Raw genomic sequence first — 137,277 nt, 5'->3', positions numbered from 1 at the left:
ACCTGGGAAACCCTTCTGGGACCTGGCCTAGATCTAAATCTGTGCACAGGGTGGTGGGAAGAGCTGAGCGAATTGTTCAAATACTACCAGGCACAAATTGTGTTCAGTAAAAGTGGGCTGCCATCTGTTTGGAGGAGTGTGCTCAAAACAGTGTCCCCAACTTCACTTCCACCATTTTTGGAAGGAAAAGGAATTATTCTAAAAGGAGAGCCCCCTTCTTAGCTTGGTAAGAAAGAAGAAACAGTTAGAACTGACATGGAACAACATGGTTCCAAACAGCGAAAGGAGTATGTCAAGGCTGTATACTGTCACCCTGCTTATTTAACTTATATGCAGAGTACATCATGAGAAATGCCGGGCTGGATGAAGTACAAGCTGGAATCAAGATTGCCGGGAGAAGTATCAATAACCTCAGCTATGCAGATGACACCACCCTTATGGCAGAAAGTGAAGAGGAGCTAAAAAGCCTCTTGATGAAAGCGCAAGAGGAGAGTGAAAAAGTTGGGTTAAAACTCAACATTCAGAAAAGATCATGGCATCTGGTCTCATCACTTCATGGGAAATAGATGGGGAAACAGTGGAAACAGTGACAGACTTTATTTTTCTGGGCTCCAAAATCACTGCAGATGGTGACTACAGCCATGAAATTAAAAGACACTTGCTCCTTGGAAGAAAAGTTATGACCAACCTAGATAGCATATTCAAAAGCAGAGACATTACTTTGCCAACAAAGGTCCGTCTAGTCAAGGCTGTGGTTTTTCCAGTGGTCATGTATGGATGTGAGAGTTGGACTGTAAAAAAAGCTGAGCACCGAAGAATTGATGCTTTTGAACTGTGGTGTTGGAGAAGACTCTTGAGAGTCCCTTGGACTGCAAGGAGATCCAACCAGTCCATCCTAAAGGAAATCAGTCCTGAATATTCATTGGAAGGAGTGATGCTGAAGCTGAAACTCCAATACTTTGGCCACCTGATGTGAAGAACTGACTCATTTGAAAAGACCCTGATGCTGGGAAAGATTGAAGGCAGGAGGAGAAGAGGATGACAGAGGATGAGATGGTTGAATGGCATCACCAACTGAATGGACATGAGTTTTAGTAAACTCCAGGTGTTGGTGATGGACAGGGAGGCCTGGCGTGCTGCAGTCCATGGGGTCACAAAGAGTCAGACATGACTGAGCGACTGAACTGAAACTGAAGAGTACTTCAGGGAACCAAGTAGGACATTCACGTGAGAAGTTACAAGATCTAGATTCAAATGTTGATTTTTGATACTGTATGATCTTGATCATATCAGTTAAGTGCTGAGTCTCAAATCTCATCAAGTCATAAAATGGGAACATTAGGGTTAAAATTATATACAGTGGTGAACGTAAAGAGCTCTCAGTAAAAGATGCTCTCCATTAGAGTAGTGGCATAAGCTCTCAGCAGGCTTGGGGTACATTTTTTGAAAACAGTTGTTGTCAACTGGGGGCAGTTTTGCCCCCCACCAGAGAATGTTTGGGATTGCCTGGTGATATTTCTGTTTGTCACAAGGCTGGGGGATGCTTCTGGCATCTAGTGGATGGAGGCTAGGGAGGCTGCTAGACATCCTACGATGCACAGGACAGCCCTCTATGAGACAGAATTATCCAGTCCAAGATGTCAATAGTGCTTAATTTGAGAAATCATGGAACTTTCTTAAATGGGGATTCTTCTTGCCATGTTACGAACCAACATGAGGAACTGCTTTTTGAACACCATGAGGAAAGCAGAGTGATGCATGAAGCTGGAAAGGGGTTTACAGTTATACTCAGGAGTAAAATGAGGCTGCAGATTACTGCAAATCTTTGATATGGTGGCCACAAGCCCGCCACCTATGGCTCTTGCAATGGAACCTAACTGAAGTGGAATAAAATTTTAAATTTGATTCCTGGATCTTAATAGCCACATCCCAACTGCTCAACAGCCACATGTGACCAGTGGACAGCACTGACATCCAACAGTCACATCAGCACAGATTTTTCTATCGAGCAGCACTGCTCATAGAGGACTCAGCAGAACTAGGCATCGGTGGGGCAATCCATAAGAGAAAAGTTAGAAACTAAGTCTATGCAGAGAGCAGGGTACCAAGAGAGACCACAGCATACACCAAAGAGATGATTAAACAAGCACAGAGGCGGTCTTCAGTTAAAGGCCAAAACAAGTCACAAACACACACATGTACAGTAATTGATCCACGCAATCCTCCCTTCCTCCACCCGGCCCCCCAAGAGCCATTCTTAAGCACTTAAAACTCAAGAACTCTGAAAAGGCAAGCAGAATCAACCCCAGGCAGGCAGGGAAGTGGGAGCCATCGCTGGGGAGTGCTGTTGCCCTCTCTTCCTTCTTCCTGGCATGGTTCAGTTCCGCTTGCAGTACAAGCTTCCCATCCCGACGGGTGGCCACGACTCGACTGTGCTGATGCTAGAACGTCTGCGTTGGCCAATCTTGCTTACAGCCCTGGGGTCCTTGAAGACGGAGTATCCGTACTTGGTGACGAAGGGCAGGCAGAACAAGTACAGGAGCATCCGCGAGATCTGGAAGATCAAGTGCAGGTACCCCAGCTCCTTGAACTGCTCTTTGATGGCCATGTTGGTGAGCAGGATGATGGAGAGGCTGAGCAGCTCATAGATGATAATCCACACGCTGTAGCAGAGCATGCCCATGTAGTTGCTGGTGTGGATGCAGTAGAGGAACAAGGAGCAGACCAGAAGGGTGACGGTGGACAGGCTAATGCCGATGTTCTTCTTGTAGGTCACAACCCAAGAGACCAGCTCAGACTTGGTCTTCTGGTAGACGCTGAACCTCTCTTCATAGCCAAAGAAGGCAAACTCATTCATTTCAAAGATGAGGAACTGGATGGTGTTGAGGAAACAGAAGGTGCCTATCACAATGGAGTACTTCCTGTCATTCATTTTATACTCGTTTTACCAGAGACATTGGCTGCAGGGAAAAAAAAAAATGTGAAGATACCCGATGAGAAGGCAGAGCTGGCCTGGGGCAAAGCCTCAAGCCACTAGATGTAAATGGAAGAGCTAACAGCAATAGTGATGGATGAACAAGCAACAGGCTGGAAGTCGAGGCACATGGGCTCTGGCCTCGTTAGCTAAAGGGGAGCACATCCTTGGGAAGTGGGGGCGTCATTGACCTGGGATACTTCTTGGGAAGCTCTGCTGTTCCAGTGGCAGTTGTGCTTTAAGGTGGCATAAAGGGTACTCCTTTTGGTGTCAGGCTTGTGGGAATTAGGAAGCTCCTCTGTGGCTCAGATCGTGAACTCCTTATGGCCAAATCCAGACTTAAATTAAGTAGGGAAGTAGGGAAAACCACTAGACCATTCAGGTATGACCTAAATCAAATTCCTTATGATTATACAGTGGAAGTGAAAAATAGATTCAAGGGATTAGATCTGATAGAGTGCCTGAAGAACTATGGCTGGAGGTTCATGACATTGTACAGGAGGCAATGATCAAGACCATCCCCAAGAAAAAGAAATGCAAAGAGGCAAAATGGTTATCTGAGGAGGCCTTACAAATAGCTATGAAAAGAAGAGAAGTGAAAGGCAAAGGAGAAAAGGAAAGAAATACCCATTTGAATGCAGAGTTCCAAAGAATAGCAAAGAGAGATAAGAAAGCCTTCCTCAGTGATTAATGCAAAGAAATAGAGGAAAACAATAGAATGGGAAAGACTAGAGATCTCATCAAGAAAATTAGAAATACCAAGGAAACTTTTCATGCAAAGATGGGCTTGATAAAGGACAGAAATGGTATGGACCTAACAGAAGCAGAAGCTATTAAGAAGAGGTGGCAAGAATACACAAAACTGTACAAAAAAGAGCTTCACGACCCAGATTATCATGATGGTGTGATCACTCACCTAGAGCCAGACATTCTGGAATGCAAAGTCAAGTGGGCCTTAGGAAGCATCACTATGAACAAAGCTAGTGAAGGTGATGGAATTCCAGTTGAGCTATTTCATATCCTAAAAGAAGATACTGTGAAAGTGCTGCACTCAATATGCCAGCAAATTTGGAAAATTCAGCAGTGGCCACAGGACTGGAAAAGGTCAGTTTTCATCCCAATCCCAAAGAAAGGCAATGCCAAAGAATGCTCAAACTACCGCACAATTGCACTCATCTCACATGCTAGCAAAGTAAGGCTCAAAATTCTCCAAGCCAGGCTTCAGCAATACGTGAACCGTGAACTTCCAGATGTTCAAGCTGGTTTTAGAAAAGGCAGAGGAACCAGAGATCAAATTGCCAACATCCGCTGGATCATGGAAAAAGCAAGAGAGTTCCAGAAAAACATCTGCTGCTGCTGCTGCTAAGTCACTTCAGTTGTGTCCAACTCTGTGCGACCCCATAGACGGCAGCCCACCAGGCTCCCCCATCCCTGGGATTCTCCAGGCAAGAACACTGGAGTGGGTTGCCATTTCCTTCTCCAATGCATGAAAGTGAAAAGTGAAAGTTAAGTCGCTCAGTTGTGTCCGACTCCTAGTGACCCCATGGACTGCAGCCTACCAGGCCCCTCCGTCCATGGGATTTTCCAGGCAAGAGCACTGGAGTGGGTTGCCATTGCCTTCTCTGAGAAAAACATCTACTTCTGCTTTATTGACTATGCCAAAACCTTTGACTGTGTGGATCACAACTTGAACTGTAGAAAATTCTGAAAGAGATAGGAATATCAGACCATCTGACCTGCCTCCTGAGAAATCTGTATGCAAGTCAAGAAGCAACAGTTAGAACTGGACATGGAACAACAGACTGGTTCCAAATCGGGAAAGGAGTATGTCAAGGCTATATACTGTCACCCTGCTTATTTAACTTATATGCAGAGTACATCATGAGAAATGCTGGACTGGATGAAGCACAAGCTGGAATCAAGATTGCCGGGAGAAGTATCAATAACCTCAGATATGCAGATAACACCACCCTTATGGCAGAAAGTGAAGAAGAACTAAAGAGTCTCTTGATGAAAGTGAGAGTGGAAAAGTTGGCTTAAAACTCAACATTCAGAACACTATGATCATAGCAGCTGGTCCCATCACTTCATGACAAATAAATTGGGAAACAGTGGAAACAGTGACAGACTTTATTTTTATGAGCTCCAAAATCACTGCAGATGGTGACTGCAGCCATGAAATTAAAAGACGCTTACTCTTTGGAAGAAAAGTTATGACCAACCTAGACAGCATATTAAAAAGCAGAGACATTACTTTGCCAACAAAAGTCCGTCTAGTCAAGGCTATGGTTTTTCCAGTGGTCATGTATGGATGTGAGAGTTGGACTGTAAAAAGAGCTGAGCACCGAAGGACTGATGCTTTTGAACTGTGGTGTTGGAGAAGACTCTTGAGAGTCCCTTGGACTGCAAGGAGATCCAACCAGTCCATCCTAAAGGAAATCAGTCCTGAATATTCATTGGAAGGAGTGATGCTGAAGCTGAAACTCCAATACTTTGGCCACCTGATGTGAAGAACTGACTCATTTGAAAAGACCCTGATGCTGGGAAAGATTGAAGGCAGGAGCAGAATGGGACGACAGAGGATGAGATGGCTGGATGGCATCACCCACTCGATGGACATGAGTTTGAGTAAACTCCAGGTGTTGGTGATGGAGAGGGAGGCCTGCCATGCTGCAGTCCATGGGGTCGCAAAGAGTTGGACACGACTGAGAGACTGAACTGGAGTATCTAGAATAAAGATAGATGGATTTCCCTGCTGGTACAATGGTTAAGAATCTGCCTGCCAATGCAGGGGACACAGGTTCGATCCCTGGTCCAGGAAGGTTCTACATGGTGCAGGGCCACTAAGTCCTCGAGCCACAACTACTGAGCCCACATGCAGCAACTGTTGAAGCCCATGCACTCTACAGCCCATGCTCCCCAGCAAGAGAAGCCCCTGCAATGAGAAGCCTGTATATCGCACCTACAGGGTAGCCCCTGGTTGCACAGCTAGAGAAAACCTGTGTGCAGCAGCAAAGACGAGGGCAGTCAAAAGTAAATAAATACATAAATTTTTTAAATGGAATATTGGAAGAGTCAGTTCTGGGCTTCTCTCTGGGATATTTGTTTCTCTGAAAATAAATAAAATTTTCTCAGGATGGAACTTCCGTGGTGGTCCAGTGGTTAAGAATCTGCCTGCCAGTGCAGCGCATACAGGTTCGATCCTTGGTCCAGGAGGATTCCACATGGTGCAGGGTAACTAAACCCATGCATCCAGAGCCCCGCCCTCTGCCACAGGAGAAGCCACGGGCAGCACAGAGAGGAGCCTCTGCTCACCGCAGCTAGAGAAAAGCCCACGTGGAGTTAATGAAGACCCACCACAGCCAAAAATAAATAGATTAAAAACATTTTTTTCTCAGGAAACCAGCCTGGCTCTTCAAGAGCCTGGAATCACCCCCTGACCTTCCCCTGGGCGTCCACTTCTTTTTGTCCAAGCCCTTAGAAATGGAATTTCCCAGCTTTACTCCTTGGGTCTGACCCAGAATCATCCCAAGTCACAGGATTCCTCTAGCAGTGAGTAGAATGGGGAGATGGTTGACGGATGCAAGGCTGACTATCTTGTCTGCCCGGGTGGAAGGTGCCACAGCAGTAAGCCAGGCAATGTAAGCAGGCAGACCCCCCAGCCTGTGAGACCTGAACTCTAGGGGCTGCCCCCAGCCAGGGTGGAGGTGACCAGCACCCACACAGACCTGCTGAGGGTGTTTATGGCAGAGGACCCTGGAGCAAACACCCCTCCCTGCTTGAATTGCCTTCTTAGCAGCTTCCAGTTTGGAGAACTCGAGAGCAAAGTTGCCTCTCCTCACTCACCACACTGGCCAGCTACCACTGTGAGGGTAGAAGTCACGGGGACGAGTCACACGCGAGGGGAACGTGGGCAGGCCTCTGACTGGTGTGTTGCCAGTGAGGGACAGCCAGGTGGAAGGCGGCAGGGCTTCTTTATAAGATGATTGGACAGGGCTCCTCCTCAGTCCTGTCAGAGCAGAGATGTGCTGCCAGTCACCTCCCTCCAGCCGTCTGCTCCTCACTCACTCCATCAATCCCAAATATTCTTTTTTTGGGTCAGTGCAATTGCTTTATTGCTATGGTAAAATATATATAGGGCTTCCCAGGCGGTGCAGTGGTAAAGACTTCACCTGCCAAGCAGGAGATGTGGGTTTGATCCCTGGGTCAGGAAGATCCCCTGGAGAAGGAAATGGCAACCCACTCCAGGATTCTTGCCTGGAGAATCCCATGGACAGAACAGCCTAGTGGGCTACAGTCCATGGGGTCGCAGAAGAGTTAGGCCTGACTTAGCTGCTAATCAACAACACCAAAATATACATAACATAAACCCAATGGCATTAAGCACATTCACACCGCTAGGCAGCAGTCATCACCACCCACCTCGACCTTTTCATATTCTCCAAGAAAAAACCCTGTACTCATCAAACACTAGTTTTTCCTCCCTCCTCGCTCCCCAGCCCGTTAATTCTACTTTCTGTCTCTATAAATTTGACTACCTCCAAGGTCCCTGTATAAATGGAATCATACAGTATTTGTCCTTTGGGGTCTGGCTTACTTCACAGCATAGTATTTTCTTCTTTATTATTATCTTTTTAATTTATTGGAGTATAGTGGATAAGAACCTACCTTCCAATGCAGGAGACTTAATAAGAGATGCAGGTTTGATCCCTGGGTTGGAAAGATCCCCTGGAGGAGGGCATGGCAACCTACTCCAGTATTCCTGCCTGAAGAATCCCATGGACAGAGGAGCCTGGCGGGCTATGGTTCATAGGGTCACAAAGAGTCGGACACGAGTGAAGCGACTTAGCACATAGTTGATTTACGATGTTGTGCTAGTTTCTGCTATACAGCAAAGCGAATCAGTATATATATATATATATATATACATACATCCACTGCTTTTTAACTTCTTTTCCATATAGGTCATTTCGGGTATTGAGTAGAGTTCCCTGTGCTATACAGTAGATTCTTATTAGTTATTTATTTTATATATAGTAGTCTATATAAGTCAATCCTAACTTCTCAATTTATCCCTTCCCTGACCCAGCATAGTATTTTCAAGGTTTAGTCCAAATATTTTTACACCTTATTCCCCCTTAACCTCCCAACTGCTTGTGACTCCATAGTTTAGGTCTTGAAACACAAACTTCTCACTGTACCCCAGGCCCTGAAGGGCTTCAGGTAGGGCAGGGGAGGCAGTATGCTGGGCGGTGGATAGATGCACGGATACTTCCCTATCCCCATCAACCAAGCCTCACCTCGTCCCTACTACAGAGCACCTTCCAGAGCATTTAAGACAAATCTTTCTTGCTACTATGGGGACCATGAATCAGAAAGGGGGCAAGAGTGGATGGAAGCAGAGCAGTTGAGAGGCTGTTGAAAGAAATGGGGTGAAGCAAGGCAACAGAGGGGTGTGGGGCTGTGTGTTTGGGACCTAGGGCTGTGGGAGGAGTCTGGAATGAGCACCAGCTGGAGGGTGGCCCCTGCACTAAGGTGGAGAGTGCCGAGGTGGAGGCGAGGCACGCTGAGCGAGGGGGTGGAGAAGATGAGGAGGAGAACAGCTTGGAAAATGGTGGGTTTCAATCCCCTTGCTTAATCACTAAGTCGTGTCTGACTCTCTGCCATCCCATCCACTACAGCACTCCAGGCTTCCCTGTCCTTCACCATCTCCCAAAGTTTGCTCAAACTCATGTCCATTGAGTCGGTGATACATCCAACCATCTCATCCTCTGTTGCCCCTTTTCCTCCTGCCTTCAGTCTTTCCCAGCATCAGGGTCTTTTTCCAGTGAGTTGCCTCTTCACATCAGGTGGCCAAAGTATTGGAGTTTCAGCTTCAGCATCAGTCCTTCCAATGAATATACAGGGTTGATTTTCTTTAGGATTGACTGGTTTGATCTCCTTGCTGTCCAAGGGACTCTCAAGAGTCTTCTCCAACACCACAGTTCAAAACCATCAGTTCTTCAGTGCTCAGCCTTTTTTATGGTCCAGCTCTCACATCCATACATGACTACTGGAAAAACCATAGCTTTGACTCCAGGGACTTTTGTCAACAAAGTGATATCTCTGCTTTTGAATATGCTGTCTAGATTTGTCATAGCTTTTCTTCCAAGAAGCAAGTGTCTTTTAATTTCATGGCTGCAGTCACTGTCTGCAGTGATTTTGGAGCCCCCCAAAATAAAATCTACCACTGTTTCCATTTTTTCCTCCAGCTCTTTGCCATGAGGTGGTAGGACTGGATGCCATGATCTTAGTTTTTTGAATGTTGAGTTTTAAGCCAGCTTTTTCACTCTCCTCTTTCACCATTATCAAAAGGTTCTTTAGTTTCTCTTCGTTTTCTGCCATTAAGAGTGGTATCATCTGCATATCTGAGGTTGTTGATATTTCTCCCATTAATCTTGATTCCAGCTTGTGCTTCATCCAACCCAGCATTTCATATGATGTACTCTGCATAGAAGTTAAATAAGCCGGGTGATAATATATAGCCTTGACATACTTCTTTCCAAATTTTGAACCAGTCTGTTGTTCCATATCCAGTTCTAACTGTTGCTTCTTGACCTAGACAGGTCTATACAATAGCATCAAAAAGAATAAAACACTTAGGGATAAATTTAACCAAGGACGTGAAAGACTACACTGAAAACTAGAGAACATTGCTAGTAGTTATTAAAGAAAATACAAAAGTAAATGGAAAAACATACTCCTTAATACTGTTAAGATGACAATACTACCTAAAGATATTTACAGATTCAATGTAATTCCTATTAAAGTCCCAACAGCATTTCTTTTAGGAAATAGAAAAATCCTTTCTAAAATTCATATACAATCTCAAGGGACTCCAAATAACCAAAACATCTCAAAAAAGATGAACAAAGTTGAGGGTGCCACACTTCCTGCTTTCAAAGTATATTACAAAGCTAAATACACTAATCAAATAGTGTGAATTTCTGGCATAAAGGCAGACATATATACCAATATGACAGAATAGAGAGCCCAGAAATAAATTATTGTGTATATGGTGCTATGGACAAAATTGTGTCTCCTCCCCTAAATTCACGTGTTTAAGCCCTGACCCCCAGTGTGATTATATTTGAAGACAGGGCCTTCAGGGAGGCTGTAAAACTTAAATGTCATCATGAGAGTAGGGTTCTAACCCAGTAGGATTGGTGTCCTTATGAAAAGAGGGAGAGACACCAGCCAGTGTGCAGAAGGAAAACCATATGATGACAGAGAGCAGGAGGCTGTCTTCAAGCTGGGAAGAGAACTCACACCAGAAACTGAATTTGCTGGCATCTTGATCACGAATTTATAGCCTCCAGAATTGTGAGAGTAAAGCTCAGTAAATTGTGAGAGTAAAAGTAAATGTCTGTTGTTTAACCCGTGCAGTCTATAGTATTCTGTTATGGCAGCTTGAGCAGACTAATACATATGGTCAAATGATTTTCAACAGCGTTGCAGGACTATTCAACGGGGGAAAGGACAGTCCTTTCAACAAATGGTATTGGAAAAAATCAGATATCCACACAAAAAAGAAGGAAATAGACCCTTGCCTTTACTCTATACATAAAAATTAACTCAAAATCAGTCAAAGGCTTAAATGTAAGAGTTAAAACTATGAAACTTAAAAAGAAAAGCATTAAGGGAAGCTTCATAACATTGGGTTTGGCAATAATTTCTTGAATATAATGCCAAAAGTATAGGGAAAAAAAGGAAAAAAAATATGTATATATATTAATGGGACCACACCAAAATGAAAAACTTCTATGCATGAAAGAACACATCAATAGAGTGAAAAGGCAACCCAAAGAACAGGAGAAAATATTTGCAAATCAAATATACGATAAATAAGAATATATAAAGAACTTCTATAAGCCAACAATGATGTAAATAATGACCAAAAATAGGCAAAGGACTTGAATAGACATTTCTACAAAGATATACAAGGACTAATAAACACATGAAAAAATGCTCAACATCCCTAAACATTAGGGAAATGCAAATTAAAAAATACAATGAGATACCACCTCATACCCATTAGAGTAGTTACTATCAAAAACTCAAAATAATAAGTGCTGGGGAAGATTAGGAGAAATTAGAACCTTTGTGCACTATTGGCGGGGGGATGCACCACTGTGGTGGAAAACAGGATGGTGGTTCCTCTAAAAATGAAACATAGAATTATCATATGCACTTCTGAGGCTATTCCCACCAAAAGCAGAGATTCTAACAGATATTTGTACACCAACATTCATAGAAGCACTAGTCACAATAGCCAAAAGGTGGAAACAACCCCAATACCCATCAATGAATGAATGGATAAATAAAATGTGGTGTAAACATATAATAATATTGTTTAGTTGCTGCTGCTGCTGCTGCTAAGTCGCTTCAGTCGTGTCCGACTCTGTGCGACCCCATAGATGGCAGCCCACCAGGCTCCCTCGTCCCTAGGATTCTCCAGGCAAGAGTACTGGAGTGGGGTGCCATTGCCTTCTCCGGTTTAGTTGCTAAGTCACGTCTAACTCTTTGCAATCCCATAAACTATAGTCAGCCAGGCTCCTCTGTCCATGGGATTTCCCAGGCAAGAATACTGGAGAGGGTTTCCATTTCCTTCTCCAGAGTATCTTCCCAACCCGGGGATCAAACTTGCATCTTCTGCATTGACAAGCAGAATCTTTACCACTAAGCCACCAGGGAAGCCCAGTGGAATATTCGGTTCAGTTCAGTTGCTCAGTTGTGTCCAACTCTTTGCGACCCCATGAATCGCAGCACACCAGGCCTCCCTGTCCATCACAACTCCTGGAGTTCACTCAGACTCACGTCCATCGAGTCAGTGATGCCATCCAGCCATCTCATCCTCTGTCGTCCCCTTCTCCTCCTGCTCCCAATCCCTCCCAGCATCAGAGTCTCTTCCAAGGAGTCAACTCTTCACATGAGGTGGCCAAAGTACTGGAGTTTCAGCTTCAGCATCATTCCCTCCAAAGAAATCCCAGGGCTGATCTCCTTCAGAATGGACTGGTTGGATCTCCTTGCAGTCCAAGGGACTCTCAAGAGTCTTCTCCATCACCACAGTTCAAAAGCATCAATTCTTCAGCGCTCAGCTCTCTTTATAGTCCAACTCTCACATCCAGACATGACCACAGGAAAAACTATAGCCTTGACTAGATGGACCTTTGTTGGCAAAGTAATGTCTCTGCTTTTCAATATGCTATCTAGGTTGGTCATAACTTTCCTTCCAAGGAGTAAGCATCTTTTAATTTCATGGCTGCAGTCACCATCTGCAGTGATTTTGGAGCCCCCCAAAATAAAGTCTGACACTGTTTCCATTGTTTCCTCATCTATTTCCCATGAAGTGATGGGACCAGATGCCATGATCTTTGTTTTCTGAATGTTGAGCTTTAAGTCAATTTTTCACTCTCCACTTTCACTTTCATCAAGAGGCTCTTTAGTTCTTCTTCACTTTCTGCCATAAGGGTGGTGTCATCTGCATATCTGAGGTTATTGATATTTCTCCTGGCAATCTTGATTTCAGCTTCTGCTTCTTCCAGCCCAGCGTTTCTCATGATGTACTCTGCATATAAGTTAAATAAGCAGGGTGACAGTATACAGCCTTGATGTACTCCTTTCCTGATTTGGAACCAGTCTGTTGTTCCATGTCTAGTTCTAACTGTTGCTTCTTGACCTGCATAGATTTCTCAGGAGGCAGGCCAGGTAGTCTAATATTCCCATCTTTTTCAGAATTTTCCACAGTCAAAGTTGTGATCCACACAGTCAAAGGCTTTGGCATAGTCAATAAAGCAGAAATAGATGTTTTTCTGGAACTCTCTTGCTTTTTCCATGATCCAGCAGATGTTGGCAATTTGATCTCTGGTTCCTCTGCCTTTTCTAAAACCAGCTTGAACATCAGGAGGTTCATGGTTCACGTATTGCTGAAGCCTGGCTTGGAGAATTTTGAGCATGACTTTACTAGTGTGTGAGATGAGAAGGCAATTCTGACCCTGCTACAACAATGGATGGAATTTGAGGACAACCATAGTCAGAGAAGCAGTTTTCACAATAGTCAAAGAGTAGAAGCAATATAAATGTCCATCAACAGAGACATGGATAAAGATGTGGAATATATATAATAATATATACAATAATAATATATATAATAGTATTCCTATATATAGGAATATGATTATGCTCAGCCATTAAAAAATAATGAAATTTTGTCATTTGCAACAACATGGATAGACCTGGAGGGTATTATGCTTAGTGAAATCAGAGAGAGAAAAATACTCCATGTTATCATTTATATGTGGAAAATAAAAAATAAACTAGTGAACATAATAAAAAAAATGAGCAAAAATTTGAACAGACCCTTACCAAAATAGATATAAGGATGTTAAATAAGCACACAAAAAGATGCTCAACATTATTTGTTATTAGAGAGATGCAAGTTAAAAGCACAATGAAATTCCTATTAGAATGGCTAAAATGAAAATCTTACTGTCTGTATCAAGTACTGGCAAGAATGTGGAGAAACTGGAATTCTCATACGCAACCAATGGAAATTTATTAGTAAAACGGTACAACCCCTCTGAAAAAAGAGTGCTAGTTTCTTAAAAAGTTAAAATGATATTTGTGTGCATGCTAAAAAAGATGTCCTTTTCAATATAGAGGAGTGGAATGCAAAAGTAGAAAGTCAAGAAATACCTGGAGTAACAGGCAAATTTGGCCTTGGAGTACAGAATGAAGCAGGGCAAAGGCTAACAGAGTTTTGCCAGAGAACACACTGGTCATAGCAAACACCCTCTTCCAACAACACAAAAGACTCTACACATGGACATCACCAGATGGTCGACACCGAAATCAGATTGATTATATTCTTTGCACCCAAAGATGGGGAAGTTCTATACAGTCAGCCAAAACAAGACTGGGAGCTGACTGTGGCTCAGATCATGAACTCCTTATTGCCAAATTCAGACTTAAATTGAAGAAAGTGGGGAAACCACTAGACCATTCAGGTATGACCTAAATCAAATCCCTTACGATTATACAGTGGAAGTGAGAAATAGATTCAAGGGATTAGATCTGATAGACAGAGTGCCTGAAGAACTATGGATGGAGGTTCATGATATTGTAGAGGAGGCAATGATCAAGACCATCCCCAAGAAAAAGAAATGCAAAGAGGCAAAATGGTTATCTGAGGAGGCCTTACAAATAGCTATGAAAAGAAGAGAAGCAAAAGGAAAAGGAGAAAAGGAAAGATACACCTATTTGAATGCAGAGTTCCAAAGAATAGCAAGGACAGATAAGAAAGCCTTCCTCAGTGATCAATGCAAAGAAATAGAGGAAAACAATAGAATGGGAAGGACTAGAGATCTCCTCAAGAAAATTAGAGATACCAAGGAAACTTTTCATGCAAAAATGGGCACAATAAAGGACAGAAATGGTATGAACCTAACAGAAGCAGAAGACATTAAGAATAGGTGGCAAGAATACACAGAACTATACAAAAAAGATCTTCACGACCCAGATTATCATGATGGTGTGATCACTCACCTAGAGCCAGACATCCTGGAATGCAAAGTCAAGTGGGCCTTAGGAAGCATCACTATGAACAAAGCTAGTGGAGGTGATGGAATTCCAGTTGAGCTATTTCACATCCTGAAAGATGATACTGTGAAAGTGCTGCACTCAATACGCCAGCAAATTTGGAAAATTTAGCAGTGGCCACAGGACTGGAAAAGGTCAGTTTTCATTTGATTCCCAAAGAAAGGCAATGCCAAAGAATGCTCAAACTACTGCACAATTCCACTCATCTCACACGCTAGCAGAGTAATGCTCAAAATTCTCCAAGCCAGGCTTCAACAGTACATGAACTGTGAACTTCCAGATGTTCAAGCTGGACTTAGAAAAGGCAGAGGAACCAGAGATCATATTGCCAACATCCACTGGATCATCGAAAAAGCAAAAGAGTTCCAGAAAAACATCTACTTCTGCTTTATTGACTATGCCAAAACCTTTGACTGTGTGGATCACAACTTTGACTGTGGAAAATTCTGAAAAAGATGGGAATATCAGACTACCTAGCCTGCCTCCTGAGAAATCTATGCAGGTCAAGAAGCAACAGTTAGAACTAGACATGGAACAACAGACTGGTTCCAAATCAGGAAAGGAGTATGTCAAGGCTATATACTGTCACCCTGCTTATTTAACTTATATGCAGAGTACATCATGAGAAACGCTGGACTGGATGAAGCACAGCTGGAATCAAGATTGCCGGGAGAAATATCAATAACCTCAGATATGCAGATGACACCACCCTTATGGCAGAAAGTGAAGAAGAACTAAAGAGCCTCTTGATGAAAGTGAAAAAGGAGAGTGAAAAAGTTGGCTTAAAGCTCAACATTCAGAAAATGAAGATCATAGCAGCTGGTCCGATCACTTCATGACAAATAAATTGGGAAACAGTGGAAACAGTGACAGACTTTATTTTTATGAGCTCCAAAATCACTGCAGATGGTGATTGCAGCCATGAAATTAAAAGACACTTGCTTCTTGGAAGAAAAGTTATGACCAACCTAGATAGCATATTCAAAAGCAGAGACATTACTTTGGCAACAAAGGTCCGTCTAGTCAAGGCTATAGTTTTTCCAGTGGTCATGTATGGATGTGAGAGTTGGACTGTGAAGAAGGCTGAGCACCAAAGAATTGATGCTTTGGAACTGTGGTGTTGGAGAAGACTCTTGAGAGTCCCTTGGACTGCAAGGAAATCCAACCAGTCCATCCTAAAGAAGATCAGTCATGAGTGTTCATTGGAAGGACTGATGTTGAAGCTGAAACTCCAATACTTTGGCCACCTGATGGAAAGAACTGACTCATTTGAAAATACCCTGATGCTGGGAAAGATTAAAGGTGGGAGAATGGGACGACAGAGGATGAGATGGTTGGATGGCATCACCAACTCAATGGACATGAGTCTGAGTAAGCTCTGGGAGTTGGTGATGGATAGGGAGGCCTGGTGTGTTGCAGTCCATGGGGTTGCAAACAGTCGGACTTGACTGAGCGACTGAACTGAAGTTGCTTCAGTCTCATCTGACTCCTTGCTACCCTATGGACTGTAACCTGCCAGGCTCCTCTGTCCATGGGATTCTCCAGGCAAGAATACTGGAGTGAGTTGCCATGCCCTCCTCCAGGGGATCTTTTGGACCCAGGGATTGAACCCTCGTCTCTAATATCTCCTGCACCGCCAGAGGGTTCTTTACCACTAGCACCACCTTTACTCAAGATGAACGAAATTTTTAAGTCCACACAAAGTTTTATACACAAGTGTTTATACTGTTCTTATTCTTAATTGCCCCAAATTACAAACCATTCTATGTCCTCCAGTGAGCAAATGGATTAACTGTGGTACATTCTTGCCATGGCATACTACTCAGCAATAAAGAAAGAGCTATAGGGACTTCTCCAGTGGTTCAGGGGCTAAGACTCCAAGCTCCCAATGCTGGGGGCCTGGGTTCCATCCCTGGTCAGGGAATTAGATCCCATATACAGCATCTAAGAGTTCACATGACATAATTAAAGATCCCATATGCCACAACCAAGACTCAGGGCAGCCAAATAAATATTAAAAAAAATAATGAACTAGCAATACACATAATGACATGAACGAATCTTCAAGGGCTTAGGCTGAGCAAAAGAAGTCAGGCAAAAAAGATTATATACTCTATGATTCCATTTATGTAAAGTTCTAGAAAATACAAACTAACATATACAGAAAATCAGCAAATCAGTGCTTTGTGGTGGCAGGGTGGGGGGTGGTAGTACAAGAAGGGGCAGGAGATAAGGATAAAGAGGAAACTTTTGGGGGTGATACACATGTTCATGTATTCAATTATGGTGATGGTTTCACTGGGATATACTTATGCCTAAGCTTATTAAATTGCATTCTTTAAACATGTATTTGTTGTGGTTGCGGTTTAGTCGCTCGGTTGCGTCCGACTCTTTGCGACCCCATGGATTGCAGCCCTCCAGGCTCCTCTGTCCATGGGGATTCTCCAGGCAAGAATACTGGAATGGGTTACCACTTCCTTTTCCAGGGGATCTTCCCAAATCAGGGACTGAACCCAGGTCTCCTGCCCTGCAGGCAGATTCTTTACCATCTAAGCCACCAGGGAAGCCTGTGCTATATATTGTATATCAATTATACCTCAAGAAAGCTATTCAGTTCAGTTCAGTTCAGTTGCTCAGTTGTGTCCAACTCTTTGAGACCCCATGAACTGCAGCACGCCAGGCCTCCCTGTCCATCACCAACTCCCGGAGTCTACCCAAACCCATGTCCATTGAGTCGGTGATGCCATCCAACCATCTCATCTTCTGTCGTCCTCTCTCCTCCTGCTTTCAATCTTTCCCAGCATCAGGGTCTTTTCCAGTGAGTCAGCTCTTCGCATCAGGTGGCCAAGTATTGGAGTTTCAGCTTCAACATCAGTCCTTCCAAGAAAGCTATTAGTAAACCTCTAACATAATGTCAGAGAAGGCGATGGCACCCCACTCCAGTCCTCTTGCCTGAAAAATCCCATGGACAGAGGAGCCTGGTAGGCTGCGGTCCATGGGGTCGCTAAGAGTCAGACATGACTGAGTGATTTCCATTTCAGTTTTAACTTTCACGCATTGGAGAAGGCAATGGCAACCCACTCCAGTGTTCTTGCGTGGAGAATCCCAGGGATGGGGGAGCCTGGTGGGCTGCCATCTTTGGGGTTGCATAGAGTCAGACACGACTGAAGCGACTTAGCAGCAGCAGCAACATAATGTCTATAATGTTTGAAGTAGAGGTTTCCTCAGTGCGTCTTCCATTCTGGCTTAAACTGCTTCTGACATTTCCTGACCCCTGAACTCAAAGTGAAGTTTGTTGATATGTGATCATGTGTAATCTTATACCATCTTATGTGGTTGGCTAATCAATTCATAAACATAAACATGATTTAATCTCTCCCACTAAACTGCAAAATCCTCAAGGTCAGGAATTATATCCTATACTTTTTTGTATCCTCCTGCAGTGGAGAAATACACAGTGTGTCCTGCACAGTGACCGACAGAAGAGTTTAACAAATAGCCTTTGATTAATCACAAGTGCATTTGTGCTCCTTGACAGTTTTTATTGGGGGAGAGGATGGAAGGGTCAAGACAGAAAATAAAGTATGATTTCTCTCTATTTTTATTCTTTTACTTATCTGGAATATAGTATAGATGACACAGGGAGAAAAAGCAGCAAAAAACCACCTCAAGACCCCAATGATATATTTTTTGCTACAACAATCTGAGATATAAATACAGGTTTGCCTATTCTAGGGTTACATCAGAGAGCTGTGAGTTGAAGGCTGATGAAGACACACTAAGATGAAAGGATTGCCAGACAGCAATTCAGCTTCATTTCATCCCTGCCTGTCTTCATTTTGACCAATAAGGTGGTACTGACAGGAAAAGGAAAGAGGAAGTCAAGGAGAACTTGATAAATAACAATGTCCTCTAATTAAACATCCTCTATGAGCAAGGTGTTCCAGAGGCGATGGTAATCCGTTTTCTCACCGTATCTCTCCCAAAAGGGTGGCAGTAGAGTCTCTGCTTGCTGAAAAGTGAATGAGATGGAAAATGAACTACCATGAGACCCTACCGTGGAACAGGGCCATGTTACTCACTGTAGCGGCGGGAAAAGTTGATTATCTTGGATTTCCGTGGCAGGAAGTCTCCATTGCTGGTAGAAATACGTCTGTTGTAGGAGATGATATTGCCCTGGCTTTTATTTTTGTAGATCATGTAGGCGTAAGTGATGACAAAGAACATCCAGAAAGAGTGCATGCATATACGGGACACCAGACCAAACCAGCGCATGACTCTGACCTCCGCAGCGGAAGAATTGTCATTGGTGAGGCACTGTACCACAATGTTTACAGTTTCGTAGAAAAAGATCCAGACGATGTATATCAGCAGGCCCCTGTGCATGTGGGCGTACACTGAGTATAGGAGCAAGCAGCTGACGAGGATGGTGATGAAAGATAGGAGGAAGACGATAGTCAGGCTCCAGCAGATGATGAACACTTTTATCAGGATACTTGTGTTCTTGATCTGTGACATTTGCTCAGTGCAATTGTTTCTCCTTAAGTACTTCTGTTCGAAGATGAGGTACAAGTCCACGGCCGTGATGGTAAAGACCCCTGACAACAGGGAGCCCATTTTGGCGGTCATGCCACACCAGTGCTGCTGCTTCATGCTGAGACTTCCTGTGAAGACAGACAATAGCGGGGCCGGGGATAATTCTGATTCCTGCCAATGTGGTAAATTACCCAGGGCTTCTGCCTCCTTCCCCAATTCAACTGGAGAAACAATAGAGAGAAATGTGGGCAACCAGGCAGTAACAGTTTAGAGAAGACAGAAGGCTGTTTAAAAGTGTTTGGGAGTTTGAGTGGGGAGGAAGGAAGAGGCAGTCCCAGGCTGGTGGCAGTGAGCAGGTAAATGGAGGAGTGGTCCTCAACCCTGGCTTCCCATTATAATCATTGACAGTCCCCACCCCACACCAGCTAGAACATTCTCTGGGTATGACCCAGATATCAGTATTTTTAAAAACTTCCTAGTGATTTTCATCTGTAGCCAGAATTGGAAAATACTGAATAAGAAAGAAAGAAAGAAAGAATCAGGAGGGTTCAGGATGGGGAACACGTGTATACCTGTGGCGGATTCATTTTGATATTTGGCAAAACTAATACAATTATGTAAAGTTTAAAAATAAAATAAAATTTAAAAAAAGAAAGAAAGAAGAATCAGTCACGTCCAACTCTTTGCAACCCCATGGACTGTACCTGACCAGGCTCCTCCATCCATGGGATTTTCCAGACAAGAATACTGGAGTGGGTTGCCATTTCCTTCTCCAGGGGATCTTCCCGATCCTGGGATCAAATCTGGGTCTCCCGCACTGCAGGCAGACTCTTTACCATCTGAGCCACCAGGGAAGCCTAAAATACTGAATAAAGAAAGTGAAATTGTGCTCTTTCTCTCTTCCGGTTTTGCCCTGGGTTATCATTGCTGCCCCTGAAGGGGAAAATTGGTGCATTGTCCAGACCTTCTGTGCAGGTATCTCAGGAGAAAAGTCAGGGTAGCAGCACAACAGGCTTGCTGGGTGAGTGGATGAAAACAATAGGTTTTGAGTAATCACTCCTCCACTATGTATCAAAACTTGAGGAATACAATGAAAGGTGTACTTTAAGGGAAATTTAAAACCTTAAAATAGAATAGCCTTATCATGGAAAAAGAAAAGACAATAATGAGCTAAGCATTCAACTCAGGGAGTTAGGGGGAAAAAAATCCAACCAATGATAAGAATAAAAAAAGACAGGAGGAAGAAAGCAAATCAATAAAAAGAAAGAAAAGATAAAGTAGAAGGACTTCTGATTGCTAAGGTTAGTGGAGCCAACTTGCTGATTAAAAAAAAACAACCCTAAAAATTGCTGGATCAAATAGTTTTTAAATATTCTTAAAAGTACAGAAGTGCTGACAAGATAGGAAGTAGGAGACAAAAGACTATAGGACTTCAGGAACTGGGACAGGTAAGCAAGCATGAAAGTCAAATTTGCTCTGAGGGTATTTGTCTATCTGTGTGTGCGTGCTTAGTCGCTTCAGTCCTGTCCAACTCTTTGTGATCCCAGGCTTCTCTGTCCATGGAATTCTCCAGACAAGAATACTGGAGTGGGTTTTTATGCCCTCCTCCAGGGATCTTCCCCACCCAGGCATCAAACCCACATCTCTTAAGTCTCATGCATTGGTAGGCAGGTTCTTTACCACTAGCGCCACTTGGGAAGCCCCTTTGCCAATCTGGGCAAACTTGAATTTCATTATGAGAACTCTGCATGGTAACGTGGGATGAAATTAAAGCTCAGGGTCCACCAAGGTGGGGAGTCTATTAGAAGGCCTTCCCGATATTAGTCATGGCCCCAAAGGGTTATGATTACAATAAAGGGGAATCAGAAGTAAACTTGCCCCCATCTTCTCCCAGGAGACTCCAAGGAAAGTTAACTTAGTACTAACTGAACATTTCAGGAGAAAATGCTCCTTGAGACACTGTCGTGTAACTAACTTTTTACAGATTTGTAGCCCAAATTACATGAAGTACTTAAAAAAAACTTTTAAGCAATAAATCTAGTTTAAACTAGTCCTAGGACTTCACTGGTGGTCCAGTGGTTAAGAATTCGCCTGCCAATGCAGGGCATGCAGTTTCAGTCCCTGGTCTGGTAAGATCCCACATGCGGCAGGGCAACTGAGCCCTGCACCACGGCTACTGAGCCAGGGCTCTATGAACCACAAGCGCTGAAGCCTGCGTGTCCCAGAGCCCGTGCTCTGCAACAAGAGAAGCCACTGCAATGAGAAGGCCCCTCTCGCCACAGCTAGAGAAAGCCCGTTCACAGCAACGAAGACCCAGCGCAGCCAAAAATAAAATAAAAAATAAAGCAGTCCTAAACTGGAAGTGTCGCTAAGTGCCTGGGAGAAACGAGCTCACATCCTCTCGGGAGGGATACATCTTTGTGCTGGTCCTTAAAGAATCACCTTAGTAATTCTCCAGGGACAATGACTAGTACATAGTGAAAAATACCTGAGCGTGTAAGGAACGAGGCACTGGGAGAACCAGCAGGAGCAACAGAACTACAAAAATACCACATTATGAAACAAGCATGGTTAGGACATTTTCTGGAATTATTTAATTATTTAAATGTTTAAATTTTATCTGTGGTAAAATACACATAACATAAAACTCACCAGCTTACCCATTTTAAAGTATAAGCTGTTGTTTAGTGGCCAAATCCTGTCTGACTCTTTTGATTCCACGGACTGTAGCCTGCCAGGCTTCTCTGTCTATGGGATTTCCCAGGCACGAATATTGTTATTTCTGCTTAGCTTCTCCATTTACTGCATACTTATCCTTGCCAGGCCTTGGCTTCCACATCTGTTTTGTTTTTGTTTTTTTTTGACTTGCTGCACAACTTGTGGGATCTTAGTTCCCCAACTACAGGGATGGAACCTGTACCCCCTGCAATAGAAGCATGGAGTCCTAACCACTGGACCACCAGGGAATTCCCTCCACATTTTCTTTTTCTTCAGCTGTGGCACACAGCCTGTAGGATCCTAGTTCCCTAACCAGGGATTGAACCCATGCCCCCTGCAATGGGAGCTCAGAGTCTCACCTACTGGATCACCAAAGGAAGTCCCCACATCTTTAAAATTGGGTATACTGGTTACTTTTTTCTCTTTCTGTAATTTTACTAGTTATTACAACAAATTATGGGCTGTCCTGGTGGCTCAGCGGTAGAGAACCTGCCTGCCAATGCAGGAGATGAGGGTTGGACCCCTAGATTGGAAAGGTCCCCTGGAGAAGGAAATGGCAACCCACTCTGGTATCATTGTCTGGGAAATACCATGGACAGAGGAGCCTGGTGGGCTACAGTCCATGGGGTCGCCAAAGCGTCGGACACGACTCAGCAACCAAACAACAACAGCATAACAAATTACTCCAAAACTTAGTAGCATAAGACACATAAGACAACTATTTATTATGCATGTGGATTCTGTCGTGGAGGACTCTGGAGGTTAGCTTAACACTGTACATGATGAGGAATTTGGACGGGACACATCCAGGAGATCTTGTCACCACTCATGAATTTGGGGGACCTCTCTTTGAAGACCCATTCACGTACATGTCTGGCGATTGCTGCCAGCTGTCAGTTGGGGGTCTCTCTGTGTGGATGCATTTGGGTTTCTTCACCTCTTGCTGACTGGCTTCTCCAGAGTGCATGTCCCCAGAAGAGTGAACTAGGGGCAGCTGTATCACCTTGTTTCAGCTTGGCCTTGGAAGTTGCACAGGGTTGCTTCTACTGGACTCTGTTCTTTACTCTTTTTTTGAAGTATAGTTAATTTACAATGTTGTGTTAGTTTCTGGTGTACAGCAAAGTGATTCAGTTATGTGTGTGTGTGTGTATACATTCTCTTTCATATTCTTTTCCATTTTGGTTTATTACAGGATATTGAATAGAGTTCCCTCTGCTATACAGTAGGACCTTGCTTATCCATCCTATATAGAATAATTTATACTGCTCATCCCAAACTCTCAATCCCACTCTCCTCCTCGGCAACCACAAATCTGTTCTCTATGTTCCTGAGTCTGTTTCTGTTTTGTGGCTAGGGTCATTTGTGTCATATTTTAGATTCTACACGTAAGTGATATCAAATGGTATTGTCTTTCTCTGTCTGATAATCTCTAGGTCTATTCATGTAGCTGCAAATGGCATAATTTCATTCTTTTTTATGGCTGAATAGTATTCCATTATATATATATGATATGCATGCATATATCATATATATATATATATATCACATTTTCCTTAGTCAACTGTTGATGGGCATTTAGGTTGTTTCCATGTCTTGGCTATTGTAAATAATGCTGTACTTTATTCTTGTGAATCACCAAGGCTGGGCCATTTTCAGAGGGAGGGGAAATGGATTCTACCTTCTGCGTCAGGAGTGTTAGGGAATTTTCTGAGGTGCAGGGGATTCTTGTTATCTCAGTGGTCAAAATCCAAACTTCCACATTTGCCAGGCTGACCAGGGAAGGAAAAGTGATCATAACAAAGAAATATTCACCAATGAACTGATGTTCCCCTTTTTCCCTTATCACCACAACATTCCTCTAGGCTGAAACTAAGGGCTCTATGTGTACACCAAGCCCATCAAATCAAGTCTTTATTGTTCAGCCTCTCTCTGAGAGCCCAATGTAAATAACTGATGACACAAAGCAAATAATTTGCAAAGCATCATTGCGAGTCTTGCAAGATCTCATGCAGCGATTAAAAATGATGAAGAAAACTGCTCAAATTACATGAAGCCTTTAGCAATCCTGGATATGATAGTTAGTCCAGTGGATAACCAGAAAAGGAAAAAAATCACTAAGAACATAATAGGTACTTCAGTAAAGAACTGTTTGAAGATGAATAAATTGCTACATATTCACACGATGGCATGTTAAGCAGTCATCAAAATGAATTACTGTAGCAACACAGAACAATTGGAATGAATCTTAGTAATGTAATAGCAAATGAAAAAAGTACCAAAAGAAGATATACAGTTAAAAGCAACTATAGGTATGTTATACACACACATACACAATTTTTGGACTCTATATATATATGCGATAAAACTACAAAACTATATAAGGAAAATAAAGGAATGATGAACTTAGGATTCTAAATGACCATCACCTCGGGCCAGGGGAGGAAGTGAAATGGGTTGGGGAGATCATATAGTCAGATCTGATTTACTGACAAGATCCTAATTTTACTTTGGGTAGAGGATTTGAGGGTAAATGTTACTTTACTAAAAATAACTAATATTTTTAAAGTAAATAAAGGAGTTTTGCATGGATCAGTTAGGGCTATGTCATGCACCAAAGATTATGATAAGTCTAACCATGAGCATATGAAGTATGATAAAAAAAAACACTAAATAAAACAAGGATAATAACTGTTTACCTCATAAGGTTGCTGTGAGGCTTAAACGAATTAATATATTTAAAACATTCAGAACAGTGCTTGGAACGTGGTAAGCATTGTACTATGTAAGAGTTTTTGCTATTGTCATTTTTGCTTTATGCCAAGGGGTAACTACTATTTATTATCTATGTAAAACTACTATTTATTATCTATGTAAAACTACTGTTTATTAAGTTGTGTTGCAGAAGATATCATCAGCTTCCTTCCCAATACCCATTTCCTCTTCTTTGCTAACAGAAGTCTATTTTAGGTCAACTAAAGCTTGGACTCTGTCAACCTTGGCCCCAATTCTATGCTGAATTCTCCTCTGCTCAAGCCCTCTTATGAATATGCATGTACCTCCGAGCTTAAAACTTCCCCAATCCACTGTTCAGGGAGACATTGCTTTGGAAAAGATCCCCATTGTTCTTATTTGCTGCCAGTAATAATAAATCCTTCCTTCTCCCTATCTTTGGCTTGGTTGTGTCTATTGGCACCTACCAAGAAGTAAACCCAGTTTTTAGGTAACACTATCTCTACATTTTCTTTCTTCTTAGCTTGAATGTGATATGATGCCTAGAACCTCAGCAGCTATTTTGTTACCATGAGGCAACAGGCATAGGGACAAAAGCAAATATGCTAAGGATGTCAACATTGAGAGAGCATCTTTTTGTATTTTATTGATTACTTCTAAAGTTGAATATTTTTATAGATATCAATATGTGATTTAAAAATCTCTGTCTAGGGACTTCCCTGGTGGCTCAGTGGATAAGAATCTACCTGCCAACCCAGGGGACATGGGTTCAATCCCTGGCCCAGGAAGATTCCACATGCCACGGAGCAATTAAGGCTGTGCTCCACAATTACAAGCCCAAATTCTAGAGCCTGTGAGCCACAGATACTGAAGCCCATGCACCTAGAGCCTGGGCTCTGCATCAAGAGAAACGTTTGCATTGAGAAGCCTGTGCATGACAATGAAGAGTAGCCCCCACTCGCCAAAACTGGAGAAAGCCCTTGCAAAGCAACAAAGACCCAGTGCAGCCAAAAATAAATAAATAAACAAAAAATACAAAAAATCTACATCTAAATAAGTCTAAAACTATCTTCCCTGGCAGTCCATTAGTTAAGACTCTGCATTCCCAATATAGGGGGCATGGGTTTGATCCCTGGTCAAGAAACTAAGACCTTTCATGCAGGTCTTTGGTGCAGCCAAAATAAATAAAAGATAAACAAGTCTAGAATCATTTTGATAAGTAGAAAATAAAAAATACAAAGTGGCAAGAAAGCATGAAGGCATAATTTAATTAATAGTATTTTTCTGTCAGTGATATCTGAAATATTAATGCATCTTGCATTTGATAGTATCTTAGACTTACACAATCATGGTAAGAACTTTAGTTCTTAGTTGGGGAATCTTAGTTCTTAGTTCCCAATTAGGGATTGAACGTTTACCCTTAGCAGTGAAAGCGCAGAGTCCTAACCACTGGGCAGCCAAGGAATTCCCTCAATATTTTTAGTTCTTTTCACAATTCGACTTGTGGTTCCAACAGAGGATGTTGCTACCAGCTCCCATCAGCTGGATCTCTGGCATTATTGAGTTGAGGCAGGGAAATAACTAATAGCAATGAGCACATTATAAAGTGGACTTCCCTGGCAGTCCAGTGGCTAAGACTCTGTGCTCCCAATGCAGGGGGCCCAGGTTTCATCCCTGGCCGGGGAACTAGATCCCACATGCTGCAACTAGGACCCAGTGCAGCCAAATAAATAAAAAAGAAAAAGAAGAGCCCAAGTCACCAACGTCAGTTAAAAGGTTTTGTTTTGTTTTTGATGTGAACCATTAAAAAATATATTTGTTTATTTATTTAGCTGCATCAGATCTTAGCTGCGGCATCTGGAATCTTCGTTGTGTCTTTCAGGGTCCTTTACTGAGACACACGGCCCCAAGAGTTGTGGTGTTCAGGCTCAGCTGCTCCGAAGCACGTGGGATCCTAGCTCCCCGACCAGGGACTGAACCTGAGTCCCCAGCACTGCAAGGATCACCAGGAAGTCCCGGCGGACCATTTTTTTAAAAGTCTTTATTGAACTTGTTACAATAATGCTTCTGTTTTAGGTTTTGTTTTTTTTGGCATGAGTCATTGGGATCTTAGCTCTCTGACCAGGGCCCAAATCTGCACACTCTGTATAGGAAGGGAAGTCCCAGACAGATAGATAGATAGATAGGATAATTGTAAAAATACTAGATATAAGCAAAACACCAAATGCTTGTTACAAATTCACTCTCCCACCAAAAGTAAATGTACATCCCTGGTTTAGAACATATGTGTCATATAATTTTTTTTTTTTGGTTGGCCGTGCCATGCGGCTTGTGGGATCTTAGTTCCCCAATCAGGGATTGGGGAACCTTTACCCTTAGCAGTGAAAGTGCAGAGTCCTAACCACTGGCAGCCAAGGAATTCCTTCAAGAAATTTTTTTTTTTAACACCTCAGTAAAAATGCCTACACCTTATGTGGGGTTTAAAACAGGGGCTGGTGGGTTCAAGTCTCTGTTCTGTGGGCTGTACAAGGCAGCCGCCCACAGCCCCATGATGGCCGTGGGTAAGAGCTTGGCCCCCGTTTCTGGCACCAGGTTCCACCTCTGGATTCTGAGGCATCCCTGAGGGCCAGAGGAGCTCTGGTCATAATGGAGGTTGGATTTCCTCCTAGCCTGGCAGTATCAGGCCAATTTAATTGGATTTTTAAAAAATGAAAATGGATAATTCGCATATATAGGAGCTTGAGTTCTTTGAGATACATCTTATACATTCTCTTGAAAAGAAATCTATCAACTTAAAGGAAAAAAAAGAACTGCTGAGATAGTTTATTAACCCTTCTCACTCCCTCTCCTTTGGCTTTGTATATAAACCACAGGAGGAATTTGTACCATAATCGGACACTCTAGTGCGAGAAAGCAGTTTTATTATTATTATTTTTAAATTATTTACTTGCTTATTTTTGGCTATGCTGGATCTTCATTGCTGTGTGGGCTTTTCTCTAGTCGCGCCAAGCAGGGGCTACTCTCCAGTTGCAGAGCACAGGCTTCTGATTGTGGTGGCTTCTTTTGTTGCGGACGGGCTCTAGGGCTCACAGGCTCAGCAGTTGTCGTTCCCAGGCCCTAGAGCACAGGCTCAATATTTGTGGCGCACAGGCTTAGCTGCTCTGCAGCATGTGGGATCCTCCTGGACCAGGGATCAAACTCATGTCTCTTGCATTGGCAGGCAAATTCTTTACCACTGAACCACCAGGGAAGCCCCCTCTTCTATCTTTTATTTTTTAAAAAATAATATAAAATCGGACTCAGTCGTCTTCCTCAAGGAGTTAGGGGAAAATTCTAACTCCAAGTGTTTTTCTCTCTCCCCTTGATGGAGTCACATTGAATTCCCAGGTTCACCCAATTCTAGAATCTCATGGAAGGGCTCTGGACTTCAGGCTGTGCGGTCAGTCATGTGAGAGTGTGAGAGGCTGGATGCCCTAGCCTCAGTGGTCCGACTGCTCATAGCCCCAAAGGCTGTGGCTCACAACTCAGTCCCCAGCCTGGGGTCCACGCAGCCAACCCATCAATCATCCTGTTGCTACGGGGTCAAACACGGGTCCCAAGGCGGGCAGAACTAGGCACTTCTCCATTCCCCGAGGGTAGGGAAACCCCATTCACAGTAGGAGTCGGAAGTGATTCCCTGCTCGCTCATCTTTTCAGATCTATACCCCGACCCACCCACATAATCAAGATCTTTGCCTTTGAGAGCCTAGATTTTCCAAAACAAAAGTATTTTAACTCTCTAATAGGGGAAGAGATGGGCAGTCCTCTTAAACCTACAAAAGGAAGATGCCTGTCATGCTTTGTGGTAAATCAGTCAACAAACAGGAAACCAGTCCCAGCTATGAATGAGGCGATTCGGACAATAAATCACATTGCTGCTTACAAAGTCCTTACCATCTGACTCCAATCCAATTTTCCAGGAACATCTCTGTGCATTCCTTCCTGTGTATATAATACTCTCATTTCCTCCAATGTCTTTCCTCCCCTTCTCCACCTGGCTCTCTCATACTCATCTCTCAAGGTCATGTGAATCCTCAAGAAGGTGCCAGGGCTCTAGTTTGGCATTTGTGATTCTCTTGACCTTTCTTTTGTGGTAAGAAGTCTCACATCAGTACCACAAGCAGGAGAACGCCAAACTCTCCTCTGCATTTGTCTCTTTCCTAGGAAGGAAACCACTTCCCAGAACCCCCCAGCAGCCTTCTTTTCCTGGCTCACTGGCCAGAGCTGGGTCACATGGTCACCCAACACTGCAGGGGAGGCTGTGGAAATCAGTTTCTGACAAGCTCAGTAGGATTGCCATAACTGGTTAAGAGATATCATGATTCATGCCAACTGGGAACACAGTTGCTCAACCTTTCCAAAAACAATGAATCCCCTTCCCAAGGAAGGAGGAAGGAAATGGCTAATAAAGTCAACCACAGAGATCCTGTTACATTAATTATCCCTTTTTCCTCATTGACATGGGAAGAACTATTATTATTTGTTTTCCCCTTCTTCCACAGAAGCAGGAATTTACACACGGTTGGCCAGAATAAGGTTTGCCTTTCCTGGCCTTCCTGGCAGCTGAGTGTGGCCATATGACCAATTCCTGAGAATAGGCTGAAAGGGGGAGAAATGAATGGGACCAGCTTCCCTGGTGGCTCAGGGGTGAAGAATCCGCCTGCAATGCAGGAGACACAGGTTTGATCCCTGGGTCAGCAAGATCCCCTGGAGGAGGGCATGGCAACCCAGGATTCTTGCCTGGAGAATCCCACAGACAGAGGAGCCTGGAGGGCTACGGTCCATTGAGTGGTGAAGAGTCAAACATAACTAAGCATGCACACACCATGTATTAAGGAGAAAATCTTTTTCTTTCCCTCTTCCCAACAGCTGAAATGTGGATGGAGTAGGGGGAGTACAGGGTGACCTTGGGCCAACTGGACAAGGACATGATAAACACAGAAGGGTCTAGGCCTCTGAAGATTCACAGAGCAGGGCTGCCACTCTTACTCAGGCTCCTACGTGACCAAGGGAAACTATAAACTTCTATCATGGTGATGTGTGTGTGTGCACACGTGCACACTCAGTTGTGTCCAACTCTTTGCAACCCCATGGACTGTAGCCTGTCAGGCTCCTCTGTCCATGGAATTCTGCAGGCAAGAATATTGGAGTGGGTAACCATGCCCTCCTCCAGGGGATCTTCCCAACCCAGGGGACGAACCCTTGTCTCTTGCGTCTCCTTCATTGGCAGGTAGGTTCTTTACCAGCTGAGCCACCAGGGAAGCCCTCTGTCATGGTTAAAGCACTGTTAATTTTGCACCCAAACTCATGTCCTAACAAACACAACTGCCTCCAATCCTTTGCCTGTAAGCATGCCAAAGTCTCTTCCAGCTCAAACAATCTCTCCTTTGACCCTGTGTTTCTCTCTCATTTACATTCAGTCTTGGTGTCAGGGCAAGCAACAAATACTGGCTCTTGAGGCTGATTTAAGCAGAAAAGTCATAGCTCATAGATGTGTGCAAAGGGTCAGTTATTTATTGCCACAACAATGCTACATAAATAACCACAAAACCTCAGCGGCTTGTTAACAATGAACAATACTTAGTTCACAAGTCTGTGGGGTTCAGCTTCTCTGGGGCTGGGCTGAGCTGGGCTGATTTCAGCTGGACTTACTTGACATCTGGGGTCAACTGTTGGTTGACTAGACAGTTTTGTTGATTTTGGCTGAGTTCATTCATATGCCTGAGGGTCAACTGGCTGTTGGCTGACTTAGGAAGGCCTCAGCTGGGATAACTCAGAGAGACTTGGCCTAGGTCCATGTGATTCTCATCATCCAACAGGCTAGCCTAGACATGTTGCAATGGCAGAGGCCAGCAGTGAGACTGCTACAGACCGAATGCTTTTGTCCTCCCCAAATTCATATGTTGAAAACCTAATGCCCATTGAGATGGTAATAGATGGTAGGGCCTTTGGGAATTGATTAGGTCAGGAGGGTGGAGCCTTCCTGAATGAACAAGTAGCAGAGAGATCCCTTGCTCCTTCCTCTGTGTGAGAACATGGCAAGAAGTTGGCAGTTTGCAACCTAGAAGACAGCCTTTGCCAAAACCAGGCCATGCTGGCACTCTGATCTTAGACTTCCAGCCTCCAGAAATGTGAGAAATAAATATCTCTTGTTTACAAGCCACTCAGTCTGGAGAATTTTGCTATATAATCGCACACAGACTAAGACAGAGAGCAAGTGCAGCCACATGAATGTCTTCCAAGCTTCTGCTTGTATGCCTGCATGCATGCTAAGTCACTTCAGTCGAGTTCGACTCTTTGCAACCCTATGGACTATAGCCCACCAGGCTCCACTGTCCATGGGAATCTTCAAGCAAAAATACTGGAGTGGATTGCCATTTCCTCCTGCAGGGGATCTTACTGACCCCGGAACTGAACCCAAGTCTCTTACGTCTCCTGCACTGGCCTGCAGGTTCTTTACCACTAGTGCCACATGGGAAGCCCTCTGCTTCTTTAATGCTTGCTAAAATCCCTTGATCACAGCAAGTCACAAGACTCAGTCAAGAGTTAGAATAAGAAGGTCCCACAAGATAACACAGATGCAGGGAAAGGTGAAGAATTGGGGCATTGATACCATCATCTATCGCACCACATTCGGAGGTTTTGCTTACAGGATGGCAGCCAATATCATGCCACAGAGCTGGGCCACTGAAGACTCTGCTGCTGCCAATGATGAGCATCTGATGCTGAAGTTACACTGAGAGGCCTTCTGGCACAAGACTCTAGGTATTGCCGCTGCCAGAGCTTTTCCCTTTAGTTGGATGTTGCTGTCACAACTGGTACTGCTCACCAAGAATGAATTCTCTTGTTCTCGTTTTCCTTTGCATCATAAGCTCCTGATGATTCAAAGTACACTTTGGGAAAATTTCATCAGCAGAGCCTATGACATGTGCACTTGACTTAGTTCACAAGAAAGGATGGGAAAGTAAGTAGCTGCCATTTTACTGGTAGGTGGGCTCTGCTTCCCACAAGGTTTCATAGAGTGAAAAATTCTCCATACATGGGAAAGGTGTTTATATTATAGGCATCTAAAGAACTACAACAGAACAGCAATGATGGCAGGGAGGAAGAGGAGGAAACTAGCCTCTCAATCTCCTCACAGCTAAGCTGTTTTTCATTTGTTTGTTTGTTTTTGCCATACTGCATTGCTTATGGGACCTTAGTTTCTCAACTAGGGACTGAACAAAGTCCCTAGCACTGAGAGTGCTGAGCCCTAACCAGGGGACTGCCAAGGAATTCCCCACAGCTAAGCTTCTTGAAAGGGTACTCCTAGCTCTCTTTCCCCTGCTACTTTTTTTCCATTTCACTCTGTACTAATCAGTTATAGTCACCCTAATGATGCAAAATCCAGTGGTTTACAACCACAAGCATCTATTTTTCTCACTATGCTTCAGGCTGCAGGTCGACCTGGAACAGTTAAATACTCACTGGTAGTAACATAGGTCAGATCAGATCAGTCACTCAGTCGTGTCCGACTCTTTGTGACCCCATGAATCGCAGCACACCAGGCCTCCCTGTCCATCACCAACTCCTGGAGTTCACTCAGACTCACGTCCATCGAGTCAGTGATGCTATCCAGCCATCTCATCCTCTGTCATCCCCTTCTCCTCTTGCCCCCAATCCCTCCCAGCATCAGAGTCTTTTCCAATGAGTCAACTCTTTGCATGAGGTGGCCAAAGTACTGGAGTTTCAGCTTCAGCATCATTCCCTCCAAAGAAATCCCAGGGCTGATCTCCTTCAGAATGGACTGGTTGGATCTCCTTGCAGTCCAAGGGACTCTCAAGAGTCTTCTCCATCACCACAGTTCAAAAGCATCAATTCTTCGGCACTCAGCCTTCTTCACAGTCCAACTCTCATATCCATACATGACCACAGGAAAAACCATAGCCTTTACTAGATGAACCTTTGTTGGCAAAGTAATGTCTCTGCTTTTCAATATGCTATCTAGGTTGGTCATAACTTTTCTTCCAGGGAGTAAGCGTCTTTTAATTTCATGGCTGCAGTCACCATCTGTAGTGATTTTGGAGCCCAGAAAAATAAAGTCTGACACTGTTTTCCCATCTATTTCCCATGAAGTGATGGGACCAGATGCCATGATCTTCGTTTTCTGAATGTTGAGCTTTAAGCCAACTTTTTCACTCTCCACTTTCACTTTCATCAAGAGGCTTTTTAGTTCCTCTTCACTTTCTGCCATAAGGGTGGTGTCATCTGCATATCTGAGGTTATTGATATTTCTCCCAGCAATCTTGATTCCAGTTTGTGTTTCTTCCAGTCCAGCGTTTCTCATGATGTACTCTGCATATAAGTTAAATAAGCAGGGTGACAATATACAGCCTTGACGAACTCCTTTTCCTATTTGGAACCAGTCTGTTGTTCCATGTCCAGTTCTAACTGTTGCTTCCTGACCTGCATACAAATTTCTCAAGAGGCAGGTCAGGTGGTCTGGTATTCCCATCTCTTTCAGAATTTTCCAGTTTATTGTGATCCACACAGTCAAAGGCTTTGGCATAGTCAATAAAGCAGAAATAGATGTTTTTCTGGAACTCTCTTGCTTTTTCCATGATCCAGCGGATGTTGGCAATTTGATCTCTGGTTCCTCTGCCTTTTCTAAAACCAGCTTGAACATCATGAAGTTCACGGTTCACATATTGCTGAAGCCTGGCTTGGAGAATTTTGAGCATTACTTTAAGAGTGTGTAAGATGAGTGCAACTGTGCGGTAGTTTGAGTATTCTTTGGCATTGCCTTTCTTTGGGAATCAAATGAAAACTGACCTTTTCCAGTCCTGTGGCAACTGCTGAGTTTTCCAAATTTGCTGGCATATTGAGTGCAGCACTTTCACAGCATCATCTTTCAGGATTTGGAATAGCTCAACTGGAATTCCATCACCTCCATTAGCTTTGTTCGTAGTGATGCTTTCTAAGGCCCACTTGACTTCACATTCCAGGATGTCTGGCTCTAGGTCAGTGATCACACCATTGTGATCGTCGTGAAGATCTTTTTTGTACAGTTCTTCTGTGTATTCTTACCATCTCTTCTTAATATGTTCTGCTTCTGTTAGGTCCCTACCATTTCTGTCCTTTATCGAGCCCATCTTTGCATGAAATGTTCCTTTGGTATCTCTAATTTTCTTGAAGAGATCTCTAGTCTTTCCCATTCTGTTGTTTTCCTCCATTTCTTTGCATTGATCGCTGAAGAAGGCTTTCTTATCTCTTCTTGCTATTCTTTGGAGCTCTACATTCAGATGCTTAGATCTTTCCTTTCCTCCTTTGCTTTTCGCTTCTCTTCTTTTCACAGCTATTTGTAAGGCCTCCCCAGACAGCCATTTTGCTTTTTTGCATTTCTTTCCCATGGGGATGGTCTTGATCCCTGTCTCCTGTACAATGTCACGAACCTCAGTCCATAGTTCATCAGGCACTCTATCTATCAGATCTAGGCCCTTAAATCTATTTCTCACTTCCACTGTATAATCATCAGGGATTTGATTTAGGTCATACCTGAATGGTCTAGTGGTTTTCCCTACTTTCTTCAATTTAAGTCTGAATTTGGCAATAAGGAGTTCATGGTCTGAGCCACAGTCAGCTCCTGGTGTTGTTTTTGCTGACTGTATAGAGCTTCTCCATCTTTGGGTGCAAAGAATATAATCAATCTGATTTCGGTGTTGACCATCTGGTGATGTCCATGTATAGAGTCTTCTCTTGTGTTGTTGGAAGAGGGTGTTTGTTATGTCCAGTGCATTTTCTTGGCAAAACTCTATTAGTCTTTGCCCTGCTTCATTCCGTATTCCAAGGCCAAATTTGCCTGTTACTCCAGGTGTTTCTTGACTTCCTACTTTTGCATTCCAGTCCCCTATAGTGAAAAGGACATCTTTTTTGGGTGTTAGTTCTAAAAGGTCTTGTAGGTCTTCATAGCATCATTCAACTTCAGCTTCTTCAGCATTACTGGTTGGGGCATAGACTTGGATTACTGTGATATTGAATGCTTTGCCTTGGAAACGAACAGAGATCATTCTGTCGTTTTTGAGATTGCATCCAAATACTGCATTTCGGACTCTCTTGTTGACCATGATGGCCACTCCATTTCTTCTGAGGGATTCCTGCCTGCAGTAGTAGATATAATGGTCATCTGAGTTAAATTCACCCATTCCAGTCCATTTCAGTTCGCTGATTCCTAGAATGTCGACATTCACTCTTGCCATCTCTTGTTTGACCACTTCCAATTTGCCTTGATTCATGGACCTGACATAGGTAAGTGGAGCTATTTATAAAATGGAATATTATACAGCAGTGAAAATGAGTGAATTACAGCTATAATCTATCAACATGGATAAATCTCAAAACCATCCTGTTGCCTAAAAGAAGCAAGCAACAGGAGAATGAATACCATACAATATCATTAAATCATTAATACAAACAATGCATTATTTAAGGTTACAAAAACAGGTGAAAAATATACATATACAGAGGATGTTTAATACAAAATTCTGCACAGTGGTTACACTTGAAGGCAGGGGAATGCCCAGAGGAAGGGACTCCCAAGAGGTATCTAAGGTACTGGTTATGTCCTGTTGCATAGCGTGGGGAGTGGGGGACGTTCAGGGAAATGTTACCATTATTCATCAAACTATACATATTAGTGTTATACAATCTTTTGTGTATGTGGTATATTTAATATCCCATGAGAAAAACCTACTACTGGTGAGGATGTGAAGCAATGGTAACTCTTACCCATTGCCGTGAGGACCAGTGTAAATTGGAAAAACCATTTTGGAGAGCATTTTTCAGTATCCAGTTAAGTAGAAATTGTGCACATTCTATGATCCAGCATGTTTTTCCTGGGTATCCCTCAGCACCTTAAAGCAGCGGGTTTTCAAACTTTGTGACAACAATCTCTTACTGAGATATATGTTTTACATTACAATCGAGTACACATATACACACATGTGTGTAAGTGTGTAAAAAGTGGAAATAAAAATTTTGCACAGTAATGCCTTTTCCTATTACATGTAACTCTCTGATCTTTTCTAATCCTGTCTATTCTTTTTCTTTTTTCATTGAGATATAATTGACACAACATTGTCAATTTTGTGTATCAGGTATAAATGTCCCCATTTATTCTATTTCATTAAAAGTTCCAACTTCTAAATGTATTTCAATTCACTGTAACAGTTGACAAACTGTCCTTTGAAAAACACCACAGGAGAGAAAATTGTGCACATGGTAATGTGTAGAAGAATGTTAATTGAGCACAGCTCAAAATAGAAATAACTGGCGATGGCAATCGAGGAATATTTACATTATGGAACACAATAGGGCAGTTAAGATGAGCAAACTAGAGCTCCTTGTATCAACAGAATGCACAGTGAAAAAAGCCAGTTGCTGAAGCATATGTACAGTGTGTTGCTATTTATAAAGTTTCAAAACATGAAAAACATGTTGTTTATAGACAGGCTCATATATAGTGAAAGTGTATAACATGGAAGAGAGCGGATTGTGGTTCCCATTGGAGAGAGGGAGGGGGATGGGATCGAGGAGGGGCAAAATGGGGACTTGGAAGGTTTTTTTGTTTCTTAATCTTATTCTTAAATGTTACTTATTCTTTATTCTTTACTGCAAGGTTGGCCAACTGCATCCATAGCCAAATCTGGTACAGTATTTTTGCATGGTCTGTGAACTAAGAATGGTTTTTACAGATTTTAATATTTGGAAAAAATTGAAAGAAGAATATTTTTTAACTTGGGAAAATCAGATAGAATTCCAATTTTTGTAATTACAAATGAAGTTTTATTGGAACACAGCCTTGATAATTTTGCAAAGCTGAAAACTGTTTACAGCCTGGCCCTTTATAGAAAAAGTCTGCTACCCTCTAACGTATTTATTTACTTACTTATATTTTTTTGGCCCACTATGTGGGATGTGGGATCTTAGTTCCTTGACCAGGGATCAAACCCGTACCCACTGCAGTGGAAGCACAGAGCCTTAACCACGGACTTAACCACTGCCAAGGAAGTCTCAACACCCCCTAATTTATTATATGACGTATATTTTATAATGATAAAAATATGGTAGCATTAGAGAAGAATTCTAGAAAGAAAAAGATGTATAATTCTACTAACAAAAGTTGCTAAAATTTTCCATGTTTTCTTCTACTCTTTGATAAGAGTCAAATGTATTTTTATTGAAATCAGGCAAAGATTTTTTGCATTCTGCCTTTTCCCTGCTGGACATCACTTCATAAACTTTTCTGATGCGCTATGTAGCATGCAAATTTGCACGATTTAATGACATAGCCTGGTTCAAGTCTACAAACCACATGCCATAATTTGTATAACCATCTTCTCATGTTTAAACCTTTGTAATCTTTTGATTTACCCCGTTTGTTATTGGTTACAAGGCAAATAACACCTTTGTGTACAGAGCTTTTCCCCTCCCTCTTTTTAACTGACTTTCTTAGAATAAATTCCTAGGAAAGAAATGTTTTATCTTTCTTCCACCCCTTCAAAGTCTACTCTCTCTTTCTTTACTCCTACAACCTCTTGCTTCTTCAGTCTTTTTGCTTAGCCTTTTGCCTTCCCTGACATAACTGATCTCAGTTGACTCTCTCAGTGGTTGTTTAGGTGCTGAAAAAGCCCTTTTGCTGTTGGATCCCAGTCTGACCTCACCATTCCTTTGGTGGTCCAACTTTCTGCAGTGCTTTGTGAAGTCTGCTTCTTGCTCTCATTTCTTAATTCTCTCAGCACAGGGTCCACTCCACTCCTACACCGAGATTAAAGTCTGCTAGTGATCTCTGGGATTCCCTGGTGGCTCAGATGGTAAAGAGTCTACCTGCAATGTGTGAGACCTGAGTTTGATCCCTGGGTTGGGAAGATCCCCTGGAGAAGGAAATGGCAACCTACTCCAGCATTCTTGCCTGGAAAAATCCCATGGACGGAGGAGCCTGGCAGGCTACTCCATGGGGGACACAAGAGTCAGATCCTTCACTTTCACTTTTTAGTGATCTCTTTGGAACTTAGTCCAAAGGCTTTTTTTTTCTTGATTTTTATCTCCCTATGTAGCTGTTACTCTGAAAGGTCCTTGGGTCTTTTTCTTTCCCTTCATGTCTCCATTCTCGGTTTAACTCTTCCATGGAACTTCCTCTAAGGATTGAGATAGAATCACCTCTTTTGAGTCCACATGCAACCCAGACATAGCTCATTCCCTTTGCTCCAAACTCTTCTTTGCTCCAATCTAAGTTGTTTTACTCTCTTCTGAATGAAGATGAAGTTAAAGAGGGAACAGTTAAAAACTTGTAGCCAGACAACATTGAGAGTTTTCTACTTACAGTTTCAAAATAATGAATAAATTTTGAAATAAATTTAAGGATCATAGGTCACCCTGTTCCACGAACAAAAGGTCTCCAAAGTGAGGTCTACAAGCATCAGGGTCACCTGGAGGCGGCTGTTGCTGTTGTTCAGCCACTCAGTCATATTCGACTCTTTGCAAACCCATGCACTGCAGCATGCCAGGCTTCCCTGTCTGTCACCATCTCCCAGAGTTTGCTCAAACTCATGTCCATTGAGTCAGTGATGCCATTCAACCGTCTCATCCTCTATCACGTAAGTTCCACCCCAGACCTACTAAATCAGAATCTAGACTTATAACATGATCTCCAGGTGACTCACATGTATATTAAAGTATGAGAGGGACTTCCCTGGTGGTCCAGTGGTTAAGAACCCACCCGCTAATACAGGGGACACAGGTCTGGGAGGATCTTACATGCCATGGGACAGCTAAACCCTTGGGCCACATCTACTGAGCCCGGGCACTCCGGAGCCTGTGCTCTGTAGCAAGAGAAACTACTGCAATGAGAAGCATACACACTGCAACAAAGAGTAGCCCCTGCTGTGCAGCAACGAAGACTCAGCACAACCAAAAATAAATAAATTTTTTAAAAGTATAAGAAGCACCAGTATAACGGACCAGTCAGTGCGTATCACTAAGGGTCTCTACCAAGTGCTCCATGCACCCCTTGGGAACCTCAAACCAATGATTTTCACCTTAAGTTTGGTGTGAGGGTGGTCTTGCTGCCACAGCTATCATCTGTTGATGGACAGGTGGCTAGGTAGATGACCTCCGTCCCTCATCATTTTAGGTACAAGTTCATCCCTCTGAAGCTGCAAAAGGGTTTGAAGAGGACATTCTTTCCCAGGAAAGGAAGGCTGTTTTTCAACAAAGAGCATAAATAAGCTTATAGGCTCTTTGGTAAGGTGGACACACCTGCCAGGGATTGGAAAAATGGTTTCTATCATCTTTTCCAACAAAAAACGCACGTGAACAACATAGAACCAAAAGACAAGAATAGTTTATACTCTTCATTCTCTCATTCAGCAAATATTATGTACCTACTGTGTGCCAAGCACTATTCTAGGCAAGAAGAGCAGAGACAGAACTGACAAAATCCTTGCCTTACATTTACATTCTGGAAATGTGGAATTTACATTCTAGGGGATGGAGATGGACAAGAAACAGGTATAAAATATGGCAGGTAGGGGTAACACTTTAAAGAAAAATAGATATTTGAGAGGAAAGAATCCCAAGCAGAGGCATTGGCTAATGCAAAAGTCTTGAGGTAGGAACATGCTTGGAGTGTTCAACGAACAGCAAAAGCCAGTAAGTGTGGTTGGAGCAGATTAAGCGAGGAAGAGAGTGGAACCAAATCACAGAGAGTCTTTAAGGAGCTGGAATGTTATGCCAAGTGAGACAGAGCCATTGCAGGGTATTGAGCAGAGGAGTGACATAACCTGACTGACCTTCTAACAGGCGCGCTCTCTCCTCCTCTGCTGTGTGGGGAATAGACTCTAAGGGGACGAGAGTGGAAGAGGCCTCCTAGCAGGCTGCTGTAAGGATGTGGTTGGTTTAGATTTGGTTGGTCACAGTGGTGGTGGTGGTGAAAAAAGGCTCAAGGATTTCAGCTTCTTTAACAAAGACAATTTTAAAAGTTATCACTAGACAACTTTTTTTTTTTTTTTTAAATCTTGGATGGGAAACTGGCTTAGAAGTAGAAAATAAAAAGTAGGAATATTAATGGCTTCTCAGGGTTGAACAATGTTAATAGCATCCTCTGGGAATCAGTGTTATTTAACATTTCATAAATGATTAAGAAAAAGGAATACTTTGAGACTTTTCTAGGTACACAAATTATACTCTGCTTTCCACATAGTGAAATGTCAAGTCAATTGGGAGTGCCTCTTGGAACATTTCTAAAGCTATATGAGTAGGCTGGAAAGTGGTAGATGACTTGCCATGTGGACAAGTCTAAGGCAGTTCACACAGAAGACAATTCAGGTGACATCTTTAAGACAATGAACTCTGAACTGCCAGCTGCCCCAAGGAAAGGGATCAGAAGCTGCTGTAGGTTATTCCTTCAAGACATCAGTTCTTGAAAAATTCAAAATGCCAGTAAAAGTTCTGGTGGTTTCAGAATAATGACAAAAACATCAGCTTAAACCAAAACCTCAGGAACTCCCTTATGGATCTCAGTATGCAGTGCTAGTCACTGCATCCTGTGAAAAATAACAGCCAAGGAAAAGCCACTAAAATGATTAAAAGGGTAGAGGGACTTTTGTTTGATGGAAGATACGTCTATAAATATGAATAAATATGAATAATGACAAAATAAGATGAACGTCTACATAAACATGAGACGTTCAGAGAAAATTAAAATAGTCCTTTTAATGCAATTTCATGATTGTGAAATTAGGGGACAAAAACAACTTAAAAACGGGGGTAATGTCTATGTAGGAAGAGGCCATTGGCAGGCCTATTTAAAAAGGTCCTTTAGAGGGAGGTGGGAGGGGGGTTTAGGATGGGGAACACATGTACAACTGTTGGGGATCCATGTCAATTATGGCAAAACCACTACAATATTGTAAAGTAATTAGCCTCCAATTAAAATAAATAAATTTATATTTTTTTAAAAAGAGGTCCTTTAGACCTTCCAATATGTGGAAGGACTGTGCTAGCAATAACCAGGAGTGAGGGGTAAGGAACAATCAGCCCACTTCAAGAGTCCTTTGATGGGACAGAAATTATGTGGACTGGGGTGTGCTTCCTGCCCTCCCCGGCCCCTCATCACTGTGGTATACAAGCACAGAAACTCAAAAAGGGCAAAAAACACTGACAAAACTTTCAAAGGATTCAAAATGCTAATTTAAATCTCATTCTGAGTCAAAACTCGATAGAAAATATAATCAAGGGTGAAGATTTATAGTAGATTAGTAAGGGATTAAAGATGTCCATTGGCGGTCTGAATTGGATAGATAAAAGAAGAATATTTCCTGAACAGTTTGTCCACATCTAGGTTCTCTTGGTCAGAAAGTGACGGTTATTGCTTGAAACAGAGATTTGATCATCTGAATTTCAGGCACGGCACAAGTCCTTTCACAGGGATCAATTATCTGAGGAGAGAGAGGCTCTTATGAACCAACCGTTAGTCACGTGTTGTGTTGAACAGTTAGCAACTCTGGACCGTCGGGTCAGTTACTGATTTTCCTCCACCGATTGAAAAAATGGGAGTCCGAACGGAACGAGGGGAGTGGTGGGAAGGATAATAACCAGAGTGTCATTGAATTGGGAGATGTTAAAAACGGGCAGCAACCAATACATGGGCCCTTATATTTAGGTCAAAGATTTATATACATAAATATATATATAAATACATAAAAAATATTTGACTCAAGAACCTCTTTACCCCCAAAGAAAACAGCACCTTCTCCTTCTTCCCATAGGTCCCTTTCTTTACCTGCTTCTTCCCCGGCCCAGGAGAAGGAACTTTCAGCCCCGCCTCCCAGCTCGTCCAAGCTCCGCCTTCTCGGTTCACCTGTGTGCCCAGCCCCTGACGTCACCGTTCGGCTTCAGCGGCCTGCAGGATTCTGGCTCCCGATTGGTCCGTCTCCCACAGCCTGCGCAGCCCACCAATGGCAGCGGCGCTGGGTTGGGGGGTGCCCACATCCAAGATGGCGTCCCCGGGAGCTGGGAGCGGGTGACCGGCAGCAGGGAAGCGGCCTGAGCTGGCCCTGCGATTGCGGGGTCCTGGGGGCATTTCTCTGGGTAGCCCCTGGCCCGCCTACAAGGCCTTCCCCGGGCCGGAGCAATGGCGGCCGAGAATAGCAAGCAGTTTTGGAAGAGGAGCGCCAAGCTGCCGGGGAGGTGAGCCCAGGACGCTGAGAGGAAGAGGAGATTGGACCAAACCCTTCTAAATCCTAAACCCTAAATCCCGCGGGCCTGGGGCGCCAGCGATCCAAGAATGCTGGTTTGGAGAACCTGGGCGTAGGGCGGGGGGCGGGGAGCTGGGACTGCCTGGTGGTGGCAGGACGGCTGTCAGGCAAAGGAGTGGGCGGCGAGCTTTGGAGATGGTTGGGTGTGGGAGCAGACCCGGGTCCGGGGGCGTCGGGCCCTTGAGGGGCTTCCCTCAGCCGGGAGGTGGCCGGAGTTCGCGCATAGGGGACAGTGGAGTTGGGTGAGTAATTAGTGTCGGTTCTGGGTTTGGAAGGCTATCCTCAGAGCTGCTTCTCACTTTACGAAGAACTCCTTCTTGAGGGGGCGGGGGTCTTCATCAAGCACAGGTGGTTGTTTGCACGAGGATGGCCCCTTCACTTGCTCCCCCGCACCTCGTACGAATATTCCTCCTGGACTCCTAGAAGGGTTCTGGTGGGAGCTTGAGACCGTCTGCGTGGCGGGGGTGGGGACAAGAAAAGTGAGGGAAATTCTTCAACTCGACCTCACTTTAAGATATCTTGAGTTGGTCCTTTCCCATTAGGAATTATTACAGGGTAACAGAATCGAGATGATTTCTTTAGCATCTTCTAAAGATTTGTCATACCCCAGTGGCCTCTTCTCCTCTGCCTGGTAATGTACTTCTTGTGCAAATGCATTAAATTCTTTCATTCTAGAGTTGTTTAGGTGGAGAACAGATTATTTCTAAGATAATCTCCACTCTCGCCCCACCCCTTTTTGGTATACGTTGAGACTCTTAACAATTGTCCATTCATCAGTCTAGTGTTGGTTTATAGTTTCAATTTGTTTGGGGGTAGTGCTGAGAAGTAAAAGGAGGAGTGTATGTTTCAATCTTAAATTTAAGATTTCGGCCAGCCACAGTCTGTTTGACGATGAAATTCATGATTGATTGTACCCCATGTGCTACCCTTCCTAGTTGATTGATAAGGGGAATAATCCTTTAAACCTGTAGCTTTTTTGGTTTGTTTTATCAGTAGCAAGAGAGAAATCAGGGACAGTGGTGGCTATATAGTGGACTTACTTATTGATAGGATCCTGTTAGACAGTCGGGGATCAGTTTTTCTTAATATAGTAAAAAGTAGGTTAAGGGAATTCATAAATAACTTCAGATTGAAATGTTGTGGAATAACAGTGTTAATGCTAAAGACTTATATGTTTTTAGATAGGCACCACTTCCTGCCTACTGATTCCTTTTCCTTCCTGGTCTAGGGAGCTCTCCAATCTCGCTAACTGCTGTTCTCTGGGGTTTTCCATGGTGAGATCATTAAATTTTGACATCAAAAGTTATAATCAGAATCTATAGAAAAACTGTTAAATCAGGAAGCAGTATTTGATATGTGGGATATGGCATAATCTTTTTGTGCCTACCAACTGCTGGTTGTTACTAACAGTTTTTATTTTCTATATTTCCTCTTTTGGAATGTAGAAGCAGTCATATTTTTTGCAGAGCACTATTTTTTTTGTGAGATAGGAAGAGAAATCTTTTTAGTTTCTTTAAGTTTGTGGCTTCCTTTTTCATTTTGAAGAGGAATACAAAAGGATAGAGGAAAGAACATTTGAATTCTGAAAGCTTTGGATTATTATTGGAGTGTTATCTGTGTGATCAAGGACAATTAATCTCTTTAAGCCTCAGTTTCCTTATCTGTGAAAAGAGGATAAAAATACTTTCTTCAAGATTCCAGTGTGGATTGAATTAAACATCTATTTGTAAAGAACCTAAAACAATGTTTATTTATAGTTGCTCAATAAATACTAATTATTAATATTTCTGTTTATTATTAGAGAAAGTATGCATTTAAAAGAATATTTCTCTGATCCTTATTCCAGTAAGAGGTATTTATGTTCATTGTTTATCTTAAGACATTAAAATGTTGCCATGATTCATAATGGTGTTTAGTACCTTGCTTGTTGAAGAGAAATATTGTTCAACTATGCGCTTTTAGCAAGGAAGCCCTAGGAGCCCTTGGTTATGGGAGAAAATAAAAATTCTTTTAGAGAGAAAGTCCTTTGATGTAAGGAAAATATTAGTACATTTTTCTCAAGAATAGAACTTTTGCATTTGTACTCTTTCGGTCATAGTGAAGAAAAACTTTGTCTGGGTGGAGAAATGACACAGATAACTGTCTAGGTCCATGGCAACTTAGAAGTGAGACTAGCTTCCTCTTTGCAAATTGAAAGGTAAAAATTCAAAACGATAGCAGATGACTTTCAGTTTCTTTGATCATGATCCAGCAACCTTAATTACAGCAAATAATAGGAATTTTATGTAGTAAAATAGCCTCAAGTTCAAAACGAATTAAACATCCTTTTGTAAAATAACAGCTTTATTGAGATAATTCACATATTATAAAAATTCACCCTTTTGAAGTGTATAATTTGGTGGTATTTAGTACATTCATCTAGAGTATAAATGGTTTTGTGCAACCATCAACACTAATTTCAGAGTATTTTCATCACCCCGAAAAGAAGCCTCATATCCATTAGTAGTCACTCCCCCTTCCCCCCCGCCCACCGCTCTCTGGCCCTTGGCAACCACTGATCTTTTTATTTGTATGGATTTATGTATTCTGAACATTTTGTATAAATGGAATAATATAGTAAGAGGCCTTTTGTGACTGGTTTCTTTTAGATGTAGTGTTTTCAAGGCTTATTCTTGTGGCATGTATCAGTATTTCATTCCTTTTACGGCTGAACAATATTCCTTGTATGTATGTACCTCACTTTGTTTATCCATTCATTAGGTGATGGACGTTAGAGTTGTTTCCACTTTTGGGCTCTTATGAATAAAACTGTGAAATCCGTGTGCAGGTTTTTTGTGTGAAAGTATGTTTTCCACTCCTTTGATTATATGCAGAAGTGGAATTGCTTCATATAGTAATTTTATGGAATTAAACGTCTTTATAAGTGCTCTCAGTTATTCATAAGAGCCCCATGTGCTTAATATTTCAAATGGTCCTTGTGTGGATGCCTAGGAAGACAGGAGGCAGTACGTACCATGTGGTTAAAAATACAGGCTCTGGAAACTTGAAACTAGTAGATAAATAAGTTCTGGAGAGATAATGGACAGCATAGTGATTATAGTCAACAACACTGTATTATAATCTTCAAAGTTGCTAGGATACTAGATCTTAATTGTTCTTACCACAAAGAAGAAATGTTAATTATGTGACATGATAGAAGTGTTAGCCAATGTGACAGTAGTAATCATGTTGCAGTAGAGTTGTCCCTCTGTGTCTGGGGGGAATTGGTTCCAGGACCCCCTTGGATACCAAGATCTGCAGATGTTCAAGTCCTTTATATGAGGTGGTGGTACAGTTGGCCCTCCATATCTATGGATTTTGTATCCATCCACAAATTCAACCAACTGTGGACCAAACTTCAGAGAGAGACTGTAAGTGTACTGAACCAACAGAATGTACATCTTAAACTTACACAAGATTATGTGTCAATGATATCTCCGAAAAGGGAGAAAAAATGAAAAAGAGTGCAAGCTCTGCAACCTGGTTTCAAATCTCAGCTCTGCCACTTTCTGTGTGACCTTGGGCAAGTTACTTAACCTCTTGGTGCCTTAGTTTCCTCCTGTAAAATGAGGACAGAGTGTCTACCTTATAAGGCTGTTAATGAGAATTAAATGAGGTAATGCATGGCTTCCCTGGTGGCTCAGACGGTAAAGCGTCTGCCTGCAATGCGGAAGACCCGGGTTCTATCCCTGGGTTGGGAAGATCCTCTGGAGAAGGAAACAGCAACCCACTCCAGTATTCTTGCCTGGAAAAATCTCATGGATGGAGCCTGGTAGGCTACAGTCCATGGAGTCGCAAAGAGTTGGGCACAACTGAGCAACTTCACTTCACTTCACTTCAATGCATGGAAAGTACATAGAAGGTACTCAATAACATTAGCCATTATGAAAATGCTAGTTGTGATTACAGTAGCTTCTATTTTTATTTGTTTCTTCTCCTTGCTCTAGTTTCAGAAACTCGAATTGAAGAACTCTGATCAGTGGTGTGTCTGGAGCCCCACAGTGAGTCCTGGGTGGAAAAAATACTGCCTGTTGTTGATTAGGCGGACAGTTTACGGGAGCACGAAAGAGCCTAATGCAGGATCACTGCGACTGTCAGGGGTTCATTAGCAATGAGGAGTATGGTTTTGAGCAGTGCTTCTCAAACTTTAATGAATCACCTGGAAGGGCTTGTTAAAACATAGATTGCCAAGCCCCACTTCCGAGTTTCTAATTCCGTCCATTACAGTTGTGCTCATCTCACACGCTAGTAAAGTAATGCTCAAAATTCTCCAAGCCAGGCTTCAGTAATATGTGAACCGTGAACTTCCTGATGTTCAAGCTGTTTTAGAAAAGGCAGAGGAACCAGAGATCAAATTGCCAACATCCACTGGATCATGGAAAAAGCAAGAGAGTTCCAGAAAACCATCTATTTCTACTTTATTGACTATGCCAAAGCCTTTGACTGTGTAGATCACAATAAACTGTGGAAAGTTCTGAAAGAGATGGGAATACCAGACCACCTGACCTGCCTCTTGAGAAATCTGTATGCAGGTCAAGAAGCAACAGTTAGAACTGGACATGGAACAACAGACTGGTTCCAAATAGGAAAAGGAGTTCATCAAGGCTGTATATTGTCACCGTGCTTATTTAACTTCTATGCAGAGTACATCATGAGAAACGCTGGACTGGAAGAAGCACAAGCTGGAATCAAGATTGCTGGGAGAAATATCAGTAACCTCAGATATGCAGATGACACCCCCTTATGGCAGAAAGTGAAGAGGAACTAAAAAGCCTCTTGATGAAAGTGAAAGTGGAGAGTGAAAAAGCTGGCTTAAAGCTCAACATTCAGAAAATGAAGATCATTGGCATCTGGTCCCATCACTTCATGGGAAATAGATTGGGAAATAGTGGAAACAGTGTCAGACTTTATTTTTTGGGCTCCAAAATCACTGCAGATGGTGACTGCAGCCATGAAATTAAAAGACGCTTACTCCTTGGAAGAAAAGTTATGACCAACCTAGATAGCATATTCAAAAGCAGAGACATTACTTTGCCAACTAAGGTCTGTCTAGTCAAGGCTGTGGTTTTTCCTGTAGTCATGTATGGATGTGAGAGTTGGACTGTGAAGAAGGCTGAGCGCCGAAGAATTGATGCTTTTGAAGTGTGGTGTTGGAGAAGACTCTTGAGAGTCCCTTGGACTGCAAGGAGATCCAACCAGTCCATTCTGAAGGAGATTAGCCCTGGGATTTCTTTGGAAGGACTGATGCTAAAGCTGAAATTCCAGTACTTTGGCCACCTCATGTGAAGAGTTGACTCATTGGAAAAGACTCTGATGCTGGGAGGGATTGGGGGCAGGAGGAGAAGGGGACGACAGAGGATGAGATGGCTGGTTGGCATCACTGACTCGATAGACGTGAGTCTGAGTGAACTCCGGGAGTTGGTGATGGACAGGGAGGCCTGGCATGCTGCGATTCATGGGGTTGCAAAGAGTCGGACACGACTGAGCGACTGAACTGAACTGAGGTGGAGCACCAGAAGTGAAGTTTCTGAGGAGTTCCTAAAGGGTACCACTCCTGCTAAGCTGGGAGCTGCACTTTGAGAACCACTGAATAGAGAGCCTTAAATTAGATTGAAAGAAATCTGATTTCTGATGCTGGATGCTTTTCCCCAGTGGATACTGAAAATTTTTTTTTGGCCATACTGTGCGGCCTGTGGGATCAGGGATCAAACTTGTGCCCTCTGCAGTGAAAGCACGGAGTCTTAACCACTGGACTGCCAGGGAAGTCCCTGGATACTGAACAATTAATGCATCTCTGTTTTGCTAATAGCATCTCTCACGTAACACATCCAAGCAGAACTCTTGGATTTCCACATTTGCCCACTCCTGCAAATCTACTCTGTCCAGTCTCACGTAAATAGTCCAGCCATTCACCAAGTCCCTCAGACCAAAAATCCTAATGTCTTTCATTCTCTTTCTCTTCCTGCTACATCCAGTTCATTAGCAGGTTCTGTGTTGGCTTGTCAGAAATATATCCTGAACATGAGCAGTTCTCATCACTTCCACTCCCTACTTTCAGGATCAAACTGAGTCCTCTCTTTCCTGGGCCACTGCTGTACCTTCCTCATTGGTCTCCGTGCTGTGAGTGGGGGCTTCCCTTGTGGCTCAGCTGGTAAAGAATCCACCTGCAATGCGGGAGACCTGGGTTCCATCCCTGGGTTGGGCTGTGAGTGGAGTCGGTGCCCCTTACCCCCGTTGTTCAAATCAGCTGTAGTTAAGAGTCTGCTGCAGTTAGTACAGGGACAGGCCATGAGGTCTTCAACTAGTGTAATGACAATAAAGGACAAGTTTGGGAATATCTATAGGACTTGGTAAATCACTGGATTTGGGGAGTAAGGGAGAAAGGTGGGCTGAAGGGATGTCACCCTCAGGTTTCTGGCGTAGGTGGTCAGGTAAGATTGTGGTATCCTATCCTCAGAAAGAGCCACAGTTTAGGACAACATACTAACTACTCCATGCTCAATTTCCTTATCTATGAAATGATATTTGGATTGAAGGAGCTCTGAGGCTTTTACTGGTTCTGAAGTTGAGTGTTAAACTTGGCAACTCCAACTCCTGTCACTGGATGTTTCTCTTCTGCTCTGTCAGGCACAGAGGTATGATTGATAGGTAAGAATAGCTCAGGGGTGGGCGGGGAGCACTGAAGGTAAGTTTTTCTATCTTGTGCTTTGGAAAGTGGTGAATTTCTGGCCCCACCGCACGTCTGAGTGTCACGAAATTATAGAATGTTATAATTCGACCCTGAGAACACTGCTGATTGAGGAAACTGAGGCCAGAGAGGGAAAGTAGCCCTAAATCACACTGCAAATTTCTTGACCCCTGGTCCGCACTCTGCTGCTGCCTCTCCCTTCCCTCAGTCTCTGCTAAGATTGAAATAACCCTCTGCCCAAGCACCTCATCTGGTTCAAGGATGTAGATGCTTCCAGTGAAAGTATGGATGAGACTTGGAATAGGAGAGACAAATGTGAGCCAAAGCCTGGCTAATTCCCCACAATCTCATCCCCAATCTTTCTGGGAACGGCTTCACCCTCTTTTTAAGGAAAAGTGGGCTTCCCAGGTGGTACTGGTGGTAAAGAACCTGCCTGCCAATGCAGGAGACATAACAGATGGGTGCTCAATCCCTGGGTCAGAAGATCCCCTGGAGGAGGGCATGGCAACCGACTCCAGTATTCTTGCCTGGAGAATCCCATGGACAGAGGAGCCTGATGGGCCATGGTCCATAGGGTTCTAAAGAGTCAGATACAACTGAAGTGACTTAGCACACACGCACGTGTGTTATTAAAGTCAAGGAGCTCTTTTAATATTCAGTGACTCTGAGAAGTGTCTGATTCCTTGAATTACTTAGGAGCCCGTAGATTTTTAACTGAAACCTTCTCTGTCATTTGGTTGTTTTTTGTAACTTTAAAGAATCTGATAGACTCAGTGTAATGGTCCCAGCCTGTCTGGGCAGGTACACTACAACCTATTCTTAGCTTGGAAATGCTTTACTGATTAAGTCAGTGACTAGGAGATACTAAATTATCACCGCAGCAGCATGGATCCCCAGTTCTGGAAGACTTCCATCGAGTGAGCGTGTGACCCTGCGTTGATTGCCAGCGTGTTTGGCTTCAAAGTGGATAGCTCTGTTCCCTTGTTTGCTTTAGCTCCTCTGCCAGCGCTGAACAAACACCTGTTGATCTTTTTTCCTATCAAGCTTTTTGCTCTGTTCCAACTACCCAGCTCTGCCAACACGTTCTGCGGTGTTGGTTTATTGAAGGGAACAATGGAGGTTGACCGAGACTTTTGCTTCATGTTTTCCTTTGTTGTGGCACAGCCCGTGGCCTTCTTTTCTCTGTATATGTGGTTTGGTTTCTCTGAGACACAGTGTGACTGCCTCTTCATTTTTAGGTGTAGCTAGACAGGAGTCAGCTTAAACAGAGGCCTGGGTTCTTCATCGTTCCAGGCTTGACTCACTGAGTATTGTTAAGCGCCTGCTGGTGTGTGTCATGCTCTGCCAGGTGGTGAGGGGACTACAGAAAAGGACATGGCTCCACCACTGCTCTGGAGAATCTGAAAGTACTCGGCAGCTCAGCTTCCCCATGGAGAGGATGCTCAGTGTTATTGTCTTTCTGGTTTTTCCACTTAAGCATATGTTACTTTTGTAATCAGAAAAACCGAAAAGCAGAGCTGGGTGAAAACACACTGTTGAGTGAGAAAAGCAAGATGTAGACCGATATGTACAGTGTGCAGTCTTTCATGTAGAAGTTTTAAAACATAAAAAAAGATATGTAAAAGTATAAAAACAGATGGGAAGGATTTTGTATCCACTTCAGGATAGTGGTTATCTCTTGGGGAGGCAGGGGAACGGGGCTGGGGACTGCAACTGGAACTTCAGAAGTCTCTTTAACACTTTATTTTCTTAAAAAAAGAAAAAGAAATGTGACAGGTGTTAATTATTTGTTAAGTCAGAGTGATGGGTTCGTGGGTGTTTGTTGTATCTTTCTCTATACTTTTCTTTGTTTTTGAAAATGTGAGTTAAATGCCTTTTGCTCTTGTGGTAAAGCAAATGTTTTTTAAATGTGTGTTGGAGAAATCAGCCAGCCAGCCATGAAATTAAATAAGATTTAAAGTAGCATTTATGATTTAGCATCAAAGTAAGTTGTGAATATGGTGTGATGCCATTTATATGAAGTTTTTCAAACATGCAGAACAATACTCTATATTGTTTCACGATACATGCATAGGAAATATAAAAACAAAAATGAGGATGAAAAATTCCAGACTTAGTGGTTTCCTGAGAAGGGTTGTGCTGGGGTTTCAACTCCATAATGTCTTATTTCTCACATAGGTGTTGAGCACCTACCTGGGTATACTTTATATTATGCTCTAAATCTAGTTTGTTTTAAAAATAGTTTATTCTTTAAAAGCAGTGTAAACCTCAATTTCTGTGTTTTAGGGAATCAGCAAAGGCATGGGTTAGTGGATGCTGGGGACAGGCTCAGAGAAAGTCTCATGGGGCACAGGGTGTAGAGTTTGAAGGAATGTTTCAGGATGGATAAGATTTTTTAAATGAGATGGGGAGAAGAGCCCAGCTTAGCGTTTGAGGTTAGGGTGTGTGGAGACCAGCCTGCTCTAGAGTTGAGTTTGGGTCTAGTGGAAGTGTATTGCACAGGTCGATAGGTGAATTATACATGCCCGGAAATTGAGCACCTCAATCACCAGGCTCTTTCAGTTTGTCTTCATTTAGTCATCTGGGCTTCTCTTCCTTTTCTAACTTCTTGCCTCTCCTACTCACATGCTAGTAAGGTAATGCTCAAAATTCTCCAAGCCAGGCTTCAGCAATACGTGAACCGTGAACTTCCTGATGTTCAAGCTGGTTTTAGAAAAGGCAGAGGAACCAGAGATCAAATTGCCAACATCCGCTGGATCATGGAAAAAGCAAGAGAGTTCCAGAAAAGCATCTATTTCTGCTTTATTGACTATGCCAAAGCCTTTTACTGTGTGGATCACAATAAACTGTGGGAAATTCTGAAAGAGATGGGAATACCAGACCACCTGACCTGCCTCTTGAGAAATCTGTATGCAGGTCAGGAAGCAAGAGTTAGAACTGGACATGGAACAACAGACTGGTTCCAAATAGGAAAAGGAGTTCATCAAGGCTGTATATTGTCACCGTGCTTATTTAACTTATATGCAGAGAACATCATGAGAAACGCTGGACTGGAAGAAGCACAAGCTGGAATCAAGATTGCTGGGAGAAATATCAGTAACCTCAGATATGCAGATGACACCACCCTTATGGCAGAAAGTGAAGAGGAACTAAAAAGCCTCTTGATGAAAGTGAAAGTGGAGAGTGAAAAAGTTGGCTTAAAGCTCAACATTCAGAAAACTAAGATCATGGCATCTGGTCCCATCACTTCATGGGAAATAGATTGGGAAACAGTGGAAACAGTGTCAGACTTTATTTTTTGGGCTCCAAAATCACTGCAGATGGTGACTGCAGCCATGAAATTAAAAGACGCTTACTCCTTGGAAGGAAAGTTATGACCAACCTAGATAGCATATTCAAAAGCAGAGACAACAAAGGTCCGTCTAGTCAAGGCTATGGTTTTTCCTGTGGTCATGTATGGATGTGAGAGTTGGACTGTGAAGGAGGCTGAGTGCCGAAGAATTGATGCTTTTGAACTGTGGTGTTGGAGAAGACTCGAGAGTCCCTTGGACTGCAAGGAGATCCAACCAGTCCATTCTGAGGGAGATCAGCCCTGGGATGTCTTTGGAAGGACTGATGCTAAAGCTGAAACTCCAGTACTTTGGCCACCTCATGGGAAGAGTTGATTCATTGGAAAAGACTCTGATGCTGGGAGGGATTGGGGGCAGGAGGAGAAGGGGACGACAGAGGATGAGATGGCTGGATGGCATCACCGACTCGATGGACGTGAGTCTGAGTGAACTCCGGGAGTTGGTGATGGATAGGGAGGCCTGGCGTGCTGTGATTCATGGGGTCGCAAGGAGTCGGACACGACTGAGCGACTGAACTGAACTGAAGTGAAACTGATAAATTATCCAGGTGTTTCAGATACAGACACATTATGGTTTAGTTCAGGAACATGTTAATTAAAAATGTTAACAGATACATTATGGTTTTAGTTCAGAAATAAGTCAGTTTAGGCTCTGATACCTTTGCTGATAAAGTCCATCATTTATCTTGACCTTTCTGGCTATGCCAGCACTTGGGGCTGACGTCTTTAAAAAATAGTCTACAGTGATGTTAAGGTCCTTTTCCTAGGTGATTATTAATGGCCTTTAGCTCCTAAACCTGCACCATTAGGATTGCTTTTTTTCTTGCTGTATTACTGGCAGGTGGTAATACTCTTTTATGGAGAGAATCTAAGGATTCTTTCTTATTCTGCTACTCAGTCACCCAGCCCAATTTTCCCATTAATATCTTCCGTCAGAGTTTATTCTCTGATCTTTATATTTTGCTAACATAGAAGCTTATTTACTTAGAGAGTTCAAGTGTACTCATCTTAAGAGTATTTGCAAATGCTGAAATACAAATGGCCCTTTGGGTTTTCTAGTTTGTGCTTTTTGTTTTGTCTAAGTTTTCTCTCTCTAAGCCAGACTTTCCTGTATTCTTTAATCCTTCTTTTCTCTCTTCCTTTCCTTTGCCTGGGAAACTGTAAACACATTCAGGTAGCATTGTTTGTATTTCTGTGGTAGTACATGTGATGGCTTGTTTACAAATTACTTAATAACCTTCCATAGATGTTCAGAAATCTTACTACTAAAAGGGTCAGGGCCCTACTCATAGCTAAAGGTTGATACACAAATATTCTCTTTGGAATCTTAGTAGAAATCAATGTGAAAATGATCAGATTGACTACATTTTTATTTAAAAGCAACTTTAGGATCACATCTTTATGTCAAAGTACTTTATGTCAAAGGTACTTGGTAAACCTACTTGTTCTGTTTTCTAAATGTTAGTAAGAAATAAATTACAAAAATCGGGGGGAGGAAGAAAACCAACATTTCTTAAGCACTGAGTGTGTGCCGGGCAGCATTTACCTCACCACCTGCTATTATTGCTTAACTACCTGTAGGAATTGTGCTGAAGGACCTTTTACACATTATCCCATTTAAACTTCCCAGTGCTCTTAAGATTGCTTAATTTATTTCTTAGAAAGGTGATCGTGTATACAGTACTAATTGAGAAAGGTGTAAGAAGGTTTGCACTGAAAACTTAGTCTCTGCCACAGGGCCCTCCAATCATCAGTCCCACTTCCATACCACTGCTTCTTAGTCTTATGTGTTCTTTCAGAAATGGACTGTAAATACATAAATGCAATCATATGTCAGTACGTGGATATACTTTATTTTAAAGATTTTTACATAAAATGGAATTATTACTGTGCATATAATTCTGCATCTTTTTTTCAATGTGTGTTTCATGTCAGTGGATATAGAATTACCTCATTCTTTTTAACAGATGTACTGTAGTTGATTTTACCAGTTCCATTGATAATAATCCCTTTTCTTTTAATAGGTAAGTTCGACCCATATATATTTATTGGAGTGACTGATATATTTAGTTTGAGTTCTATTTTTAATATTTTCTTTTAAAAAACTTTCACTATCAGGACTGTACTTGCTTTGGGAGGTGGGTATATCCTGGTGTAGGTTCTGATGATTTGAAAGAGTTATCTTTTTATTCTAGTGATTGTGTATAACTTTATACCATGTTTCTTCAGATAGTATCTGTTGACTCCCTACCATGAGTAATGATGAAATTAGTACTATTTCCTGCCTCCTTTCCATCTGCTTTTAGTTGATTATAGTTATTTTTCTTAGTTTTATTTTATATCTTTAAACATACCTGTATATTAGGGCATCAAAGAATGAGATGGCTGAATGGCATCACCAATGCAGTGGACATGAACTTGGGCAAACTTCAGGAGATGTTGAGGGACAGGGAGGCCTGGCATGCTGCAGTCCCTGGGGTCACAGAGTCAAACATGACTGGGAGACTCAACAACAACAACATACCTATATATTACTTGAACTACCAGTTATAAGTGTCTTTTTGAACCTTGTCAGTAAAAGATGAGGAAATCAGTCTACTTATTTGAGTCCACTTCTCCTCCATCCCACTTTAACATTTGCCAGTTACATTATTTTTGCATTCTCTTCTGCAACCAGAAAGCCTCAAATTTAGGGCTCAATCTTTACAAAGTTTTAAAAATTTACATACGTATTTACTTTTGTCCGCACCGGGTCTTGGTTCTACATGGGGCGCTACTCTTTAGCTGTGGTGCAGGGGCTTCCTTTGTTGCAAAGTCCAGGTTCTAGGTGGGCGGGCGGGCTCCAGTAGTTGCAGCGTGTGGGCTCAGTCGTTGCGATTCCCCAGCTCTGGAGCTTGGGCTCAGTGGTTGTGGCACACGGGCTTAGTTGCGCTGGGGCATGGGGAAGCATGCGGAGTCTTTTCAGAACAGGGATCGAACCCGTGTCCCCTACATTGGCAGGTGGATTCTTGTCCACCACCAGCCTTTTGCCATAGTGTCTCCATTTATTATATTATCAGTTGAAGTTTTTCCTCTAGTAGTTTCTTCAGGAAGGAGTAAAGGAAACCAGGTTCCCTGAGTTCTTACATGCTGAAGCATGCTTTTCTGTTGCCTTTGTACTTAAACCACAGTTTGGCTTAGTATACAGTTATTTCAGGTCACTCTTTTTTTTCGTTTTTTTTTAAACTGAACTACTGTAGAAAAGTACATAAAACAAGTGTGTGGTATGGTAACTTGATAAACTTGATAAATAATCAGAAAGTGAACGCCCCGGAAGCCCCCGTGTCTGTCGTTGATCACACCTCCTTCCTTCTCCCCAAGAGATAACCACATCCTTTCATGCTAATCACTCTGTGCTTCCTTTATTGTGTTACTATATGGATGATCTCCAAGTGATAGAAATCGTTTTGCCAGTTTGTGATGTATGTGTAAATAGAATCATACACTATTTACTGTTTTATCCTTTGCTTGTTTTTTTTGTTCAACATGACATTTGTAAGATCCATTCACATTACTTGCAACCTTACTCCATTTATTTACATTGCTGTAAAGTGTTTTATTATATGAACACATGAAAGTTTATTTCTCTATTGATAGACAGTAGGGTTATTTCTAGTTTGGAGCTAAAAGAATCCATAATGCTATCAGTTCAGTTCAGTCACTCAGTCGTGTCCAACTCTGCGACCCCATAAACTGCAGCGCATCAGGACTCCCTGTCCATCACCAACTCTCCGAGTTTACTCAGACTCATGCCCATTGAGTTGGTGATGCCATCCAACCATCTCATCCTCTGTCATCCCCTTCTCTTTCCACCTTCAATCTTTCCCAGCATCAGGGTCTTTTCAAATGAGGCAGGTCTTCACATCAGGTGGCCAATGTATTGGATTCAGCTTCAACATCAAAGTTTCAGCTTCAACATCATTCCCTCCAATGAACACCCAGGACTGATTTCCTTTAGGATGGACTGGTTGGATCTCCTTGCAGTCCAAGGGACTCTCAAGAGTCTTCTCCAACACCACAGTTCAAAAGCATCAATTCTTCAGCGCTCAGCTTTCTTTATAGTCCAACTCTCACATCCATACATGACTACTGGAAAAACCATAGCCTTGACTAGACTGATCTTTGTTGGCAAAGTAATGTCTCTGCTTTTGAATATGCTGTCTAGGTTTGTCATAGCTTTTCTTCCAAGGAGCAAGCGTCTTTTAATTTTATGGCTGCAGTCACCATCTGCAGTGATTTGGAGCCTTAAAAAATAAAGTCTCTAACTGTTTCCATGGTTTCCCTATCTATTTCCCATGAAGTGATGGAACTGGATGCCATGATCTTATTTTTCTGAATGTTGGGTTTTAAGCCAGTGTTTTCACTCTCCTCTTTCACTTCCATCAAGAGGCTCTTTAGTTCTTCACTTTCTGCCATAAGGGTGGTGTCATCTGCATATATCTGAGATTATGAACACTTTTATATGTTTCCTGATACACATATCTTTGTTTTTCTAAAGACATATATATATATGTATATGTATATGTATGTATCTTTAGTCTTAGAGTATGCATATTTTGTTCTTCCTCAATATAGCCAAACTTTTTCAAAGTGGTTGTATCAGTTTATACCCTTGCCAGCAGTTGTGAGAACCCCTTGGGTCACTCCTCCCTTGATCTGTGGGGCTGCTTCACTGTCGTGTAGTCCAAGTGGTCCTCTGGGGTAGGCGATATTCCAGTTTTACAGATAAGAAAGCATGTTCAGAGTGGTCAGGCCATTTAGTGAAAGTTTATAGTGGATGCCACAACCTGCATTTGAACTGTATTCTGTCCAACTGTAAGCCTTCCCATGCTGCCTGTCCGGATAGAACTTCCTGATAATTGCGTAGGGTGCTGAAACCTCACCAGGGAAGATGATGAACTTTTTTTTTTTAAAGAGTAGGTTGCTGTCCTTTGGCTTGGGCATAGTTGTTCTTGGAGGTCACCTGTTTCTCTCAGTCCCTTCCAACGTTGCGATGCAGGTGGTACTCACCCAATATATCTACCTTCCTGACAACTCGCGTCTTCCTTTTTTTTTCTCGCTTTTAGCATCCAGCCTGTGTATGGAGCACAGCACCCTCCTCTGGACCCTCGGCTCACCAAAAAGTAAGTCAAGATATTTTTCCTCTCATGCATGTACTTCTTCTTAAACCCGTGGAACCCTTCCCTACTTTGTAGAAGTGACAGTTTCTGCTTTGACCTTTTCTAGCTTCTCCCCTGTTCTGTTTTGGATCAGAAGATGAACAGTCTTCTTACTTCTAAGCAGTCTGTTACTACGTGTAAAATTAAGTTACATCAGAGATCTTTTTCTTACGTTGGAAGGTGGTTTATATAGGGTTTGTCTCTGTTCTATGAGAAGGTCTTTATTTGGTAAATATTGTCCTAAAATTGGCTGATTGATGATCTTCTGGCTTCTGGAGACCATGCTTCTAAAGATATAAATAGATAGATAAATAGACCTCCCCTCTTCCTTACTTACTTTCTGAGAACCGGGGCAAATAGAACTTAACTATGGAGCTGGCATTCTTCAGGTCCTTTTTCTCTTTGACACACTCAAGGAAACCCAGCCAGACGGTGGAGTTAAAAGATCCCTGGAGGCTATTTCTTCTAGTAAAATTCTAATTATTTTCAAACACAGAAGAGCCCTAGTTAAATCCCAGATGTGTGGGTGTGTATTCATACCCCCAATTATCACTTTATCCCACCTTTCTCTCATAGGCCATCGTTCAGTCACAATAAGTTTAAACGATGGGTCATCTTCTCACGTGTTCTAAGAACTTTGGCCTCTTTTTGCAGGTTTAATCTTAGAGGCTTACCTCTAGGAAAGCTGTTGTTCATAGTGAAAGCTGAATGATTTAAGAGGTACAAGAGACCTAGATTTCATCCTTCTGGGGCCTGTGTCATAATAGCCACCCTGTCTTCCTTCATAGTCAGTGGGGAAGTAAAGAGAATATACATTAAAGTATTTTGAATACCTAGAAAAATACCTTACAAATATGCATTATCAATATTTTAATATTCTTTTAATAACTTAACTGAATGTGTGGTGAACTTTTCTCTAATTCCACCAACCCATTCTTTTTTCAATTTGGCCGATATGTAGAAGGTATAGTCTTCTGAAATACTGTGAAGCATGACTGCTGTTCATTTCTGTAAAATGCAATTTTGCTTTGTCTTTTTAATCAGAAATTGCCAGTGTAAGCTCTCTGAGGGCTGGGACTTTGTTTGGTTCACCAGTGTGCCTTAACACCTGCTTTTGTTCACCAATGTGCCTTAACACCCAGACAAGCAGAAAAGAAAATTCAGTAAATGTTACTATAAAATGTTTATTGCCCTTATTTTAGGTCCTAAGTTACTAAGTAAATATTTTTGGAAAGAAGGAATGAAATCCCTCCATTTACTTAGTAGATTTTTCTTCAATGTTTCTTAGTATGTATCTTGTATTAGATCTTCTCATGGGGATACATGTTTTCTGTGCTATTTGCGTAATATTTCCATTAAGTATGATGGGTTCTATTTCCCAGTTTTACTCACAGTGGACTGTCTGGTTTGTTGGCCAGTGGGGCAGGCATTGTTAATTACCTACACAGCTGCCTTCCTGGCCCCTGCTTCTTCCTTGCTCAAGACCATAGATTCATTCAGCTCTTGAACAGGCAACAGTGTACTTAGAGTAGGCATCTGGGTTAGTTTAAGCCTTTTATAATAATTCCTTGGTAATACCAGTGACTAATCTGTGATGGGCTCATCTCATTGGTTCTGGCCAGTGAGCTGTAAAAGAAAAGTCTAAAGGAGGGTTTTTAGCAGGATTTTCTTTTCCAATCAGTAAGAGATGATTTTGTGAAGAAAGCCACTTTCTGCCTCCACTCACATTTCCTACTTTTGCATGTGTTAATGTGAAAATAAGGTGCCAAAAACTGTTAACAGTTAACTTGTAACCTGAGGGAAAGACAAGAGAATTGCAGAGACACCAGCTCAGTACCCTGACGTCACAGTCTTTACAATTTTTTTTTTTTTTTTTTTAATTTTTAAAAGAAAATCCATCCTGAACCCTCCTCCCTCCTCCCTCCCCATACCATCCCTCTGGGTCGTCCCAGTGCACCAGTCCCAAGCATCCAGCATTGTGCATTGTCTTTACAATTTAAGTGTCTTTACAATTTAAGTGTCAGAGTTGAGTATTCTGTTCCTTTTAGCCAATTCTGTTCACAGCCAGGATTTGTCCGTGTTTGTAGGGCAGTGGGATGTACTATCCTGTTTTATGTTTGGTTCAGAGTCACCATACCTTGCCTGCACCTGTCATCAGCTGAGTTTTCCTTGAATCTGTATTTAGGATGGGTCTTAAAATATCACCATATCCCAAACTGCAAAGGCAAACTTTATACACTCTTGTTTTGCACCTGCTAACAATATAAAACCATGAGTGTTTCCACGGGTCATTCAGCAGAATTGCATTCATGCGACCAGTAGAAGTAGTTATTTAGCTCTGTGATTTGGGAGGAATATAATTGTCACCGAATACACTGCGTCCCCTTTTTTGTGTGCGCACACGGTGGTTTGGTGTTAGCACTCTGCAGTAAGGGACAACATGTAGGTCTGCACTGGACCATTTTACAATTCCAGATTGTTACTATAAAACATTTATTGCCCTTATTTTAGTACCTTTGTTGGGACATTTTTATTACTTTCTCTGATACATGATTATCATTCCACTTTAGGCCATTAATTACTGAGTGGTTAATCCTCATCACAGCAGAAGCCTTTACGTTATATCTTCAATCATCTAAACTGCACAAGCACAACCAGTTATTCCCCGTCTGTGTATATTGACTTCCATTTGCCAAATTATTGCCATTAGTGATAATACTGCCTGCAATAATTTTTATTGCTCAGATAAAACTAGTCTTAGCGCAGAGTGGCCCCATTGGCCACCTGGTGGTATGACAGGCTTCTAAATTTATTGTTTTCTGAATTGATATCCTAGTTCTGAGTTAGAATCCTAGTTCAAGCGAAGCCCCTCTAGTTATTGATATGACTGGGTTTACCGAATTCCCCACTTGCTTACATCCCTTCAGTTCAGTTCAGTCGCTCAGTCGTGTCCGACTCTTTGCGACCCCATGAATCGCAGCACGCCAAGCCTCCCTGTCCATCACCAACTCCCGGAGTTCACCCAGACTCACATCCATCGAGTCAGTGATGCCATCCAGCCATCTCATGCTCTGTCGTCCCCTTCTCCTCCTGCCCCCAATCCCTCCCAGCATCAGAATCTTTTCCTATGAGTCAACTCTTCGCATGAGGTGGCCAAAGTACTGGAGTTTCAGCTTTAGTATCATTCCCTCCAAAGAACACCCAGGGCTGATCTCCTTCAGAATGGACCGGTTGGACCTCCTTGCAGTCCAAGGAACTCTCAAGAGTCTTCTCCAACACCACACTTCAAAAGCATCAATTCTTCGGTGCTCAGCCTTCACAGTCCAATTCTCATATTCATACATCACCACAGGAAAAACCATAGCCTTAACTAGACGGACCTTTGTTGGCAAAGTAATGTCTCTGCTTTTGAATATGCTATCTAGGTTGGTCATAACTTTGCTTCCAAGGAGTAATCATCTTTTAATTTCATGGCTGCAGTCACCATCTGCAGTGATTTTGGAGCCCAAAAACAAAGTCTGACACTGTTTCCACTGTTTCCCCATCTATTTGCCATGAAGTGATGGGACCAGATACCATGATCTTCGTTTTCTGAATGTTGAGCTTTAAGCCAACTTTTTCACTCTCCACTTTCATTTTCATCAAGAGGCTTTTGAGTTCCTCTTCACTTTCTGCCATAAGGGTGGTGTCATCTGCATATCTGAGGTTATTGATATTTCTCCTGGCAATCTTGATTCCAGCTTGTGTTTCTTCCAGTCCAGTGTTTCTCATGATGTACTCTGTATATAAGTTAAATAAGCAGGGTGACAATATACAACCTTGACGTACTCCCTTTCCTATTTGGAACCAGTCTGTTGTTCCATGTCCAGTTCTAACTGTTGCTTCCTGACCTGCATACAGATTTCTCAAGAGGCAGGTCAGGTGGTCTGGTATTCCCATCTCTTGAAGAATTTTCCACAGTTTATTGTGATCCACACAGTCAAAGGCTTTGGCATAGTCAATAAAGCAGAAATAGATGCTTTTCTGGAACTCTCTTGCTTTTTCCATGATCCAGCGGATGTTGGCAATTTGATCTCTGGTTCCTCTGCCTTTTCTAAAACCAGCTTGAACATCAGGAAGTTCATGGTTCACGTATTGCTGAAGCCTGGCTTGGAGAATTTTGAGCATTACTTTACTAGCGTGTGAGATGAGTGCAGTTGTGTGGTAGTTTGAGCATTCTTTGGCATTGCCTTTCTTTGGGATTGAAATGAAAACTGCCCTTTTCCAGTCTTGTGGCCACTGCTGAGTTTTCCAAATTTGCTGGCATATTGAGTGCAGCACTTTCACAGCATCATCCTTCAGGATTTGAAACAGCTCAACTGGAATTCCATCACCTCCACTAGCTTTGTTCGTAGTGATGCTTTCTAAGGCCCACTTGACTTCACATTCCAGGATGTTTGGCTCTAGGTCAGTGATCACACCATCGTGATTATCTGGGTCGTGAAGATCTTTTTTGTACAGTTCTTCTGTGTATTCTTGCCATCTCTTCTTAATATCTTCTGCTTCTGTTAGGTCCATACCATTTCTGTCCTTTATCGAGCCCATCTTTGCATAAAATGTTCCCTTGGTATCTCTAATTTTCTTGAAGAGATCTCTAGTCTTTCCCACTCTGTTGTTTTCCTCTATTTCTTTGCATTGATCTCTGAAGAAGGCTTTCTTATCTCTTCTTGCTGTTCTTTGGAACTCTGCATTCAGATGCTTAGATCTTTCCTTTTCTCCTTTGCTTTTCGCTTCTCTTCTTTTCACAGCTATTTGTAAGGCCTCCCCAGACAGCCATTTTGCTTTTTTGCATTTCTTTTCCACCGGGATGGTCTTGATCCCTGTCTCCTGTACAATGTCACGAACCTCAGTCCATAGTTCATCAGGCACTCTATCTATCAGATCTAGGCCCTTAAATCTATTTCTCACTTCCACTGTATAATCATCAGGGATTTGATTTAGGTCATACCTGAATGATCTAGTGGTTTTCCCTACTTTTTTCAATTTCAGTCTGAATTTGGCAATAAGGAGTTCATGATCTGAGCCACAGTCAGCTCCTGGTCTTGTTTTTGCTGACTGTATAGAGCTTCTCCATCTTTGGGTGCAAAGAATATAATCAATCTGATTTCAGCAGTGTCAAATAAATTTTTGTCATATTTCTACTAAGTAAACAGCCATATCAGTAAAAACAGTATAGTGTTAATGCAATCACAGAGTGAGTGATCTTTTGTTTCTTAACCCCTATAACCTGTAGCCACTCTTCTCCAAAATATCCTGTGGTTTGTGTTACCATTTAACAAGCTGCTGCTGCTGCTGCTGCTGCTGCTGCTGCTGCTGCTGCTGCTGCTAAGTCACTTCAGTTGTGCCCGACTCTGTGCGACCCCATAGATGGCAGCTCACCAGGCCCCGCAGTCCCTGGGGTTCTCTAGGCAAGAACACTGGAGTGGGTTGCCATTTCCTTCTGCAATGCATGAAAGTGAAAAGTGAAAGTGAAGTCGCTCAGTCGTGTCCGACTCTAGCGACCCCATGGACTGCAGCCTACCAGGCTCCTCCATCCATGGGATTTTCTAGGCAAAGTACTGGAGTGGGGTGCCATTGCCTTCTCCGATTTAACAAGCTATTAATCATCAAACAATGGAGTTTCTCTTCGTGAGTCAGTCATTATGTATTTGTGAGTTTTGAGTGTCACTTGCACTTCTTGAATCACTTTTTATGCATCACTTACTAACTCCATGATCTTGGGCAAATTACTCAACTTTTCTGACCCTTAGATTCCTCATTTATGAAGTAGAAATAATAAGGCTCCCCTCACAAAGTTGCTGTGAGGATTAAATGAGGTATCTGTAAAAGTGCTTTTTAAGCTATAATGTGGCATACAGCTGTAAAGAGGTGTTTGTATGAGGCCAGTTTGGTTGTAACTTTGGTGTAGTTCTGTTTAAATAATTTTGGTTAAACTTGAAGCCACACTGTGGCATTATTGTGCCTTGGGTTAGTTATAGGTTAAGTTGGGACCATGTTAAAATGAGGCAGCCTATATGCCAGAGGCATCCCCAGCTAGAATCACCTGGATTCACTTTTTACTGTGACTCTTGGGGTCAAAAGGGAAGAGAGACATTTCTCCTCCAAGAGCCACATCCCCAGATGTGGCTTCTTCCCATTCTGGCTACCAACACACACAGCCTGTTTGATGTAGAGGAGAGTCTCCCTACAGAGTTGGGGCTGCTAGCCATGGGCACGTGGAGATTATAGCTGTGGTGCAATGTGCTCAGTTTGCTTGGTAACTCCTCTTCCCAGGCTGCAGATCCTAGTCGGCCTCATCTTGATTCATCTTTTTAACCCGGTCTTCCAGGCAGGTTGGTTAGAAAGTACAGGTAGACCTGGATTTGGGCCCAGACTTCCCTGCCTGCTCATGACCATAGGAAGCCTCAGTTTCCTCATCTGTCTATAGGAATAATAATAATAGTACCTCCATAGGGTAATGAATGAGCATTAGTAAGAAAAATGGGTATGTATAAACAGTAGTACAGAGCCTGGCACCTGGTGAACAGCCAACAAATGTTAACTACCATGTATATAAGGGCTTCCCTGGTGGCTCAGTGGTAAAGAATCTGCCTGCCACACGGGTTCGATCCCTGGGTCAGGAAGATCCCCTGGAGAAGGAAATGGCAGCCGACTCCAGTATGCTTGCCTGGGAAATCCCACAGACAGAGGAGCCTGGCAGGTACTGTCCACGGGGTCACAAAAAAGAGTTGGATACAACTTAGAGGCTAAACGACAACAGCGGAACCATGTATGTGTGAATTTACATGATTCCCTGCGGAGAACAATGTTAATAAACGTAGGAAAGCGTCGAAGCCTTGAAACCTTGCCATCGTTGTTGCAGGGTTGTACTCTTTCTGCTCCTCTGAGAGGTATCTCTTCACTGGCACGCTCCTCTTTTTTTGTTTGTTTTTGGCTGTGCCACGTGACTGGCAGGATCTTACTTCCCCAACTGGGAGTGAACCCGAGCCCCTGTAGTGGAAGCACAGCGTCCTAACCCCCGGACCACCAAGGAATTCCCTCCTCTTTCATTCTTGAGAGCGGTTCTTACAACCTTATTGTGTCCTCAGACTCCTTCCCCTATAGGTGATGCCAACCCCTTCCTCCGTGAAGGTCTCTTTCCTAAGGACAGAGCTGACTTCTTTAACTGGCTGATGACTTTGAGTTTGGGCTTTTGTGAGGTAGGTATCTCTAATTTCTAGCAGACTGTAAATGGACAGCTTGGACTCTCTCGTGTCTTCTCACCACAGGGAAAGGCAGCCTTTCCTCCCTTTTCTCCTCTCCATTGTGTTGGAGTATTTCTTTCCAATGTCTATTTGCAAAGTGTTCATCTGAATAATTCCAATTCTTATTCTAGTTTACTTATTTTGAACCTTCATCTGCTTCAAAAATATAATGAAATACTTTAAATGCATAAAAAGGTTAATGGAAAAAGATAACAAACACTCATGTACCCACCACTCAGCTAATTTACCTTCTTGTATAGAAAGCTCAGCGTCTGTCAGAACCCAGTGCTCAGCGTGACCCATCTCTTGGTGCCATGTTTTAATCCATTCCAGCGTCTCCCTATTGCTTTACCCAGTGTTAGACTAACCGTATCCAGTCAGTTCTTTGACTTGAATCAAAATTCAGCTTGATTTTGAGCCTCTTGATTCATGGTTATTTAAAGGATTCTTTTTGGCCCATGCAGAGCGGCTTTTGGGATCTTAGTTCCCTAACAGAGATTAGACGTGGGCCCACAGCAGTGAACGTGCCAAGTCCTAACCACTGGACCGCCAGGGAATTCCCTAAAGAATTCTTTTTTTTTTTTTTAGATTTTATTCATTTATTAACACCAAAAGCATTTTGTATTGGGGTATAGCTAGTTAACAATGCTGTGTTAGTTTCAGGTGAACAATGCAGGGACTCAGCCATACATCCCTAAAGAATCCTTAAGACTTCAAGAGGGTATTTAGGAAACACCAACCAGGAGAAAAACAAATAATAACCTCGCCCTCCCAAGCACTTCATATCACTGTTGAATTTGTCATGCGCAGTCTTGAGGTTTGCGTGGTCTCCAAGGAGGAAGACAACAGCCTCCTGTGCTTTTTTCCATTCTTTTTTGATGGCAGCTCTTTCTGACACATCTGCCTGTTTGGTCTTGACAGCGGACGCTCTGAGGTGAGTACTGCAGGCTGTGGATCTGGGTTCCCTTTCACAGAGAAGCCGTCATAGTGACGAGTCCGGAACGTACAGCCTCAGAGGGTCTATAGAGGAGTAATTTGCCTCTCGGTGGATTTCTGATGAGCAGATTTTTGTGCTGCATTGCCGCAGTTTTATTTTTTTTTTCAGTAGGTTTAGAAGTACTCTTTCTTTGGGGATTGATGAGAGCCAACAAAACAACCTTTTCCAGTGATTAATAAAAATAATATGCTCATTGTAGAAAACATGAATAATTCAGAGAAGTATAAAAATTAAGTGTCAACTATCATTCCAGAGCCCAGAGATAAGCAGTGTTAACATTTTTGATGTGTTTTCTTCCTGGTCTTTTCTGTGCACATACTTTTTAAGAAATATAGAGATCATAAAAAATACATAATTTTCGTTCAATTTTCACTTTATTGAGATCACTTTCTAGTGTTATTAAATAGCCTTCACGATGTGATTTTCGGTGGCATCTGGTGGCTGAACTGTAGGATATTTCATCATTTGTAATTTCTAGATGTTTATGTTTGCAGTTTTTAACCAAAATGCATAATACCATTATAGACTGTTTCAGATCACCTTTGTTTGACTCTGATTCTTTTTTTTTCAAACTTTAAACTTTTTATTTTGATTTGGAGTACAGCTGATTAACAGTGTTGTGATAGTTTCAGGTGAACAGCAGAGGGACTCAGCCATCACATACACCTATCCATTCTCCCGCAAACCCCAGCTCCCATCCAGGCTGACGCATAACTCTGAGCAGAGTTCCATATGCTACACAATAGGTCCTTGTCTGATTATTTTCTTATGGTCAGAGGTTATGAGTCATTTTAAGGCTGATGGGGTGTGTATCGCTAGGTTGTTTTCTGAAAGGTGGTGCGACATACACCCCCACCTGTGCTATTAGAGAGCTGGTCTCACTATACCTGGGTCAGCACCGAGAGGATACGTCCTTGAATCTTTGCTAATTTAGTGGGTGGAAAATGGTTTCTCGTTTCCATCACGTTTGAGCTGTTACATCGTGTAATCTCATGTTATCTCTTGCATCTTGTGTGATGCGTTTTCCTTTACTCTGTGAGGCTAGTGTTTGAAAATATGCCTGTCATATCTTACTCCTTTTTTGGTGTTAATAATAGGGTCATTCCGATGAGCTGTGTGAGTTACCAGTCTTTCTTTATCAATGCTAACAATAGTTATCTTTCAGAATGACTGTTGGACATATCTTGGGAGGTGTCATAGGTATTAGACCAGCCCCTAAAGGGAAGAATATCTCTTGGAAATGGGGGACTTCAGCTCTTCTGGCAGAGCCTGGTTTTTAGACTAGAGTTGCCCTGCCTTGCCAAGGGAAATAGTGAGGCATTTTAATGATGTCGCATTCCAGTCCTCAGGTGTAAATTTACTTGAGGCTGTATTCTTTGATTCCCTACTTGGGGTATGAAGGATGTTAGATAAGACTCAGTTATAGAAACATCCCAACCACACAGTCCCCTGGAACCAGAATAAGGGCCACCAGACCGTAAGAAGTTCACAGAAAGAAGAAAACTTCAGGGGGACTTCCCTGGCGGTTCAGTGGTTAAGACTCCATGCTTCCACTGCAGGGGGCGTGGGTTCAGTTCCTGGTTGGGAAACTAAGATCCTGCATGCCTCATGGCACAGCCGAAAAAAGAGGAAACATTCAGGAAAGTTAGAATGGTCTACCTGGCTCTCAACAAGTTAATTGAGTATTTCCCAAACTCAAGTCATGTACCGTCTTCATGACTTTTTTGCAATACTTTATACTATTATTAAATGCACTTGAAAAAATAAACTTATGTACTCAATTAGATTTACTTTTAAAATAAATCTTACTAGTTCTGTAAGTGGAAAACCAGTATCATTTGCCCAAAATAGAAAATAACCTTAGAAATACAGTGAAACACAAAACAGCCTCATTAATTACATTCTAAGCCAGATCTTCTTGCTTACAAAATGTTGAACCTGAGGCTGCCCTCACTTTGTTAAAAAATAATCCTAAAGACAGAGTGGCGTCAAACTCAGATCCCTCCTCAAAGGCAGCAGGACTTTAACAGAATAAAAAGAGAACAACTTGTTCATTTTGAAACTCAATGTTTAATAATAATACACGTGGGCTACCTAAAATCATCTCCTGTTCTACCAGTAGTTGGTGTCCTGCTCTAGAAGATATTTTAGGATATGGTGCTATAACAGATTAACTCTGAAATCTCAGTGGATTGACACAACAGATGCTTATTTCTCACTCGTGCTTCCAGACCAAGTGAGGGTAAAGTGGGTGTGGAAGGCAGGCTCTGCTCCACATAGTCACTCTGTCATCCAGGCTGAAGGAGATGCCACCACCTGGAGCCTCGCCAGTTATCACGGCAGAATAAGGCTTACAGAGAACTCACACGTAGGACTTCCATGATGGTTCATTGCACTTCTATTGCAGGAGGCACAGGTTCGATCCTTGGCGGGGGAAGTTTTGCATGCCACATTGTTTGGCAAAAAAAAAAAAGGGAGAACTCACACTTGTTCCTTACACTTTGTCTCAGAAGGGACGGCCTCACTTCTCTCCTCAGCCCATTGGCCAGAACCAGTAGCCTCACCTAAGTGCAGGGGCTGGGATGTACAGAGGAGCACGTGGAATGTTTGGAGAGTGATTCTGTCTTTGTTTTATCTGGTACTGCAGCATAATGCTGGTCTAGACGCTTCTAGATAAGGAATGGATGTGGATATTTTTTATTTGAAGAGGGTAATGATTGTGTATGAGATAATTTGTAATACTATTAATAATCTGTTAAGAGAAAGTGGTCGGATATGTCGGACTGTTCCTTGGTTAACAGTGTCTCCTTTCTTAAAGCTTCATTAAAGAACGGTCAAAAGTCAGCACGGTTCCTCTGAAAAATAAGAAGGCCTCCAGTTTTCACGAGTTTGCCCGGAACACCAGTGATGCTTGGGACATTGGTGATGACGAGGAAGAGGACTTTTCATCCCCTGCTTTCCAAACTCTGAACTCAAAAGTTGCTCTGGCGACCGCTGCCCAAGTGCTGGAAAACCACAGCAAGCTGAGGGTGAAACCAGAACGGTCCCAGTCAACGACATCAGATGTACCTGCCAGCTACAAGGTCATAAAGTCCAGCAGTGACGCCCAGCTGTCCAGAAATTCCAGTAAGTCTGTCCAGCTTCCCGCCATAGGCTCAGCCTTTTCAGCAGAGTGCACTTTAAATAAAAACAGGTTCTGGGGGGGCATCCCTTAGATCGTCCACTGGATGATAAATAAGTGAGCTGGAGCCTGAGGGTCCTCAGAGGGCCTCACTGGTCAGGAGCTGTGCTTGCTTCTCCCGCCTGGATGGCTGCCTGGCCCTGGGACCCGGGGCTTCACATCTGACACCCCTGTGTTGCCTGCCCTTCTCTCCTTCCTTTCCCTGTGCTGGGGTCCAGAACACTTATGGTGTGGTTGCTTCACATTTCTTTGGACCTGGTCAAGTTGAAGTGTGTTGACGAAATGTAGTTGAAGTTGTTAGTGGCAGAATTTCAAACATGTTTGGTACCGTTCCTCCATTCTGGGGAAGAGCCCCTAGCAGCAGGTCGTCTCTCTGCTGTTCCTCAGAAACAGAGTCCCTGTGTCACAGCTCCCTGCCTGCCAGGTTAGGGTGAGGCGGGAGGAGATCCCATCTTCTTTTCAGGAAACTGGCACCAGTAACCGGTTGAGATGATGGTGGTTTTATGAGATGCTTGGAGACACCTTAGTGTACTCTTTTTAGTATCCATTGCTATGTCTAATGTTGTCCTAAAGTGTTTTATGGGAGTCAGTCGTTCTGAGCTGGAGGGGGAAGCACCCTCCTGCTGGTGAGAGTTAAATCAGCTGACTGTGGTAAAGGGTGAAAAGGAAGTGGAATGTCAGAGCCCTGGTGCGTGTCCTGGCTCCTGTTCTCAGAGAACAACTTTTACAGTTTCAGACAAGGATGTGCTCTGGAAATGAGGCTGTAAGGCCTGGAAAATCATTTCACGGTCACTTCACATCTCTGATTTGGGCCCCAGTGACGCGCCCAGACAGGCATTCAGTGCCCACTGGCCAGGTGACCACAGTTCCTGGCTGTGGAAAGTGTCTTCACGTGAGACTGAGGGTCTCCGGAGGGTCCCACTGCGAGGGAAGGCCCCACCACGATCCCTGACGAGCTGCCCCTGTGCAGCCAGGACCACCCAGAGCACTCCCGTTACGGGGTTCCCTCCTGTGAGTGTCGGTCAGCCAGTCACTGATAACCGGAAGCGGCCTTCAGTCTCAGCTCTGTAGCGGCGTGTGGTCTGCATTTTCTCAGCCCCATGTCGCACTAGGCATCCAGACCAAGTACCCTGTGGCCGTTGAATCTGTAAACCTCCTAGTGGTGGTTGGTGAGGATTCCCTGTTTAATTCTTGTTGTGCTGACTACTTGTTAAGGCCCAAATATGTAAAGAATGTGAAACAGTCATGAAAGGATGGTCAGAATTTAAAACTGAGTTTTGTTTGGGGGAGTAAAATAAATAAGGGTTTTGGCATCTGACAGACCCAAGATAACTCAGCTCTCCCTTGCAAATTACTTGATCTCTCTGAGCTATAGTTCCCTCAAAATCGTGGTAAATTCCTGCTGTAGTATGTTGTAAGGGTCAAATGAGAGGACGTAGGTAACTGTGACCAGCTCAGTGCCTTAGTGAGCAGTCAGTGAATGTTAGCGCCCTCCTGCTCACTTCTCCTAGCCACCATCTTGTTCAGAAGTGTCTAGAACCAGACATAGAGTTCAGCTTGAGTCCGTGTGCCTGTTATTTCAGTCATATCCCGGCAGAACTAAAAGCCGGTTCATTTTGGTGAGAAATGTCGAAGCACAGAGGACCCGCCTTAGGTCAGAGCCTCTCACGTGTGAGCCAAAAACAGGTGAGAGTTGTACAAGGGGTACTGACCCTCTTAGCCCTCGGGGCAGCCGGCTGGGGCCTGGGGCTTTGGGAGAGCAGCCATCACCTTTTTTTTCGTGATGTGCTTTTACAGTGTCATTTTCCATGTGCTCTGAGACGAGGAAAGGGAAGGCAAATACTGCCTTTGACTACGTTGCCCCCAAACTCACTATTAGACACCCAAGAAAAGTTCCAGGTTGGGATAAAAAGAAAACAATAGATTTTTCCCATGAAGTCACAAAAAATTTGTCAGATTTGCTGCAGTAGCTGGAGTCTCTGCGCAGAAGGTGCCTTGGTATGTATGATAAACACACAGCCCTTCCCCTGAGCGAACGGAGGGCGGCTGGGTGGTGGCCCTGCCCTGGGCGACCTGGCAGCCGCGGCTCTGGAGGAGCCCCGTGCCCAGCAGTCAGGTCTAAGGTGTCTCTGGATCTGCGCTCGTCACACAGCCTGTCCTCTTTCTCTTTCAAACGACCCCTCAGGTGACTCATGCCTGAGGAACCCGCTCCACAAACAGCAGTCACTCCCTCTCCGACCCGTCATCCCGCTCGTCGCCCGCATCTCAGACCAGAACGCTTCTGGGGCACCCCCGATGACCGTCCGGGAGAAAACCCGCCTGGAAAAGTTCCGTCAGCTTCTCTCCAGCCACAACACCGACCTGGGTGAGTCAACCCCGCCTGCCCTTGTGAGCCCCGGGCAAGCTCGGACCTTTCGGTGACTGGAATTCTCAGAGACCCGGAAGCTATTGCTCTTTATTCTTCCTTCTTTTACTTTTCCAGCATCTCCTGATCTGGTGCCCATTGAAGTGACACGCAGGTATCGCAGTCAGAATACATTAACTAGAAATCAGGGGCCAAATTAGGCGGGACTGGACTCCGTGGCCTGTAGAGCCTAGCGCACCCATTCTGGCTTCGGTCTCCTCTACCTCCAGGCGATTCCTCCTGAAATCCACACTTCCTGGTCTTCCTCCCCCCTCTAACTCTAATCTCTGAGCTGACTGGATCACTGCTGCAGAGCTATGACCTTGGCTGCTCAGGGCTGTTGTTTTGGGCTTTTCACCCACGCTTGTCGGTAGCTGGTGGTGGTGGTGGCAGTGGCGATGGCGGTCATCCTCCTGAAACGCTGGGGGGCACCAGGCAGCGCTGGCTGAGGCTCGTTTCTGGGCACCCACGGGAAGGGCTAAGTCCAATCACACCTTCATCTTTTTGCAGATGAACTGAGGAAGTGTAGCTGGCCGGGGGTTCCCAGGGAGGTTCGGCCTGTAACCTGGAGACTCCTGTCGGTGAGTTCTGCCCGCTGGGTAGAGAAGTGCAAGCCTCACACGGCGCCCCTCTTCCTGCGGTGGCTGGTCTGGGCACATCAGTCTTGCCCCGTAGACTTCTCTGGTCCTACCTGATATGGGACTGAAGTCCTGTCTCTGCATAAAGAATCACATCCTTGAGAGTTTGTTCCACTCGTGTAGAAGAGCTTAGGTTTGTGTGGATAGTCCTGATCACGCCTTCTCAGCACTGAGGAGGAGTACAGCGAGGCTGGGTGAGCCATCTCTCCTGTGGCAGGTCCCACTTTCCCTGTGCTTCCCTCCTTTCTCAGTAGTAATGACTAAGGGGGTTGAAACCCACTTCCCAACCGTGAAGAGTTGATAAACGGGCCTCCCTCAGAAGCCTGCACTCGTCCCACACTCACTAAGTCATGGAGCCCTGTGCCAGCCGCTGTGGTAGGAACACTTTGATCTCCTGAGCCCGTAAAATCCATTCATTCATAAGGATTTATTGAGGGCAAGCTGTTTACCAGGCACGATGCCAGGTGCTGTGAGGATGCACAGAGGTGGGCCCAGCACAGCTCCGGCTCACCAGGCACTTGCTCGCTCTGTGGACGTGTCCCTTCCCTGCCTGCGAGAGAACAACTCTTGCTCCTAATCGGCCCCCACCCCCAACTCTCGTAGCCGTGGAGTCACTGCCCCTGCTCCTTCTAAGAAGTCCAAATGCTATTAGAAGTAGCTGCAGTGAGAATGGAAGGGGAACAAGAGATGTCAGAATTGAGAGTGGGATCTAGATCAGGGGTGGCCTGGAGCTGGAGCCAGGAGCGAGGGGCTGCTGCCAGAAGTTCTATGTCTGGACGTTGCAGCTGCTGGGTCACAGATTCCATTCAGCCTCCTAAGCTGGTAATTCTCAACATCACTGCGGGAAAGAATTACGTAACTAGCACAGGCTCACACGGCACGCCACTGAGATGCGCCGTGGAGGCGGCCACCTCTCCGTGACCCTGGGAAGGATTGCCTCTCACACACGCAGCCCCAGGAGTCCTGACTTGGGTCCAGTTCCCTCCCACTGACCTACATTCGCTGCTCTACTGTGCCAACCCCAGAGCTCTGCAGTGCTTCCCAGCAGGACCCACGCCCAGCGTTGCAGGAATACATAACCCCGAGAAACCCGGCTGGGCTTCATCTGCCCACACATGCATCTCATTGAATGAGGACAGGGCAAACCCTGGGTGGCCAAAACCAAAAAGGGATTTACCCTTGTCCTCTTGGCAGCTTTCTTTCCCTTCCTTTGAAAGTTTCAAAGCCACTGTTCAGGCTAAAATAAAGGTTAAGGATTCATCCAGCCAGTGCCTGTCCCCATCTGACAAGTGGTCCTGTCTACAGGGTTATCTCCCAGCAAACACTGAGAGGAGGAAGTTGACCTTGCAGCGGAAGCGGGAGGAGTATTTTGGCTTCATTGAACAGTATTATGACTCTCGAAATGAGGAACATCACCAGGATACCTACAGACAGGTACGTCATCACCTGCTGCCCTTTTGCCCACTAGTCATAATCTTCAGGTGCGGCTCCTGGAAGTGCTCTCGGGGTACAGGTTTGCCACGTCTTCAGGCTACAGTGGTTAGGAATTAAATTTATTCCCAGAACTACATCCTCTCTTTCTAATTCAGTAGCTCTGATTTTAGCCTTCTTTTTTTTTTTTTGGTCTGTGCTATACGGCATGTGAGATCTTAGTCCTCCAACCAGGGATCAAACCCATGCAGCGGAAGCATGGAGTCTTAACCATTGGACCACCATGGAAGTCCCTAGACATTTTCAGTAGATAGATTTTGGGGAGTCCCTGGTCAGTAGCAGTGCTTCTTGGACTTTAATATGCGTAGAAATCACCTAGGATTTTGATAAAATTCTGACTTGGGATTATGGTAAAATGCAGATTCTCATTCAGGACACCTGGGGTGAGCCCTTGGCTTCCAGTGAGCTCCCAGGCGATGCCAGCGCCGCTGGTCCACAGAAAACCCTTGCGAATAGTCAGGGTGGTGGGACACAAGATGAAGAATGAGTTCGCTCAGTGAGTCCACCCCTCTGGCCTGTGACATCAGTGTGTCCTTCTGACAGCTGCAGTGTCTCTTTGGCTTGTGTGTCTGTCTGTTGGAGCCATAGCCATCAGCAGCCTTAGCCGGAAGAGCCCTGCCATCGCCCATAGCAGTCCACACTGCCTGTGGAAAGGTGGAAGGTGTGAAAAGGAGCCTGATGGTTGCAGAGGGGAAGATACTGGGTGCGCGCAGCTGTCTACAACAGGCCCCAAGAGCAGAAGTAGCCTCAGCTGCTGCTGAGACAGACCTTAGGGTTGTTGCTGTCGTTTAGTCCCTCAGTCGTGTCCCCAACTCTTCATGACTCCATGGACTATAGCCCAACAGGCTCCTCTGTCCATGGGATTTTCCAGGCGAGGATACTGGAGTGAGTTGCCATCTCCTTCTCCAGGAGATCTTCCCAACCCAGGAATTGAACTCATGTCTCCTGCATTGGCAGGCAGGTTCTTTACCTGCTGAGCCACCAGGGAAGCCTTGTGGGTTACTAGACATCGGTAAATCCCAAGGCCAAAACCAGTCATTGTGACGTCTTTGGTAACAGAAACCAGAACTCTCAGTGCCAGGCATTCAGCACCAGCTCCCTGTGGTTCCCTCTCCTGGTACAGTTTTGGAGCTTTCCAAGCTCTTTTAGTTCTTACGGACTGTTGAGGATTAAGAATCTGAAAGAGGCATACACATTTTGATCCTACCTGTTAAATTTAAGTACAGGCCCAGAGTAAAACAGATGGCAGACAATAGGGAAAAGCAGCTGGTTCTGCTAAGTTGTGAAGCCTGTTGCTGTTTGGTGTTAAGTGGTTTGTTCAGGGAGGTTTCATTACTGTTCAGTTAGCTGTTGCTGTCATGGGAATGTATTCCACATGGACAGGTAGGTTTCTAAAGCCTTCTAAAGTTCTTTCTAAAGATAAAATTTGACTCTCATTCTTACTCCCTTTGATTCCCAAATCCTAAGAAAATAACTTCTCAAAAGAACGAACTGGCATTTGTGTTTTTGGATAACGGCTTCTCTTTTTCAGATTCACATTGACATTCCAAGGACGAATCCTCTCATTCCATTGTTCCAGCAGCCTCTTGTACAGGAGGTGAGAGAATTGCTTAACACTGTCGGCCCTCCCCCAACCCCCACACACCTCTGCAGCACTGTCCGTGTGGGTGAGTGCTTGCCCCCGCCTCCAACCTCGGGCAGGTTTATGGCTAATCATGATGGTACCTTGTGTTCGCAGATGGAGCTTTGGTTTTTCAGAGTACTTTCTTGTGGGTTCTCATTCAATCCTCGTAACAAACCTGTGGGTTGAGTAGTGCTTTGAGGGGTTAAGGGACTTGCCCAGACTCAGAGTCCATCTGGTGACTGAGTGAAGACTGGAAGCTGCTAGAATTCCTAGTCCTGTGTTTGCTGTACTTGATAAAGCTGGGAGTAGTGATTTGTGTGTGTGTGGTAACAATATATAACATAAAATTTACTGTTGTAACCATTTATAAGCATATAGTTCGGTGGCATTAAGTACATTCATATTGTTGTTAAGTCATCACCATCATTCATCTCTACAACACTTTTTCATTTTCCCAAACTGAAGCTATGTACCCATGAGGCAATAATTTTCCATTCCCCAGCAGCTGCCATTCTACTTCCTATGTCTATGAGTTTGAATATTCTCAGTTCAGTTCACTTCAGTTGCTCAGTCGTGTCCAACTCTGTGACCCCATGAATCGCAGCATGCCAGGCCTCCCTGTCCATCACCATCTCCCAGAGTTCACTCAAACTCATGTCCATCGAGTCGGTGATGCCATCCAGCCATCTCATCCTCTGTCGTCCCCTTTTCCTCCTGCCCCCAATCCCTCCCAGCATCAGAGTCTTTTCCAATGAGTCAGCTCTTCGCATGAGGTGGCCAAAGTACTGGAGTTTCAGCTTTAGCATCATTCCTTCCAAAGAACACCCAGGGCTGATCTCCTTCAGAATGGACTGGTTGGATTTCCTTGCAGTCCAAGGGACTCTCAAGAGTCTTCTCCAACACCACAGTTCAAAAGCATCAATTCTTCGGCACTCAGCTTTCTTCACAGTCCAACTCTCACATCCATACATGACCACTGGAAAACCATAGCCTTGACTAGATGGACCTTTGTTGGCAAAGTAATGTCTGCTTTTGAATATGCTATCTAGGTTGGTCATAACTTTCCTTCCAAGGAGTAAGCGTCTTTTAATTTCATGGCTGCAGTCACCATCTGCAGTGATTTTGTAGCCCCCAAAAATAAAGTCTGACAGTGTTTCCACTGTTTCCCCATCTGTTTCCCATGAAGTGATGGGACCAGATGCCATGATCTTCGTTTTCTGAATGTTGAGCTTTAAGCCAACTTTTTCCACTCTCCTCTTTCACTTTCATCAAGAGGCTTTTTAGTTCCTCTTCACTTTCTGCCATAAGGGTGGTGTCATCTGCATATCTGAGGTTATTGATATGTCTCCGGGCAATCTTGATTCCAGCTTGTGCTTCTTCCAGTCCAGTGTTTCTCATGATGTACTCTGCATAGAAGTTAAATAAGCAGGGTGACAATATATAGCCTTGACGTATTCCTTTTCCTATTTGGAACCAGTCTGTTGTTCCATGGCTAGTTCTAACTCTTGCTTCCTGAGCTGCATACAGTTTTCTCAAGAGGCAGGTCAGGTGGTCTGGTATTCCCATCTCTTTCAGAATTTTCCACAGTTTATTGTGATCCACACAGTCAAAGGTTTTGGCATAGTCAATAAAGCAGAAATAGATGTTTTTCTGACTATTCTAGGTATGTCAGATAAATGGCATCACACAGTAATTGTCCCTTTGTGACTGGCTTATTTCACTTAGCATAATACCTTCGAGGTTCGTTGATGTTGTCATAATTTCCTTCCTTTTGAAAACTAACTTCTGTTCTATTATATGTATGTGAGACACTGTTGGTCTGCTGTTTGTCAGCGGCCACTGGGGTTGCTTCTACCTTCTGGGTATTGTGAGCAGTGCTGCTGTGAATGCGGGTGTGCAAGTATCTGAGTCCCTATTTTAAGTTCTTTTCAGATACATACCCAGAAGTCAAATTAGTAGTGATACATTGAGACCTAACAGTTTAGCAGTTAGCGAAGCACTTGAAAGGTTTCAGTGGGGCTGTTACGTTTTGACCAAGCAAGAAGTATAAACTCCTCGAGATTAGGGATTTCCTTTACAACTTAATAGTAGCTGGGACTCTGGGTGGAAGTGCTTTTCGAATTACGTTTTCACTCATCCTCATAGTAAAGAATGTGATTTTAAATGCTCAAAATAATTTCTTTTTGACTTTATATTCACAATTCTGTTTAAATGTAGATGTGTCTAATGACGGGATCCCTCATACCTTAGCAGTAGCGTAAAGAAGGTTTTGAGGGTCATGCCATTGTTTTGCCTGTAAGAATCAGCTCAAAGGAAGGTAGAAACCCACTCAGGGTATCTTTGTGTCTCCCTTTCAGTTTCCCTTGGCTCAGCCCTACTTATTCCTCATTTTAACTTGAAGATGTTCAGATCTTTCACCTGTGCCTGCTTCCTTTAAATTCGGAGATAGGGCAAAGTACTTTGTTTAAAAGAATTCTCCAGGCAGTGGAACCGGCATACAGAGAAAGAAACTCAAACTGCAATCTTTCCAGTTTTCCTTGAATCACCTTTCCATCTAGGAGATTACAGTCATCATAAACAGAATAAATTGCCAGCCAGGGAGCAGAGAATTAAGTAACACTGAATATTGAGAGACTTGCTTTACAAACCTGAAAGATATTTGAGAAGAGTGAGAATTACCCACACTAGTAGCAGAGGCGTCTCAGAGGTAGAGAGGCTTGTCCCAGACTTTTTCTGTAGTGAAGACTCCATGGTCTCCGCAAGTCATCAGGCGTGGTGCTCTTCCGTTTCCATCTCTTTAGCATTTCCACTTGCATGGCGTGAGTATGTCTGCTTGTCCCATCCTTACTAGAGAGGGATTACTGCAGGTCTCCTGCTTCTGAATGGCTAGCTTCCCTGCCCTTACTCACCAGGGATGTGTGTATTTACGAGGAACTGATAGTTTGAAATAGAAGCGCTGATAAGTCCTTCAGAAGGGCTGACCTGGAGGAGCTTCTGATAGAGACATCCAGTCAGACACAGGCCACTGGAGGTGTGAGGAGACAGTGGGCAGGGAACTCTTGAGAGCTTCCTGAACATGGTGGGTCTAGCTTGAGCCCTAGTTTCAAGGGAGGGAGGAGGGCATTTAGCAGCAGAGGAAAGAATGTCAGAGGGGCCCCACTGGAATGTTGGGCCTGACTCAGATGAGGATGCCACGCCCTTCCCCTCAGCCCCAGGGAGCAAGCAGGCCCCTCTAGGGGAGGCAGAGAGGCCAGCTCCTTCCAGACAGGGCCATGCTCACACTGCCTGCTAGGACAGGAGTGTTGACGATGGGAGTCTTTGTCGGCTGGCTTGGCCAGCTAGAAGGCAGACTCAGCACGGGATTTGGGCTGGGAAACATCCTTTGTTGTGTCGCTAGATTCTCCACGTTTCTCCTACACTAGCTAACCAACTCCAAAACCATACAACCATCTCTTTTTCACTTTTCTCCTTGGGATGTTTTTGCTCCCTTGCGCCTGACCTCCGGGAGGCCTCTTTAGTCTGCCTGTAGAGCTGACTGATGGGGCTCCGCAGAGTACAGGTGTGGTGGAGGCCCCCGCATTTCCTGTCCCCCCTGCACGTGGTGATTGTCACCTCTGTCATCCCTCTGGTGTGCTCCAGAGACAGGAGACAGTCCAGTTAGAGCCAGTCTGAGGGATGTGTTGGGCCCAGGAGCTGTGGTCAGCAGGCTGAAGCCAGGATGGGTGCCAGCAGGCTGAGAGGAGACAGGAAGCCCTGAGCGTCTAGTGAAAGCGGACAGGAGGGTAAGAGAAAGGAACGGTCGGGACTCTGTAAAGGGATCCTAAGGGTCTTTTCTTTCTCTCCAGACTAAGCCTCTGGCTTCTTGTGGCTAATATACTTAACCACAGAGGCTTTCCCAGCTGTAGGATTTGGTTCATTTGACTTCCTATCCCCAGCGAACGTCCGGGTTGCATCCTGATATGTGAGACAACTTCCTGCATGTATTATTGTCTGTCACTGGTTCCTAGTCAGGCTGGGTTAGAAGTAAATCCAGATCTAGATTTCTTTCCGTCTCAGCAGGGAGAAAGAAGAGTGTGGTAGAGAAGAGATTTCCTCTCTATGTACTGTAATGAGCAAAAGAGATTTGGAAAATGTATCAGAACTTAGATATTCCGATATCTTGCTCCTGGAAATAGAGAAACAGCATCTACAAATGAGCACGGTGGCCTGAATTAATGACATCCATAGCAACCCTTTCCCTAAGCCACCCATGTCACTCTCCTTTCTGTTTCCCAAATTCATATCACGATGACTAGATACTAGAAAGAGAAGTAAAGGGCAAGAAGTACCTGTTGTTGTTGTTGTTTTTTAGTTGCTGTGCTAAGTCATATCCGACTCTTTAGCAACCCCATAGACTATAGCCTCACAGGCTCCTCTGCCCATGGGATTTCCCAGGCAAGAATACTGGAGTGGGTTGCCATTCCCTTCTCCAGGGGATCTTCCCAACCCAGGGATCGAACCTGCATTTCCTGCATTGGTGGATGGATTCTTTACCAAACCCTGTTAAAAGCAATTTGTATCTTCAAAACTTTCTGTATTTACAGACTTCCTTTGTCCCACAGTAATTTTTAAATTTTTCCTGCAAATTCTGCGGCAGTGCTGAGTTAAATTGTGAGGGCGGTAAACGGAGGGAGGGAGAGTATCCTCATGATTTAATGTCCTGACATCTTTCTTTCTCATTTTCCTAGATCTTCGAAAGAATTCTATTTATTTGGGCCATCCGACACCCTGCCAGTGGGTATGTCCAGGGAATTAATGACCTGGTCACTCCGTTCTTTGTCGTCTTCCTCTCAGAATATGTGGGTAAGAAGCATGAGTACCAAGTTGAGCAAGCTATTGCTCTTTTTTTATCTGTGGTCTATTTGTTTTTCCCAAGAGTGCAGCCAGTGGGCACATCTTGCTAAAAAAAGAGATAGTGGCTTTAGAATACACAGCTGAACCTGTTTTAACAGCAACAGCAGCCTGGAATTTATCCCTCGAGATGGTCACAGATCTCACCTAAAAGACCTGCTTTGCCACAAGAACGGCCAAGTTGACATATTTATGTTCTACCATAAACAGATGGTTTGATGTTTTATCTGAGGTTCTTTTAGGATTATTTTGAACTTGGCTGTAACACAGGCCCTCATCTGTGAAAGCTGGAATTTCAGATTATACATCAGGCTTCCATGTTTTAGTTCTCATGCCGTATCTTAGAACAGGGTACGGGCCTGCAGAGGAGGCAGGGTGGTGCCAGGTTCCAGCTCACGTGGGAGGTGATGAAATGGGCCAAGGAGAGCTCCAGGACCTTGGTTTCTCCCACTTCTTTCTTCACCCCTTACCTCACTGGGTTCTTGTCACTTTTTTTTTTTATAAGGAAGATGGTTCTTTTTAAAAAGTTCATTAATTTATGGCTGCACTGGGCCTGCATTGCTGCTTGTGCGCTTTCTCTCATTGCAGCAAGTGGGGCTACTGTCCAGTTGCGCTGCACAGGCTTCTCACTTCAGAAGCTTGTGTTGTTGCAGAGCACGGGCTCTCGAGCACGAGGAGCTTCAGTAGTTGTGGCGTGTGGACTCAGCATGCGGCTTGTGGGCTCTAGAGCGCAGGCTCAGCAGTTGTGGCTCATGGGCTGAGTTGCCCCATGGCACGTGGAATCTTCCAGGACCAGGAATCAAATGCATGTCCCCTCCAGTGGCAGGTAGATTCTTAACCGCTGGACCATCATGGAAGTCCCTGGCAGTTAGGTTTTCTTACAGTGCCAGCCACACTACTCTGGCCATGCCTGAATCAGGCAGTCTCAAAAGGCATTGAGGATTCTCTGCTTCTCCTGTTGGATTAAGATTCCCTTCATCTCTTGTTGTTTTGAAGAAAGTTTTCTATTTTGTCTCAGGTTCAAAGGATTTGTTAACAAAAGAAGCCACTCGTTATATTCAAATAAACAATATCAGTATTTATTAGGCTTCCCTGGTAGCTCAGCTGGTAAAGATTCCGCCTGCAATGCAGGAGACCCTGGTTTGATTCCTGGGGCGGGAAGATCCCCTGGAGAAGGGTTAGGCTACCTACACCAGTATTCTTGGGCTTCCCTGGTGTTTCAGCTGGTAAAGAATCTGCCTGCAATGAGGGAGGCCTGGGTTCAATCCCTGGGTTGGGAAGATCCCCTGGAGAAGGGAACGGTTACCCACTCCAGTATTCTGGCCTGGAGAATTCCATGAACTGTATAGTCCATGAGGTTGCAAAGAGTCGGACATGACTGAATGCCTTTCACTCTCAATATTTATTAGAGAATTATGTCACTTACTTTCAATATTCTAACATTAAAAGAAAAGAGAAATAGAAACAGCAGAGGATACATCATCAAATTGAGTTTTGACCAACATCCATAAACTCAAACAGCCCTGGAAATCCTGTGTCACAGCACATCTGGAGTCCCAATTTGGCAAAGGTCCAGGCAGCATATCCCCTCCACGGTGAGACTTCAAAAATTGCAGTTCGGGGTTCCGCTTATAATCCCAGGATGCAAACTGATATCATCAATCTGTGAACAAATTGCAGCTCTTATTTCATTTTAATGCTGTTTGTTTTGTCATGTAAAACTTGGAATGTCATTAAGCCTGGGGCTTGGTTGGCCAGACCCCTCCCATGGGCTCAACAGTCTCAAAATTCAGCCCCTATCTTATCTCTGGTGCTGCCAGGCTTGCACTCACAGCAAGCAGTCAGGGCTGTGTCCAGGCAGGATAGACGCAAGGTCAGAGGCCTGCTCTGCTTTGTTTCTGAAGCCAAACAGGACTGTTTAATTTCCCTAACACTTGTGCTTCAAGAGTCACAGGAAAACCCATCTGTCATATGGCCTGATGTTTTTGTTCTCTTAGTCAGTCAAAGAGAAGTTCATGTGGGAATCAGAACGTGGGAAAGGATGTTAGGAAACTATCCGTCTCCTCTGCCCCTTTTCTTGCCTCATTAGTGGCAGGGCTGGGACTAGAACCCTTCTCTTCAGGCCCTGGGGGTGGTAGGTAATGAGATGATGCCATCGCAGAGGGTAGGTCAGTCATGAGAAGGGGCTGGCGTGGAGCCCCTTGGAGTGGGGGGCATGAGAGATGTCTCACTTGATCCTTCCCTTGCAGGTTTTCCGGTGGGACCAAAGGGATGGTGTTTTGGTCTTTCATGAGGCAGCTTTTTTTTTGTTTTGTTTTTATGACTCGAAAAAGAAGGCAACCAAATAATGTCATTCCTTGTTTCCCTTAAGTGACAGCAACCAGGGCAGAACTGGGAGTAAGGGTGGAAAGTCACACTCTTGTCCACACTGTTAAGTGACCTTAAGCAAAAGCATATAAATAAAGCTTTTGCTGGAGAACTTTTATTTTCCCCCCTTATCAATTGATCAGTTTTTGCAAGTGCCTTCATTCTGTGTGTTTAACTTAATTACAAAGAGCAGTGCAGCTGATGCTTTGGGATTTGATTCTTGCAGGAGTTCTTTTCTGAAATGGTATTAAAGGATGAGCCTTGTCGTCGTTGTTTAGTTGCTAAGTCGTGTCCGGACTCCTTTGTGACCCCATGGATTGTAGCTCACCAGTCTCTTCTGTCCATGGGATTTTCTACTGGAGTGGGTTGCCATTTCCTTCTCCAGGGAATCTTCCTGACCCAGCAGTTGAACCCAAGTCTCCTGCATTGGCGGATGGAGTCCTTACCACTGAACCAGCAGGGGAGCCCAAGGTTGAGCCCAGGAAGATATTATTAATCCATTCATTAATCTACATTTGAGATCTAAGTGCTGGCATGCAGCCAGTTATTATGCCAGTTTAGGAAATCCTCAGCAGCTGCGGTTCTAGTTGGGTGTTAATTATCTTGTGAGCTGTCATTTGTTCTTTTTGTCCCCGATTCTCCTCCACCTTCTGTAGGCATCCATCCCGTTACTACCCTAACACCGTCAGCCCCACCGTGCACTGCGCCTTTCTCTGATCGATATGACTGCATTCTGATCTGGGTGTTTGCTTTGTCAGCCCCACCTGCTGACCATTGCTCGCCCACAGCATTTACACAGCACAGTGTGGGCTTCTCTGTCCCTCCTCAGCAAGGAGGCCTTTCTGAGTAAGGCTGCAGTCAGCCTCACCTCTGCAGCAGCCTTCAGATGGGTCTTTGGTACCTCCTCCCAGAGCTAGGAAAGCATTTCCTAGCTAGGCCCATTCATGTTTTATGAAAGTTTTAATTATGTTACATTTCTAAACATATGTAAAAGTAGAAAAAAATAATACCATAAATCCTCATGCACTTGCCACCCAACTTCACACCTCTGTCAATTCTTTACTCGCTTATCTTTGTGAGTAAGCAGATCTCAATGTAAAGCAATGTATAATTTCATCCATAAATATTTCCATATGTGTCAGTTGAAGATCATGATTAAAGAAACTCACAGCCACAATGTAATTATTATGTCTAAGAAGTTATAATAGTTCCTTAATATAGTCTGATATACAGCAGTATTCAAATTTTCTAGATTCCCATAAATATATTTAACATTTTGTTTGAATCAAGGTTCAGATCAGGTCCACACATTCTACTGGTTTGTTGATATGTCTCTTAAGTCTCAATCTATCAATTCCCATCCATCTTTCTTATTTTCCCAGTTTTCAAACTGGGACTTTGCCATGCCAACCAGTAATATTACCATAATTTTTAAAACACTTGACCATTTGCAAAGTACTTTGACCTTATTTCCTTTAGTAACCCCCAGTATCTCTTTAAAGTAGATATATAAACCCATTTTACAAGTGAGAAATCGAAGACAGAGATTTAATGAGCTTCCCGAACTCAAACCTCCATCTTTTGACCTGAATGCTTGTGCTCTTGGGGTTCCCTGGAGGCCCAGCGGTAAAGAATCCACCTGCATTCCTGGAGACGTGGGTTCCATCCCTGGGTTGGGAAGATCTGGAGAAGGGAAAGGTGACCCACTCCAGTATCCTGGCCTGGAGACCCCCATGGCTCCATCGTCCATGGGTCGCAGAGTCAGACACGACTGAGCGGCTTTCACTTTCACTTGTGCTCTTTATATGACTTGGTGGCGTTGCAGTCTAGATGGATCTTCTCCATTCTCTGCTGCAAAGCAGATTTCTTGTTACTCCTTGCCTCAAACAAAAAACCAAAATAAGCAACAGATTACAGTAGAAGTACTTGCTTGTTTAAAAAACAAGATCAAAACAATAAAGAAGTGTTGTTACCTCACCCCTACCCTCCACCACAAGAGATAACACCCTTTGATGTGTATTTTTCCAACCCTTTTCCTGTGTGAGAACAGACCTCCATGTGTTATTTTTCTTTGTTTTGCCCAGAAAAATAGAATCGGACTATCCATACTCTTCTCAGTCTTTCTTGCTTTCACTCACAAGTATCTGGCCAGCTTTCCAGGTTCAGACATACAGGTCTGTGTCGTCATTTTCAGCAATTCCATCTATTTTCATTTAGCTTTACTATAGTGTAGTGAACAGTTCTTTTATAGTAGGGCATTTAAGTGATCTATAATTTTTAGCCATTATAGATAACATTTTAATGAATATCCTTATGCATATTTTCTTATCCTTTGTCTTGAAATACATGATTTTCTGAAAGAGCATCCATAGAAGTGAAACTGCTAGTCCTAAAAGCAGGCCAAATAGATACTACTGCCTTACACTGCAGAGAGGCTTATGGCATCTTGTGCTCCAGCCACTGATGCTTAGGTGCGCTTTTCTTCACATCCTTGTTAGCAAGTCTAATTGTGTTTCACCAGTCTGGCAGACAAACCGCGGTTTGTGTTTCAGTTTTATTGCCACTTACTCATCAGCGAGGTGGTTTATCTTTTTTCTTTTGTGTATTAGCGTTTGTTTGTCATCTGCTTGTTCAGATATTTACACTTTTTTTTTTTCTTCTGTTTTTCTGTTGGTCTCGTTTTTTAAGAGCTTTATGTGGATTAGATATACTCATTTTTCATCTGCTGTGTGTTGCTAGTATTCAACCTTTTTTGACACACCCACTCCATGGGAATTCTTTATGGTTCAACCTAGTATTTTTTTCTCTCCCAGACCATCATCTATCTTTTCAGCTTTTATTATGTCTCCTTATATAGCTCTTCCTAATTTCTTTTTTTTTCCTAGTTTTTATGTAGTCAAATCTGCCCATTCAGATTTAGGTGTCCATTCAGGTGTTTATTGAGCTCCTACTCTATGCCAGAGGATAGAGTGAGTAAGGTAACAGGTGTGCTCCCCCTTGTGGAGCATCCCATCTAGTGGGGACTTGAGGGGCTCACAAAGAAGTAGGTCATTGCAAAGCAGGACACAAAGGAAATACCTCCTCCTCTGTGGTTTCTAGATTTCGTATATTGCTTAGGAAGTTTTACCTTCCCCACCTCAATGTTACAAAGATGCTCTTCCATGTTTTCTTTTAGTACTCTTGTGGCTCTGATTTTACATTTAGATTTTTAAATTCTATTCGTAAAATTTATTTTCTTTTACAGTGGGGTTGATATTTAAAGTTATTATTCCAACTGGATACTTCATTATTTATCACTGTTTATATGTAGTACATACTTTCTTCACTGGTGTGAAATCTCTCTTCATAATATAGTATAAATTCCTTTATTTACATGGTTTTGCTTATTTCTATTCCATTTATCTCCATTTCTATGCATCTTCCCAGGTGGCTCAGTGGTAAAGAATCTGCCTGCCAAAGCAGGAGACTCGAAAGATTCAGGTTCAATCCCTGAGTCAGGAAGACCCCCTGGAGTAGGAAATTGCAACCCACTCCGATATTCTTGCCTGAAAAATTCCATGGACAGCTGACAGGCTGCAGTCCATGGGGTCACAAAGAGTCAGACACGAATGAGTGCGCGCGCGTGCGCACACACACACACACGTACTATGCATGTACCACACAACTTGGATATTTGAGCTTTAGAGGGTGTTTTATTATTATTTCAGGGCTGGTCTCTTTCATCATCCTTTTTAAAAAATTGTCTTGACTCTTCTTCCGGATAAACTTGCCAGGTTCAGGAAATAGGGAACCTACCTACTTCAGGAAGTAAGAAGAATTTTTATTGGAGGTACAGTAATTTTACAAATTAGTTTTGTGGGGTTTCTTTGATAGCAGCTTACTGAGATGTCATTCATATATAATTCACCCATTTAACATGTACAATTCAGTAATTTTTAGTATATTTATAGAGTTTATAACCATCACCACAGTCAATTTTAGAACATTTTCATCAACCCCAAAAGAAACTCTGTACCCTATATCCATCAGTACCAAGCCCCCCCACCCCCTCTATTCCTACCTGCTCTTGCTTTCTGTCTCTATTATTTGCCTTTTCTGGACATTTCATAAAAATGGAATCCTGTGATATGTGTATCTTTTGTGTCTAGTTTCTCTTATTTAGCTTGCTCTTGAGATTCATCCAGGTTGTAGCCTGTGTCAGTGCTTCGCTCCTTTTTATGGTCAAATAAGTATTCCATTGTATGAACATACCACATTTTATTTATTGGTTCATCAGTTGCTGGATATAAATTAAGCTTCAAAGAAACAAGGCATACAGACTTCTCTCCAGCCTCAAGGCCTTTCCTGAACACAGACTCAACATTGTTTGTGGCCTCCAAGAACAGTTCTCTTGTCTGAGTAACAATGCTGCTTTGCTCCCTTTCTCTAATAGTGCCGTATCCTAGGAAGGCAGCTGCTGTGAAAAGAGTTTTGTTATGACTGTCTCTACTACGGGAGGCCTCTGGGATCCTTCACCCGGGGAACAGGCCAGGCCAGTGGCCTTGTCATCCCAGGCAGGTGTCCCCAGGCAGCCTCGCCCACCGCCTCATCTCCCTGAGCTGTAGCACGGAGGATGTCCCCTAGTAGAGCTGTGGGACCCACAGGACCTTGTTTGGCCTGGCTCCTATCTCCTCTGCTATCTGTTCTCTATTACTTTTAAAAAACATTTTTGAAAATATGTATTTATTTATTTTTTGCCGCATCAGGCTCTAGAGCACACAGGCTCCATAGCTGAGGCGCACGGGCTTAGTTGCCCGCAACGCGTGAAATCTTAGCTCCCTGACCAGGGATCATGCTCATCCCCTGCGTTGAAAGGCAGATTTTTAACCACTGGACCACAAGGGAAGTCCCTATTCTCCATTACTTTTATAAAGTAGCACCTGAGCTTGCTTCATGCTTCATATCATGTTTGTTGTAAAATAGCTGAAAATGGGGAGATCCGGTGACTGCCCTCTGTTGAGAGAATTTTTCTGTACCTAACTTAGCGCCCACTCCCCCTCAGTTCCCGATTTTTTTTTTTTTTTCCGAAACCCGCAGCTCACATTGAAGTGGGTCCTCTGTGGATAAGCCGGCTGTGTCTGGGCCCAGCGGTGATAGTGCTGGAGGCTCACCCTCGGGGAATCACAGTCTCTGGACTGTGACCCCTGAGACAGTGAAATACCTCCGGACTCTCTCAAATCCTTTCGGACTTAGATGGCAGTATTGATCTAATTCAGAATATAATGTAATTGATAATATAGTCATCACCAAAATAAGCTGCATAACAGCAACTGTGTTCTGAATGAGGAGTTGTCTGGAAGAGAGGGATCCATGACATGTCCTATTTTCAAAAGAAGAGCAATGCCTGGTGATTTCTTTCATTGCAAAATGAAACAGTAACGAATAACTCTCCCCCTTCTCCTCTGCATGAGGTAGTATAGCAGGATTTTCATTTCAGGTTTTACTAAGAAGCACAGTAGCAATTGAAGTCCCAGAAGGGAAGTCTTAAAATCTCTGACGCATGTTCCCTGCATGACATTTATGCTCAGATATGTCACAGGTAACGCTCAAAACCCTTCAAGCTAGTCTTCAACAGTACGTGAACTGAGGACTTCAGATGTACAAGCTGGATTTAGAAAACGCAGAGGAACCAGAGATCAAATTGCCAGCGTCTATTGGAACATAGAAAAAGCAAGGGGATTCCAAATAAACATCTGCTTCATTGACTATACTAAACCCTGTGACTATGTGGATCACAACAAACTGTGGAAAATTCTTAAAGAGCTGGAAATACCAGACCACCTTACCTGTCTCCTGAGAAACTTGTATTCAGGTCAAGAAGCAGCAGTTAGAACCAGACGTGGATCGGCAGACTGGTTCAAAATTGGGAAAGGAGTACAACTAGGCTATATATTATCACCCTGCTTATTTAACTTCTATGCAGAATATATCATGCAAAATGCTGGGCTGGAAGACTCACAGCTGGAATCAAGATTACTGGGAGAAATATCAATAACCTCAGATGTGCAGATGATACCACCCTAATGGCAGAAAGCAAAGAGGAACTAAAGAGCCTCTTGATGAGGGCGGAATAGGAGAGTGAAAAAAACTGGTTTAAAATTCAACATTCAAAAAACTAGGATCATGGCATCCAGTCCCATCACTTCATGACAAATAGATGGAGATAAAGTGGAAAAAGTAACAGATTTTATTTTTCTTGGGCTCCACAATCACTGTGGATGGTGACTGCAGCCACAAAATTGAAAGATCCTTGCTCCTTGGAAGAAAAGCCATGACAAACCTGGATAGCGTATTAAAAAGTTAGAGACATCACTTTGCCCACAGAACTCAAAGCTGTAGTTAATCTAGGAGTTATGGACAGATGTTAAGTATTGGACCATAAAGAAGGCCGAACTGTGGTGTTGGAGGAGACTCTTGAGAGTCCCGTGGACTGCAAGGAGATCCAACCAGTCCATCCTAAAGAAACTCAGTCCTGAATATGCATTGGAAGGACTGATGCTGAAGCTGAAGCTCCAGTACTTTGGCCACCTGATGTGAAGAACCATCTCATTGGAAAAGACCCTGATGCTGGGAAAGGTTGAGGGCCAGAGAAGGGGGCGGCAGAAGATGAGAAAGTTGGATGGCATCACTCAATGGACATGAGTTTGAGCAAACTCTGGGAAATAGGGAAGCCTGATGTGCCATATAGTTCATGGGGTCACAAAGAGTCAGACATGACTTAGTGACTGAACAACAATGACATGGCATAAATGACCGATTTGGATTAGCTTGGCTACTTTGACAGGGAGCCCCAAGTACCAGTACTGTAAGCAAGAGAGAAAAGTTTATTTCTCCCACATTAAAAGTCAGGAGGTGAGCAGTCCAAGGCTCCATGATATTAGGGATTCAGCCTCTCTCTGTTGTCCTGCCATTCTCAGTGTGTGTTTTCCTACTCATGATCCAAGATAGCTGCTTGTTCTCTAGCCATCACATCTATATTCTAGCCAGTATGGAGAGGGAAAGGAAGAAAGACATACTCTTTCCATTGGAAGGCACTTCCCAAGTACATAACACTTGGTTTTGAATCTCTCATCTGAATTTAAACTTAACGGCGTTTCCCATCGGCAGGTGAGCCTGGAAAACAGTCTATCCCAGGTGACCAGTACCCTTAAGGGTCCTTTCATTGAGGAGGAAGTGGTAGTAGCTATTTATGGACAACAACATCTTTGCTATCCTTTGGCTCCTCACACTCAGCGTTTGACTAATTCCTCTTCTCCCTATGCCCAGCCACCCTTTTCTCTCAGTCACCAACATTTCCTGTCTCTTAAGTCAGAAATGCTACGTGTGTGCGTGCATAGTCAGTCGTGTCCGACTCTTTGCAACCCCATGGACTATAGCCTGCCAGACTCAATCCTTGGAATTTTCCAGGCAAGAATACTAGAGTGGGTTGCCATTTCCTACTCCAGGGGATCTTCCCCACCCAGGGACCAAACGCGTATTTCTCATGTCTCCTGCATTGGCAGGCAGGTTCTTCACCACTAGCGCTGCCTGGGAAGCCCAAAAATGCTAAGACTTGTTTGTATTAATAATTCTTTTTTCTCATTCTTTCATATCTGATCAGTTACAAAGCTCTGATGGTTTCATGTTCTAACTATTTCTTGAATCGCTTTCTCTCTCCATTCCTCCTATGACTACTCTAGCTCAGGCCTGGATTGCTGAAATGGCCAAGTATGTTTTCCCATCTCTGGTTTTTATCCCCTTCAAAACCATCTTTCACACCATTTAAACACAGACATGCCTGTTCAGCCCCCCTGCTTAAATCCCTTCACTAGCATCTCATCACCTACAGTTTAAAATGTCCAGATTCCCGGGAGTTCCCTGGTGGCCTAGTGGTTAGGACTCGAGGCTTTCACTGCCGTGGCCTGGGTTCAGTCCCTGGTCAGGGAACCAAGATCCCCACAAGCCACACAGCACAGACGAAAAAGTCCACATTCTGTAGCTTGCTGTGCAAGGCCCTGTGTCCTCTGCTTCTGCCTCACCTCTTAAAGGCAGAAATCCAAAACTGACGTCTTTAACCTGAAGCCTTGTCCTGTACCACTTCTTTATCCCTGGGCTAATCCATGTGCATTCCTTAAGGCTCCCCTTCCTCCTGGAAGCCTGCCCTGAGACCTCCTCCCTCCCTCCTCCCACCACCTCCCAGCGGCACTCTCTCCATAACTATGCATTTCCCCCTTGAAGGGCTCTAGGACACCAGCTACTGTGTGTTCCATCCTGCCATCTGCCACTGGTCTTTATGATTCTTTGAGGCCAGAGACTATTTGAAACATCTTAACATTCCCAGTGCTTTCATTTTGGTGTCCATAAATTCCACATGTGTCTAGATGAAGAGTGAGTGCCGACTGTCTGCAGCCCCATGGACTATAGCCCGCCAGGCTTCTCTGTCCATGGACTTTCCAGGGAGGAATACTGGAGCGAGTTGCCATTCCCTACTCCAGGGGATCTTCCCAACCTGGGGATCAAACCCGGGGATCAAACCCGTGTCTCTAGTGTCTCCTGCATTGGCAGGCAGATTCTTTAGCACTGAACGAATGAGAGAATGAAAATTTCATAGTGGTTTAAGATATTCAGGAAATAGTACAGCTTTGCTGGCCTTGGCCACTGGAGGGCAGTGAATCACAGCATTTTGATACTGTGCTGATTTAGCCAAAAGTTCTTCTCTCTTTTTCGTAAGGGATAGAGATGGAGCATCATCACTTATTCAGCAGTTACTTATTGATTCTTACAGCGTACCAGGCACTGCTCTAGTCACAGGGGATATGACCATAAACAAAGTGGACAGAAATCCCTGCCTATCCTTCTAGATGTTTATTCACAGAAAATAAAAGCATATAGTCCTTCTCACACACACAAGGGCAACTATGGATGTTTTACTGACTTCTGACACCTCAGTTAGTTTTGCCTGTCTCTAAACTTTATATAAATTGAGTCATTAGAAAAGAATATTCCACCTTTCATTCTCCTGCTCTGGGTTTGGAGGGACCTGGGGAGTGGGGCTGATGCTGAATTTTTAGCCCTCATCCTGTCTGGCACTTTACCCCTTTCCTCAAGGTGCCTCTTGGCCCCGTCTTCATAGACGAAGCAGCCTTGTATGTGCTAAGAAATTTGAGGCTCTTTCCAGCAACAGACATATGTGGAGACGCCCAGTCAGAGTGCTGAGCAGGGTTACTTTCAGTGGGCAGTTGAGAGCAGTGTGAGAGTTTGGTGGGATGTCCAGGGCTGGATTTCCTCCCATGAAGAGGTAAGCTCTCCAAGGGCAAACTGTGGCTTGCCATCTCCCTGGCGGTGAGCCAGGTGACGTGTGCACTTGCTGTCTCTTTTATCTGACCGAAGCATAAATGAGACACCATGACAGGAGAAATTGAGGTAGCCAACATAGTCAAGATGTTTGAGCCTAGATGAGGAACCTGTGGGCAGCTGACCACGAGTCCAAACCCTGGACTTCCCAGGGCCTGTGGCATATGAGTCTTGGGGACGTGCTGCCTGGCTCTGTGGGTGGTCTTTGGGCAGGTCCTAGAAGATGAAGGTGAAGTGTGTGCTGGACCTGCCCCCTCCCTTGCCCCTCTAACATGAATACTCATACAGTTTGGGTTCCTGTAATCCAGGCATCAAGAGGCTGATTTAACCAGCAGCCGTTCAATTCAGTTCAGTTCAGTTCAGTTCAGTCGCTCAGTCGTGTCTGACTCTTTGCGACCCCATGAATCGCAGCACGCCAGGCCTCCCTGTCCATCACCATCTCCCGGAGTTCACTCAAACTCACGTCCATCGAGTCGGTGATGCCATCCAGCCATCTTATCCTCTGTCGTCCCCTTTTCCTCCTGCCCCCAATCCCTCCCAGCATCAGAGTCTTTTCCAATGAGTCCACTCTTCCCATGAGGTGGCCAAAGTACTGGAGTTTCAGCTTTAGCATCATTCCTTCCAAAGAACACCCAGGGCTGATCTCCTTTAGAATGGACTGGTTGGATCTCCTTGCAGTCCAAGGGACTCTCAAGAGTCTTCTCCAACACCACAGTTCAAAAGCATAAATTCTTCGGCACTCAGCCTTCTTCACAGTCCAACTCAAACATCCATACATGACTACTGGAAAAACCATAGCCTTGACTAGACGGACCTTTGTTGGCAAAGTAATGTCTCTGCTTTTGAATATGCTATCTAGGTTGGTCATAACTTTCCTTCCAAGGAATAAGTGTCTTTTAATTTCATGGCTGCAGTCACCATCTGCAGTGATTTTGGAGCCCAAAAAAATAAAGTCTGACACTTTCCACTGTTTCCCCATCTGTTTGCCATGAAGTGATGGGACCAGATGCCATGATGTTTGTTTTCTGAATGTTGAGCTTTAAGCCAACTTTTTCACTCTCCTCTTCTCTTAACTTTCTGCCATAAGGGTGGTGTCATCTGCATATCTGAGGTTATTGATATTTCTCCCGGCAATCTTGATTCCAGCTTGTGCTTCTTCCAGCCCAGCGTTTCTCATAATGTACTTTGGATATAAGTTAAATAAGCAGCAGCCATTAGTGTTCATTAAATAAAAGTAGAAGTAATACAAGAACCTCAGAAAAGTAGAGTCGGTTTGGTGGTGTGTTGGTTTTTAAAATTCGTTTTAGCCAGGTACCTCATGCTGAGCAGTGGATGGCCAGAGATGGTTCTGGGTTAATTGACCGGCACTGTGTTGGGGAGGGCTCTGTCGTCAGCTGCTTCTCTGTCTTAGAAATAGCGTTTCTCCTCTCACAGTCTGAAACAGGGTTCTCCTGAAACAGACCCACCTGCTCCTGTGGGTTTCTGCTCTGTAGAAACCTCTTCCCTCTCCTCACTGTCCTTTCTTTGTCAAGTGGTTTGACTTTGCTGGGTTTAACCGAGGGGTCCCTCCGCCTTGTCCATACTTGGCTCTGGTGGCCTTGTCACAGATACTTGCCTGAAAAATGCCAGATGAGTAATACCCAACAAGTTTCTATAGCACTGAACCCCTTTAAAATTATTACATTCAGGTGATTGGATGAATTCCTTGGAACTCTTCTTAAAACTGTGTTTTTCTGGATGAAAGATTTAATTCCTGTTTTATGAGGTTCTTTAGATGTATGGCTGAAAAGATTTATTTTTTTCCTTTTCTCAAGCAGTTTACTTTTGTGGTCAGAAAATATTATGTAAGCTCTTCTCATAAGTCCAGTTAAAAAAAACAGACAGGAATCAGGTAAGCCAGAGGCTTTGGAAAATAGAAGGGCTGTCTGTAGTCTGGTGCCTTGAATCTCCTTGTGTCTGCGGGTTGGGCTGGTTGATTCCTACCCAACAGATCACAAAATCTAGCAATTGCCCTGTGATCACAGATGCTTTCTGGGAAATGCCTCGAGCACTGAGTGGACAAGTTACTCTTTCCAGTTTTAGTAAAACCAGTTCTTCCCGAAGCTGTTGGGGAGTGTTTGAGGCACAGGTGAGGCTAGTTTTAGGCCCGAGATCTGGAGTTCTGAGAAAAATGAACACTTGACTGGGGCCACCACTCAGGTACATTTATCGGGTAATAACGCTGGGCTTGACAGCATGTTCTTGTCAAGCCTAGAGTGGGCAATTCGATTTTTATAAAGAGCTGTTGGGTTTCCTCTTTTTGGATGCTTTGCCGCTTAAAACAGCCATAAAATATCCCTTAAAAATCTCATTCCCTCCAGTCCGAGTCCTGGCTGCTGAATGCTCCATAATGACAACCAGAGACGCTGCCCTCATCTGAGACGGCATTGCTGGCGTGGCTTCCCATTCCAGCTTCAATTATATGTTGAGTTTTCTCAAGTGGGATGTTTAATGATCCTTCTGAACAGACTGTTGATGCTGAATGAAGCCCTTCCCGAGAGCATGTGGGCCTCCCTTTCTCTGCTGCTTTTTGCTGGTGCACTTAGCTCACAGTTTTTGACTGAATGTGTGAATTTTATCGTCCCAGCAGGCAGAACACTAGAACTAAACCCTCCTCCCACTCTCTGAAGTGCTGGTGAGCTCCCCTGTTGTCTGTGAAAGCCAAGAGCTAACAGGCAGGTGGGGCGTGAGGGCAGAACATGGGCAAAGGACAGCTCCCAGTTCGCAAGGCCCCAAGAGAGGGTTCAGCGTCCTCTGTTGACCCCCTTCTCCCGAGGACAGCTAGGGTTGGGAACGGCACAGTTACTGAGAGCAGGTTCTTATCAATTTGAACCTCATGTTTTTCGATTTTCTTCCTTAAGAGCCAGAGGTAGAAATGGAAAGCTTTGAAATTTGTCTTTTATTTTTAAGGTACGTTTGGAATTAGGTTAGGTTTGGCTGCAAATAGCAGAGATCTAAAATAACAGAGGCTTTAATAACAGTAATACTTAACATTTGTGTAATGCTTATTTTATCCCAGGCACTGTTCGTACTTTTCATGTATTGACTTGTTTAATCCTTACAATGTGCCCCACTGGTGGTAGGATGTTACCTCCTTCAGAGAGGAGGCGTTGAGGCTCAGGAAGCAAAGTCATTTGCCCAGAGTCACAGAGCTTGTGACAGGGCCAGGATTTTAGCTGCACAATCTGGCTTCAGAGTCTATGCTCCTGACCGCTGACTGTTCTGACAAAAAGGCCGCAGGTCACTGGGGCTCATGTGGCAGCCTGCTCCCCATCGTACTCAGGGAGCCTGGCGCTCTCTCCCAGTTACTCTGCTGTGTGTGGTTCCCATTTCCAGTGACATTTCTGCTGCAGTGTTCTGAAATGCCCAGGTAGGACAAGACCCTTCAGATTATCGTGGAGCTTGGGATCTTCATTTGTGAAACACGTACAAATAGTGGGAGAGCTTTTATCTCGAGCCTTCCTTATGGGCTTCATTTTTTTTTTTTCTTTCAGAGGAAGGGAAGCTACTGCCCAGGCTGGTTAGTGTGATCCGCCACACTCACTAAAGGGGAGAGTCCACGTGGTTCCCTAGTGCACTGCTGGGAGTCTGCTCCTGGAGAGTGGTCTGCTGGTACCTGTGGTTAGGTCCTTTGGCCCACAGCAGTTCTCGTGTGGTTCCTCCAGCCATTATTTGTGGTAGTGGGTGTTGGGGGCCCCTGGGTATCCATCCTTGATGGGGAACAGATAGGTAAAGAGGTGATGGCCTGTGTGGGTCAGTGAACTGGAGGTCTGAACAGCAACACAGAAGGATCTTAGAAATGCGAGATGAAGCAAAAAGAAAAAGGAAGATTCTGAGCTGGGTCTTGGAGCCCAGTATCACTTGATTAAATTAATAGTATACATCTGGTCACCCCCCACTCTGGCAAAACACCCACTACATAAATGGTTAAGTTAGAAAAAAAGAAAGATGGTATTTCGTGGAAGGATTTTTTTGTGTGGTTTCTCAAATAGACCTTTATGTATTATCTGAAGTCTTCATTTCTGCAGGCTTAGTGTTTTACAAAATCTTGTTCTCTTTTTGGTAGTAAAAGGCAGGTGTAGTCCATGGTAGCTCCTTTTTGCTAGAATCATGTGCATTTTTTCTTGACCAAAAGTTATATTTACTGTAGAAATTTTGAATAGTAAGGCTTAAAGAAAATAAAAATTCTTTATCCCTACTACCTTGGGAATAAGCACTGTAAACCCTTGTGATATATTTTGTTTTTCCTCTGTGCTTATACAAACACATAAATATTGTATGTACAGTAGTTGAGAATAAACCATAAATAACTTTGTACTTTACTCCTCTCCCTCAACGCTGTGACATGCTTCCCCATGTCATTACAAATTCCTAATAAACCTCACCTAAAATTAACTATATCATGCCTACCGTGTGCCAGGGTCTGCTGTCGATGCTTTACTTGTATTAACTGTGGAGTTTTTACACTGTTGCCAGGCTCATACTTTTTCTGACAAAGCACCCCGCCCTCCCCAAAAGCGTTTTTACAGCCCTTGAGGTCCATTAGAAAAACACTGTTATATAGGATGAGAATCGGAGAGTTGTCCCACAACATCCTGAGAAGGTCCAGTTGTAAGTCTCGATAGAGTGATAATTCTCATAAAGGAAAGGTCTGGATTCTAAATACATTCTGTCATATACCTGTGTCTCTGCGGCACCAGGGTCTGCAGTGAACATGCTGTTTTCAAACAGGGCTCCAAGGAGAGAGGCTGCCTTTGACACAGAGCGCAAGGGCCCGAACGTCTCCGTGTGTGGCCTCTGATGGGCATGCAAGGGGCCTGTGGCTTGAGGTGGCCTGTCTTGTCCACCTTGTCTCCCGCAGGAAGGGAACATCACACATTCCTTCTTCTAGAAGACTCCTGTGTTCTTCCTTCTTGCATCTCAGACCAGTCGGACAACCTCTCACTCTTGTCCCTTAGTGTGGGGTTTCCAAGACTCGCTCATAGGCAGGCCTCTTTAAAAGAGCTGCCAAGGCTAAAGAAACTGGGGGAGTGCTGAGTAAGCCAGATGAAGGAGATTTTCTTAATGCAGAATTCCTAATAACTTCTCGAATCCTTTTATGAGTCTCCAAGATGAGGATATATAATGCAGCGTTTCTCTGCTGTGTTTGTCCATGGAACCTTTTTTACTTGAGTATCCTATAGGATGGAGGTTTTTGCAGAACCCAGCTTGATAACTGCCAGCTTGGTTGAGATGAAATCCTGGAAGCTTTCATGGGTTTGGGCCATCTTCCTTCACACAACTCATCCTCACTTCTGAGGCTTGAGGCCCTGGGTCTGCCTGGTCAGAACGGGGGGATTCTGTCTTTAAAAGGACCTGTCGGGGTTCCCTGATCCCAGTTGTTCTCACTGCCTGTAAGAGTGAGTGTGTTAGTTTACTGAATTTCTGAAATGAAAGAATTTTTCCAGACTGCCTCCAGGGGGCTGGATATAGCTCATTGAACATGAAGCCTGAAGTTTTTTTTTTTTTTCCTCAAACTAAATGAAAAATGCAGTGGAAGAGAAAGATGTGTTGGACCCAGCCAACCCGGTGTGAGAAATGGCCTGTGCAGTGTTGTCATGAGATTCTCGAGCGCCTTCCTGGGACACTCCTGCCTACCTGGCAAGGGGACGGTGGTGGGCAGGCCCCTGTTCCTTGGCCTCACATGAGCCTGGCTCCCTCTGGGCCTTAAGGACCCCGTTGAAGATACTAGACTCTGTCTTTCTCTATCCATTTTTTTAGAGAAAACCTCTGGACTTTCTTCACCTTTTGTTTTACAGAAGAGGATGTGGAGAACTTTGATGTGACCAATTTGTCTCAGGACATGCTGCGAAGCATAGAAGCCGACAGCTTTTGGTGCATGAGCAAGCTGCTGGACGGGATCCAGGTGAGCGACTCTGCCCTTTCGGGATGCCCTGCTTGGGGCTCCCTTTGGGTTCCTTGTTGCTCTTCTGGATCAGACAGCCTCCGAACTCCGGCCCCAGCATGGCTCCCCCGCTTTCGGTCCATCCATCTTTACTTCATTCGTTAGTTTTACAGCTTTCAAAAGGCAGTGATCCTAGACGACTTCCCTGGCAGCCCAGTGGTTAGGACTCTGTGTTTTCACTCCTGAGGACACGGGTTTGATCCCTAGTTGGGGAACTAAATCCCGAAAGTTGTGCTGTGCAAAAAAAAAAAAAAAAAAAAACAGGCAATGGTCTAATGTCCCCTGGAGTCTAGGGGAGTCCCCATGTTGCTCTGCCTTTCTCATTAGGCCCTGTCCCCCCATTCTGCTGTGCTCCCAGCCATGCAGTTTGCCTCCAAAGCACATGCCTTTCCCCCACACTCTGCTGTTCTCTGAGATTCCTTTGTTCCCCACAACACTGGCAGCAGCTCTGGAGAAACACCTTCTGCTTTGAAACATGTTTCAGTGACCATGGGGGAGGGGTGGCCCGATGGTGTGACATTCCCTGCTCGGCCTGAGTTCTGTGTCGTTTGCAGGATAACTACACCTTTGCACAACCAGGGATCCAGAAGAAGGTCAAGGCGCTGGAAGAGCTTGTCAGTCGGATCGATGGTAGGTTCAGAGGAAGAACTCTCTAGCAGTGTGATTCTGACACAAGTGTGAATCACACAGAGTGTGATTATGCTGGTGCGGGGTGGGTGGGGGGTGTCTCCTCAGCCCCTGTCCTGGCCGTGACCCCTTCCAGTTCATTCGGTTCTGTTGGCAATGCTGGCATCCTTCCACATCTCACCGGGAAGGTGAGGCGAGAACTCTGCTGTTAGGTCACATTCTTTTCTCGCCTTTGTTTCCGGTCACCAGGTTCTGCCAATCCTCCTTCAGCATCTCTCCTCAAATTCACCCTTTTGTTCTTCATGGCCCTAGCCACAGCTCTGGTCCAGCCATGCTTGAGTTTCTGCAGCTTCCTCCTAGAAGCACTCGCCTCCTCCATCCTCGTCTCTCTTGCACACATCTGTCACACACCTCCGTCTTTCCAGAGCTCTGTTCCGGTCACATCCCGCTTCTGCCCCGAACCCACCTGTGTTCTCTGTTGCTTTTAGCATCAAGTCTGTAGTCTGACTGTGTCCTTCCCGCTGTGATGTGACTCAGGATTTCTGGGCTCGATGCAGGGTCCTCAGGTATGCCTGATACCCCAGCAGGACATCCCATAGCTCCCTGTGACCCGTCTGGGTGGGGAGCAGGAGTTGTAGCTTCCTGAAGCAGAATGTCTTTGAGGAACAGGAGCCCTGCAGTAAGTCTTTGGCCCCACCATGGGATCCTGGAGTGTTAGAACTGAAGGCAAGTCAGGAAGCCCTGCTGTTGACTAATGAGGAACCTGAGGCCCAGGGAGAGAAGCTGAGATTAAGTTTCATGCAGATCGCGCACAGGTCTAACAGCAAGGTCTTCTGTTAAGTGGAATGTCCAGCACCAGTTAATTCTATCAGTTGCGACACAACTAATCAGTCCCATTAACTGGTTTTCCATCATGGATTTTCCTGCTTCACCAGCGCATTCCTCGTCCCTCCCTCCCCCCATCCCTCATATGGAGATTGCATATCTTTCTCCTTTCCCAGATTCTTTTCCCTTGAAAACCTTCCCTGATTTGTTCCACTCACTCCAGCTCCCTTTTACAACTTAGGGTTTCAGTCCCTGGAGTTTATTTGATTATTTGCTGCTGTTTCCCCATGCATTGCATGTGGGATGCTTTTAGCTCTCTGCCTCATTGCCTGGCCCAGCGGTCAGCGCCATGCCGGGCCCACACCCCGCGCTCCTGTCTCCCTCGCTTGGCTCCTGGGATGGGGCGAGTGCTGAGCTGTCTGACAGGGGCTGGCTTCCAGAGGGCCTGTGCTGTAGTTGTTTCCACTGTCTGGTCTGGCCTTTTTTCCCCCTCTTCTGCCATCAAAAATATCTGATTAAAAAAAAGGCATAGTATGTTAGGATATAGTGTATTTTTAAATGTATATGTCTTAGTGCTTTGAATTATAGAAGTAATACTCACTGCAAAAATTTAGACAATTCCAAAAAAACCCCAAAAGTAAAAATCCTTCCCCTTCTTTAAATTCTGCTCCCTAGATATAACCATTATTGATAGTTACTGTCTCAAAAGCTGTAATATTTTCCACATGAGGGTGCTGTTGTAGACACTTTTATTTTCTCATTTTATTCGCCCCCAGATTGACTGAGGTTTGAATAAGTGTCCCCATTTATAGATTAGGAAATTGAGGAGGATAGTGATTAAAAAAAAAACAAACAAACAAATCCTATCAAGCAGTATCTGAAGGGCTGCCATATGGAACAGGGGGCAGGTGTGTTTGGGTTGCTCCAGAACACCACGCCCACACCATGGGGTGGGAGTTGCGGGGGGAGCTGGTGTCTGTTGAATGCGGTGAAGCACTTTCTGGTGAATCACTTAATCAGTGGGAGAGGCTGCCCTTGAGTGGAGTCGGTGAACCTCTTTCCCCGGCTGTTTAAGTCCCTGCTGGCTGCCATCTGTCAGAGATGCTGAAGAGGAATCCTCACCGGTGGGAGGATGGCCAAGGTGACCCACACAGTTCTTTTCCATTGCGTCTCCTTCTGTGATGTGTAACAAGGTCAGGCAGCCAAGTGAGCCTTATGTCTCCCTCACTTGATGGCTCGAGCAGTCCTGCAAAGGAAGAAAGGCCCCCAGAACGTCGCTGTGGGATGTCCAAATAGTTCTCCTACGTGCAGGGCTGAGCTAACCAAGCAGCGGTGCTGTGAGGTGGTGGGATCCAACACCGGACAGTCAGGTGCGGGTTTGGCTTCCCCAGGGGGAGGAGCTGAAAAGAAATGGAAACTGGGACTTCCCTGGTGGTCCAACGGTTAAGAATCTGCCTTGGAATGCAAGGGACATGGGTTCAATCCCTGGTCAGGGAACTAAGATCCCTCATGCCACAGAGCAACCAAGCCTAAGCGCCACGACGAAAGATCCCACATGACGCAGTGAAGATCCAACACAGCTATATAAACAAATTAAAAAAGGAAACAGAAGCTGCCTTTTTGGTTTATGTGAGTCAGGGTCCGATCCCCTAGGTTGTGCTCAGGGGGCCAATGACCCTTTCTGTTTTAGAGCAGGTACATAATCACTTCAGGAGGTACGAGGTGGAATACCTACAGTTTGCCTTCCGTTGGATGAACAACCTGCTGATGCGAGAGCTTCCCCTGCGCTGCACCATCCGCCTGTGGGACACATACCAGGTATGGGAAGACCTCCCCCTCAACAAACACATGCCAGGCTGTCCCTGAGGCACCCGGCTCCCTGCCTGCTGCACCCACTCGGAAGTCCTCCCCACCTCCTTTCTGCCTCTGTGTCTGCCTTGTCCTCGAGGGCAGGGCCTCTGTGCACCCAGCCATGGAGGGGGTGCTGCTCTGTTTGCCCCCCGCGCAGAAGGATGGGTCTGAGAGGGCTGGAGCCACCTTCTCATCAGGGCTTGGAGACCTAACTCTTTCTGGTTTTTTACCCCCTTCCCAGTCTGAACCAGAAGGGTTCTCCCACTTTCATCTCTACGTGTGTGCAGCTTTCTTGATCAAGTGGAGGAAAGAGATCCTGGATGAGGAGGACTTTCAGGTGAGAGGCCTGAGCTCAGCCTGTGCTGGGGATGAGCATCAGAGTGGGCATTATCCCACTCATGGGGCTGTGCAAGGAGAAGGTGCCCCAGCAGGCACCTGGCTGGGAAGAGCAAAGGTGAGGGGATGTTCAGAAGAGGGTGCCCCTCCCAGGTAGCAGGAAGCTCTGGGGGCCCAGAGTTCTTCAGTGTGAAAGGGTCTTAGCACCGGAAGGGCTGCAGAGCACCTGGGCAGGTCTAAGAGGCCTTCCTGTCATTCGCTGACAAGCATTTATTGAATGCCTGCAGTGGGCTCAGCGCCACTGAGGGAGTAAGACATATAGAAAGTAGAATAGAGAGCTCTGTTCTTGTAGAGCTTACATTCTAGTTGGGGAGAGACATAGTAAACAAAAGCAGTGTAAATTAAAAAGAATATTAGAGGATGATAATTTTTTTTTTAAGGTGGATACTTTTTTTTTTTTTAAAGGATAAAAGGATTACTAGGTGGTAGGGAAGGGACAGGTTGCAGTTTCAAATAAAGTAGTCAGGATAGGCTCACTGAGAAGGTGACATGAGCAAAGGCTGGGAGAAGGTGAGGGAGCCACGTGGACATCTGGGGATCCGCGGGGAGAGCGTCCAGGCAGCAGGAGCAGCCATGCAGAGGCAGTAAGGTTGCAGTGTGCCTGAGCTATCTGTGGAACCATGACGGTGGTCAGTGTTCCTGGAGCAGAGTGGCCCAAGGAAAGAGTTAGAAAGAGGCCCGAGAAGTCACAGGAGACTCAGGTCATGGCAGCTTGTAGCCAGAGTCAGGACTTTGGCTTTTACTCCGAGTGGAAGAGGATCCAGGAGAGGGTCTTGTGCAGAAGAGGGGCATCATCTGACTTACAGTTTCAGGGGACCCCACTAGTGTGGACTTGAGGTGGGGCCAGTGGATGCTGGGGCCCACCCCGGAGGCTACACAAGGGTGGCCTGGCCCTGGATGGGGGAGTGGAGATGTGACAAGTGGCCAGGTCTTGGATGCACTTTGTAAGCAGAGCCAACAGGAATTTCTGAGAAATCAGATATAGAGTCTACCAAAAGGGATGAGTCAGGGTGATTCCACAGTTTGCAAGAAGGCTATAGGAGGAACCGGTTTGTGGAGGAAGATCAGGAGTTCGTTTGGGGGCATGATGAATTTTAAACACCGTTAGACATCCAAATGGAGAGATAGAGTAGGGAGATAAATCCTGTGAGTCTGGGCTTGAAAGAGACAGGAGTCCGGACTGGACATGTATGTTTAGGAGCCTCTGGCTAGATGGTCCTTGAAGCCGGGTCCCTGAATGAAATCCAAAGGAGGTGGGAGTGAACAGAGGAGACACGAGAGCCAGGCCTGAGCCCTGGTGCCCCCGCCCACCATGGGAGGTCAAGGAGGAGAGGTGGTCGGGCAAGGAGAGAGAGGGGGTGATCAGTGGGAGTGTAGTGTCCTGGAGCCCGAGGTAGGGATGCGAGGAAGACCGAAGAGGTGGTGGAAGCCCGCCAGCTGCTGCGGGGGCCCAGGAGCGGGGGACAGGGCGTGGGGACTGAGGGGAGAGGCTGCTGGGCTCTGCCGTCTGCAGAGAGGAGGGCCAGGGGGCACTTGACAGTCATAATCTCTCGGGGTGGCAGCAGTGGGCTTTTGTTTTTCTGCTTTGTACATTGCTGAACTGAGGGGTTTGGGGGTGTTTTTGTTTTAATGGGCATATATTCCTTTTAAAAATGCGAGGGGGGGGAAAGCCAGAGAAGGTTGGGTATTTTTCTAAGTTCTAACTAATACGTGGGCGTTCTCAGGAACAGCAGCCTCTCCATGTGACCCCCAGGCAGGCCCACTCTGTAATTGGTGTTAGGTGGTTAAAGCACAAGAAACTTGCCCCGCAAATAGGTAGAAAGACAGGACCCGACTTGCCCAAGGAAGGGCTTTGGGAGAGAAAGGGAGGAGTGGGCCTCTGCGGGTAGGTGCCAGGGCAGCGGGCAACGCACTGAGCCTTCTGCCAGCTAGAAGCATGTGTGGCACCAGGGATGAACAGGGGCTGGGCTGGGCACCCACTGGGCGAGCTGTCAGTTTCGATACTGTGGTTGAAGTGCCGCAGCTATCGGGAGCCCGCAGTCTAGTTTGGTTTATCATGAGCCAGGCTCAGAGGGCCTTGTCACATGCGATAGAAGCACTTCCCAGATTAGCTCAGGGGGAGTGGAGGTGACTCCTGGAATGGTGCATAGCAATTCACAACATCGACAGTATAGGACCATAGTCTGCGACTTTAAAACTATGTTAGACACGGAGATGTCCTGTGTTGGGCAGCACATTCGATTATCTGATGGATCTGAGGCCTTTCTGCAGTAACCCACAGAATGACAATGGACTTTTCGTTGACTCATTAACACCTCAGCTGGTCCTCCTCAGTAGAGGAATCTCCCCTCTTTCCTTGAGACAAAACGGAGTGGGTGATTAAACAATAATCTGCAGAGTTCCCCGCAACTCCACAGATCTACAATTCTATGAATAATGAAAGAAGAAGGGCGCCTGGCTGTGCTTGGGTAGGCCAGTGGCGTCCCGTAGGAGACACAGCAAGGGCAGGAGAACATTGTGTGGTGTTGGGAGATACGGGCCTGTGACCTCTGCAGAGAAAGACGGCCCACACTGCCCAAAGAAGAACCAGGTGAAGTGGCTGCAGAAATAAATGAGTTTGTGGCAGTTTCAGCAGACCAGGCATTTATCACCCTTAAAGAGCAGGGAAGGGGAGCCAGCTGTTAAGGGAGCCAGTGGAGCATATATCAGGGGAACCAGCGACCCCCACCCCTTTCTAAAGTTGGGGACTACGCAGAACAGTCCAGTGGTTAAGCCACAGTCTCTGGGACGTCTGCCTGGGGTCAAATCCTAGCTCTGCCATTTTTCTAGGTCTGCAACCTTCATCTGACTAACTTAGCCCTGTAAGTTTTCTTACCTGTAAAATGGGATGAGAGTACTTACCTTCTAGAGCTGGTAATGAGGATTATACAAATTGCTGCACTTGAAGCTGTCAGAATGGTATACTTAGCCTGTGGCCTTCAAAGCAGTGAGCTTATTAATCCTAATATTATTAGTTCCTGCAGTGTACTCTGAGTCTGGGAAGTGGTGAAATGAAGATAGCTTCAGGAACCCAAGTCTTTTAGTGACTTTTAACTTACCTGAGTAAACCCTGATAGGCTATTCCTGGGTAAGACCAAGCTGGATGACCAAATGGGGCTGGAGAGGAGGTGTTCAGAGGGTGCAGGGGCAAAGGGCGCCACTGGCCTACCCAGCCATGGTGAGCCCCCAGAGGGAAGGACACCCGCTTCTCCCTGGCCGAGCAGTAGTCTGGGGTCATGCTGCCTGGGGTGGAGGACTGAAAACGGACACAGGAGGATCACTCCAAGAGGCTTCCTTGCAGAGACCTCTGAGCAAGGGAACCTCAAGCGTGTCTGTGCACAGGGGCCATAGGGGCAGAATGGCCCAGTCCTCTGGGCTGTGGGCCGCTTGAAACTGGGGCTTCCGGCAGAGCTGGGCCAAGGCCCTTTCCTGGTAGAAGGGCCTTCAGCGATTCTGGCCCTCAGCCTGGGCTGGCTGAATAGAATAATGATGATAATGTCCAGTTGCATTTTATGAAATTTTCTATAGGTCACACAGTCAAGTATTGGCGGTTTAATAAGGTTCAATCTAATAATAGAGACTTCACAGCACTTTTAATGTAGCAGGCACTATTCTGAGTGCTTCTCTGTGTTAGCTCATTGCAACCATCCCACAAGAAAAGTTGTAATAACTACCCCTATTTCACAAATAGGGAAACTGAGTCATGGTGAGTATGACTTCAGTGTGTGCCTAGTCACACCTGAGATGAAGTGACTAAGCCAAGGTCACCTGGGGGAGTCAAGTACAGGGTTGACTCAAATGGTGGAGACCCAGCAGCTGGGCTCTGGGCATGGACTGTGCATCCTGCTGCTCCCTCAGGGCCTGGCCAGGGACCTCGTGGGCCACTGGAGCTGTTTACATCCTCCTCCCCCTCCTCCGTTATTATGGAGGTAATGATTTCCTAGATACATTATTTAATGCAAGTCAGAGAGTAACCTAAAAATTCCCCTTTGGGAAAAGCAGCATCTCTGGGAGTCCAGGAGAGCACGGGACCTCACAGAGATGTCAGGGCAGGTGCTGACAAGCCCTCAGATGGCTCAGAAGTGATCTTCAGAAGCCCCATGCAGGGAGCTCCAAGACTAATAACCAGAGTTCCTTTAAATACATAAAAAGGGAACTGGCAGAGGAGTTGGTGGGACCTGCTGATGACTCTTAAACCAGAGGAGCAGCTGGTCTCAATCCTTTGCTTTCATCTTATAGAAGAAAACCTTGGAGAGATTCCCACCCTGAAAGTGACTTTTGCAGGAGACAGGTCAGAGTTGTTAAATGAAATAGTGCTAAGCCCGTGGGCTGTTCCAGGCCTGGATACCCCAACTAAGAGTAAATAAAGCCCTTGAACCAGATGGCATCCACCCACCACTTCTGTGGGAACTCAAGGGTGGGATTGTGGAACATTGCCCAAACACAGGCCCCACTTTCAGAGAATCCAGTAAATTGCCAGTTTGAATCATCCCCAGAAAGTGCCCAGATTTTAGTACCCTGGGAACTCAAGATGTTCCACCCAGAGCAGGCAGGTGTGAGAAAGGACGCAATTCCTCGACATGGAAACAAAGCAAACATCGGAGCGGGACTTGACTTTCTCTAGAGCGGGTCCTGTACTAAACGTCCTGTAGGGGGAGTCCTGTACTAAACGTCCTCTAGGGGGAGTCCTGTACTGAACGTCCTAGGTACTTTTGACGCCGGGAAACCTATGAATAAATGTGACGCTGAAAAAGTTTACATAACAAGAACATGTGTTTGAAAGTTTTTATTGAGACCCAGGGAATTGTTTCACTGATACTCAAAACAAGAGGGATTTGTTTCAGAACACTTACTTAGGGAGCCGCATGAGTGTGGGTGGCTGCAATATTCCTTTGGACCTCCATACAGCAGTGCGGCCTCGGCAGAACCAGAGCCCGCATCCGGCGGCCTCACCGACAAGGCCACCCTCAGCTGCTGCTGCGACCCAGATCCCAGCAGGGAGGATTTCCTGCGAATTAGGGATCCTATGGAGAAGGCAGTGGCACCCCACTCCAGTACTCTTGCCTGGAGAATCCCATGGACGGAGGAGCCTGGTAGGCTGCAGTCCATGGAGTCGCTAAGAGTCGGACACGACTGAGCGACTTCACTTTCACTTTCCACTTTCCTGCATTGGAGAAGGAAATGGCAACCCACTCCAGTGTTCTTCCTGGAGAATCCCGAGGACAGAGGAGCCTGGTGGGCTGCAGTCTCTGGGGTCGCACAGAGTCGGACATGACTGAAGCGACTTGGCAGCAGCAGCAGCAGGGATCATAAGAAGTCATTGGATTTTTGTGCTAGAATTCTTAGAATGAGACTACTCCCAGAATTAGGTTTTCCCACTAGGGAATTTTCACTGTTCTTGGCTTAGGAAGGTAAAAACGACACCCAGAAGATAAGGGAAAGGACTTCCCTGGTGGTCCAGTGGTAAAGATTCCACACTTCCACTGCTGGGGGCATGGGTTTGATCCCTGGTTGGGGAAGATCCACATGCTGCATGGTGTGGCCAAAAATAAAAGCTGCATCATGGGCCATCTCCAGAAAAGCTGCCCTTGAACTGACACACAATTGGAGCGCTGAAGACACTGGGACCAGAGTTACCACAGTGGTGATTCAGGCCCTCAGGGATTTGGTCACATTGAAATTGCTATTCCTGACGTTCACGGGGCTTGTAAAATGTTTGAAAAACTGGGAGTCCAGTGTGTAGAGAAACCTGATGATGGTAAAATGAAAGGCCTGGCATTTATTCACAATCCTGATGGCTTCTGGAATGAAATTTTGAATCCTAACAAAATGATGACTGTTACTTCTGTAAGAATGCTGATTTGAGATTTCAGCAAAAGCATTGTGGAAGGTAAAACAGGAAACCCTGTGATTCAAGATACTCAGGTAACAGACGCATCCAGGACTGATGGATCCTTGTCGCAATTCAGATTATTCTTAAGTCCGTTTCCCTTTCCTGTTTCAGCTGTTTTTCACCCAACTGTTCAGTCATCCTAGTTTTAAAGTAGTACTTTGTCTTATGTCCTTGACAATAGTTGTATAACTTTACTTTTTTAGGCAGTAATTATAACAATTCCCTTCAGAGGCTGCATGTTGCTTCTGTCTCCTTACGAGCTACAAGTCTACAAGTCTGCCTTTGAGTCACCATTTTTAGAAAAAGGAAAAAAAAAGCACTTAACATGTTTTTGTCATGGTTACCTTCTGGGGTTTCAGTTCCTCAGATGTGATTTTTCACAATGAGAAGTAAAGAACCCTAAGCACGTGCACACACACACACAGAAAACTTATGTGACTAGGAAAGTATTTTTCAGGTCAGTTCAGTCGCTCAGTTGTGTCCAACTCTTTGCGACCCCATGAATTGCAGCACGCCAGGCCTCCCTGTCCATCACCAATTCCCGGAGTTCACTCAAACTCACGTCCATCGAGTCGGTGATGCCATCCAGCCATCTCATCCTCTGTCGTCCCCTCCTCCTCCTGCCCCCAATCCCTCCCAGCATCAGAGTCTTCCAATGAGTCCACTCTTCCCATGAGGTGGCCAAAGTACTGGAGTTTCAGCTTTAGCATCATTCCTTCCAAAGAACACCCAGGACTGATCTCCTTTAAAATGGACTGGTTGGATCTCCTTGCAGTCCAAGGGACTCTCAAGAGTCTTCTCCAACACCACACTTCAAAAGCATCAATTCTTCGGCACTCAGCTTTCTTCACAGTCCAACTCTCACATCCATACATGACTACTGGAAAAACCATAGCCTTGACTAGACGGACCTTTGTTGGCAAAGTAATGTCTCTGCTTTTGAATATGCTATCTAGGTTGGTCATAACTTTTCTTCCAGGGAGTAAGTGTCTTTTAATTTCATGGCTGCAGTCACCATCTGTAGTGATTTTGGAGCCCAGAAAAATAAAGTCTGACAGTGTTTCCACTGTTTCCCCATCTGTTTGCCATGAAGTGATGGGACCAGATGCCATGATCTTTGTTTTCTGAATGTTGAGCTTTAAGCCAACTTTTTCACTCTCCTCTTTCACTTTCATCAAGAGGCTTTTTAGTTCCTCTTCACTTTCTGCCATAAGGGTGGTGTCATCTGCATATCTGAGGTTATTGATATTTCTCCTGGCAATCTTGATTCCAGCTTGTGCTTCTTCCAGCCCAGCATTTCTCATGATGTACTCTGCATAGAAGTTAAATAAGCAGGGTGACAATATACAGCCTTGACGTACTCCTTTTCCTATTTGGAACCAGTCTGTTGTTCCATGTCCAGTTCTAACCATTGCTTCCTGATCTGCATATCCCAGGTTCAAATCCTAGCCCAGCACTACTCTGTGATCCTATGCAAGTTTCTTAACTCCTCACCCTCACTTTTTTCCGTATGTGAAGTGGGCGTAAGAAGATGTGCCTCGTAGAGTTGATATGGGGCTTAAATGTGCTAGAGTACAAGTGAAGACCCCCATTTGGTGAGTAGCAAGTGCTCAGGAAATGGTAATGACCACCACAGTGGTGATTATCCCTGATGGTCCCCCTCTTGTTCTTCAGTTCTTCCATCTGTTGGACATTCTCTAATGAGTTTCCCCTGCACGTTTTCTTGCCAAGGACTTTGCTTATGACCTGCTACCCCTTCTCCTTCGGCCCCTTGTCTGATGGTTGTCTTCCCCACCCCCTCACACGTGACTCATTCTTCCTCTTCTTCTTCCTTTGGAATCTGGATTCTCAACATTTTCCAGCCATTTCGAGCTTGTCTTCTCTGAGAGCCATTGCCTCTTCTCGTTCACTTGGAATCACTCTCAGCTACTTGCCCCATAAGCTGTCTTCTCACACCTGCAGTGTTTCACCTGACTGTGTATTAATGCTTAGTACTCCCATGAACTGGCTTTGTAACACATATTCAGTTGTTCCCCACCTCACCAGTGTATCTTCTCTATCCCCTTGATTAACGTACCTGATTTGTAATTGACAGCATCTTTTCCCACCCGTGATAATTCAGTTTCTACTTCTTTATCCCTGATTTGCCAATGCATGGACAGGCCTCCCGTTTTTACAGCGCTGTGTGTGGGTGGTGCAGTTCCTGGGTACGGCCACCAGGTGGCAGAATGATTCCTCCCACCTAAGCCTCAACTGTTGGTGGGAGAGGTAGTAGGAAGCTGACATGTTCAAGGGTAGAATTATTTCAGGACTTCTGGAAGGTTTCTAGCAAGACTAGAAAAACTGGAAATTACAGGTAGATTCTCTCCTAGAAAAAAATATTCTCTTCTAGACACATCAACTGTTGGTTGTTTTTGCTTATAAGTTTTTCAAGTGTATGTAACCATTATAGAATCTGCCTGCAGTGCAGGAGACCCAGGTTTGATCCTGGGGTCAGGAAGATCTCCTGGAGAAGGGCATGGATACCCACTCCATTGTTCTCGTTTGGAGAATTCCATGGACAAAGGAGCCTGGTGGGGTCCTCCAGGTGGAATCCACAGGGTCGCAAAGAGTCAGACATGACTGAGTGACTAACAGAAACCATTATAGAAAAATTAGAAAATACCAATAAGAAAAAAGAAGGTACTTGAAATCTTACCATACAAAGGTGATATATCTCCTTCCAGACATTTTGCCATGCACATTTATGTGAATAAATACATATTGTCTGTACATAACCCTTAATGGAAATATTCTGTATATCGGGTTGGCCATAAAGTTTGTTTGGATTTTCCTTTCTTTTTTTTTTAAGGTTTTTACTTATTTGACACGTACACACCACTGTATTTCATTTATTTATTTTTGGCTATGCTGGGTCTTCGTTGCCACACTCGCGGCTCTAGTTGTGGAGAGCGGGGGCATCTCTCTAGTTGCTGTGCGTAGGCTTCTAATTGTGGTGTCTTCTCTTGCTGCAGAGCACAGGCTCTAGGCGTAGGGCTTCAGCAGTTGCAGCTCAAGGGCCCATCACGTGTGGCTCTCGGGTCCTAGAGCGTGCAGCCTTCAGTACTTGCGGCGTTCAGGTTTAGTTGGCTCCACAGCATGTGGAATCTCTTTCTGGAACGGGGATCAAACCCATGTCCCCGGCACTGGCAGGCGGATTCCCATCATCCACTGCACCACCAGGGAAGTCCTGTTCAGGTTTTTCTATATGATGTTGTGAAGTATGTTGTTTCTGTAACCTCTTTTTATCATTGGTATGAAATATAGTAGATGTTCCATAATGTCAGAATGCATAGATGTGTATAATTTTTCCCATTTTTGTATTTTTCACACATTACATGAGTACATGCTCATATAAAAACTGTGAAAGCATTAATAACTTGAGTGCAGGGTATTCCATTTTACAGATTTATCTTTGTTTTTTGCTTTTTTTTTTTGGTCACACTGTGCAGCTTGCTCTATCTGATCAGTTCTCTGATCAGGGATCAAACTGTGCACTCAACAGCTAAAGCATAAAGTCCTCACCACTGGATTGCCAGGGAATTCCCTTGACTTGTGGCTTTCAGTTTGATTCTCGGGTTTGGAAATCCAGGGACAGTGTTTACAATTAGCCAAGATTGTTGAATGAGAGTATTAAGCCCTGGTAGAGATCCAGGGACAGGAGATTTTTTTCCTGGATGAGTCTTAGGTACCTTTAAAGTGTTCATGCCCTTTGACACAGTAATTTTATTCCTAGGAATTTAGCCCAAGGAAATAATCTAAAATACGGCTTTATGCACAAGGCTGTTCATTATAATTTCATTATAGTGAAAAACCAGAAATGATTAAATGCTCAAAACAGGAAGATACTGAGTAAATTAGGATACTTCTGCATCATAGAAAATTCTTTGACCGTTGAAAATGTCTAAAAGGAGTTTTTAATATTAGAGGAAATGCTTATATTAAGTGCTAAACAGATTCAAAAGTATTTAGAGAAAATGTTTCATCTATGTAAAAATGTACAGAAAAAGGACTGGAAGGAAATATGCCAAAATGTTTAAAAGTAGCTTCCTCTTGATTATGAAGTTAAGGGTGGTTTATTTTGTGCTCTCTTACTTTCAACAGAGTAAACAAATGTCCAGGAAAATGTGTATTACTAGGGGGAAAACGTTCTGTAACATAAGTAGTATACAAAGACTTTATTGTAATAATTGAAAATGAGGAGAAATATTATGAGAGAAAGCAAAAGTTCTCGAATCCTCAAAGGTAACCAGTGTTAACAGTTTCACCACCTAGCCTTTTAAAAATTTTACATACATACATACATATACAAATATATAGTTGTGTTTTCTCTTTTACCTAAGTGGGATCATAACTTTTTCTGTAACTTGCTTGTTTTCGCCCCTAAAAACGTCTTTGATATCTTTTTACCTTGACACATGTAGTCCTGCTTCTTTTTATAGGTGCTGGTTGTATTTCATAAGTTGGACAGTCGTTTTCTCTAAGTTCCCGGTATTGACAGGCACCTCCTTCATGTCCTTTTCCCATTTTTGAAGCAATGGTGCGGTGCTGACCCTTGTGCAGGAGTGCAAATGTTTCCCAAGAAGTACTAAGAAGTTAAGTTGGATCAGTGACCATGTGTACTTTTTTCCCCTTTGTTTTTTTGTTCTGTTTTGTGGGAGAGGGGTATTGTTTGGTTGGGGTTTTTTTGTGTTTTTTTTTGGCCACACTGTGCAGCTTACAGGATCTTAGTTCCCCAACCAGGGCTAGAACCCAGGCCCTGGAAGTGTAAGCACTGAGTCTAACCACTGAGCTGCCAGGGAAGTCCCTGCATCTCTGGTTTTTGACAGATGTGGCCTGAGTTTGTTAAGATGATATAAACTTGTCTCCTGAAACCAAGGCCAGAGAATAACAGTGGCTTAAAACAAAGTAGTTGTTTGCTTCTCTTCCATTAAGAGGCTGAGTGTAAGAGTCCAGGGCTAACGTGGCCCCAGGGTGGCAAGGACTCAGATTTCTTCTCTCTCGTTGTTCTGCCGTCTTCAACACACAGCTTTATTCTTAGGGTCTAAGATGACTGCTTCAAACTCCTCCATTCATCACCATTTTCTAGGAAGGGGAGGAGTAGTTTAGGGCAGAACCCAGGAGTCACACTGCCCCCCCAGATTGGCCAGAACTTATCATACTGGCCATACACAGCAGTGATGTTCCCGTGTATCTCTGTGCCCAGCTCAACTTCTGTTACTAAAGGAAGAAATGTTGTAAAAGATACGCAAGACCTCTTCACTAAGAACTATGAGACATTGCTAGCGGGCACGCATCGGCCAGCGGCAGGGTTACAGCATGTTGATGGGCCTCTGGCATCTTGTACATTACCTGTTTGCACCCGCTTTTTTTTTTTTTTTTCCATTTAGTGGTTTTCCTTTTCTTCTTACTGATTTGTAGGTACTTCCTTTTTATTGTAGATGTTAACCTTTTGTCTTTTAAAAGTGTTATCAGTATTTTCCTGTAGTCAGTTTTCTTGTATTTTAACCTTGTTTTTGTGCCTTGATATAATGAGGTTTCAAAACTGTATCAAATCTGTCAGTCTCTTTCTGGGTTTTGTCTTGCCACTGTTTCTTTTATAATCAGAAAAATAAGATCCAGTTCAGAAAGAGAGTTGGAGAAAGAACACAAAGTGGCAGCAAAGGCAAGGGTAACTAAATTATAGAGATAACCTAAGATTTCACATTCACTCTTTATTCTAATATCCTCTGTAATAGGCCATCTCCGTGGAGCTGATTGAGGGAGCTGGGCTTTGAAAACTCAATAGGATTTAGATAGGTAGAGGAGCAAAAGAGGAGGTGTTCCAAGCAAGAGGAACAACCTAAATTAAACCCTGGAGGCACAGGTAAATGTGGCTGAAGTGGACCCGGCTGGATGAGGCTCAGACCTTGGGAGTAGTGGGAAATAAGCTGGACAGGTAGGTTGAGGACAGTCTTTAGGGAACAGAGCAGAGGATAAATACAGTGATTAACAAGCAAACATTGGGATTAGGAGAAAGACTGTCCAGTGCAAAAAGGTTCATAGCAGTCTTCCCCATGAAGGTTTTTTTTTTTTTTCCTTAAAGGAAATAAATGAAGTATCTAATAAAAGGGAACTGTTTTAGTAAATTAGAGTATAGCCACAGGATGGAGTACTAACATTGAGAATAATCATTTTTTGAAGGCTGTGCAGAAAAACACAAAAATTACAGTAAAAAAGGATGATTAAAAAGCATGTAAAATCATAATTATGATTATAGCTATTTAAGAAATGTGCATGTGAAAAAAAGACAGGAATACTTTGAAATTAAGAGAGGTATATTTGGATGAGTGATTATTTTTCTCCTTTAAAAATGCTTATTTATTGTTGTCATTCTCTATTTATAATATTTCTAAAGAGGCAGGTGTTAGTGGATCAGAGACTCAGCAGAGGCTTTTCAAGGCTTCCTGAAGGAGAACTAGGGCCAAGGGCCGTGTGCCGCATGGGAGGAGGGAGGCCAGACCCTGGGGATGTGTGACCCAGGAGGGGCTCCATTCCACGGCCTTCGGGTCCCTTGGTCAGTAGTCCCGAGGTGATCAAATGATAAAAGTCCTTTCTTGCATTCCAGGGTCTCCTCATGCTGCTGCAAAACCTACCTACGATACACTGGGGCAACGAAGAGATTGGGCTGCTCCTCGCCGAGGCCTATAGACTCAAGTACATGTTCGCCGACGCCCCCAATCACTACCGCCGATAGGTGCTGTCTCTCCAGGGGGACCCAGACCGCCCCCCATCTCTGATGGCAATCTGATCACTGTGGCCACTGTGCGAGCCGTGGACTCCGGCCAGGAACCACTCCTGCTGTAAAAAGCTCACATCCGCCGCCCAGGTCTTAACTTTCTGGCGTGCCTGTCCACCACTCCATGTCTCTGGACGGGTCTCCTGGACCGCTATCAGTATTCCATGAAACGTGGATGGGCTCAGCTCTGGGAGAGGACAGAAAAGGAGGTACAGGGTTGTCTGCCCCTTTAAGAGAAACCGGAGGGAAGAAGGGGAAGGCTCAGGGTCTCAACTCACATTGCCCTACGTGGACTGGCTGTCTCTTGCCTCCCAGCCCCAACTGACACCGTTGCTTTTTTTGTGACATAGTTTGATTTGATCATAGGTCAAAAATGCCTTATGTTTTCAAAAGACTCCTGTCCCCTCCCCTCTACCCCCAACTCCTAGCCCTTCCCCTTCTGCCCAAGTCTGAGCCAGTGAGGGGCAACTTCCTAGGAGCTTTATTCTCAGTCAGAGGAGGCACTGATGCTTATAACTCTGGGGAGAGACCTACACCCAAGGGCTAGGAATTTTATTTTTCCTTTTCTCACACAGATGTCTGTACGTGTGCCTGCGTCTGTGTGTGTATGTAGGTGTACACACCCATCAGCATTTAGTTACACGTCCGAATGTCCAAATGTGTCTGGACCAGCCCTGTCAAACAGCCAGCTGGGAAGGGCCCCAGTGACCAAGTATACACGCATCCCTTGAGAAGGATCAGGTCAGGGGAGGGAAAAGGGGCTTATCACCTCTCCGAACCCCCCAACTTTTTCCGTGATGACCCACTCCAAGATATTATTATGTGTAAATTGTGTTATTATGTATATGGGTAAAGATGTATAAATATGTCTTCTTTGTAGCAGATATGATTTTTATATTTATAACGTGCATCAACATGTGAAAGCAATCTAGGTCACTAGCACAGATGAAGTTGCCAGGCAGGTGGCGCCTCCAGGTTGGTTCCTAGGCGCGCCTCCTGTGAGGGAAGTGAACGGGCGTCGGCCAGAGTGAGCACAGCCGACAGCTGGAGCTGCTCTGATGAGCATCAGTGTCTCCGAGTTTTTCCTCCCCGCCTCACGCCCCCCAGGCCCAGGCCCCCGTGGCGCATTTGCCCTGTTCCTTCCCCGTCTTCAGCAGTCAGAGCTCCCCTTCCTTCACCGCAGCTGCTCCCCCTGCCCCCAGGGACAGGGCTGCAGAGGCAGAAGCCCCTCTGCAGGTTTCTGGCCCCCTGCCTTTCCCCTGGGATTGGGGGAGGGCTTTGGTTTTCACGTTTTTTACAAGGCAGCATGGTATTCAAGATAAGCTGTGACTGACTGTCAGTGCCAAGGGAGAGGGGTTTCCTGTGTGTTCCTGGGCCCTGGGGCTCTTCCCAGAGAGAGGCATTTGTTGTCCCCTCCACTGTCACCATCACACCCCACGCAGCTCACCAGACGGCTGACCTGTGTTGGATGCCGGGTGTTCAGCAGTGAAGAGGTGGAGGGGGAGGCGGCAGGCAGCCGGCACCCTCTGGGGAAGCCGGGTGCTGTCCCCTGTCGGGGAGGCCCTGAGTCTCCCAGTGGCGCCCACGGCGCCGGCATCTTACATTTCTCACCGGGAGCCGTTTCTCAGGCATTCTTTCCAGCCCTCTCCTGCTCCCCGTCCGTGTGCCTCAATAGCCTCCTTCACAGAGTGAGAGGGCTGTGGTCCTCCCTCGACCGGACTAATTAAAGAAAGACACTTGTGTTCCCAAGTGGTGGTTTTATTTTTTTAGTTTTTATGTTTGTATGGGAAATTGTGGATAAAGTGAAAGAACTGTAAATAAATAGTGTATTTCCTCCTCCACTGCTGATTTTTCTGCCATGGATTTGCGTAACCCCGAACCTAAAGTCTCCTTTTCTCGGGCTCTTCGTGCTAATGCCTGTAAGCATGGGGGATGAGCTTTCTGTAGGGCAGGCACAGGATCGACAGGAGGACGGGAGGCAGCCTCAGAGGATGTTGGTAAACACTTGCGAGCACCTCCTCTGTGCAGATACTGTGGACACAAACAAGTCACGTGATTCGTGATTCTTCATTGCTCATGTGTATAGGGCACCTTGCCGTGTGCAAAGCACTGTGAAAAGCACTTGAGGTTTATTTCATTTATGCAAAAAGGAGTATATAGTCTAATGGAGGTTAGAAAATGGACGGGAAGTTCAGCACTAGATGAAAGCCTGGAGACATCTAGTTCAACACCCTCATTGTTCACAGAGGAAAACCCACCCAGGCCAAGGCCAAGGAGGGGTCATCAAGAGCAAGAACTAGAGGACAGGCCTTCCACAGCCTGGCCCTTCACTTAGGTTTTGGTTTGGGGTTATTTTGTTTGGGTTGGGTTTTTTTGAGGTTTTGGTGGTGGTAGTTAGTTTTTCTCTTGGTAACCTTACTGTGAAATGTCTTAAGAAAGACAGCTGACTGCATTTTTCTTCTACAAAGAATGGACTGGAATGGTAATTTCTCCACCAAGAACATCTCCCTAGGATTCGTTGGAGAGTGTTTCTTGGTTTCAGTCATTAGGAGCTACATTAGGATCAAATTCAGCTACACATAACAGAAACCAAAAACAACAGCTGGGTTCACACAGCATGGGGATTTACTTCTCGCTACCACGAGTGTCCAAAAGTAGGCAACTCAGGGCTGGTATGATGAGTCTGTTTCACAAAGTCTTTAGGAACCTGGACTCCTCCAGGTCTTCTTGGCCAAGGTGGTAGCTAGCACTCCAGCTACTATATCCATTTTCCAAGCAACAAGATGGATTAAAGAAAGGAGACAAGAAAAAGTGCAGGGAAATGTGTGAGCAGTATTTTATATAAGGTTCCTGAAGGCCACTCCATAATATCTCCTCTTGCAACTCACAGGCTAGGACTTAGTCCTGAGGTTGGGGGATTAGTCTATTCCAGGAGACTGTATGCCTGGCTCAGAATCAGGATTCGAAACTATGGAGGAAGGGAAGAACAGATGGCATTATTTACAATAAGAACTTGTGAAAATGGAGACCAGACTTTCTGATAAGCATATGGGTATAGGGGATGGATCTGACTGAAACTCAAGTGATTGTTCATGCTCAGACTTAGAATTTAACTTTTTTCATAAAATGTGGACGGTATTTCTATATGATATTATTTGGACTGAGGTCATTCATTGTTCCTGAGGCTGGTAGAGAAAATAACTGACCTAGACTTGGCTTCATTCAAGAATTCTGTTTTTCATTGATGTAGAAAGTTAAGCATTTTCTGAAATATGTTTAATCATGGTTAGGAAATTGGTGAAAACTTTTCACTCGAATCTTGGCATTCTCTGACCTGCAGTTTATCTGTTCTTTCTGCGATCAGAACCTCTACCGTTCCACTTAACTAGGCCCTATTTCTGTTTTTATTCATCCATGAGGGGAGGAGAGTGGCACAGATTCCTCAGCTAGTTACCTTGTTGCTCCTAGAGGCGTGAATCTCATGTTAAGGGTTTGGCTTGTCTTGGATTGGACTTTGCACGTCAGATACTGCTTTGTAAAGCTTCAAGGATTGGAGTCAGAACCTAAGGCCCAGTAACTGAGCCCTTCATACCTCTCCTCAGGACTTCCAGTTCTCCCTTCCTGGTTGGAGACCATTTGAAAGCTGCTGCAGACGCCAAGAAGTCAATTTATTAGACTCACGATGAAAAAGGTGAGATTCACACAGGATCAGAGAACATCCAGCATGTTGTAAGTGACCACACTCTTCTGAGCCTGTGCCAACTTGCCAGGATAGCTGCAGCTAGAGCCTATCAGAGCATCTCCTTATTTTGGCAAAGGCTGAATTAGAATTCTTAGAAGCAAGGAGAATCCATGTTGATTTTGATTCAGCAGGTGATCTGTGAGCTGTGGCTTCTGAGTGATGAATGTGAAAGTCCCCTCTTGAACTGATAGCTGGAGGTGGGGAATCTGGAAGCCAGACCCTGAGACCCCGCTACTTGCTCTGAGGATACCAAGCCTGTCTCTATAATGACCCTAACACACCTGTCCTACCCCACCTAGCTGTCCGAGAGAGGAGAACCCAGACCTTCTCTTCAAGCCACTGGTCTCCATCCTTCTCCATCCCTTTAACCTGTATTTAATGTGGGATTCTTAAAGACAGGATGTAGTTGGGCCTTGATCTCCAGTGTACTCTGACAGTCTCTTGATTTGATGCATTTGGGCCATTTACAAATGATATCGATGGGGTTGGCTTTAAGATCTATCATTTTATTGTTTTCTGTTTGTTCTCTTTGTTTTTTGTTTCTGTCTCTCCCCTTTCCTGCCACTTTTGGGTTATTTGAATATTTTTTAGTATTTCACTGTAATATGTCTATTCACTTTTGGTTATATCTCTGTTTTTTAAGACATTGCTCTCAGGATTATAATACACTAACTCCCTACAGTTAATATTTTATCACTTCGAGTAAAATGTAGATGCCTCTCAACCATATATTCTTCCCCTTTTATGTTAGAGTTGTTATGTAAATTATGTCAGGATACATTGAAAACCTTACCAGACACTGTTACAATTTTTGCTTTTAATAGTTACACATATTTTAAAGAACTTAAGAGGAGATATTTACATTTATGTTCTTCCTTGATTGCTTCTGTTCCAAGTTTCCCTCTGCTATTACTTCCCTTCAGCCTGAAAAACTCCCTTGAGCACTTCTCTTAGAGGAAGTGTGTAGTCCTCTTAGTTTTCCTTCATCTGAAAATTGACTTTATTTTGCTTTCATTCCTGAATTTGTTCTCTCTAGATATAGTTATTTTCTTTCAGCACTTTAATGATGTCCCACTGTCTTCTCACTTCTACAGTTTCTGATGAGAGATCCATAGCAATTGAAATCATTGTTCTATATCTAAATAATTTTTTATCAGATTGGTTTTTTTTTTTTTAATTGTAGTAAAAGGTGCATACACATATTATAAAATTTGCCATCTTAATCGTTTCTGGGAATGAGCTGGCAGTCTAGCAGTTAAAACTGCCAGGACCTGGGTTCAATCCCTGCTCAGGGAATTAAGATCCTACAAACCACGCGCATGGCTATATATATATAGTAGTGGTGTTGTTTAGTCACTAAGTCCTGTCTAACTCTTTGCAACCCCGTGGACTGTAACCCACTAGGCTCCTCTGTCCATGGGATTTCCCAGGCAAGAATACTGGAGTGGGTTGCCATTTCCTTCTCCAGGGGTGTGTGTGTATGTATGTGTGTGTATTGTAGTGTTAAGTATATTCACACTGTTGTACAATCATCACCACCATCCATCTCCAGAACACTTTTCATCTTGACCTGAAACTTATTAATAGCTCCATATTTCCCCCTCTGCCCAGCCCCTAGAAACCACCATTCTACTTTCTGTCTCTATGAATTTGACCACTTTAGGTGCATCATATAAGTAGAATCATATGGTACTTGTCTCTTTGTGACTGGCTTATTTGACTTAACATAAGGTCCTCAAGGTTCATTCATGTTGTAGCATATGTTGCTGCTGCTGCTGCTGCTACTAAGTTGCTTCAGTCGTGTCCGACTCTGTGTGACCCCATAGACGGCAGCCCACCAGGCTCCCCCGTCTCTGGGATTCTCCAGGCAAGAACACTGGAGTGGGTTGCCGTTTCCTTCTCCAGTGCATGGAAGTGAAAAGTGAAAGTGAAGTCGCTCAGTCATGTCCGAATCTTAGTGACCCCATGGACTGCAGCCCACCAGGCTCCTCCGTCCATGGGATTTTCCAGGCAAGAGTACTGGAGTGAGGTGCCATTGCCTTCTCCGAGCATATGTTAGACTTCCCTTTTCAAGGCTGAGTAGTCCATTACATGCATATATTTTGTTTTTCCATTCATCACCAGTTGGCTTCCTTTTTTGTGTGTGTGGCTATTGTGAATATTCTGCTATGAATATGAATATATAAATATCTCTTTGATACCCTGCTTTCAATTATTTGGGGTATATACCAGAAGTAGAATTGACAGATCATATAGTAATTCTGTTTTTAATTATCTGAGGAACCACCATATTGTTTTGTTTCTGAGAGTGCTTTTAAGATATTTTTTCTTTCCTTTGGGTTTAATTATGTGTCTGACTGGGTCATTTTGTTTCTTTGGTTTTTGGAGGGTTTATTTGTTTGGTTGGCATTTATCCTGTTTGGGATTCACTGAATTTCTTGAATCTGTACATCTTTTAGTTCTAATGAGGTGACTAATTTCTAATTTTTTCTAATTTTTGCCACACCATGTAGCATTTAGTTCCCTGATCAGGGATTGAACCTGTGCCCCCTGTAGTGGAAGCACAGAGTCTTAACCACTGGACCTCCAAGGAAGTCCCAAGAATCTGTAATCTTATCTTTCACCAAAATTGAGAATCTTTCAGCTACATCTTAATTTTTTTTTTTTCCTGCACCAATCTCTTACTCATCCCCTGGGATTCTAAAGAATGGTGGACCCACAGTCCCTAATACTCTTATTCATTCAGTTCAGTTCAGTTCAGTTGATCAATTGTGTCTGACTCTTTGCGACCCCATGAATCGCAGCACGCCAGCCTCCCTCTTTTAATCTTTTTTTCCGCCTTTCTGTTCTTCAGACTGGATAGTTTCTCTTCTTCAAGTTCATTGACTCCTCTTACGTCACCTCCATTCTGCTATTAAACCCATACAGTGAATATTAATTTCAGATATTGTGGTTTTGGGTTCTAAAACCCAAATTCATGAACCCAATCATTTCATAATTCATTTCATTTCATAATTCATTTCTTAATTTTTTTTTATGTCGAGCAATTTTGGATTGTATCCTGGACATTTTGAGTACCGTGTATGAGACTCTGTTATTGTCATTAGTCACTAAGTCGTGTTCAATTCCTTGCCCGCCAGACTCTTTGTCCATGGGATTTCCCAGGCAAGAATACTGAAGTAGTTGCCATTTCCTTCTCCAGGGGATCTTCCCAACCCAGAGACTGAACCCACGTCTCCTGCATTGCAGGCGGATTCTTTACCGCTGAGCTACTGAATGAGACTCTGGGTCTTATTAAAAATCCAGCTCTCTTCCTGTTTTGTTCTTTATTGTTTTTGGCTGCACTGTGAGGCTTTTGAAATCTTAGTTCTCAGACCAGGGATTAAACCTGGTGAAAAACGCAGAGTCCTAATCACTGGACCACAAGGGAGTTCCATCCTCCTGTTTTTATAAGTAAAGTTTTGTTGGAACACAACCCTGCCTGTTTATTTACATTACCTATGGCTGCTTTGGCATAGCAACAGCAGAGTTGAGTAGTTGTGATAGACTGTATGATTCACAAAGCCTAAACTATGTAATATCTGTCCCTTTATGGAAACAGTGTGCTGACCCCTGCTCTAGAAAACGTTGATTTTGTTTTGTTTTAGCAGGCAATCAATCCAGTTAAGTTCAAACTGCAAGTTCTGTCTCTGTTTCTGTGGGCTGTCGTTCCAGTGTCATTTCAGTTTTTCAGACGCTTTGCTCGGCTGTTTAGGATTTCTTCTGATGATGCAAAAGTTGTGCCAGTTCACACACAGAATTAGGGGAGCCCCCTTCTCTAGCTGGCCCCTCTCTGGGACTCTCCCTGTCCTCTTGGGCTCACCAAGGCTTCATTTCCCAGTCCGTTAACCAGAATGACAGTGTTTCTCTGTAAATGTCAGCTGCCCACACTGCTGCCACCACTGCTCCAGAATTGAGGGCCACCCTTGGGGCCGGTCCAGGAGAGAGAGAGAGAAGTTTTAATGAGAATTCTGACTTGGAATGACCCTTTTCCCAAGTCTGGTCAGAGAGACAGGGTTTGTGAAAGAAATAAGTATTTGGTCTCTGCCTCCGGTTCCTGCCACAGAGCTCCTAAAGTCATTTAATTTTTTGAGAGATAGGGGTGTGTATAGTCAAGGCTATGGTTTTTCCACTAGTCGTTTATGGATGTGAAAGTTGAACCGTAAAGAAGACTGAACCCAAAGAATTGATCCTTTCGAACTGTGTTGCTGGAGAAGACTCTTGGGAGTCCCTTAGACAGCAAGAAGATCAAACCAGTCAATCCTAAAGGGAATCAACCCTGAATATTCATTGGAAGGACTGATGCTGAAGCTGAATCTCCAATACTTTGGCTACCTGATGAGCTGACTCGTTGGAAAATACCCTGATGCTGGGAAAGATTGAAGGCGAAAGGAGAAGGGGATGACAGAGGATGAGATGGTTATTGGATAGCATCACTGACTCAATGGACGTGAATTTGAGCTAACTCTGTGAGATAGTAGAGGACTGAGGAGTCTGGAAGGCTATAGTCCATTGGGTCTCAATGAGTCAGGCATGACTTAGCAACCCAAAAACAACAAGGGGTGTTAGGATTATCTTTTTTCCTGACATTTGATCTTGACCTCCTAGTTTCTGATGCAGATCTCCTAAATCCCTTGGGATTTCCTGAGTGGTAAGAGCATCTTTTGTTCTAATGAAGTGACTCTTGGTGGGCTTCTGAATAGATTCAGGATGGGGGCCTGGTCACAAGAAAGGTTATATCATGATTAGAAGCTTGGAAACTTTCAGCCTCACCACCCATCCTCTGGGGAAGAGAGGAAGATTGGGGATTGAATTAATGATCAATTATGATGGCTCAGAGGTTAAAGCGTCTGCCTGCAATGTGGGGGACCTGGGTTCGAGCCCTGGTCGGGAAGATCCCCTGGAGAAGGAAATGGCAACCGACTCCAGTATTCTTGCCTGGAAAATCCCATGGACAGAGGAGCCTGGTAGGCTGCAGTCCATGGGGTCGCAAAGAGCCAGGCACTACTGAGCGACTTCACTTTCACTTTCACTATGCCTATGTGATAAAGCCTTCATAAAAAATCCTTACCAAAGAGGATCAGAGAAATTCCAGTTGAACACGTCCATGTGCTGGTAGAGTGGTGCTCCCCAACTTCACAGGGACAGAAATTGCTCCATTCAGCTCCCTTCTTTCCAGACTTCCATTTATGTACCTCTTCATCTGGCTGTTACTTTATAATAAACCAGTAAAGGTAAGTAAGTGTTTCCTTGAGCTCTGTTTTCTTGAATTTCTGATATAGCAAATTATCAAACCTGAGGAAGAGGTGGGTTATGGGAACCCCTGATTGGTAGCTAGTTATTCAGAAGTAAAGATGGTATCCTGAGACGTGTGACTGGCATCTGAAACGGACAACCTTGTGGGAATAAGCCCTGAATCTTTGAGGTCTGCATTAACTCCAGGTAGTTAGTGTCAGAACCGAACTGCAGGACACCCAGTTGGTGTCTGGACAGTTAAGAGAAATGGTTGGTGTGGAAAAAAACCCCACACACGTCTGGTGTCAGAAGTAAAGCTGTGAGAAGAGTAGAAGAAACAAGAGTTGTTTTCTTGTAGGTTTCTCTTGAAGTTTTTGCTGACTCTGCTACTGTGAACTCCCCTACAGAGGGCCTACTCTCTGGTCAAAGCTGTGAAAGAAAAAAGGAAAAAAATTTTGAGACACCCAATACAGATAGCTTCTCCAAGCTCCCCAATTTGCTTGCTTGTTTACTTTGCACAGTTATCAGGTAGTTGTACTTTGTCCAGAATATTTAGTTGTAACTGTTGGCAGAGAGACTACAGTGGGCTTATTCCATCTTGTCCAGAACCAAAAACCCTTCCAACCTGTAGTGAAAAAAAAAAAAAAAAAAAAACCGACAACACATTTTACGTTAAGACCCATATAGATACATACACAAATATGAGCAACATCTCACAAACAGCACCTGCCCTCACTATTTGTGATGGCCTCTGACCTGTTCTATTGTATTCCATTTTTCAAAAATAGTGGTCAAGAGTCTTTGTTGTTCAGTCACCTAGTCCGGTCCGACTCCTTGAAACCCCATGGACTGCAGCACACCAGGCCTCCCTGTCTCTCACCATCTCCCAAAGTTTGCCCAAGTTCATGTCCATTCATGTGATGCCATCTAGCCATCTCATCCTCTGATGCCCTTTTCTCCTTCTGCCCTCAATCTTTCCCAGCCTCAAGGACTTTTCCAGTGAGTCAGCTGTTCGCATCAGATGACCAAAATACTGGAGCTTCAGCATCAGTCCTTCCAATGAGTATCCAGAGTTGATTTCCCTCAAGATTGACTGGTTTGATCTTGCTGTCCAAGGGACAGGAGTCTTCTCCAGCACCACAGTTCAAAGGCATGAATTCTTTGGCACTCTGCCTTCTTTGCGGTCCAGCTCTCACAACCACACATGACCACTGGGAAGACCGTAGCCTTGACTATATGGATCTTGGTCGGCAGACTAATGTCTTTACTTTTCAACACACTGTCTAGGTTTGTCATAGCTTTCCTGCCAAGAAGCAATCATCTTCTGATTTCATGGCTGCAGTCACCATCCACAGTGATTTTAGAGTCCAAAAAGAGGAAATCTGTCACTATGTCCATCTTTTCCCCCTATACTTGCCATGAAGTAATGGGGCTGGATGCCATGATCTTTAGTTTTTTTTAATACTTAGTTTTAAAAGATTCATTACTGAGTGTTAACCTGTTTGAAAAACACAACTCCAAATATTATGGAAATAGAGAAGGCTGCTACTAGCTGTAATAAATGTAACCACATTTCAATAAGTCCTGAATAATATATACTAGAGCTGATAGTGCAATAAATTTATGAGTCCAAAAACATGTGATGAAAATTGCATTATTACCTTGGTTTGTAGAACTCAAGCTTCTGCAAATGATGAACAGCCCCACTCTCACCCCTTTCCTCAACCCTGGACAAAGGTGCACTAAGTTACGAGTCTTCATGATTTTTGTAGTCCCAGAGTAGCCAACTTACAGTGATTTGATTCAATGGTAAGTCACCCCAGGCCTGATTTTATATTAGATGCTTGATACCATGTATTACTTCCAAAAATAAACACTCTGAAGCCAACTCTGCAATGAGAGGAAAACAAGGCAGTAATTATTGATACCTGATTCTCACTGCCTTCTTTCCTTCTCTCTTTCCTACCTCCTCACTCCCCTTTAATAGAATCAGATGGGTAATAAATATTTGAACCAGGTTGTAGATGCTTAAAGAAACAGCCAGGGCCCAAACAAAAAAGGAAGAAGTTTGTTTCCTACAGTACTAATTTCAAGTACCTCCAAATCATCCACCCTAATTCCTGATTACAGATAACTGCAGAATATAATAAATTCAGTGACTCCTGAGTACTTCCAAAATATAATAAACTTGATTAAAGGTTTTAGACATGTAACTGTATACTTGAAACCCCATGTTTACATAAAATAGCACTTAATAAACAAGCCATCCTAAGCAGATGGTGCCTTTCCCCCTCCTCGCCTACTTCGGGTTTTCTAAAAAGTTCCCTTTCAAAAATAAAAGATATCTTCCCTTGATTTTTTCAGCATTGAGTCTTCCATTTTGGAGATGGGCAGAGAAGAGATGATGGGAGGATAAATGAATAAGAAAAAAGTAGAATTAAAGAGAATGTAGAGCTGTCAGCCCCACCTCTCCACCCCTGCCTCCCAACCCCCAGAGACAAAGGCTGGATCACCCCATCTGGGACCTTAACTCTCCAACAGTCACACCCTGAATTCCTCCAAGTCTAGGAGAACCAATTGTGCATTCACTGTTCACCCCATCCCCAAGGTGACCAAATGTAGCAGTCTATTGAAAAATTGACCTGTTTCTGGAAACTGGCTGATTAACCAGGGACTACATTTTCCAGCCTTCCTTGGATGTAGATGGTGTCATGTGACTAGTTCTCTCCAGTAAAATACGTGTCCCTTTTGAGATAAGACAATTAAGCAGGTGTGCCTTCTCCATTTTTCCTCCCCTGTTTTGCTTTCTGGATGCAAACGAACCCAAGCCCTGGGGAATAGAGAAGCCACAGAATAGAAGTAGTTGGAGTTCCTGGGTGATTTAATGGAAGGCTGTCCACCAATCAGAAACACTGCACTGAATAATTATTTGAGTAAAAAATAACCTTTACTGTGTAGAGCCACTGAAATTTGGAGTTTGTACATTACAGCAGCAAGCATTACCCTAACTAGTATATGAAGCAGTGCGTGTGTGGTAAGTCTCTTCAGTCATGTCTGGCTCTCTGTGACCCGATGGACCATAGCCTGCCAGGCTGCTCTGTTCATGGATTTCTCCAGGCAAGAATACTGGAGTCGGTTGCCGTGCCCTCCTCCAGGGGATCTTCTGGACCCAGGGATTGAACTTGTATCTATTATATCTCCTGCATTGGCAGGCAGATTCTTTACCACTAGTGCCACCTGGGAAGCCTGTATAAAGCAGACAATTCTCTGAAGGTAGCCCTCACACACCCTTCCTGTTCCAATTTTTTAAAACTGTATAACAAACTATGCCAAAACTAAATGGCTTAACACAACCATTGGATTATGCTCACAAACTCTGTAGGTCAGGAACTCAAATAGGGCACGGCGGGGATGGTTTAAATCTACTCCATGATGTCTAAAACAAGACTGGAAGCAGGCTGTGGCTCAGATCATGAACTCCTTATTGCCAAATTCAGACTGAAATTGAAGAAAGTAGGGAAAACCACTAGACCATTCAGGTATGACCTAAATCAAATCCCTTATGATTATACAGTGGAAATGAGAAATAGATTCAAGGAATTAGATCTGATAGAGTGCCTGAAGAACTATGGACAGAGGTTTGTGACATTGTACAGGAGGCCGTGATCAAGACCATCCCCAAGAAAAAGAAAGGCAAAATGGTTGCCCCAGGAGGTCTTACAAATAGCTGAGAAAAGAAGAGGAACTAAAGGCAAAGGAGAAAAGGAAAGATATACCCATCTGAATGCAGAGTTCCAAAGAATAGCAAGGAGAAATAAGAAAGCCTTCCTCAGTGATCAATGCAAACAAAAAGAAGAAAACAATAGAATGGGAAAGATGAGATCTTTTCAAGAGAATTAGAGATAGCAAGGGAACATTTCATGCAAATATGGGCACAATAAAGGACAGAAGTGGTGTGGACCTAACAGAAGCAGAAGATATTAAGAAGAGGTAGCAATAATACACAGAAGAGCTATACAGAAAAGGTCTTAATGACCCAGATAGCCACAACGGTGGAGCCAGACATCCTGGAATGCAAAGTCAAGTGGGCCTCAGGAAGCGTCACAATGAACAAAGCTAGTGGAAGTGATGGAATTCCCTCTGAGCTATTTCACATCCTAAAAGATGATGCTATTAAAGTGCTGCACTCAATATGGCAACAAATTTGGAAAACTCAGCAGTGGCCACAGGACTGGAAAAGGTCAGTTTTCATTACAGTCCCAAAGAAAGGCAATACCAAAGAACTACCACACAATTGCACTCATGTCAGTTCAGTTCAGTCACTCAGTCATGTCCGACTGTTTGCGACCCCATGGACGGCAGCATGCCAGGCCTCCCTGTCCATCACCAACTCTCAGAGTTTACTCAAACTCATGTCCATTGAGTCAGTGATGCCATCCAACCATCTCATCCTTTGTTGTCCCCTTCTCCTCCTGCCCTCAATCTTTCCCAGCATCAGGGTCTTTTCCAGTGAGTCAGTTCTTTGCATCAGGTAACCAAATTATTGGAGTTTCAGCTTCAGCATAAGTCCTTCCAATGAACATTCAGGATTGATTTCCTTTAGGATGGACTGGTTGGATCTCCTGGCAGTCCTAGGGACCCTCAAGTGTCTTCTCAAGCACCACAGTTCAAAAAGCATCACTTCTCTGGCACTCAGCTTTCTTTATAGTCCAACTCTCACATCCACACATGACTACTGGAAAACCTATAGCCTTGACTAGACAGACCTTTGTTGGCAAAGTAATGTCTCTGCTTTTTAATAAGCTGTCTAGGTTGGTCATAGCTTTTCTTCCAAGGAGCAAGTGTCTTTAATTTCATGGCTGCAGTCACATCTGCAGTGATTTTGGAGCCCAGGAAAATAGTCTGCCACTGTTTCCACCATTTCTCCATCTATTGGCCATGAAGTGATGGGACCAGATGCCATGATCTTCGTTTTCTGAATGTTGAACTTTAAGCCAACTTTTTCACTCTCCTCTTTCACTTTCATCAAGAGGCTTTTTAGTTCTTCTTCACTTTCTGCTGTAAGGGTGGTGTCATCTGCATATCTGAGGTTATTGATATTTTTCTCAGCAATCTTGATTCCAGCTTATGCTTCATCCAACCCAGCGTTTCTCATGATGTACTCTGCATAGAAGTTAAATAAGCAGGGTGACAATATACAGTCTTGATGTACACCTTTTCCTATTTGGAACCAGTCTGTTGTTCCATGTCCAATTCTAACTGTTGCTTCCTGACTTGCATACACATTTCTCAAGAGGCAGGTCAGGTGGTCTGGTATTCCCATCTCTTTCAGAATTTTCCACAGTTTGTTGTAATCCACACAAAGGCTTTGGCATAGTCAATAAAGCAGAAATAGATGTTTTTCTGGAACTTTCTAGCTTTTTTGATGATCCAGTGGATGTTGGCAATTTGATCTCTGGTTCCTCTGCCTTTTCTAAAACCAGCTTGAACATCTGGAAGTTCACAGTTTACGTATTGCTGAAGCCTGGCTTGGAGAATTTTAAGCATTACTTTACTAGCGTGTGAGATGAGTGCAATTGTGCAGTAGTTTGAGCATTCTTTGGCATTGCCTTTCTTAGGGATTGGAATGAAAATTGACCTTTTCCAGTCCTGTGGCCACTGCTGAGTTTTCCAAATTTGCTGGCATATTGAGTGCAGCATTTTCACAACATCATCTTTTAGGATCATCTCATCTCACAGGCTAGCAAAGTAATGCTCAAAAATCACCAAGCTAGGCTTCAACCGTACGTGAACCAAGAACTTCCAGATGTTCAAGCTGGATTTAGAAATGGCAGAGAAACCAGAGATCAAATTGCCAACATCCATTGGATCATAGAAAAAGCAAGAGAGTTCCAGAAAAACATCTATTTCTGCTTCACTATGCCAAAGCCTTTGACTATGTGGATCACAACAAACTGGAAAATTCTTAAAGAGAAGGGAATACCAGACCCCTTTACCTGCCTCCTGAGAAATCTGTATGCAGGTCAAGAAGCAACAATTAGAACTGGACATGGAACAACAGACTGGTTCAAAATTGGGAAAGGAGTATGTCAAGGCTGTATATTGTCATCCTGCATATTTAACTTAGATGCAGAGTACATCATGCAAAATGCCAGGCTGGATGAAGCACAAGCTGGAATCAAGATTGCTGAGAAAAATATCAGTAACCTCAGATATGCAGATGACACCACCCTTACAGCAGAAAGTGAAGAGGAACTAAAGAGCCTCTTGATGAAAGTGAAAGAGGAGAGTGAAAAAGTTGGCTTAAAGCTCAACATTCAGAAAACGAAGATCATGGCATCTGGTCCCATCACTTCATGGCCAATAGATGGAGAAATGGTGGAAACAGTGACAGACTTTATTTTCTTGGGCTCCAAAATCACTGCAGATGTGACTGCAGCCATGAAATTAAAGACACTTGCTCCTTGGAAGAAAAGCTATGACCAACCTAGACAGCTTATTAAAAAGCAGAGACATTACTTTGCCAACAAAGGTCTGTCTAGTCAAGGCTATAGTTTTTCCAGTAGTCATGTATGGATGTGAGAAAAAAGAAAGTGAAGTCGCTCAGTCATGTCCGACTCTTTGTGACCCCATGGACTGTAGCCTACCAGGTTCCTCCGTCCATGGGATTTTCCAGGCAAGAGTACTGGAATGGGTTGCTATTTCCTTCTCCAGGGAATCTTCCCGACCCAAGGATCGAACCCGGGTCTCCCTCATTGCAGGCTTACGTTTTACCATCTGAGCCACCAGGGAAGTCACATGGATGTGAGAGTTGGACTATAAAGAAAGCTGAGCACCGAAGAATTGATGCTTTTGAACTGTGCAGTTGGAGAAGACTCTTGCGGGTCCCTTGGACTACAAGGAGATCCAACCAGTCAATCCTAAAGAAGATCAGTCCTGAATGTTCATTGGAAGGACTGATGTTGAAGCTGAAACTCCAATACTTTGGCCAAATACCCTGATGCTGGACAAGATTGAAGGCAGGAGGAGAAGGGGTCAACAGAGGATGAGATGATTGAATGGCATCACTGACTTGATGAAAAAGAGTTTGAGCAAGCTCTGGGAGTTGGTGAGGGACAGGGAAGCCTGTTGTGCTGCAGTCCATAGGGTCGCAAAGAGTCGAACATGACTGAGCGACTGAACTAACTGAACTGACTGACTGACCATGACGTCTGGGGCCTCAGCAGAATGACTCAAAGACTGGTATCCTCTAGGGGGTACCTTTAATCCTGTGGCTGGCATATTAGTTGGGACCTCAGCCTATTGGCCAGAACATGTACATGTGACCTTATCAGGTGACCTCTCCACTTCCTCACAGTTGACTGGATTCTAAGAGCATCCCAGAAAGCCAGGTGGAAGCTGTATCACCTTTGATGGCATAGCATTACTTCTGCTGGAGTCACATACCCACCAGATTCAAGGGAAGGAAATAGAGATGCCATCTTGCAATGTGAGGAATGTCAATATCACATTGTGAAAGTGCAGGGCATGGGCGATCTTGTTGCAATCATCTTGGAAAACAATCTGCTGCGTTTTTTCTCCATATTTCTCCCCTCCTTTTCCCGTTCTTCTTCCTGCCCTGTGCTTCCTCTTCTTGTCATTTTCCTTTCCCACTCCCCAAACCTCTCCTTTGCCAACTCTAACATTCTTCTGCTCTGTTCAATTAGCATTAATTGGATGTACGTAATGAGACAGGTGTTAGATCCACAGATACAGATAACACCCTACTTCCTTATCTGCATCCTGCTCTCTTGCTCTCTCCATTTCTCCCTCTTGGGATGAGTATAAGGCAAAATTTCTTACCCTTACCACTATTGACATTTTGGACTAGATAATTCTTATTGTGGGGACTATCTTGTGATTTGTAGGGTGTTTTGATTCCTGGGTCGGGAAGATCCTCTGGAGAAGAGATAGGCTACCCACTCCAGTATTCTGGGGCTTCCTCCGGGGCTCAGCTGGTAAAGAATCCACCTGCAATGTGAAAGACCTGGGTTTGATCCCTGGGTTGGGAAGATCCCCTAGAGAAGGGAACAGCTACCCACTCCAGTATTCTGGCCTGGAGAATTCAATGGACTGTAGTCCTTGGGGTCACAAAGAGTCAGACACAACTGAGCCACTTTCATTTTCACTTCACAGGAGAAGTGGAGTTAATAAAGTCCTCAAATCTTAGAAGACAGTAACTCCAAAGTGTTTTCACCATGCACTCTTAGTATCAGAACAAGGTCTGAGCATACAATCTGACATATGAATATTTACTTATTCATGTAAAGTCTACACATATTCCCTACGTTCTTTTATGTAAGTAAAAAGTATTCACAAAAGTGGACATTTAAAATATTTATTGATTTTTGGCTGTGCTGGGTCTTTGTTGCTGTACGTGCAAGCTTTCTCTAGTTGCGGCAAGAGGGAGCTACTCTTGGTTATGGTACATAAGCTTCTTATTGCGGTGGCTTCTCTTTTTGCAGAGCACAGGCCCTAGGTGCACTGGCTTCAGTAGTTGAGGCTCACTGGCTAGAGTGTGGGCTCAGAAGTTGTGACACAAGGGTTTACTTGCCCCAAACTATGGGATCTTCCCAGCCCAGGGATACAACCTGTGCCTTCTGCATTGGTAGGCGGATTCTTAACCTCTGGGCCACCAGGAAGTCCCCCAAGTGGACATTTTTAAAAGAACAGGATAAAATCCTAATTAGATATCCTGATATATTCTTTCCACAAGCAAATGGGCTCGTCTTGTGCGCTCCCTGAGATATGGACATCCCACCTTAGAGACCGCTGCTGGACTGTAATGAATGCAGCTTTGGGGCTAGATAGATCCAATCTCACAGCCCTGGCTTCAGTCCCCTGTGCTGCCATTTATTAGTAGAGTTTCACTCATTGATTCAATAAAAATGCCAGGAATGCAATGGAAAACAAGACATAACCCCTCAAGAAGCTCATGGTAATGAGATCGAGGGCAACCCAGGAGCCCCAGGTTCCTCACAGGTAAATGGATGCAGGATGGTAAATGAGAATCAAGTAAGATAATATACAAAAATCATGTAATAGGTACTCAAAAATGTACCTACTGATTCATTGCAAGGCCATCTGTGATAGTGAAAGAACTGAAAAGAACCCAAGTGTCTATCAGTAAGGGACTGGTTCAATAAACAGTGGTGTATCCGCACAGTGGAGGAGCACACATCTGTAAAGGGGAAGGAGGACTATATGCATATGCTGCTATGGAGTGATGGCTGTGATACGTTGTTAAATAAGACAAGTAAGGCGCAGGCATGGGAGAAGGTTGACTGCATAAAACAAGGGAGATCTTTTTAGGGTGATGAAACTATTCTCTGTGATGCTATGCATGACACTAGACATTGCCAAAACCTGTAGAACTTTGCATTCAAAAGAGTGAACCTTTGAATATATATAAATTAAAAAAAATCATTTAGGCGGTCGAGGATTTCAGATAGAATGCTGCTGCTGCTGCTGCTAAGTCACTTCAGTCGTGTCTGACTCTGTGCGACCCCATAGACGGCAGCCCACCAGGCTCCTCCGTCGATGGGGTTTTCCAGGCAAGAGTACTGGAGTGGGTTGCCATTGCCTTCTCCATCAGATAGAATGCAGATGGTGGCAAAAGAATCTAACTGTATGAAACAGTCTCTCTGAAGGGGGTGGGGGAAAAGGGTGCTGACCTAAGTAACTTTGGAAATGAGTTAAGTCTTTGAGACTAAAGGCAAAAGACCTGCATGTAAGTTGTATAGTGTAACTGATAAAGTTGTTTTCCGTGGGTGTATGGGTTTACAATTTTGAAACCACTGTACGTGTATACTGGAACTGATGATTAAGTAAATGGATGGCACATGGTGGGAGCCAGGCTTCTCACTTTTGGAGTAGTGGAAGGTCACAGGTAAGCAAGAATGATCCAGCAGTAATGCATTAGCATTGTAAGACATCAATATGCACATGTTTAACTCACAGATGGAGATATATATGTATGTTTATGTTTATATGTATGTTTGTGTTTATATGCATGTTTATGTGTATACTTATGTTATTACATAGACACACAGCATACATGCTTGCATTCATACATATTCATTGATATAGGGATATAAGTGAAAGTGGCTCAGTCGTGTCTGACTCTTTGCGACCCCTTGGACTATACAGTCCATGGAATTCCCAGGCCAGAATACTGGAGTGGGTAGCTTTTCCCTTCTCCAGGGGATCTTCCCAACCCACAGATCTTACCCAGGTCTCCCACATTGCAGGCAGATTCTTTACCAGCTGAGCCACAAGGAAAGCCCAAGAATACTGGAGTAGGTAGCCCATCCCTTCTCCAGGGGATCTTCCTGACCCAGGAATTGAACCTGGGTCTCCTGCATTGCAGGCAGATTCTTTACCAACTGAGTTATCAGGGAAGCCCATATGGATATAAAAGGGTTAGTATTCACATGTATGGCTTCCCAGGACATATACTCATTGCTCTGCCAGTTGAGAGAACCTAGAAGCCAAGAACATCCCAGTAGCAATGAGCATACCTGGCGCCTAGATCCTGGTTTCTAACACCATTTTCCAATAAAAGGAACCAGCACTCCTTGGGGAAATGGCTCATACCAGGTTGAGAGCATCTTACACTAGGAAGTCAAGTGCTCAGTAAAACACAATGATGGAAGTATGCCAAAGGAACAATGTAGCCAGTAGAAAGAGCTCTCAACAGCCAAAGTGGGAACAGTTTGAGTAACAAAGTGGTATTGGATTATAGCACAAAGTATAAAATAAGTATTCATGAGTTCATACTGATGTCAAAAATTACTTGATAAATAAGTAGGGGAGAAGAGACAAATTTCTCTTGCAGAAGAATTCCAAGTAATTTATGTGGATACCATGCCCTTAAGGAAGTGGAGCGTAACTCTCAATGCATGTGTGGGTTTTGCAATGATTTCCTTCCAAAGAACATGGGTATAGAAAAGAAAGGCAAGAGTAACTTCACAGTAGAGAAACGTGACAAACACCACCTCAGCCAGGTGATCAAGATTAACATCAATAGTAATAATTCACGTTGATAGCATGTACCCTTAAGGTGCTATGAGAACGGCAACTTATCTCTGTGGTCATCCCCCCCAAAACCTATTACCCCAGTCTAATCATGAGAAAAATATCAGCCAAGTCCCAGGTGAGAAATAGCCTACAAAATATCTAGCCAATATTCCTGGAAACTGTCAAATTCATCAAAAATAGGGAAAGTCCAAGAAACTGTCACAGCCAAGAAGAGCCTAAGGAGACATGATAACTAAATGTCAGGCTGGCCTTCAGGTGCACTTGCTGTTCCTGGGACAGAACACTAAGATGAGAAGGGGGGACAGACACTCATTCAAAGCTTAGGGAGGCATCTCCATGAGTGCAGGTGCAGCTCCCACCAATTTTCCTGACTCAAAGGCACACAGACAAAATGTTCCAGGCTGGGACTGAAACCTAGTTAGGAAACCAGTTTCTGGAAATAGACCCGAACTGGCAGCCTCCACCACTATGTAATTTGTTACTCTGGGAAGATTATTAAGCCTCTCTGTGCCCCTTTTCTCATCATTCCTAAAGTAGAAATTATAATTGTAGCCACCATCATTATATTGTTTATGAGAAGCAAACAGGATAAAGTGCATAGGGTGCTTGGCCTAGAACTTGACACTTAGCTCTCAATAAATATTATTGTTGTTGTTCAGTCACCCAGCCCTGTCTGACACTTTGTGACCCCATGGACTACAGCACACCAGGCCTCCCTGTCCCTCACCATCTCCTGAAGTTTGCCCAAGTTCATGTCCACTGCATCAGTGATGCCATTTAGCCATCTCATCCTGTGATGCCATCTTCAGTCTTCTTCTCAATCTTTCCCAGCATCAGGGCTTTCCCAATGAGTTGGCTGTTTGCATCAGATGACCCAAATACTGGAGCTTCAGCTTCAGCATCAGTCAGTCCTTTCAACAAGTATTTGGGCCTGATTTCCCTCAAGATTGACTGGTTTGATCTCCTTGCTGTCCAAGAGACTCTCAAGAGCCTTCTCCAGCACCACAGTTTGAAAGCATCAAATCTTTGGCATTCTGCCTTCTTTACAGTCCAGTTCTCACAACCGTATGTGACCACTGGGAAGACCACAGCCTTGACTATACAGACTTCTGTCAGCAGAGTAATGTCTCTGCTTTTCAACACACTGTCTAGATTTGTCATAGCCTTCCTGCCAAGAAGCAAATGTCTTCTGATTTCATGGCTACAGTCACTATCCACAGTGATTTTAGAACCCAAGAAGAGGAAATCTGTCACTACTTCCACCTTTTCCCCCTCTATTTGCCATGAAGTAATGGGGCCAGACGCCATGATTTTCATTTTTTAAATATTTAGTTGTAAGCCAGCTCTTTCACTCTCCTCCACCATCATCAAGAGGCTCCTTAGTTCCTCTTCACTTTCTGCCATTAGAGTGGTATCATCTGCATATCTGAGGTTGTTGATGTTTCTCCCACCTATCTTGATTCCAGCTTCTAACTCATCCAGCCCAGCATTTCTCATGATGTGCTCAGTGTATAGATTAAACAAACAGGCTAACAGCAGACAGCCCTGTTGTACTCCTTTCTCAATCTTGAACCAATCAGTTGTTCCATACAGGGTTCTAACTGTTGCTTCTTGACCCACATACAGGTTTCTCAGGAGACATGTAAGATGGTCGGGTATCCCCATCTCTCTAAGAGCTTTCCACAGTTTATTATGATCCACACAGTCAAAGGCTTTAGCGTAGTTGATGAAACAGAGGTAGATGTTTTTCTGGAATTCCCTAGCTTTCTCTATGATCCAGAGAATGTTGGTAATTTGATCTCTAGTTCCTTCACTGCCTTGTCATGGTGAAAGGGCTTGCCATAACTCAATGAACCTATGAGCCATGCTGTGTAGGACTACCCAAGATGGACAGGTCCCAGAGGAGAGTTCTGACAAAATATGATCCACTGGAGGAGAGAAAGGCAAACTACCCCAGTATACTTGCCATGAGAATCTCATGGACTGTATAAAAGGCCAATAAATGTTAGCCATTTATTATCTCATTTTGTATGATTCATTATTTAGTATATATATTTTCTGCCAACAGAATTTAAGAAAATTGTTAACCACATACCGAAAAATTAAAAGACGAAAGAGGGCATTGAGTTATTAACAGACATAGTTACTACAGGGAGCAGTTACAAGACTATGCTGGAGAATCAAAGGAAAGAGTCTAAAGTTGTTTGTTTTTTAATTAATAGCTTTGTTGAGGATAATTCATAAAATTCATACATTGGTGGATAAAGAAGATGTATATATATACAATAGAATATTACTAAGGCATAAAATGGAGAAGGAAATGGCAACCCACTCCAGTATTCTTGCCTGGAGAATCCCATGGATGGAGAAGCCTGGTAGGCTGCAGTCCATGGGGTCGCACAGAGTCGGACACAACTGAAGCGACTTGGCAACGGCAGCAAGGCATAAAAAGAATGAAATAATGCCATTTGCAGCAACATGGTGAAACTAGAGATTATCATATTAAGTGAAGTAAGTCAGAAAGAGACAAATACCATATGATATCACTTTTATTGGAATCTAAAAAAAACACACAAATGTTTACAAAACAGAAACAGACTCACAGACTTAGAAAACAAACTTATGGTTACCAAAGGGGAAGGGTAGGGAGAGAGAGAAATTAGAAGTTTGGGATGTGCAACTGCAAACTACTGCTGCTGCTGCTGCTAAGTCACTTCAGTCATGTCTGACTCTGTGCGACCCTGTAGACAGCAGCCCACCAAGGCTCCCCCATCCCTGGGATTCTCCAGGCAAGAACACTGGAGTGGGTTGCCATTTCCTTCTCCAATGCATGAAAGTGAAAATGAAGGTGAAGTCGCTCAGTCGTGTCTGACTCTGTGCGACCCCATGGACTGCAGTCCACCAGGCTCCTGCGTCCATGGGATTTTCCAGGCAAGAGTACCGGAGTGGGGTGCCATTGCATTCTATGCAAACTACTATATATAGAATAAATCACATGGTCCTACTGTATAGCACAAGAATCTATATTCAGTATCCTGTGATAAATCATAATGGGAAAGAATATATATGTATAACTGAGTCACTTTGCTGTGCAGCAGAAATTAACACAATATTGTGAATCTATATATCAATAAAATTTTTTAAAAAATCCATCAGAAATGCATGCTTCAAGGATTTTGCAGTAAATTTATACTCATCACTACAATCCAGTTTCATTTTCACTTATTTACTTATTTTTAATTGAAATATAACTGATGTACGATATTATGTTCCAGTGTATACCACAATCCAGTTTTAGAACAATT

The 137,277-nt window shown here is 44.1% G+C and overlaps 3 protein-coding genes and 1 pseudogene across 4 annotated transcripts; 2 read left to right on the top strand and 2 right to left on the bottom strand.

Moving 5' to 3' along the window:
- Positions 1-2,377: 2,377 nt before the first annotated feature.
- Positions 2,378-2,932, bottom strand: TMEM217B (transmembrane protein 217B). Its single transcript, XM_070360972.1, has one exon. It carries the CDS (start codon positions 2,930-2,932, stop codon positions 2,378-2,380), a length of 555 nt encoding a protein of 184 aa, XP_070217073.1.
- Positions 2,933-18,685: 15,753 nt separating this feature from the next.
- Positions 18,686-19,264, bottom strand: TMEM217 (transmembrane protein 217). The gene has a single exon (XM_005906783.2). The coding sequence runs from the start codon at positions 19,262-19,264 to the stop codon at positions 18,686-18,688; it is 579 nt and encodes a 192-aa protein (XP_005906845.1).
- A 22,392-nt stretch (positions 19,265-41,656) lies between these two features.
- TBC1D22B (TBC1 domain family member 22B) lies at positions 41,657-115,724 on the top strand. Of its 2 annotated transcripts, XM_070361459.1 has the most exons (13): positions 41,657-41,857; positions 57,107-57,163; positions 68,298-68,605; positions 70,846-71,025; positions 71,575-71,645; positions 73,008-73,136; positions 74,725-74,790; positions 79,545-79,659; positions 97,284-97,390; positions 97,984-98,059; positions 100,572-100,699; positions 100,974-101,069; positions 113,707-115,724. In XM_070361459.1, the coding sequence occupies exons 1-13, from the start codon at positions 41,802-41,804 to the stop codon at positions 113,833-113,835; spliced, it is 1,518 nt and encodes a 505-aa protein (XP_070217560.1). In that variant the 5' UTR covers positions 41,657-41,801; the 3' UTR covers positions 113,836-115,724. The 2 variants fall into 2 exon arrangements, with proteins under 2 accessions (XP_070217560.1, XP_070217561.1); XM_070361460.1 differs by lacking the exons at positions 41,657-41,857; positions 57,107-57,163 and adding an exon at positions 65,345-65,416.
- LOC102264430 (lactoylglutathione lyase-like) lies at positions 101,749-113,700 on the top strand (annotated as a pseudogene).
- Positions 115,725-137,277: the final 21,553 nt, after the last annotated feature.

Source organism: Bos mutus, chromosome 23 (assembly GCF_027580195.1).
Source record: "Bos mutus isolate GX-2022 chromosome 23, NWIPB_WYAK_1.1, whole genome shotgun sequence".
Taxonomy (NCBI): Eukaryota; Metazoa; Chordata; class Mammalia; order Artiodactyla; family Bovidae; genus Bos; species Bos mutus.
Note: the sequence above shows the minus strand (reverse complement) of the source record. Positions and strands in the feature narration are given on the sequence as shown.

What these genes read in the sequence shown, in the direction of transcription:
- TMEM217 (XM_005906783.2), bottom strand. Translation starts at nt 19,264, where the DNA reads ATGAAGCAGCAGCACTGGTGTGGCATGACCGCCAAAATGGGCTCCCTG.
- TBC1D22B (XM_070361459.1), top strand. Translation starts at nt 41,802, where the DNA reads ATGGCGGCCGAGAATAGCAAGCAGTTTTGGAAGAGGAGCGCCAAGCTG. An exon ending in AGCGCCAAGCTGCCGGGGAG is followed by an intron (nt 41,858 to 57,106) that starts GTGAGCCCAGGA and finishes TCTCGCTTTTAG; the next exon opens with CATCCAGCCTGTGTATGGAG. An exon ending in TGGATGAGGAGGACTTTCAG is followed by an intron (nt 101,070 to 113,706) that starts GTGAGAGGCCTG and finishes CTTGCATTCCAG; the next exon opens with GGTCTCCTCATGCTGCTGCA.
- TMEM217B (XM_070360972.1), bottom strand. Translation starts at nt 2,932, where the DNA reads ATGAATGACAGGAAGTACTCCATTGTGATAGGCACCTTCTGTTTCCTC.